Source organism: Toxotes jaculatrix, chromosome 12, assembly GCF_017976425.1.
Source record: "Toxotes jaculatrix isolate fToxJac2 chromosome 12, fToxJac2.pri, whole genome shotgun sequence".
NCBI classification, from domain to species: domain Eukaryota; kingdom Metazoa; phylum Chordata; class Actinopteri; family Toxotidae; genus Toxotes; species Toxotes jaculatrix.
The window spans coordinates 11018112-11162290 of record NC_054405.1 but is presented as its reverse complement, the minus strand read 5'-3'; the positions used below and the strand labels follow the sequence as shown (position 1 = coordinate 11162290).

Genomic DNA, 144179 nt, shown 5'->3' with positions numbered 1-144179 from the left:
GACTTCCTTGCTCTTGAATCTGGTTTTCATTCTAGTAATATTTGACAGCTTGATGCAAAGACAAAAACTTTTGCTTTACATACGCATAATCAGTTTAAACCCAACTGCAGTCACCAGAGTTTCTGTGCAATGACAAGTGATAACTAGTTAATGGTTCATCAGTTGTGCTCGCCTCAGTAAACAGAGTACACATTCACCCGTAATTAGACGTGCATTCTGTATGTCAAGTAACGTATCAAATGAAAGCTCATCCACGGAGAACTACAGTGAACAAACTGTTGTGCTTCTTCCAATTAATTACTGTGCAGTCTAAAATGTATCCCATCTCAGTCCTTATAGTCTAGGTTAGCAGCAAGAATAATATGCACAACACAAGGTTCTCACTGGCTCATCGATGAACAAAGCAAAAACAAGCTTGTTAATCTAATCAAATTTATTGACAAGTACCACCTCAAGCATTGTGAAAGACTGCGGCTATACAGCTCTCTGTCAGTCTGATGAACCTATCCGTTAAGACGAGGGGACGATTTCTTTGTTGGAATAAGAGAAACTAATTAACCACAGACGTGGTGCATTGACTTTTTTCTTTCCCTGTAACATTTTGGTTACCCTAGCAGGAACGTAAACGCAAATAAAGGCAGCTCATTCTCTGTTTCACAGATGCGGCACATTACCTGCTATGAACATCACTGCAGTTTGTCAGTTTTCAAGCAATGAGTCAAAACAGATCCATTATTTTCTATTATATATGTATATATAACAGTAGTATCGCAGAGGTTCATTTGAGAAATATTGTACATCTCTGCCCTAGGCCAGCTTTGTCTGTATTAATTAACACTTCCCCATAGCCAAAAAAAGGACAAGACTTGTTCCATCCCCATCTGTTATATGACAATGATCTACGGCTCCCAAGACATTAAAATGAAAAAGACAGAGAACCTGATTTTTTTTTTTTTTTTTTTTTTTTTCAGATTGAGGTACATCCTCTGGTTTGGAATTGACACTGCTAATCAATCATTTGGATTCCATCTGAAGGCAAAAAAAAAAAAAAAAAAATCTGCTATGAAATGGTTATCACTTATCAAATTAGCAGTAACAGGCTGTACAGTGGGCATCACTAGTCAGACTTGGTTAGTTGTCTCTAGCGTAAGAAGCAGCCCTGGCAGTATAAGACACCACTGGGGCTGCTGTAGATCAAAGGGATGATATGAATTCTTAAAATGAGCGGCATTTCCTTTTAAATTACACATGCATTCATGATATAAGCATCAATACATTTGCATATTTGTGCTGTTTGACATCAAATCAAACATCTAATTTAATTCACTATAGCAAAGCTGTGGTTGTTTTTTCGGTGGCTTTACCTGATATACAGTATTTCGTTTTGTTTTACTGACTGTACTGCAGACAGTCAGAGCAGCTGAATACTGCCTTCAACTGGGCTGCAGAGTATTCTTTTTCCAACTTATGGTCTGCGATGGGACAGATGTGGATAAAAGCTTTATAGCTTACACCAAATGGGCCATGCAATAAAACTGAGCCATCACTCAGTCAAGTTTGATACACTGCAAGTTTTTGGGCAATTTAGACTGGCAACACGCCTGGCAAAAGGAAAGACAAACCCCCCCCCCCCCCCCCCCCCCCCAAAAAAAACAAAACAAAACAAAACAAAACAAAACAAAACAAAACAAAACATGGGTAAAATATTCCTTGTTAATTAAATGCCTACAATAACTAAGTGATAATGCTTAAAAATGAAAATGTTTTTCAACCATTACACATTATCCTATGAAACATTGCTGCGCCAGTCAGATGTTTATGCACAGTGGTTGTTTTGGGTCAAAAGACCTGGGTCTCCTGGACCCACTTTAATTCCCATTTGACTGACTTGATCCCAGTTACAGACCTATTAGAATGATTGCTATAATCATGTTTCACTCCCACCATTACTATCACTACACCTACATCATTGACAGGCACACAATTCAACACCAATTCACGCACTAATAAAAATCTCTGGGACAACATTATCGATTAGGTTCTGGTAGCCCGGGGGCCCTTGACATGAAAGCGTTTGAGAAGAAGCCTAGTGTGTCAGACATGCTGGGCTCCCGATGCCCTTGTAATTCGGCTGGTGTGGATCAAAACCCTTTTAGTGGATTCCCCAAATCCCCCCTAATTTAGCGGTGGAATAAAGAGGAGGCGAGATTGATGCAGAGAAGAGACTACCTCACAGGAAACATGCAGGTAGCACTCAACATAATGATCAGCGCTTTATAAATGAATGCAAGGATCCAGACCCACAGAGAAAAACCAAGCCACAGCCCAGATAGCATCGACAAACTGCTGTAGTGTGTATGTGTGTGTGTGTGTGTGTGTGTGCGCTGCCTCACGTTGTGACTGGGAAGCTTGTTTAATCTAGGTCTAGGACGGTGTGATTTTGGATAAAATGGGCAAAAAATACTGGCGAGCCAATAAATGTTCACACACGATATATCGCTGGGCAGTCGCTTTAAATGAAACAATTAGCCCAGATGTCAGTGATCCATCTGAACAAAGATTCATCCCGCTGGGGAAAAAAAAACAGAGAGAAAAAACAGAATCATTAGGTTAACTCACCTGCTTTTACAGAAGCTGATACGCGCTCCATCTCGAGATTTCCTCCATACCATGCCAGTCAGTTTCGCAATAAGACAATCAGCGGGGCTGTGTGTGAAATATCTCCTCCGGTTTCGGTATCAAACACACAGATCTTTACTCTTATCTCCTGCTTTGCACAGTCTGTGTGCTTTGCGCATTCACGACGCCAAGGTCAGGAGCGCCAACGGTTTTAATGGAGCGCCCACCATAGAGATCTCTCTACGGCGCCCACTGCCAGCGCGTTACTAGGCAACCGCCGGGATACGCCAGTGCATTAAATTCACCCTCCAACAACCGACAAAATCCCAATTTAGAAACCATTAACTAACCACCTTAACCTCGGACTGCACTCATGTACTCACACGCTTTGTGCCCGTGCAAAAACCCGTCTACCTTTGACCAGATAAACAAGTGGCCATTCAAGAAGCGTGCGGGCCCGCAATGGAGAGAGGATGTGAATTTCGAGTACATTACAGTTTCACTGGGAGTGAGCCTTTTAGCAAACTGGGACAACTATGACAAAAAAAAGAGAGGGTGGGATAAGAAAATGCGTTTGTGTTTTCACGTTTGCTTTGTACAAAAAATAAAAATAATTAAAAAAAAATTTGATTCTTGATTCTTGATCCTTGCAAAGTCTAAAAAAAATGTGAATTTACTAATCAAATCTCTGTGCGCACACCACAGTGGGAATTGTATTAAAAACCCACAGTCCTGTAATGACAGCCCTTAAACACCAGGCCCACCTTTAACTGGATGAGCAATACTGTGTGGCATAAATTACCTCAGGTGGAAGGAAATTAGTCCAGGACAGAGAAGTGAAAGTTGCTTCCTTCTTAAAATAAGTGAAGTACTACTGAAAATCATTGGAATTATTTTCCTATAGGTGTTCTATTTGAAGAATTCTTCATTTAAAGATTTGAGGTCTTTCAGATTACTGCAGTGTTTGCTAAACCTTCTTTCTAGGTAAAATGAAAATGTGAATGCCACACCACTGGAATCTGCCTTAACTTCACACTATATATCCACTAACATATACAGTATGAGATGATATCCAGACAGTTGCTGACAGAGCAAACATTTTCCCCACACATGCTTTTTTTTTTTTTTTTAAATGCCTGGTGGCCATATCTGTGCTTTGTGCATGTATAGAAAGAACAGTGGAATTGTTTTTTTGCAGTCCTTCAGAGAGATACTGCTTAACGATGTCTCTTTCAAGCTGAGTTACCAAAGCAAGGAAAGCTTTTTGCAAAACAAAAAAATATGTGTGTTGCTCAAGCAAGGCACATTCTTTGAATTTCCTCAGAAGCACATAAAGAGTGAAGATCAGATGCAGGTTAGGTAATGAATGCATGAGCATTATCACCTTATTGTATGCAAGTTAGTTGATGCATTCCAGTTCCTCAGTGGTTTTAGCTGGGTGGTATGGATCCACTAATGCCACATTTCTTAAGAAGTTTTTTTTTTTTTTTTTTTAACCTGAATTACCCTTCTGGCATGTAAAAAGTTCAACAAGTTCATTTTGGAAGGAAAACATTTTAATGAAAGACACAATTTCCAGTCCAGATTCTTGCATTATGGACAGTTTCTCCACCTGAACCCCGAGTGTGGGCTGAATCGGCTTGATTAGGGACAAGGGAAAACAGCTTCTGTGGAAATGTGTGTTCCAGGATATTCATTGTCCTTTGGAGGCTGAGAGTAAGAGAATATTTTTTTTCATTTTCTTTCATGATGAAAAGATTCACATCTGGGGTTGAACTGACATGGGCTGAGCATGTCAGCGGTTGTACTCAGAGAACTGTTGCCATGGTGCCACAGTCCTCAAAAGACAGATTCATGTCCATCTCTCAGTCACCATACATTTAATTTTGGCATATTTACAGTATTTGCCCTATATGTGCCAAAAGCAAGTGTAGGCAAGCACCAATCTGCCAGGTCCCGGACCTTCTCTTGATAGCCCAACTGGCCATGCACCATAAACCTTAACTTGTCCTGATGAGTCCACGAGTTGTTGTCTGACTGTTGTTTTATCAAGCTGAGTCTGATTAGGCCACATGGTTGCAGGCCAAGGCTACCAGACACTCTCCTACGAGTTTCTCTGTGGGCCTTGCTCGGGGGCTTGTGCATCAGGTTTTAGGGGAGGGCAAACTCAGGTGTGTGAGGAGTTTGATGAAGCAATGGAGAAGTACTTTCAGTTGTCCTCGCAGGAATTCTATAAAACTGTCAGATGGGTCAGGAGCTGAAATAAGGTCATGCCTGAGCTGTTTACAGAAATGCTGACCTTCAGTGACTGTTATCCAGTGGAGGGAGAACTTTGAAAACTTGTGAATCTACACTTACAGCTGGCCTCTGTGATTGCAAGCATGTGTGAAAGATTAAGATCACAGTCACAAGTGAAAGCAGGATGCCTGGGCTCACCTTTGTGGTCTGGGTATGGGCCCGAGACACCTTGCTGCCTCTTTCTAAAATTGAAAGGAACCAGTTGAGATGTATTGGGCATCTGATAAGGATGCCTCCCACATGGAGGTATTTCTAGCACGTCCAGCTGGGAGGAGACCTTTGGGCAACACAGTGAAGAGATTACATATCCCATCTGGCCAGCTAACTCCCCGGGATCCTTCAGGAGGAGCGGAAGGAAACAGCAGAGAGGGATGCCTGTAACTGCTGCTGTTGCTGCAACTTGTATAATTTTGCCATATTAAACATTTCTGCTAACAGTTCATGAACCTGTCTCAATCTGCTGTCTTCCTTGTTCAAGATGCTCTTTTTAGCTGTCTTTCTTATGCTTTAAGCACTATAGGGAGTGAGCGTCCACCTTGATTAGCTCTTACATATCGTTCAAAGAAACAGAGCTGCATCTCAATTCTGACCTCTTTTTTAATAAGGGTCAGTATTGTCTTTGTTTACTGGATTCCCGGCGGCTCCTTTAGATGCCCCTTTTCCCCTGCTTTGTTCTTCAGTACCTACTGCAGTGTCTGCCGTGTGCTACCAGCATGCCCAAATAATGCACAGCACGCCCCCTTGTTCTCCCCAAATAACCACTTCACTACATTATGGATATGATACAAAGTACACAGTCTTTGATGCTTCACTGGCATTCCTCGTCTTTCTTGGCAGTGTACCATATATTTTTTTGTAATTTGTTGAGGTATTTATCCTCTATCAGTTAATGTGTTTATTTTACATTATTGCATTGTCAAGTGGTATTGATAAATGTGATCATTTATGTAAATTGCTCAAACAAAAATGTCTACTTTGTTCCTTGAATACACCATAAATAGATTACATTAGATAATATGAAACTTTAATGAACCCCAGGGGGAAAGTGGGTCATGTCGCTGTAGAGAGGAGGATATAGTGTAGGTAAGAGCAAAGAGAAACAGCTTCTGAAGATACCAGAGGAAAGCAACACAACAGATATAAGACAATTTGGTGATTATAGTGAATATACCCTACTTAATATTGAGTATACTACCAATTATATAACAAGCAACAGATGCAGTCCTGCATTTGCAGGTGCGTCTATGTTAGTTTATAGATTTGCAGCAGAAATGCATGAATGTGTGTTCAAAATGTGCATCAATGCAGATGGCGGAAAGTCATCACACAGACACCTGCCAAAATATGCAAATAAATGATTCATATGCTGATAATTCTTCAATTAGGGGTAATGCATTTATAGATGCACCTCAACCCCATAATTCAGCTACCAAAGCAAATTATCACCAATTATCATTAAAAAGTGCACCTGGTTATTGTTCTGAAAGCGTGCACAGTGCTCCCTTTTCTGCAAGACTGGAGATATCCTGCAGAAATGGTGCTGTTGTCAGACACCCTTGAGTGTTCTTGTGGTGTGGGAGTCCTAGGCAAAGAAGGTACATTTACACAGAGCTCCTTTTCCACTGCTAATCACAAAATATTTCTCAAAAGTAGCTGAATAAAAAGCCTCGTGGTTCCACCTTCAGAAGAATAAAGTAGTATTCCCCATTACCCATAATTCATTTCAAATGTAAAAATATATTGTGCAAATGCGGTTATTTATCAGTGGAGTTTACCACACCAAGGGACAGGTAGGAAGATATGTCAAAGCATTTGAAATGGTATATTTTGCTCTCTCCACTGTAGTTTCACAACCAGTGAACCAGTGAAAATCATTGTCAATATTTAACAACAAAACATGTTTAGTATTTTCCCATGCCCTCAAGTACAGCCTATTTAATAGGCAGAGTACAGCCTATTTAATAGGCACCAACGAGTATGTATGACTACGGGCCAGTGCGGGGTTCTTGATGGATTTTAAGGCAGCCTGGGAGGGAGAAGATTCTGCAAGACACGAGTCAGGGAAAATGCTACCACGCTATTGTCGGTTTCCTTCCACTTTCCCGTGATGCACCGCGCGGCTGTTAGTTTGGATTAGTCATTTCACTTATATCAAGTTCATAAACGTGCAGATTGGCTGGGGTGCTGCGGGGCATTTGTAATTCCACCGACGTGGAGTCTGAGCATTTAAAGGTTGGCCAGCAAAAATAGCCCAGGCGAGCTGCGGAGGTTTCCGTTGTGACCGGTAACTAAGGCAACGACGAATGACGTGACTCGCGGGAGAGTAAACGTTAAAAGAGCAGCCAAACAACCCCGGACTGTTTTATGATTTAGTTCATGATTTCCCCTGTGGACCATGGAGAGACATAACTTGGGTAAAGAAAGGCTCATAGTACCCACCGAGTTCACCTCACAACCGCTTGCAAGTAGGTTGTTTTTTTTTTTGATCGCGTTTTTACATTTGGTCTTAACTTCAAGTAAATGTCGAGTTCACTGAAAAGGTTATTTAGATGAGGAGAATGTAAAGCAGGTTATTTTCAGTAGCTACAATTTACAGAAGTCCTCCAACGCCTCACCTGCAGTCTAGACTCTCAGGTACCGCAGTGCACTCAACTCAGTGTGGTGAGCTTGAAAACAAATAATAAGTCGTTCTAATGTAAGGTTTACCTAAGCTGATACTGTGTGATTTTATCTACTTGGAGGGCCATATGTATGGGAAACGCTAGGCTCTACTTTGGAAACACAGACAACTAGTCAAGCACACACATAAACATATTTTCATGCTATGCAGGAAATGTCCAGGAGGACCTGGTACCCCCATCACATTTTGCAACGAGTGTCCAGTCATCTGGAGCACACAGAGGCGTTCAAAACACAGGGACACCACCATCCATCTCCTGGATAAACCCAGTACCATCAGTGCCATCAGCGGATCCCAGTCCTGCCAATCCATGGCTTGCCATCTCTCAGGCCCAACAGGAAATCTTGGAGTTGAGGAAGGAAAATCAGCGGATTATGACGTTACAAGAAAACAGCATGAGGGCAAGGATGCCTGTGGATCACTCATCAAACCTTGGAGCAAGGTAATCCACTCTGTGTTTTATATGGTCAGAAATACCATTATTGTCTGTCAGTTGGGTGACATATTGGGTACATGAATAAGCCTCTTCTTCAAACACAGATCTGCAGAGAGAAGTGAGCAGTGGTCGAGGTGGGAGTCAGAGTGGCGTCTGGAGGCAGAGAAGCACAAGGCTGAAGCTGAGAGGTTGAAGGGGCAGGTGGAGGCCCTGAAGGAGAGTTCACAGAGACACAGGGAAGAGATTAGAGACAGAGACAGCACCCTGAACAGGTAGGAGATATGTTAATGTTATGCAGTCAAGACATTTTACATTTTGGTTTGACATTTTTGTTGAGTTTAGTGATGAATCATTTTGCTCAAGCATGGCATAACCTTTGTATGACAGACAGAGCCATGAGTTGGAAGCCATGCGTGAAGAGCTATGTAAGGCTAAGACTGAACTCAGCCAAATCAGAGACGAGCTCATTCACAGCAGCGCACAGAAGGAGAAAATAAGCTCACAGGTATTACTGTTTACCAACAAAACATTTCATTTCGACACTGAAATTCACCTGAGAATTACTGGCATCTTATAACTCCTTTTGGTAGTTTATAGTCTGATGTGTTTAGTACAGTCTTGTAGCTTATAGACACCTGACAGTTTGAATTTAGCTAGCTTCACTCTGATTAGTTTCACTTATGAATATTCTTCTGTGTTTAACATTTCTGTTTCTTGCAGCTTGAAAGACTAAAGAGCGAATCGGGTGAGGAAATGGCAAGGCTAAGGAGAGATGTGGAGAGGAGGAAAGAAGAAGCCCAGGAGCTTGCTCTGAAGGCAGAAATGGGCAGATTACAGACTGAGGAGGAGGCCAAACAGCAGACTCTGAGATTGTCACAACGTTTGGAGAAAATGCAGAAGAAGCAGGAGGCTGAGGTGTGTGCTCAAGGATATTTAAACCATCATAAATCTTGTACACATGGATTTGGGTGACCTTTCTCAAGGCTTTACGTCCAGCATCCAAGAGCCCATGTCAGCAAGCAGCTGCTCTGCTGAAGTATCCCTGAGTCTAACACCGAGCATGTGGCTCAGTGCTTTTCTGACCTTCCTCAGGAGTGAAAGAAGTGAAAGTAGAACTTCTCCTTTGGGATCAATAAGGCATTGCATCATTATTTGTATGTGTCTTAAAATTTCCATTGTTTGCCTCTCTTAACTTTCAGCTGCAGCAGTTGAATGCTTCCCACTCTGCAGAGTTGGGTGCAGCAAGAAGAACAAACAGTGAACTACAGGACAGACTTCAATCAATGACCTCAGACGTGCAGCGGATAAAAAGCACTCTGATGGAAGTATCTGCTGAGAGGGATGGGCTGAAAGAACATTTAAGGTGCCACATTCAGTCTAAAACTGCTAAAGAGCTAAACATCCATCTACATTTGTAGTCAGATTCACTGATTCTTTTTTGGGGGGCGGTGTTGTTTATTTTTCAGCCAAATGGGACAAGCTTTTGAGACACAATCTGCAACACTGCACAGCCTCAGAAATTACATCGGCCAGCTTGCCCCAGAGAAAAGAGAGAAGGAACAATTAAATGAAGCTGTTGAGGTGGAGAAATTATAAACAGTATTGATTTCCATCAGCCCACTGTAAAGAACTTGCATGGGAAAACACTTTTAAATGTTGTTCATTTCAGTAAAAGAAGAAAGGTGGAGGAAATGAGTATTACGTTTATGAATTAACATGCATTTTAAAATAAGTCACCCTCTACATGTGCTTTTTTCATTCCAATCTCTTTCATACTGTAGAGGCTGAACAAAGAAAAGGCAGCTCTTCAGATGACCAATGAGCTTTTGACAGTCAGGCTTAACTCTGTGAATGAGATAGTCGTCCTCCAAGAGGAGAAAATGCTGAAGAAGGTGGGTGGTTTTCACTTAATGCAGGATATTAGCCTAAACAAAAGTCTGAAGTGTTGATGCACAGGTGGCTGGATCTTGAAGATCCTCACATTGGCCATGTTCCAAAAGCAGATGTTGTGTGTATATATACAGTGTGACATATGAAACATTTTTTTCTCCTTTGAATGCACTTTGAGTGCATTTTAGTTTGTTTTGACAACATATCTTGCTGAAACTTTGCTGAAGATAGGTAATCGTAACAATGAACAACTTGAATTATTTAGTTCTTGGTAGAGGTTTCACAGTTATTGCATGGTGATGCATTTGAGAGCAGAGACTGTTTGAAAACTCTTCACTTCCCTAACCTTCTCTTCACTTCTCTTCTCTTCTGTGTGTGTGTCTATGTACCACATGTGTATGTTTAAGCAGACCTCGACTGACCCACTTGCGAGGAATGGATCTGAGGGCCTTCAAGTGATTCAGCTCTGGAGAGACAAAGTGTTCAAGTTATGCGTTCAGCTTCGCTCGAAGGACATTGAATTAAGAGGAGAAAAGGATAAGCTCTTTTCAAAAGTATGAAAACTTCTGTTACTATACCATGGCACAATCATGTCTAGTGTGTTTGGAACCAGTGTTTAAATTGTGGTAGTGTATTGCTTTGTGTTTTAGTTCAGATCCGTGGAGCAGCAGCTCCAGCAGGAACAGCACAGGGTTAGTGTCCTCCAGCACAGTCTAGATGACAGGATAGCTGAGCTGGACCTGGAGAGAGTGGAAAAAGAGGTTGGTACCAAAGCAAGTGATGTGATTTACGTGGCTGTCTGAAATTTTGATGATGCACAATAAATTTGCGGCTGCTCAGGAAAGAGATAAACACTTGTTCATTTTTACCCCAGCAGAGGATGCTGACTATATGAAAACTTAGGTAGTTTACAAGTGTAGTTGAGGTATTAAGATCAGCAGCTGGCCATGAATACATTCTCGAAACTCTGCATCATCGTAGATTTGTGTAAGATAGTCTCATCATAAAGATGTGTGTTTTTTTTTTTTTCAAACCAGACACTGAAACAGGACTTGGCCCAGGCTCACAAGGAAACCTCTCAGCTAAAGTCACAGAGTCAGAAATCAGAGGCTGAACTTAAAATCCTGACAGAGGCAGTGCGCAGGTAAAACAAAGTAGAAGAACAGAAGGAAAATGCTAAAGAACTGTTCTTGTTAGTGTTGAAAGTTTCATCACACATAACACGCAGTCTGGCTGTGTCTCACAGGTTCAATCTGGCATTTGAGAGTAAGGCGGAAGCAGTGGACACAGCTCAAAGAAGGCTCAGCACTTTTACCCAGAGGCTAACTTTTGCTAACAGACGAGTGGAGACAATCCAAGGTGCGGCAAAACCAGAGGTTGATGGGATGATTGCTGTGCTTATCTATATGTCTGGTGAATCAGGACAGTCACAATGTTTCTGCGTCACAGGTTTGATCCTGAGGAGAGTGGCTCTGCAGAAAGTTCAGCAGGCCAGCAAACAGGCAGATCAGGCTGCTGAAAGGTACAGTATGAGGGTTCATCATATACTTTCAATTTATTGATCAGTCATTTGTACTGTAATGCCAAAAGTAATACCAAATGCACATTGCGTTTACTCTGGAGGCCAAAATCATGTCTTTAAAAGTGCTTACTTATTCTGATCAGCAGCTTCGAAATCCAAAATATTCCATTTGTAATATTAAATGTTGAAGGTCAAGCGTCTCTTTGCATTTAGTTTTAGTACTATTACTGGTTAAGTGATTAAATGAAAATTACATGAATCATTACTGGTCAGATTGGAGGGAATTAATTGAAGTATTTCACCCAATAACTTTTGCAGCACTAATTCAGAGAACTAGTAGGCTAATTCATGCCTGCTCATGCAGTTCAGCTTGCAATTATCTCCTTAGTGTGTACGTTGTACAAATAAATGCGTACTGCTTTGTGGCCAAACATGAAAGTATGTTTGGTTGGAAATAAGGCAGGGTAACATGGTTCAAATCAATACTGTGATATTAATAAGAATATTTTTGGCATTATATATATGTCAGTACATGTCGTCTTAGTCTACATTGAAAGTCAGTCGCTTTCTGGTTGTTTAGATTTTGGCTTCCCTTGTTAAACACCACGCAATTGATTCTCAGCCTCTCTGCTTGAGTTTCTGTTCCTTTTATTTGCTCTGCCATCTTGTCTTTGTTGCCCTGCAGCATCACAAACCTCCAGACAGAGCTTAGTTTGGTGTGTGAAGAAAGAGACAATCTCACACAAGAGCTCAAAAGAACCCCGGAGCTCATCGAGAAAGCTCTTGCTGATCTGAAAGAACAGTGTGAGCACTCTTACATCTCATGACAACTTATTATAATGCATCATCTGTCGGCTGTTCACGTTTTGGCAGTGAATGAGTCTGAGTCCACTTTGTACATCCTCCCCAGATGAAAGCAAATGGAGGCAGCAGCAGCACAAGCTGGAGCAGAGCAGGGCGGAGGTCCAGCAGGCTGTGGCTGGTAGAGAGAAGGCAGAGCAGAGCCTGCAGCAGATCCAGGCCCAGCTGGAGGAGAGCAAGGTCAACCTGGAGAAACTCCGCTCTGAGCTGCTCATCCAGCAGGAGCGCAGCGAGCAGGGTGAGGCAGCAGCTATCTTGAGCCGCGTTACTGTTTTTTAGCCTTGACTTATGTGGGGAAAGCAGACTGAGCCACTCCTGCTCTTTTTCAGAAATGCCCTTCATCATGATTTTATATTCACACCTGGGATTGGTCTGCCACTCCCCTCTGCTCGGTACCTTCACTGGAACAGTTGGGGATTAAGTGACATGCTCAAGAGCACCTTGACTGTAGGTGTTCAGGGAGAGTTTCCACCAACTCCTCCTGAGGGAATATATCTCGCTCTTTAGCTGATAAGTGCTCCACTGTTTTCACCACCTACTCGCTGACTTTGTCTGTCTGCCTTTGGCTGCTAGACATGTTCTGTACAGCTGGTGTGTTGGAGCTTTTTTTTTGGCTGAAAACAGCTGCCTGCTGTGGCTGAAAACAGAGTGCCACAAGAGCAGTGTCAGTTAACCAAACCAATAAAGTTGCAGGTCGTGAAAGTTAAATGATGATCTTAAAGTTGCTACAAAGCTCTGTAGAGCAGTAACAGTAACTGGTACAGAAACTGGGTTTCTCACAACAAGCGACTCCTTTCATATACATGTTCTCATGTGATCCTTCATCAATGGAAAAAGTAGAGATAATAACCACTTTTATGGTGCAGACATCAGATCCACGCTGTTGAATTTAATTTCCTTTTAAATACCAGGTCTTAGCGTGCTTTACTGTGCTATATATTCCACTGCCTTTACTGAAGCAAAAGACCAGCTAATGTTAGCCATAATTTAAAAATTAAATAGAAGAGCTTTTTTTCTGACCTTTAGGCTACTACCACTTTGCTGTGCTGCAGTTTGTTATGCTTTACCACGGTCTCATCGTAATAATTGATAAATCTGGAATTTATTCAGTCTGCTTTTTGTAGAGGTCTTGCTGTCTTGAAATTTTGCTAACAGATGCAATAAGATCCAGGTTTATCCTCTGAGACTCATACAAATACAGCCTAAAACTCTGTTTCTCTGTGTCTAAGATACTATATTAAGAAATGGTGCATTCATTGCTCCCCTTTAGCCCTGCAGGAGAGGGTGTCTGAGATTGAGGACAGCTGTGCTGAGAAGCTGAGAGAGATGGAGGTTCAAGTCAATACGGCCAGGAGAGAGCACACCAAAGCAGGTAGCCGGATTAGCACCATGCTACCTCAGCCCACAGAAGCTTAACACTGGGGGCTGAAGTCATATCTGTAACGCAGACTGTGATCTAATATGATTGGAGTTGTTTACACAGTTTACTGTACAGCAGCATTTCCCAGTGGCTCTTGATCTATCTGTATTGTCTCTTGCAGTTATGACTTTGCGGCAGTTTGAGAGAGAGGCAGCAAGGAAACAGGACGAGATGAGAGAAACTCAGTATTTTATGGGTGCACGCACAAAGAGGGAAGTTCAGAATAAACAACTGAAGGAGACGGAGAAGGACAAAAACCTGCTGCCGGTAAGACTTTATAAAGCAGATGACAGTTGTGAAAAATGTTGCTTCTGTCTTCATTTCTGTCGGTGACCTCACATGGCCTGAATCTGTTCCAGGCCACTGTTGCTGAGCGAGGGCTGACGAGTGAGTACACAAGAGTTCACACAACAGCTCCACAAAACTCTGCTGCTGCTAAGGAACAACGACAAAAACCTTCAGAGAGGAGTCGCTCTGTGGGGGCAAAATTCCAACTACCTGCAGACGGTAAGAAGTGTCCTAATTTCTCATGCGTCAGATGCTTTTTGTTTTTTTTCAAGTCCTCACATTCACACAGATATGACTGATCTGACCAATGGCCTGTCTGTATCCTGCCAGAGAAACTCCTGTCTGTTTTGGAGGAGCTCCACAGTCTCAGTGCGGCAGTGGTAAACAGCTCTGAGGACTCTGCAGAGGAGGAGGGACAGAATAACAGCGTGGGACCACCCACAGGCAGTCTGCACAGCTGATACCTGAAGATGAGTCACCGGAGGCAGAGAAAACACCTTTAATTTGTACAAAAGGTGGGCAGTGTTGATGATTTAGGAGCCAAGAAATTACAGCCAGTGGAAACAATTTGTTTGAGCCAGACATCAGAAAAACATGTCACATTTCTCCTACTTGGTGTATAAGAAGTAAACGAGGTATCTAGTGCTGGCAGAGTACACATGGCTTAGAAATTTCTTTTAATATATCTTCTGCATTTGTCTCCAAGATGACTTTTAATTACAGAGTACTCGAAATACATGGATGGACAGTATATAACTCATATTCCACATTTTAAATGATATGCCCCCATTCCCCAGTTAATGTGATATTGTTTGATAATATTTCTTCAGAGACGTGTTACTTTTCAGTGCAACCCATAATAAAGTGTTTTTATAGAGAAAATTCTGTGGTCCTTAACAATATGATCTGGGTTTGGGGGGGGGGGGGGGGGGGATAGTGACGAAGAAGTCCATGATTTGGTGTAAATCTAATTTCCACTAATGACATGAAAACCCAAATGATGAAGAGTAGCTAACACATCTGATATCAAAGTTTTACAAAAAGTTTGATTTTTTTTTTTATTCAGACTTTTGCATTAAAAAACAAACAAAACACAGGAGTATCTCAAGTCTATAAAGCTGAATAATTTGTAAAACGGGTTTTAATGTTAGTGGTGCACCTGCCCTGTTTCTCTCTACATAACACATGAACAACTGGGAAGACCTGTGTGATTTCATATAGAAAAAAAATCAATATTTTCTATTTGAAGTTCCTTTATTATAGAGGTCAATTTTACAATGACTTTGCAGTCATAGGATGGACGATGATAAACATCATGATGAACCAGATAATTGTGCTATTTGTCACGTTGTCATGAGTGCTAATAAATTTTGCAGCAGCTCGAAGTTTCGAGCCTCTAGGTAAAAGCATTTCATGGAGAACTGAGGGAGAGCACAGTGAAAATTCTAATAAAGTCTAGACTTTTCTACTCTGTTTTCTAAGAGCATCAAAAATAATTTGCAGGGACATACTCGCTTGAGAGGTGATTCATCATGGCAAGCAGAGGATTAATGCATCAAATTTAATTTTTTAATAGAATTTTATTGGATTTGAGTAGTGCACTTTTGCTTATATCTGGTGCCTGAGAGTTTGCAAAACAGCATGTAAGACATGAGAATATTTAAATTTGTATCTTATATTGAGTCTGATACAAAAATCAATAATGTCATTAATGACACAGCGAGGGAATTATGTATAATCTAAATTTACATTCATCATGATGGATAATTTTAAAGGGATGTGCCACCAAACTTAATATTCCCTCTCTGACCATTAATCTTCTTGGGATGCACTTTAGCATCAGACGGTACATTCACTTCACAGCAAAATGTGTGTTGTCATGTGCAGATTTAAACCAGCAGAGGGCGATGTTGTCAAAGGTGAGACCAGCACAAGCAGTGATATCCATCAGTTGTTTGGGCTATACTTGGTGTAAGGCACTTTCCTTTACTGGAACATTATTGGAGACAGTTAATAGCAATATGATTTCTATAGGTTATACAGGTGATTTTTACCAGCAACTTTAAATAGGTGGAAGTGTGTGAGGGTGGATATGTGCGAGGGTGGATATGTGCACATGTAGTGAAAAGGATTCTATCTATCTCTCAGACTAAACTTTTGAATGAATAGGAACCATTTAATGCTGCAACATACATGAGATCACGACTCTGTGAAAGTGAAAAACTTTCAGGTTGATGAAAAATGTGTTGCTCAATGAGTGTTGCAACAATGAACGTGATAGTAGACAGCCTGTGTAAATGCATTTGCTGTATATATATCTTCATTGCCTCAGCAGTGTGGAGAGAGTAGCACAGCAGCCAGACAACACTGTGGTTAACTGATGAATAATTTAGTAGAGTATTACAATCCAGACAAGACCTGAATTAAATGATGTAATGAAAATGAATCAAAAAGCTCCTGAATAATTTAGAATTAATAGCATAAGCAATGGCCCAAACAAACCAACAAACAAAGCCTGCCATCTGATTTAACATCTATATTTACAGTGGGTTATTTTCATATTACCACTGACCCTAAACCAGTTCTCTGACACTGACTTCAATGACTACTGTTTATTTTTTTTACTGATAGACTGCATAACACAGTTGTGTGCGTGTGTGTGAACCCTCCTCCCTGTGGTTCTGAGGCTGATACTGTGCTGTCAGAGCGCAGCGTGTCAAATCAGAACATCTGCTGTCATCGGCCCTGCCTGTCGTCAAGCGTCTGCATCAAGGCGCCACGTCTTTTTCTGGTGTAATCAAAATGCCCAAACCTGCAGCTTCTTTTCACTGTTTGGGATGTTGTGGAAAGAATTTTGCTCAGTGGTACTGGTTGTATTTTCAAGAAATGATTAATGACCTTATTATTGTTAAACATGATATCAAATATTTATGACACAAAACACAGAAACCATTTTTTTTTTACAAATACCCTGGGACTGGAAAAGGAACCAAAAGTCAGTTGCTCTTTGCAAAACTTCCCCATGGTCCAGATGACTGGTGTCCTTTTGCTAGATTTTTTGAAGTATTATTCAGGGCACAGACACAGCGCACTTTACACAGCTTCAGGCTCACTCAGCAGACCGTGTTTTGCTAGCTGGCCATAGCCAAAGTCAAACTTCACATGTCTGAAATGTTGTGAAAACTTTATCCTCTGCCTGTGATACGTTCTGTCACACTTTGCCAAATGTCCCCAAAGTGAAGTCCTCTTGGGGCTAGTCCTCATTCATGTTTGCTACAGCCAGTGACTGGAATAAGCTGCAGAAAGTCGTTTTTGGATTAGATTACAGGATTGCAGGCTACAAGAAAAGTCACATCCTCAGTCCTCACATGAAGATAACATTTCAGATATAGATTATTAATTTACTTAACTTACTTTTTAAACTATTTCAAGCAAACAGTGCCACTTCTTTGCAAAGTTCCTGCAGGCCGGAGGTCAGAGCTGACTTGGATCTGTGCCTGAGTTTGATGTGATCCAGTAAGTCATGGGTGTCGACCACCAGTGCTGCATGCTGCATCAGAGCCTGGTGGATGGTTGTGCACTGCTGTGGCAGGCCATGCTACGGGGTGGAACAGCAGCCACGGAGGAGCAGTGTGAGAAAAGGCAGCCAAGTAACCCTATTTATAGATGCAGGCAATGTGGGGCATTGTTTTGGGGCAGTTGCAGTGGACTGAACTGTCTTCAAACTACTGCAGCGCTTTATCCTATTTTCCTGTAGTAGGTTTCAATCAGGCAGAATTTTCTTCTTCTTTTGTTTTGGAGTCTGCTTTGCTGCAGGCTAAGTGATATACTGTACTGACCTCTGAACAGCGACAAAAATACATGATAAAAATGTACTCAGGGTTCTGATGAAGTGCATCAAGTATCGAGATTTATCAGAGAAGAAAATTTATAACTAGAAAAGCTTTGAAAACTTCAAACATGTTTATTATTGATCATTATCTCACTGCAGTCTTTATTTTTAGCTGATAAATATTGGGGCAAATCAGGCACAAGTAGATCTACCTTTCTGATGTTTATCAGTTTATTTTAACATTTCAAAATCAATAAAACAACATCTTGAAGCCCGACTTCTAGAACAAGTCTACAGAAAATGCAGGAACGTGATATCAACACATTGTTTCTTTCCCAAAAGGCAACAGTAAACATGTCGTTTTCCATGGGTGATGAAGTCTCCACCTGTGCCAATCAGTTGCCTTGTTTGGAGCAGTAATTGCGCTTCCCCTTTGGGATGATCAGTGTAATTTGGAATGCAGTGCTGAGATGTCGGGAGTATTTACTAGATCCGTGGATGAATGAACACATGTTGTACCACCTTTTGTTATTGCGGCACTGCAACTGACTCACAAAAAGTCATACATATATGTACACACACACACACACATATATATATAAATAAAATTAGGTGAAGGAGGTGAAATCACTTTGCTTAAATTTTGATTAGTGACTATGTGTCCGGGAGGAAGCTCCGAAAATAACTCAAATGCACGACTCCTGAACACAAGGATAAAAGGCAAAGGCTAGTCTTTAATACAAAGTCGGTACACGGGAAGGCAGCCCAAAAATCAGGCAGAGGTATCTGAATCGAGAGGCAAGAGGCAAAACCGTAAAAAGAACAAACTGGGTCGAAAACACAAGGAGTAACACAAGGAAACAAATGCTGGAACGCTTGACACTACGGACTAAGACGATCTGGCACAGACAAAGGGGCAGGCAAGACTTAAATACACTAGGGGGCGGGAAGAACAATTAAACACAGGTGAAAACCATAAAGGCGGGGCAGGTAATCAGAATTGGAGGGAAAACACCAGAGGGCAGGAAGTGAATCTAGGACTAAACAGGCAGAGACAGAATAAGACAGGAGTCAAACATGAAAGGCAACACAAGGAAATAGTCATCAGTCAATAGTCAGGGTGCAAACTAAGCTAATAAAAAGTCAAACTATGTAAAGAGTAACACCTGCACAGGAGATCCACAGGTTTTCTCAAACTGTTGCTGCCAAAGTTCAATCCAAGCCTGGATTGGTTTTGGTATTTGGTTTCATAACATGAACTGAGGCCATTATTCTTGAAATAACACTTATTTCAAAAGATCTTAATAAGGAAAAATAGTGTGAATCCTTCAGTCTGCTGCCAGCATCATATTTTGCCCCAAATCCATCAGTCATTAGTATCTTAATGTCTTCATCAGCGTCACAGATGCCTCACCAGTTCAGTTTCAGCATTTAATGTGCTTATACAGATAATGCAAACCTCAATGGACATCTAATACGCATTTAAAAAACCATCAGAGGCCCCCGGTTTCTTTCTGTTTGTATCATTGTAAACTGTTGGCAGTAAACATTGCTTTCAGTGAGTGCCGTGCTGTTGGATGCGATTGTCTGCAGTTTAGACTGGGATCAGCTTCTACTGGCAGGACTTGCATAAGCAGAATGGAAAAAAAAAAAAAAAACTGGAAAAGCACATTTAGTTCTCTGACAATTCTAATTGAATATTTTACATAACAGTGAAATATTTAATCATCACATGAAATATCCTGCACAGTATGTATGGACTTAGATTTGCTCCACAGTTTTAGAGGTAGCGTGAACTATGGAGAATATCAATTGAAAGTCAGCCAAAGGGCAGAAAGCGTAATGATAGTTCTGTCCTTTAAAACATCTGTTGTTGATATCTCATTGGGCAGAAAAAGAGACAATGAGTGTTTGAGAAAACAGAACATTGATAATTAAAATTGCCAGGCTCATTTGTTTTGTTCTGTGAGCGCTTTGCCTGTGGGATATTCAGTTAAAGACGTGGGAATGTTTAATCAAATTTCCATTAATATTCATCTGTGCTGCTGCACCTTACCTCCCTCTGGTTACCGACATGCTGTTCAAATAAGGCTTCCTAATTACCGGATTTTTAGACTTTCGTTTCATCATTTTCTCCATTTGCGCTCATTCTGTTCTACAAAATATCATTTTGATTCAGCTGCTGCTCTTTCTCGCAAAGATACTTTGTTTTAGTGGATCGCTATGTGACAGTTTAATTACATACTCAATATAGTAATGGACAAGTGGACTTTCCCCCACAGTGAAATAAACTCTTTTCAATTTTGTATTTTCAGTTTTTCATCATGTCAAAAAAAGAAATGTTGGTACACTGACGCAATTCTGCCATCTGCAAACAATAAATAGCTTTCAGTTTCTGACTTGAGGAAAAGAGCCTAACGATTTCAAAGCACTGTGATTCATTCCTCTACATAAAAACATCACCTTGAACTTCCCTTCTTTCAACAGGCATTCTCCTGCTTTTGTTGGGAATAAGGTAATAGGATATATTAAGTGGAAGATAAACTCAACCAAAGTCATTTTTCAAACACTACACCTGACACACATCTGTGAGATTATATCTTTGCAAAACTGTCTATTTGATTATTACTGTCTATGATTTTCACTCAGACCAGAGCAGCTGCTGTTGTTTTGGGAGCAATAAATTGAATACAGATTGTTCTCAGTGGTTCATGGTTGGAGACTCTGTGATATACATCAAAGCAGACAACATTCAACTGTATGTTACATGAATGTGCAGTAAGATCTAGTAAGGAGTGATGCAGTGAAGAGAACAGTCTGAATGTCTTTGTATGCAGTGTGAGCTTCGACTGCAGCTTTGAATCTGTATCAGCTTGGTGCATTTGATTCTTGGGATTCTGCCCCATTCTTTGTTGCAGATTTGCTGAAGCTTTAGTGAAGATGCATGGCGAGCGACTGTGATCAGTTGCAGTGTCTCTTAAGTCGTGCTGGGTTTTCAGTGAAAGTCTTATCAGAGCTTTAGCTGGGTTATTCAAGGATTTTCTCATTCTTGCTCATGCCTTTGTCACATCCTGTTTAGATTGTTGTGATGCACTTTCTACTTGCGTAACACAGTCATTTTAAAATCATCTTCAGTTTGTTTGAGATTCTGCTGGCAGGCCCCAAGCAAAGTCCCCTTACCAAGACTCATATTTGTCCTGTTAAAGCCTCTTAACACTCCGCACATTTCAAATTGATTTAAAAATCCTATTAATTACCTGTAAGTCCTGCCATGGCAGAGCTCCAACATATATTCTCCTATATGTACTGTATAATAATTTATACAGATTCACAGATTGAATTTAACACCTAGGAATGCAGCAAAGCTAAAGTCATGAGGGTAAATACTTTTTGAAGGCATATACACATTATTTACCGTATTTACCTTACCACTATATCACTGGGCAGTAGAGCGCACAGCTTGGTAATTATCTAGGCAGTAAATTTGCCAAATGGCATATACACACTTTAGCTCCCTAATGAGGCCCATAAACCCTGTGATCAACACTGTGTGTCCAGTATTTAGTAAATTATGCAAATGCTTTCAAGACCAAAATTCGCTCCATTGACTAAATCATTTTAATTGGACTGGTGAGTCCATTAGGTATGTTTTCTACAAAGTGATTTTTCTTTATTGATGGTGTCTTATCCAACCATGCTAGTTGCATGGCTCTTTATGAATGGCAGTGTTGGTCTTCTGGTCTGTCTCTTGGTCAATGGGTCAACCGCTGTAATCCAGACTAAAGTATCTCAACAACTGTTTGATGGATCGACTTAAAACATTTTGTTTAGATATTCATGGTTGGCAGAGGATGATCCCCTGACCTTTCCTGTAATGCCACCATGAGGTTCACCATTGTGGCTTTTAGCGAAATGTCTCAAAAACTACACTGGATGAAATTTGATACACACATTCATGCCCCCCCTTTGGATGAATTATAATAACTTTTGTGATCCCTTTCCTGAATGACTTGCTGTTGCCATATTTTAGGCTCACAAAGCAACTATTAAATATGCAGTGATCCATGTGGTTACTGTTGGTAACAACAGTTACAACACATTCTGTGTAACCCATGTCACAGTTAGATGATCTAAACCAAAAGCACATGGAAAAAAAAGTCTTGTAGGAAAAAGTTTTGTGATCTTGTGAGTAGATGCACGTTTTGACAGCTGATCCTTGTCCTTGTAATCCCCTAAAATAAAATGATATCTACTTGTTATCACAAGTAGTTTAGAGCTGAGATCTGGTAGAGAACAGATCAAAAAGAAAAAATAAAATAATTAGACATTATATTAATTTGTGCAATAATTATAACCCATGTTTGTTTTCATTTTCCAGAAGGTTCTGTACTTATCACGTGTCAGTCAAACGCAGACACATCTTCTGATGCAGACATGCTGCAATGAACTGATTACTCAGAGCTGTCAGATGAAACCCATGTCATGGTAGGACACATCTGCACTTTGCTTTTGCCCACTCAGCTCCAAAAAAGGGGATGCTGCTGAAACACAGCATCCTCAGTATTCAACACCGTAACAAACTCTCCTGCTGATGAACTCCCTGGCTCTGTGCACTTGACATTTTCACTCTGTCTGGTGTGTGTGCTTTCAGTCTCTGAGCAGTATTCCCTCTGTTTGTTTCTGCTCATAAACACACATATTATGGTCTGAAGCATAAACCTCTGTACAATAACACCAGATCTGCTTCTAATGATGAGACCTGAAACCTGAAGAAGTAAAACATGTCACTGGATAAGATTTGAATGGTCCAGATTTCTAAGTGAAGAGCAATAAAATGACAGCCTGTACTATTAGATGTAGCATGTTGAGAGGCTCAGAGCACTTTCTGTAGCTGAAGCTCTATGGTGAGCCGTAAATACAGGGGTTTTACAGGAAGCCTTAGGAGAATGTAACATGAAAGGTTTTACCGTGGAGTTTTATAGCACTCAGTGAGCTCTTTTTATCTCCTGACCTTTCTGGGGAGCTTCAGACTACTTATTGCACCCCTGACCTTGGGTACCATAACACAAAGTACAATGTCATCATTTCATCTCAAGAATTTTACAGGCATTGCTTTTATCGTTTAGTTACACATAAAACCTCTCATGGGAGCCACTTTGCCTGATGAGCAGGCACATTGCATGCAGTCCATGGTGGTGGTTTTGGCATGTGTGTTATTAATTCTAGTTAATCCACTGCACCGTATCCCCTCAGGTTTTCTCTCTATGTATGATACTGGCTGAATGCAAGTTGTGATATTAAAGCAAAGTGTGCTGCAGTCTGATCTGTTGTGCATACGGGAGAGCAACGTGTTATCACACTTTTTATTAGCTACCTCTTGATCCCTGACCAAGAATAAATAATGGCGCTAGATGCACAGAGCACTGTTTGGTTTTGAAGACGTTGTTTACAACCTTATTTCTCATCTTTAATTATCCAGTGCCAACCCTCATTTACGTTATCTGCCCAAGGAAAATGAGGCCGCGCATGCATCAGAGCACTTCTGCTGTGCACTTTTCAATTCTCCCAGCAGGCTTTGGCCCTAATGTCACTTTAAATGTGAAATGTGGAGCTGTACACGTGGCTGCAAAGTTCCACATCCAATTTCACAGGTTCCAGCTCTGAGTAATGACTCCAGAACAGAGACTTTGACTAAATAAACAAGTCTGGAGACAACCCCCAAACATGTATTATTTCAATTAATTAACTGTTAAAGAAAAGGAGTTAGAAAATACATAACCAGCTCTGCTTTATGGCTGATAAATGCCTCAGAAATTAAACAAGAACCGAGTTTCTACCAGATCTGTCTTTGCTCATTTTAATGGCTGTAAAAGAATGTCAGCTTCTGGAGCCTGCTTGACAATTGTTCGCACTAAATTTTAAATAGTAAAATCAGTGGCCTTTTTGATGACTTAATTACTGTGGGTGGCTGATGTGTCTGATTGTAGCTGTGTCCTCTCTGTTAACAGAGCTACGTGTAACACTGGATATGCCTGTATTTAGGCCACTCCACTCCCTCAGGCTTACAACTTGTGTGCATAATTCTGTGGGTTATAACAAGCAATTGCTATATATAAAACAAGGTTAAGTTCACAGACTTTGACAGATTGGTATTGACAAGTGATCAAGATATCTTGTGAAATCTGTGGCTCATAAAATATTTGCACATTAGCTCTATTTAATGCAAACCTTTAATCATTTACTGCAGTGCTGATGTATGTCTGCACTGCATCTCACTAACTAGCAGGGCCTCGTTGTTTTATCATCATTTTGCTCATGTTGCCTCTTGGAGTGATGCCGGAGTTGCACCATGCTATTAATTGCGCCCACCATATGGTCGACACTTCATAAATGCCATTTTTACTTAAACTCCATAGGAAGGAATGGAAAGGCCTGCTGACATTTACACTCAGCTGAACCTCGCTAAAGAGGCTGTGTATCAGACAGAGAGTGAGAGACTCCCTGAGCAGATCTCATTTGCTGCTGTGGAAAGTGGGAAGCATGCCCAAGGTGTGCAGTAGTGGCAGTGCAGTGATAACCTGAAAGCTCTCCTAAATACTTCCAACACTTATTGAAATGCTGTCAGATACATGCTGGGGAAGCAGGCACTGAGGGGAACTGTTATCCTCTGTGAAACCAGAGATTTGGTTGTAGAGGTTGCAAAGTAACAGCAGAAAGCTGTAATAAAAATGGCAGATATATCATCATAATTCTTAACGCGTATGCTGATAAATTTAGTTCAGCAAAGTTCCTCTTTTCAAATCACTTGACACGGAAGATTATTCCTGCTGAGAAATGTGCTTGTGTCAGACTGTGATACACGTTAGGGACTGTTTAAAAATTATTAGCTGGGGTGGGGTGTAGTATTTATTTATTTATATATATATATTTGTTTTTTTTTATTGGAGTAGGCTTGTTTGAGAGGTCTTTTATTCTGATCTCATCTGAAATGTAGATTTTATTTTAGCTTTCCATTGCAATATAGTTAATAGTTACAAGAATTGTTACACACACACACACACCCACCCATCCACCCACACAACCACCCACTCACCCACCCATCCACCCATCCACACACCCATCCACACACACACACACCCATCCACACACACACACACACACCCATCCACACACACACACCCATCCACCCACACAACCACCCATCCATCCACACACCCATCCACACACCCATCCACACACCCACCCACCCATACACCCACCCACCCACACACACACACACACACACACACCCACCCACCCACCCGCACACACACACACACACACACACACACACACACACACACACACACACACACACACACACCCACCTACCCACCCACACACACACACACACACACACACACACACACACACACACACACACACACACACCCACCTACCCGCCCACACACAACACACACACACACACACCCACCCGCCCACACAACACACACACCCCCACCCACCCACACACCCACACCCACCCACCCCCACCCACCCCCACACACCCACACCCACCCACCCCCACACACCCACACCCACACCCACACCCACCGCCCCCCTCACCAACACACACACACAAATACAATTTAACCTGCTCCATTTCTCATATGGTTGCACTTTGCCACGTGCAGGGGGACAACAGTTCTGTAGCAGGGTTTTTACTAATGAGCACTTGAATGGCCCACATTACAAGTCCCATTAAGATATTGAGGTTTAAACTGGGGTACATGAAGTCAAGAGGAGGGCTTAAAGAAAACATTAATAACCCAGGGGAGGACTGTTCAACCTCCCTGATGGCAAAAAATTTTTTTTACACAGTTTCTCATCAGGTTCAGCAGCATGGAGAATTTACTGCTGTTAAGTGTAGCTCATTGTAGGCTACACTTTGCACTATACTGTTGTATTTGCCCATTGTTGCTACACTGACACCTCTGGTATATAAGCATATTTTGACAGAATTTAATTTAAACAATCTGAGTTTATGTTTAAGTGGCCTGACACTAACTGAATAATTTTTCAAGTGGCAGGAAACCCCTATCTACAAACGACGCGCTAACAATGGTGTGTGTCTGCGAAAAGGTCATACCATTCCGACATGAAATTGAACTTAATTATAGAGCAGTTGTTCTACTCGCCGTGTCCTATGAAAGATTAGAGTCGTATGCCAAGTATTAAATCACATCCACATCAATAAGCACAGACTCTGTAGCCTGCTCTGCTGTGCTGGTTTTGCATCGCAGTCTAAATAGGAAGCTGTAATGATTTGTAACATTCCAGCACACATATACTTTATATATATATGTGTGTGTGTGTGTGTGTGTGTGTGTGTGTGTGTGTGTGTGTGTGTGTGTGTGTGTGTGTGTGTGTGTATAATACATGCACATCCCTGTTCCAACAAATCACACTCTGTGAGCATAATTGATATTGTATTGCTCAGCTAATCTAATGGAGTGTAAGAGTCGCCCATAGTGAGTAAGCAATACTGGAGTGAATAAAGCAATATAACTTTAATGTCTTGAAATGGATAAATGATTAAAGAGAATGAACTTCAGGCAGAAGAGTGCTTGTCCTTAAAAGATAGAGCTCAGTTACTGTATTTCAGTAGATTTATTTAATCACATTCCTGTGCAGTACTGCAGCATGAGCAGTACAGCACAGCGTGTGCTTTAAATTACATACGGTACCATAAAAAAGCACTATGACAGACAACGATTAAATTTCAAAGCCTGAAAATCGCCTGTAAACCTAAAAGGTAGCTGTTAGGTGTTTAATCTGGCTGCGTGATTTGGTAAAACCCTTGATGCTGCATTTAGCTCAGGCTGCAGAAATTATAGACTATTGATTTAGACAGAAGTAAATAGAGCCGCAGTGTTTTAAATAAGAAGCAGTACAGAAAAAAAAAAATCAAGCAGAGCTGCTTTAGCAGAATTGCATCCAGCTATTGAGTGGTGGAGCATTTTTGAGATTGGCTACATTGTTAAGTTTTAGAGCCAAACATTACCTGGCAATCAACATGTGAGGCGATATAGATGACTGCATCCTGCGTGGTTCATGGTTCCTTGTGCTCTGATTAACAGGCAGATCACAATTTCCTTGTCATGTTGGTGGTGTAATAATTGCATGGTCCATGTTAGACCACAAACAAGCTGAGTTTATATGAGGTTGAAGATATGTCTGCGTTGATCTTTCCCTTGTAGACTCTCTGCTGTCTGTGTGACATACAGCCAGTTTTACAGATGCAAACAGTGACAGTCACGTGCTCTGTGCTGATCTTTTACCACAAACTGTGTTTTTCTTCGTTCCATGTATCAGTAAAATTCGTTTACACTTTGCTGACATGTCTTTTCACCTGTGTTACTGGGAAAAATGAACCTAAAGTCAACCATGATTTTAAAACATAGATATTTTATGTTATTGTAGTTGGTTTTACATTTAGAGAACACAATACCCCAAAGTGACCACACACACACCACTGATGGTTCTGAAATTAGGTTGCTGCTCCTGGACTCCCTGCATCAACTATTCAGGCAGCCCACAAAAAAATGAGTGTGAATTCCACTGACTAACACGAGTAAGTCAGTTAGGACTCTAATATATAGCATTTGTTATAAGACACTTGGCAACCAGTGATTAAACAGTGATAAATCAGTGCATTAGCTCCCACATCTACAGTCTCTGCACCCAAATACCTGCAGGGGACAGCCTAAGATTATGCTGCCAGTGTGCTGCTACACATCTGAACACAACAGGGAGAGGAGATGTGTTTTAGATACATAGATAGATGGATAAATAGATTTGCATGGCCCACACACACACACACACACACACACACACACACACACACACACACACACACACACACACACACACTCTGGCACACTCACTCACAAGTGAGCAGTATAGTGTTGAACTAGATGCCGGTGTGTGCTGCTCTCACTTTGCACCACACACACACCAAACCCAGCTCTGGCTGCACCACCTCACACACCAACTCTGCAGTGACGTGAGGAGGAAGACGGGAGGCTGCTCTTATTATAATTCAACGTCAGACCAAGTTTGATAAACGCCCCCCCCTCCCCCCCCCCCCACCATCTCTCTCTCCCTCATCTCTCTCTCCCTCCTTCTCCCTCCCTCTCTCTCTCTCTCCGTCTCTCTCTGTGGTCCATTTCAATGGTCTTTATCCACAGAAGAAGATCCGCTTTCCCTCTCCTCTACCACCACCATCTTTGAGATAAAACATTGGCTTTTGGTTTCCAGCAGCAGCAGCAACAGCAGCAGCATCAGCAGAGAGGCTGGCGCTGCAGTTGCGCTGGCACACATTCAACGTGGGTGCACACAGTGAGTGAGAGAAAGACTCGCCGCATCTTGTGGATTTCTTTGCGTACAAGCCCGTGTACATGCTTCTCCCTGCTTTCCCTCTGTCACATCCAGACCAGGAGTTGATTTCACTTCTCGGAGAAAAATGTGGCATCGCGCAATAGCGACAATCCTTGTTTTATTGCATTTTCTGGGCGACTCGCTGGCAGGGTTTCCGAATCAAATCAACATTGGTAAGTTCAGTGGGATACTTATATACATTTCTTTGTTCACATAGTCTAAATAGGACACTGATCTGGTTATTTGCATAATTCATGGCCAAGTTCTCGTAAAGCCAGTTGGTTGTAGGATTTTTTGCGCGTCTCTGTGGGCGGTTTGGTAAAAATAGAGTTGATCCAAATTGTCAAAACGCGACTTTCAGTATCTGCATTGCATTATTTAGTGAGTGGTGACACATTTACTTCTTGACTCGCTTCCTCTTATCAACTGATCTAGTTATCTATACAACGATGCGTAATTGTGCGGCACTGCTCTCACTCTGTGAATAAGTAACGTCCATATCACTGAAATTAAAACTGCATCCTTCATGTGTGTTGGGTATGAGCTAATTAGAGCGCCTCTATGTGACATGTTTTTTTTCCTCCCTGTAGGTGGACTGTTCATGCGCTCTACAGTGCAGGAGCACAGCGCCTTCAGGTTTGCTGTCCAGCTGTATAACACCAACCAGAATGTGACGGAGAAACCCTTCCACCTCAATTACAATGTTGACAACCTGGAGTCTTCCAACAGCTTCTCTGTCACACACGCCTGTGAGTAGTGATACACTGTATAAACCTCTCAGTGAGACTTCTCTCTGTGTAAGCACAGCAGGGAAAAAAAAACCCCTAATGTTTTTCACTTTTTTCACAAAAAAAAGAGAGAGACATGATGCAGATGTATGTTATTTATGAACTGAAACTGGCGCTTGAATAAAATGGATGGTCACCTGCCAAGTGTCCTGCATAATACACAGACTCCTCAGTAATGCCATCCAAAATTCACCAGCTGGATGGTGGAGCTTGATGGCCTCTAATTGGCCAAACCCAGTGATTTTGTAAACTGAGTAATTCAGTAATTCTAGAGGATGTGATGGGCAGCACTTAGATGACTGTGGGGAAAACAAACATGTTCTGGTTGTTGTGTGGATGTCTGGTAGCTACTGGTTAAGTTGGTTGTATCGTGCAAATTGTTGCATCTGATCTCATCTTTCTCAACTTTCCTGTCTCTCTGCTGTCAAATGTCCCCAAAGTAATCTTCACCTCTGCACCTCGATGATTAATGTTTAATATTTAAAAGATAGAAATTGCCCTCCTAACTGTCATTTGATACCACTTGTCAAATGTAATATAGATTAGTAGCCATCTTTAGGCTGTTATCCATTTTTCCATTTGTGCGGCTTCAAATTATTCATTTGAGAATGATTTAAAATATCCCATTAGGTTATAACAGCAGCATAGGGGTGTAAATTCGTCTGAAGGCACTTTTGATGGATAAATAGCCTACTGTATCAACCGTAACATGCTGTAATCCATGTAGTCATCTCTACAGACATGATGGATTTGATAGGAAGGGCTGTGGAGTGTGAGATGCCTTCATAATTGGTCTACCAGTCAGTCTTCTGCCATGTAGGGCACCAAGTTCTGTCTGGAGAATTAATTTGTTATCCTTCTTCCCACCAACTGCACTTCACACTTCACGCTTAAAGATCAGCTGCAGCTCTCCAAACTCTGTCAGCTGCCGTGGAGACGCCTGTGTAACCTAATGAAGTGAGAAAAATGCCAAAATAAAAAGGAAAACTGAGCAGAATTCTACCGCATGCATCAAGGGCTCGGTTATAATAATAAAAAAAATGCAAAATGCTGTTGAAGTGATGTAATTGTTGGTGTAAGTAGCGGCAGAGAATGAGGAGCAGCCTTGGGGAGAAGTTGCGGGCGGATGCAACATTACGCACATTCACACGCTCACACCTTGATGCTGCCCAGTTCAACCACAGCCTTGTACTGTCGGCTGCTGAGTAATTACATTGGAGCAGCTGTGGGGTCAGTGCTTAGCTCAAGGGCACTTCATCAGTTGTTGTAGAGGAAGAGATGAAAATTACATGCTTGGCTTGTCCAGATCAGGGATAAAGCACAAACTCTTCTACGTGGGCCTGCTGTTCATTTTAAGGAGGCAAAAAAAAAAAAGAGGCCATTTCTTACTGTAAAATTACTCATCCAGCAAAACATGGTGTCAATGAGCTGTCTTTCCTCCAGTCATCTTTAACCCCTGGGTTGTATTTTGGTCACATCAAAAATAATTTCATTATGTATACAGGATATCAATACATGATTTGTTCTGAGTCTTGTGCATTTGTTCCACAGGATAATGCCTCTAATACAAGTTTTTGTTGGGAACCAGAACAATGCTTTCCCGACACACGTGGAGCCCTGTGGAGTTTAACAGAGAAAATAAAGACCTTTTGCATAACAAAAGCAATTACTGTATATTTTTAGATCATGCACCTATTAACAGTTTGACTAAACCTGAATCCACTGGTTTTAAAAGAAACCTAAGGTTCATCCTCACAAAAGGAATAAGAAGAAAAACAAGATAATCAGGAGGATTCATTTCAGTGAGATAAGGTGACGCAAGATGATGTTCAGAAAACTGATGCTAGATGCTCTCCAGCTGAAAAAGACCAGTGAGCGGCTCATTGTGCAGACCAGCCAGGCCAGTTTGTGACTGAAGCATTGCTTGAAAATGCACCAAGCTACGCAATTCTTATTATAGTAGTTTGCACTGCATAATTCCCTGCTTGCCTGGCAGGTGTTGATCTAGCAAATGAATATGATGATTATGATCTGACACTCTTCTATTTTGGCAAAAATGACAGGTTAGCCTTTGCTATGCTTTCCTACAGCTCACATCTTTAAATGTTGATAATATTAGAAAGTGTTAAGATAGCTGAGAGTGCACTGCTTGTGATTGTCTGCAAAACTCCCTCTTTAGTATGAAACAATTGAATGAATGAATGAATGAAAGAAAGGAAGAGAGGATTGGTTGTACAAAGGAGAGGGATTACTTTTTGCTCAGAGCTCATTTGTTGTGTTTGTTGTATGTATCCTGACTGAAATAAAGCAGGACAACGCTGCTGTCCTCCAGCTGGGTCAGTATATAATGATTGTTACAAATCCCTGATGGCAAATGACTCTGTTATTGGCAGTGTGGATCAATAGGTGGAAGGCTATAGTCCATCAGTATTGTGTGTGTGTGTGTGTGTGGCTTCAGTTTGCTCTCCAGTACGGAAAAATCAATTCTCACCAAGCTTTCATTTTCTCTATCACTTTACCTCTCATCTAATAAATGCATCATTCTCCAACTTCCTCTGAGCAGAGACACTAAATTTTCAGTGTGATGCTTGCATTGCACGTATGCCAGTTTAAAAACAAAACCCCACACAAAACAACCTGTAAACAGTAAATGAGACATTGCAGCAAACAGTTCCCAGTCATTGTAACTGGACTGAATTGATTCCGACAAAGAGAACTTCTCTGTGCTGTTGTGTTTATTATCTCAGCAATTTGTGGGTGGAGTGAAGCTGCAGGATGTATTGATGTGACACCTTGCCCCAGGCCAGGACCAAGTGTGCATAAATGTAGAAATAGGAGAGTTGTATCCATTAAGACTGACGTCAGGGCAGGAAGAGACGGTGGGGAAAAGAACTGGTGACCCGGCTGGACGATCAGAGACCAGTTAAACCGAGTGCATGTGGGATTATAGCTTCTGGATGTAGTGACAGGGCAGATTGAGGAAGCAAATCATTTCATATCACTATCAGGCATTTACTCAATGTATAATTAAGCTTCTGTGTTTAGCCTTATACTACTTCACACATCTTTGCAAAGTGTAAAATGCATGAATTGAAATTTCTGAGTGATTTGTAAGCTCATTTTAGTTGAAGTAGATGTTTCCCATCTGTTGTGCCACTACGTGATGTAAAAAAAAAAAAAAAAAACCTTGAGAAAGCCACATCATGCATTTTTTAAGACTTTCCTTTTTCACTTTCCTTGTCTGAAATGGAGGCAGGAGGATGGATGTGCTGCTCGGACCAGAATTTATCAAGAGATGAACTGTGATTTGATCAAACGTCAATGTGACTGTGTGCTTCTTATTAGCTTGTCTATTATAGCTACCTATCCTCCCTCTGCTATGACTCAACCAGTGTGATGCTGCTCAGACAGAGGCTAATGTTAGAGCACTTCAGTGTGTAGGCAATGGACAGTCCCACTAATGCAGCATAGACCAGTTTATGTAGCCAGATATCCTCCTCCTCCTCCTCTTCTCCTTCTCCTTCTTCTTCTCTTGCATTATTCAGACTGTAGTGACTACTTTTGACTTAGAAGCTGTGTCCATACAAGAAAATTTTAGGTTTTGCAAAACTTGTATGCAAATTTAGAATGTGAAAAAGTATGCATCATTAATGGCATTAATGGTATGAGATGATGGTGCATACACGATCAAAACTGTCCTATTACCATTATTATTATTATTATTTTTGCCTTGTTATTGGCATAGAAACAGTGCAGGCGGGGGGTAGAAGAGCAGCAACCCACGTTGGCAAATTCTAGTGTGTATTTTTAACAGTTTCGTGATAAAAATGTGTTATTAGAGCAGAGGAACTGCATATGAAAGGAAAACGGTCATGTTCGCTTGGTGTGAGAGTCATAGTTGGCTGTCTATACTGAATTATATGTGCAAATGGTATGAAGTATTTAATACATCATTTAAAGGAATACATAAGCAAGACCTAAGAGATACCACTCTTAGGTCTTTATGCCAGACATGAAGCTACAGCCAGCAGCTGGTTAGCTTAGCTTAACATTAGGAACGGAACCATGGTGTTTCTGGTCTTCTAAACTAAGCGGTTGCTTGCAGTAGCTTCATATTCAGTGAACAGACAAGGGACAAATGTTAATCTTTACATCTAACTCTTGGTATGAAAGCTGTTCAAATAAGAATTTAAGAATGAAACAACTCACAAGCAGCCATCACTTCAGAAGCTGTAATGTTTCAGTTTTCAGTTCAAAAAAGTTAATCAAGTGGATCATTGGAGCGTTTTTGCAAGTATTGAAAGGAAACGGTAAATGTCAATTTGTCAGTGCTTTACATTATTTTCGGTCTAGTTACTGTAGTAAAACAAACATGCTGGGATGTAACCAAACGATACATAACCTTGGATCCATCATAACTCAGAGAACTCATTTAAACCGACAAGTCATGAATGATGCATGAACACCAGAGACAAGGTTGTCAAACTGTTTGGCCTGAGGGAGAGCATACTGCATGATAGTTTCTATCTTAATCCACACACTATAGCTACAGCAGTGTCAGCGAGGTCACTGATAATCAGAGGGAGTACAAGTCTACTCTCGGCTTTAAAGCTACTCTGTCATGCCAAAATTCAGTTCTCAAAACTTGTTCAGCATGAAAAACAGATTCACGGCCTTTACTGAGATATCTGGGCAGTGAGACGTTTGTGTTTGCATTTGAAAGCTTTAAATGGATCCTCTCGATTTGGGAGCCCTTGAACAGAAAAGAGACACTTACCCAAAAGCATGTCCTTTTATCATGATGCACTGATAAAAATATCTGAGTTACTGTTACTGCAGCCAGAGTCCTGTCAGTTTGGATGACCTGCTCCAAGTTGACAAGTACTCATCCTCAGATTTGTCATGGCGTCGTCATTATGAAGCATAACAAATACATACAGGCTTTTATAGAGTCTTTGGGATAATTTTTTTTATCTAACTAAAGAGTCATTTCAGTTGCAGGCAATGTTGTTTTCCAACTGATACTTTGGCTGACGTGAATAGATGGTTTGACTCTCAGTTTAATAAGAGCTTTTAGGATGTACTGCTGTGGGGCAACATGGCGTGGGTCATCGTGCAGCATAAATGCATTACCTTTCTTTGAACAAGGGAGTGCCAATGTTAAATAAATGGCCATGTCTACAATAGAGGCTTTTAAATATCAGTTGACTGACAACACCAGTGTCAGTCAAGCTCAAAAAGCTCCATGTATTTGGCCAAACAGGCTCGTAGTTATCCGAAGAATGACTCTTGTTTCTTGTTTTTCTCAAACAGAATGGCTTGGTGCTGGCTGGCCATAATGCTCTAAAATGGCGGAATAGTACTGAATAGGTTTGGGGGCAAGCCACCGGAGATGTGCAGTTAGTTTTTCATCCTGTGCATCAGAATGTGCTTACATGCTGTAACAGAGCGATGGTGATCACTACTGACAAGCTACAGTGATGCTGCAGCAGAGTTGCAGTGTTACACAATGTCCTTCGATGCGGCTGCTGTTACTCACTAAATGTTACCTGAGATTATCCAAGGACAACGAGCTGTGAACTACACAGAGTAAGGCAAGAGAAAACCAAAGCTGCCACTGGGGCAGTGAATAATTTAGGGCAGCTGCTTCATAAATTTGGAAAAGTTGTATGTATCTCATATTTTACAGAATTTTGAGTTGTTGAATGTGAAGAAACAAAAATGTTTTTTTTAATGTTCTTGAAATGAGAAACAGCTCAAACCTCGTTAGTTTATTATTCATATTTGACATTTTATTGCCTTCATTCAGTCTAATTTCTGTCTATAGTGAGACATTTTTGTCATGTTATTTTACAATCGTGAGCACCTGAACAGATGGAACTTTATGGATAAAATTATACTGTATTAAATGAAGAATTTTAATGTTGTGTTGAGTTATTTGAAACTACAGACAGAGTCATCAGATTCTCCACTTTATAAACATTTGCATTTTCTTTCGTCAGTCAGTATTCAAGTGTCTTCTGCAGCATTACAGCGTTATAGCCTTTTTTAAACTGAACGTATTGTATTCCTCGGTCTCCTGTAACAGTGGTAGTTGGATGGTGTTTTTGCAGTATATGCAAAGCATGTGTAGGTGGAGTGTTAGCAGCGCTTTTACTGCGGTGCAGTGCAATATTAAAGTGTATTCTTCCATACACGGCTCCAGTAGCCACAGGCCCTGTCTGTGTGTCGCTGCTGTAGATTTCATTCTGTCATGTTGTTTTAGCATGTGGGCTGTATCCACTTGTATTTCTCAGATTAGGGCTAATCCAACGAGTGTTGCCCCGCTCTCTATAATGAGTATCTGCAGGGGGTAACCCACTGGAAGAAAATATGTGCTTTTACAAAGCTGTAATCTGTGGAGAAGAGGGAATTCCAGCCAACATGCAACCACACTGCCTGAGGAGAAACACCTACTCAGGCTTCAGTCCCTATATGCCCTGTGCTTTCTCTGTGGTTGGTCATCTGAGACGAATTGCACAACAATGCAGACTGTAATGCGGATAAAAATATGAAACACTTAAATGTCATAACACAGAGATCGTTTAAACTGTGTGCACTTTGCCTTCAGATAGATTTTCATCTCAAAACAGACATTTACTGTGATTTTATGGTAAAACTGAACTAGCCGGTCCTGTCAGTGGAATGAGTGCAGCTTATTAAACTCAGACCAGATGAGGTTAATAAGCTGATGCACAATGTTGCAAATATTGTCCAAAACAAGTTTTTATATCACAAGTTTAAATTCCTGTGTGTTTCCGAGTATGTGGACAAGCTGAACAGCTGGACCCTGTTGAATTTTATCTTTATTAACTATTCATTTCTCACCTAAGGCCCCTGTAAAACAAGTCTGAAGGTTTCCAGCCATGCTCGCTGCACTGTGAGGCTGTACCTGGTGCTTTGAGCTACCAAATTTCCTCACAGTCCATCCAATAGTTGTTGAGAGATTTCACTCAAAACCACGAATGTGAACTTCATGGTGTCACTAGAGGAAAAGTTTAGGGGATCACCAAAGTCTTTTTGATGAGCAGTCTGGTGAATATGCTAGATTTTTGATTCTGGAGAAAAAGTGAAGGGACCAAAATCATTAGAACGATTTTTTTTTTTTTTTTTTTGTCCTACGCCATAACTTAGATGTTGTAACTTGATTAAAGAGGTATGAAGGAATAAGATGTCCACAAAGAAAGCAGCAGTATCTTTTGAACTGCAGCACCTTGAAAGGACAAACACTGTAATGGCTTCATGTGGATTTTAATGTGCAGTTGTGCAGTTACACAGAAAAGGTCTACAGGACTTGCAGTTTTGTTAAGAGTTTAGGCTTTCGCTGACCTTAAATGTGCATGTTTTCAGACTTGGCCTTTTATTTGACGTGTCCACTCATGCTTATTCAAAACCCCTGCTGCTTTATCCTTGCCATCAGTACAGAGGAAAATTGAATTACAGACTTTTCACCTTTTCATAACTTTCTGCTGAGACATAGCCTATAAATAGAGCACTGTTATTTATTTTTCTATGGCGCCTGTGCACAAAAATTGAATTGGAAAGATACCCCTGGAGCAATATGTGGATAAAATATACGTGTAAATTATTTTGGTTTTTCTTTTTGAGACATAAGAAACGCAGTATTCACAAACGGATCGAGCTGGAGATGTTAGTATATTTATTGATTCCTATGTGTAATGATGTGTATTGATTCCTATGGGTGATTATCTGTGTCTTCCTGATGTGACCTCTTCTGTGTGTCTTGCTGTTTTCTCTCCAATATATGCTCGATAGACTACACCCTCTACGGTTTTAAACAAGTAGAAGCACTTAGTTCTTGGTGAACTTGGCAACTGATGGCAACGTGTCTACAACCGTCGATCCTGAAAATGTTTGGAAATATCTGCGACACGGTGCAATGTCAAAGTCAGAGTCAGATACAGTACAGAGAAATATTCCCACTACATGCTGTCCTGCTGAGAGCGCGCTGCTGGCAGAACAGAAAGGATGCACATCACCTGAAATAACAGGGGAGTGATGTTGGCTGTGTGTTCTGACCCTGAAAATCGCCATTCAGAGAACAGCACAGCTTAACTGCCCGGCTTGTTTCCATGAGGAAACACTGAATTCGTTGAGTGTCTGTCAGTCAGCACATTTACGGGATTTGTTGGACTCCTCTGTCGAGCCTTGTAATTCTGTCCCATTTGACAATCTTCTTTAAAACGTGGAAAAGTCGAAAGGAATTACTTTTAGTTTAGGAGTTCCACTTATTTACAGCTCTTTGTTTCCTCTCAGTATTTGTGACTCAGCATTTTCTGTTCTTTTTGATATATATATATATATATATATATATATATATATATATATATATATATATATATATATATATATATATATATATATATATAAAAGAGAAATATATACTATGGCAGAATTGTGCTCTAGAGAAGAAAAAAAAAAGGCCTCAGCCAGAGTGACCATCGAGGTCTTGGTCTTCTCCCTTCCCAAAACCCTTCTCCCCTGCCTGCTCAGTTTGCCCCACCAGCGAGCTCTAGGAGAGTCCAGACTTCTTCCATTTAAGAATTAAGTGTCAAAGGGTCTGAATACTTATATCAATGTGATCATTCAGTTTTACCCTTTTAATAAATTTGGAATTTAATAAATTCTACTTTGATTTTGTCATTATGGGAAATTGAGATTGTTTAGATAAATGATGGAAAAAAAATACATTTAAACAATTTTACCATGAGGCCGCAGCCTAAGAAAATGTGAAAAAAGTTGGGTCTGAATGCACCGTATGTGACAGTATATATGTATCATGATGGGAAATCACCTTGATTTACAGTTTATAGTTCTTTTCACTGTTGTACATCACGCAGAGGTTACATAACCCTACATGTGAAATCAGGGGTTAATGGGCAGGAAGTCGCACATAAAACCTGATGTAAGAACCAGTGTGCAGCATTCAGTCTGAGTGAGGTCTGTACCAGCTGCCTGACATGACATAAATTCTTACAATGTGGATTTGACAGTGGGATTTATTGTAGAAAACCAATAGTCAGCTTAAACTGAAAAGTATTTTATGTGTTGTATTAAATAGAGACTGTCTAGTTTGTGCTACAACCACAGTGTGATAAATTCTTCTCCTGCTTTTATGCTCCAAAGGATTTATTTTTACTTAGCTCATTATAGACTTGTGCGTTTGGTCATGTCCAAGCTGTTTGGCCTTCAGGGTTCAGATGTTCAGATTCATTCACTGTCTTCAAAAGTAACTGATCAACACAGGTCATAGTGAGATGCAGGCACTAAGACTGTCTCTGTTTTAAGCCATTCTAACACTGAGGGAATGTTGGTCCTTTGACCTCCGTCCTTGGTCCTGACTGAAATATCTCAACAACTGCTTCATGGATTGCCATGAAATTCTGTGCAGACACTCATGGTGCTCAGAGGATAAATGCTAATGACCTGGATAATCCTCTGACTTTTCCTGTAGCGTTACCCTGAGGCTGACATTTCTGGTTTCTAAGTGAAATGTCTCAACAAATATGGGAAGGACAAATATTCATGTCCCCCTCAGGATACATTCTAATCATCTCTACTTTGTTTTGTGCTAATTAGCAAATGTTAGCACACCTATCTCTACCTATCTAAGATGGTGATGATTGTAGCCATCACACCTGCACCAGCATTTAGCATAAAGCTCCACTGTGCCAACGTACAGCCTCCCAATGTCTGACAGTGATTCATGCTGTTATATGTGAAAAGTACAAGTAATTCGTTTTTGTGTGCAAGGGCTGCATGTATCTTCAGTGACACAGGCTCCACAGTAGCTTGTTTAACTGTGTGTTCAGTCAGTGTACATTCTGTGCCTCATGTTGATATTATAATAAAGAAGTTGGTGAATGTATTCAGTATTTCTAGTTTCTCTTTGACCCCGTCATTTATAGGTTGGTCATTTTGGGACAACAGCTGCATGTTTGTGCTGTGTCCTCTGCCTTCTTCTCTTACTAAACATGTGACCCTGGGACAGGACAGGACAGGTATTCCCATGTGGCTCAGAGCGACATTCTCTCTCAGGAAAACAAATTGAAGTCCTGCTGCTCTCCTTTCCTCCAGTATTGCCGCAAGCACTGCTCTTAGAGAAGCGGTAGGAAAACAGTTTTCCATCAGGCAGCAGCAGCACGCACACAAACGGGTCATTTGTTATCGTCACAAAAAGTAAGATTGTCGTCCTCATTTTGTGCAAATGCACAATCCAGTCCTTTCGAACCTCAAGGCTCTCACTTCTGTCCAAAAAGGTTCACTTCCTCATCTCTGTGTGAGTCCTCCTCTATCCTTTTTCTCATTCTCACTTTCTTATGTGCATAAAGTTCAATTTCCTCACTGTGTGCGGTGTTCCCTTTTCAGACGAGGACAGCAGCTCCCTTCCATTCCATTCCCCCTCAGCAATATCGCTTTAAGAATGCACTTTGTAGGCTCGGCTCTGCTGTGCACATACACAACAAGTTCCTCCGTACATCAGATTTATGATAGACTCAGAGAAGATTCCCCAGCTGTCAACAAGAGAAACCGTAAGAGCTGCAAAGCCTTGAGTTTCTGGAGGACGTGAGACAGCACAGGTGCCACTGGCGCTGCTGTGCCTACATGTTAAGTTTGAGGAGGTGGCGAGAGCTGAAGAGAAGCAAAGAAATATACAGTGAGGGAGAAAGCCATATACCAACGGTAATGACAGTAATGACAGGCAGATGTGGGTGTTTGTCAGGTGATGGAAATGGACCGAGAGTGAAGAGAGGTGAATTTCCAGTTGGATATTAATCATGCATTTAAAGACTGTTAGTAGCCTGAATTGAAATGCACAGAGCATGCAGAGGGAAAAAATAGCTCCTATTCCTCTCTGTAATAAAGTCAATGATGCCTGTCGCCACTGCTGACCATCATCAGGGGAATTTACTGTAGTTGACTAGTGTTTACTGCTTTGTGAGCCCAAATATATGATTTCATTAGTCCTTTAGGAGAACAGGCTGTCTATTTAACCTTGTCAAACAAAAGATAGTGGTGCCATTTTGAGAATAGAATTGGATGATATTGGATGAGCTTAGAGGTGTTAATTTTATGGCTGCCTTCCATTTTTGAAGGATAAAACATGAGCTGAATTTTGACTGTTGCTGAAGAAATTTGCGTAATTTTTGAGAAGGATCCGTTTTGTGTTAAATAATGTTATCCTGAAAAACAGCAACTGTGAAGCATGCTGAATCCAAAACTGGGGAAAACAAAAAAAAGATCACCGACTGACATTTTTCAGTTTATGAAGGGGTGGTGGGGGTTTATTTACCACAGGCTTTTTATCAAAGGCCCATTGAGTCCTTGCTTAAAAATGGTACTTCAGTGTATAACAGTGGCGCAGCATCTCAAACAAGTGCAGCTTGTGCAGCATTTCTGTGTTTGTATATTTCTTACACCGGTGAGATCTGATGTGTGTGAAGGCTGAGAAAATGGTGGGAAGGAGCAATGATGAAATGACTGAGAGAAAGATGACTGAACCAAGCTATCAGGTATGTGTGGGTGAACGTTCTCTTAATGGAAAAGTCGAGTTGAAGAAAAGCAACTTTTGAAAAACTAAACGAACTCCAGTCTAACACATGAAGGAATCAAAGAACTGTGAATTTGTTTCATTGTGTTTGCAGACAGAAATGCGTCGGGATATTTTTAATTTTTAACAAATCATATTTAAAGTGCATTTATGTAAAATACAGTTCCTCATTATAGTGCAATGTTCCCGTAAATGTGTTTTCCAAATGTTAGCTCAAAATTAGGTAACACTTAAGGGTACAAAACTAATTCTGGGTATGCGGAATGGGCCATCAGCTGCTTCTTTGCAATATAGTATGCTTCATTTGAATTTTTATATTATTTGTACGACATTTTAATGCTTTAGTTAAATATTCCGTTTTCAAGGAGATGCAAATTAGTGAACAGATAATTTAATAGTGACCTGAAGAAATTAACTTTACCATGAGAAAACCTTTACTTAAAGGGACACATTTTTTTTCAAACCCTTAAGTAATGATGTGCTCATAATTAGCCTGTGCTTGCTTTTAGTGAATCTACAACTACTAATCATTTACAGCTTACATGTTTTTGGTTTTAGGGCACTGTTATCTTCTGTGCTACACAAAGACAAATAAAATAATAAAATAAAATAAAAAATATACAATAAAACAAACAAACAAACAAAAAAACAAGAAAAAGAAAACAACTCACACACCACCTCTTAAATGCCCTTTATGAGGTAACTGGACCTCAGCTCATTTAGCTTATATGAGCTTCATGTATGAAGTGATTGTGAATTAGGATTAATTTATGAGACATGAAATGTTGAGTATATCACATAAACCCATAGTGACTTGGTCATGTGTTAATGGGGCAACAACAGCAATTCTTAATACATCCTGCAAAATTCAAGGATTAAACCATCATGAGTCGTGTTTTATTTATGCATTGCTTAACACATGTTTTGCACCATTATCGTAAAGTGTTACCATACACACCTTCCACAGAATAACTGGATTTCAACCTACAGATTTTTGAAAAAGACACGTCATTAAATCCCATCAGGTAGATGATGGCATCATTAAACATTGATTGGTGATACGGAGCAGCATCAGTGAACAGTGTTGTGATCTATGCAGAGCAGAGGGTCATAAATACCAGAGCAGCTCTTTTTATATTATTACTAATATTAAGACAAGGGTCATATCCCTGATTCAGTCCTGCTTGGTGATATTAAACCCATTTATTATGTACAAATAAAAGAAAATAGTTAACACCTTGTAAGACTGAGTGTCTTGATGCACTGAGTGTTTATGGCCGGAGCTCATTTCCATAGGCACGCAGATGGCAGCAGATAGGGTTTGATATAAATCTTTTATACTGCAGCACAGCCTGGTGCTTCCACATTTGCATGCTCATGTTTCAGGGTATTTGTCCATTAAGAGCTGTGGCCAGTGCACTGATTTCCCCATTATATCTAGTTGATTACCCAAGCCGTTGCATTTAGACCAAGGAGAAGTGAAGGGCACCGGGCAGCAGAGCATGGCCATGGGGAGCAGACATCCCACATGGCATCCATTTATTCAGATAGCCCCTTCTTCACTCAGAAGAGTAATTTCATCATCAATCAACCAATCTCATCCTTACATTAAAATTTCTTATCCTTACATTGGTCATTAGCAGACTCAGCAATTTAACTTAAAACATTTTATGAAATCTGGGCTTAAACTTTGGCAGCCTCTGTGACAGAATGAGCATCTGATCATAAATGACTCTGTGCTTGTCCCTGAACCTGAACTTGCTCTCTGTCTCTGTCACCAGTCTGCTCCCAGTTCTCACGAGGAGTATACGCCATCTTCGGCTTCTATGACAGGAAGTCCATGAACACGCTGACCTCCTTCTGTGGGGCGCTGCACACCTCCTTCATTACGCCCAGCTTCCCCATCGACGCTGACGTGCAGTTTGTCATTCAGATGAGGCCCAGTTTGCGAGGGGCTGTTCTCAGTCTGCTGGACCATTACAAGTGGGAGAGGTTCGTCTACCTTTACGACACTGATAGAGGTAAGAGCAGTAAGTAAGTGAAACGCACGTTTTCACACATCTGTGCAAACACCGCAAGCTAACACTCAGCCAAAGACAGATGTGCAGTAGCAGAACATCTTATTCCTGGAGAAAGAAACAGACACGCCAAGCCCTGCTCATGTGTTATTTTACAGTGTATATGATCAGTCTTTAATATGTAAATCCCTCGTGCCCAATCCTCATTCTAAGTGGTCTGATACATTTTAATCTATGGCAGTAAATTGCTTCACTGTGTGGCTGAATGCTGCTTACAGAGCCACTCAATGGCTCCTTGCTTCCGAGGAATGAGTCATTCACAGGTGCTGCTGATCTGCTGCCATGCAGTATGACTCCAGCCGCCTGAGTCTCTAATCCTCAGCACTCTCTGATTATCATTTAGCTCTAATTGGATTATATAAAGACAGAGCACAACACACTCTTCTAACTTCTGCCTGTGCTTAATGGCCTCCCGCTCCCCTCATGTAGGCCAACTATTTACAGACTCAGGGTCTTTGTCATCGTCTGAGGATCAGCATCTGCAGAGGCCGTGTTAAGAAACAGCACAGCAGTCTGTCTGTGCAGAGTTTGGACCACAGACAGGTCACAGGCTCATTGTAGCAGCAGAGATGTGCTGTGCGACGCGATGCCGTTTGTGTTAGTTGTATTTCAAATGAATCAGTTGATGTAGAAGTTTTCTGGGTGCAGTCTCTGCCTTTAAATGTGCCAAACTGTTCAAAACCGTGCATTCCAAGTATTTTTAAACTGACATAGAGCATTTCTAGGACAAGTGCACTCCTTTTCCACTTCCCCCGCCTCACTTTATATATCTCCATTTCAGGTGGGTGTCTAATCTACTGCTCAGTCATGAAACCGATTTTCACAGAACCATTTTGTGCATCTGCAAAAACACTTTTTTGGCAGTACGTTAAACAGTTTTTTATATATATCTGGCACAAAGTTAATGCTTATTTAAACTCTTATAACAAAACAAAGACAACAGCAACACTTCCATTTTTGCGATGTGGGGGGGGACCTCGGTTTTATTGATCTGACCTGTGTGCCTCTGTGTTTCTGTGGCAGATTGTAGAAGGTGATAATTGGTCGGCTGGCGTGGTCCAGACAAAATGATTAAAGACTTTATTGCCTCTCCTGGGCACAATCAACCTTCTCAGAAGTGCTTCCTGATGTGGCCCTTAGAGCTCTGCTGGACTTTGTTGGCCTCTTTCTCTCGCTGTGTCGAGGCTGACGGGCCGCCATCTGTAACACTCGGCCCCTTTCCACAGCGTGACACAGTGTAAACACTGTAGTTTAGGATGGACTCCCACATGCTGCACAGCTTGTGTTTGCTGAGAGGCTAGTTAGCCGTCCTATTTTGGCTGCCAGTCCCTTCCCGCTCCTCCCCATCAAGGTTCTGGAACAATATACCCACCACTCATCCAAATGTCAGTTTCATCTTCATTATAGGAAGAGGGCTCTATTCGGGGCCAGAGACGGACAGACAGGGGGCTTCTGAGAAACGGTTGTGTGAGTGACTGCTGATAGTTTGTGGGGGACTATGACTGAAATACTGTGTGCTGCAGAGGCATTTTACAGCGATATGTTTCATGTCTATCGCTGTCTCTCTGAACAGAGCCTTTTATCAGAACCAAAGCAAAGGCGCCTTAAAAGTCAGCTTTTAAGAATCCGTCGATCCCCTGCAGTAGATCTTGGGGAAGTGGACTGTGTCTTCCCTTTCATCACGCACCATAAAGGGATTTTTTTTTTTTTTTTAAATCATAGGCTGAAGGCATAACTACCATCAAAATTGTATCTTCAGGATGGGATTTTGACTGTAATAGAAAATAAAAATGCCCAGAGATACCACTTAACATACCCCTGCATGAACAGCACATTTAATTTTCCATGTGTATTTCAAATTAGAAATGGTACAGACGTCAGATAAGTTCAGCCTCAGTTTCATGTTGGAGGCGCCTTCATCTGTCAGCAGTACTGTACTGATTTAAACTGTTTTAAATGACATATTCATAATGACTATTAAATAATGACCGCAGTTGATTTCCCACTGCTATTTTTTTTTTACAGGAATATGTTCCTGTTTTTTGTGCAGCAATCATCTCATTATAAGAGCTGATTGTTTGATAATAATGCAAATTGGGAAACTGAGGAAGCCAAACAAAATAAATAAATAAATAAAATAAAATAAAATAAAATCCAAGAGAAGCAAAACAAAGAAAAATACTTTACACCTTTACACATATGGGTCATTAAAGACATGTTTATCTGCTGCAATGGAACATCACCTATTTATCCTGGATGTGCTGGCTATGAAATGTCCTCATTAAACAGACTAATGGCCGCTGGCAGAAAAGACCTCTTGAACCGAGAAACATCTGGACATTACCAGCTGGCCACTGAGAGAAGGACCGCACCAGGTCTTCTCATGTTTAGCCTTTTTACTGCAAATGAGTAATGCATATACTGCCATTCATGACAGTAAAAGACTTTACAGTGCAGTTTACAATCTTTGTCAAAATTATGACAATTTACAGAATAATCTTAATAATTAAATGATCCTCAAACTGAATTATTTAAGTATTTCAATGCAATGTCTGCAATGTCACTCAGCAGTTTTTTTATTTTTAGTATTTCATGTTGGTGAAGAAACGTGAAGTTGGTGAGAAACGTTTTTAGATTTTGTACTTAGAGTTTCAAAAGCCAAAGTACAAAACAAAACCTTCAAGGATTTTACAAAAAAATCTGTTGTTTAGAAAAATGCCTTGTAGTAACTCTAATAGCTTCACCAAGAAGAAACCTCCAAGGCCCAGCAGTGCAGTCACTGTGTAAGTGCCTTTAGCTGCAGCTTTTAGAAAACAACGCTTTGTACTGATGTCAAGAGAAACACAGCCCAACTTCTGCTGTGAAACATAAAATCAAAAAAACATTTCCACAAGACGTCAGGGTCTTAATAGATAAACTACCCTTTTATAATGTGCATCTTTGGGTTATTTTGAGAATCGTCATGTCATTAAAGAAATATAAAGAGGAATATTGTATGTTTGCCATTTGATACGTTTGTATGTAAAATTAAGTTGTAAAGTAATGAGCGGTGGAGGAAGAAGAGGAAGAAGAAGCATGCGCGTTTTTTACTGGTCCCTACGGGGATCAATAAAGTATTACCTTATCTTAGCCTATAATAATACACCATAATTCATACTTAATCTGAATTTGTAGTGTAAATGTAGGACAAGGTACAGTATTTCCCTCTGAAAGTTCAGTCGATGTCTAAATGCACCTGTGTGAGATCTTACTGTGCAGTCTAATCGCAGACTCGCTGTCTGACGCAGGCCTCCTGATTCATGTGTTCAACATAATGCAAATGAGATCTTCATTTCTTTTTGTTGCCATCAAAATGAAGGACTACAATCTAACAACCCGTAACTGCAGCTTTTCCTGCATTCTCCTGCTGCTCTGACAAATGGAGATGGTTCGGGATGGTGGAGAATTTGCATTCGGTGTGTAATCACACCGCCCTGCTGCTGAATGTCTGGTCGGTTTCGTCTCCGCAAGGAAACATCTGATTAATTGCACGCTGCTAAAGAGCTGCACTCAGCAGCCAGGCACACAGGCTCATTAACAGAGAGTGGGAGAGACAGAGAGAGAGGAAGAAAGAGATGGTACTAAGCAGTTGTTCCACTTTATGAACAGCACCTTCACTTCAAGATGGACATGTATCAATAGGCCTTGACCCCCCTCAGTAAACACTGTTTTCCTCCCAAGCTCTAATATTGGGACTGAGGCAGAGATTCATCAATCAAGCTCTTCTGCTTCAAGAGAGCTGTTTTCCTCCCCCTCCAAGGACTCTATTATGCCTCGTACAAAACACAGAGAGAGCATAGGTGAGTGTAACTGGGATACACATGTAACAGCGGAGCCAAGTATTGACTGAGAGGTGCTGTTCTGTAAGATGGGCTTCAAAGGCTTTGGGAAAACAAAGAGATGCAGATGAGAAAGCACAAGAGTGCCACTAAAAGAAAATTACAGAGTTAGACAGGATTATGTCAAATTTGATGAACAGAATAGTGCAAATTTTTTTTTGTCTCGTTATCTTATAGGGAACATATTTATTTGGCTCTGTGCTTTTGAGAATCCTCCCTAAGCCTGTGTGTTGAATGAATTTCATATTCTCCATGGGAATCAGATTGTCTTCAGATTTACAGCTGAGAGTGGAGCGTGTTTGGAAAGGCAGCTGAGAGGCTGCGTGCGAGTACTGTGCGGTGACCTCATTGGTGAAAACCTCAAAGGGCAGTGTGCCACTCACTGAGAAGATACAGCTGAGGCGTTCGCAGTCTGAGCGTTTCTGCATGAACCGAACCTCTGCTATCAAACGCTCGCTCTGCCAGATGCCCAAAATGGCACCATTTGATCCATGCACATCCACGCATGCAGAGGCAGTGCAGCTTGAAAAGAACATCAAACAGCACGTAAGCTGCGGACATTCTGCTGCACGCTGCAGTATCCAGCCGCACGCTGCAGTATCCAGCCCATTGCATCTTCAAAATCATGTATGTGAATTATTAATGCAGAATATCAAACATTTTCAAGAGGTTTTTTTTCCTGCCGAGGACATGAGAATTTATCAAATCTTTTTTTTTTTTTTTTTATCATGAATGATGTCTGAATTATAGACTCAGACCATCATAAAGCACAGACTTAAATGAACACAGCCTCTTTATTATGGACATTCTTCCTCTCAAATGTGAAGACACATCTTCTCCATTGAACAGATTGGCTGACAGGCTTGCATTGCAGAAACTGTGACACGCTAGTGTAGCTACAGCAACCTTCAGAAAGACATTACATAACTTTAAACAGTTGCGTCACTTTGCAAATCTTTGTGCTTTGCTTGAAAAGGGCAGTTGCAACGCTCTGTCTCATTACAGTCTGACAGTCTGCAGTGTGGGCATCTCTGCATAACCCGCTCAGTCTGTCAGTGCATGTGAAGGAGCTGTTACTGCAGCAGTCTAGCCTGCATGAATTGCTAAACTGGCAAGAGCGGATAGAAAGTGTACATTTGGACCACTTTTGCTCTGTGTCCATTCACCCATCTTTCTGGTAGTTTGCTGAATGTGTCCACTAGTCCAGTGTTTGTAGTTTAGATGGAAAACTTGTCACAGAGATGCAGAGATCCTAGTTTCAGGACCTTGGACAGTTCATACACCCGACACAGCTCCAGATACCCTCACAGCTGTGAACTCTGCATCCCGTTGTATTCATCACTCATATATTCTTATATTCTTACTGTGTGGTTACAGTGTAATAGAGTTAATATACAAAATGGATACTGAATTAATAGATAAACTTAATATAAAAAGTACAAGCAGTCACTGAAAAGACCTATTTTTTCATGGTGGACTATTTTGACTTGTAACAATAGGAGGCACACGTGTTACTAATAAATCCACTATCATGGTAAACTGTATATGTAATCTTATATCGGGATATTTTATGATTTTGTACATTTTCTGGAAAATAAGTTTAGAAATGATTAATTCAGACATCAACACCTGCTTCAAGGAAATGGCCACTTAGAGCAAACTTGCTGTTTGAGGGAGCTCTCAGTGAATCTGAGCAGTAACGAAGAACGAGCGATGTTGGCATGAGTGTACCAGCTGTGTAGCCGAGGTGGTGGCAGGTTATAATGTTGTCACTGTACACCTGTGTGAATATGACTGGATGTTGAATGAGCTGATGATTGTGAAGCATAAATGAAACAGCTGACATCAGGTGATAGGACAGCTGACAGGAATGTCTGCTTTTGACTAACCAAGCAAATACCTGATAAAAATCAAAGTACTTCATCTGTTTGATGCAGAAATTGCACACAAAATTGAGTACGCCATTTTACAACCAGTATTAATAGTTGACAATAGTGTAAATTTATATAATAATGTAATATTTAAAGAGCTGGACAATCAGACTTTTTGTCACTTACTAACGTTTGTTATAGGGAGCCATTAAAATGAATCTGAGATCAAAGACATCTTGAAATCTTGTCAATAAGCAGCCTGAAGTGAGAGTAATCATATTTGCCTTATCTATTATTATTAGCAACATACCATCAATGCTTATCTTCTCCCCCTGCCTCTTGACTCATAATACTGCCACTTAAAAAAAATGAGAAATCAATACACAGGGTAATTTTAATCATTGATTATCTAACCTTTAACCAGCAGGTGTGATTCCACTTATCCCGCTCTTATTTTAAACGCCTGTTCACTCCTGTCGGCTCAGGGAGGTTTATTCCAGCTGAAAGTCGAGATTTTCTTCTCTCCGCAGCTTCAACATTGTTGTCTCGGCTGCTCGCAGATGGAGAAATAGTCACATCTTCAAATGAATAGAAAAGAAAATGAGACTGCGCGGAGACGAAGAGCGAGGGAAGGAACAGAGGAGTCAGCAAAGCCTTTGTGTCTCTCCTGCGTCAGAATACAGCAAATGGCACAGAGGGCCAAGCACTGTCTGACATGCTGTCAGATGCACCACTTACTATGAATTCGGACCCCCCCCCCCCCCCCCCCCCCTCCATCTTTCTCTGTGAGATCCAGCTTGTCATATCTAATCCGCTCTAACTGTGGCACTTTGCAGTGCCAAATAAAAAACCAGGTGACTAATAGAGAGCCCCTCTGCTTCATTAGGCTGCTGCTCTGTTTATGCCTTGACTTTTGTCTCTGTGTTGCTAAAGCGCCTCTTATCTATTTCAGGACACTTGCTTTCAGGATAACGCAAGGCCATTACAACAGTAGTCTTTTTGCATTATGAAAGAGATTGATGTGATGTGCGCTTCCTTGTTTGCCCAAGAGAAAACGCCATTTGTATTTGCTTAAGAGATGGGAGGGTGTTTTTTTTTTTTATAGGAGAGTAGAAAAAGAACAAGCAGTTAGTGCAGCTCTCACTGATAGTCAAGAGCCAGCTTGCTCCATTTCTTTATATGTGGTTCATCTTTGTGGTTTATCTTTGCTTTATATGTGTGTGTCTTAGCCTCTCTCTCTCTGTCTTTATGCTTTTGTGAGTGCTTTAAATGTACTCATCTTAAAGCACAACAAAAGTTCATGAATTACACTGAAATGTGAATAAAACTTATATAAAAGATGGAAGGAGGCAGGAGGAGGAATGGTCAACATTCTGTTAGCAACTTTGCAGCTGTCATTAGATAAGAAATAATCTGTTTGATTAGCTCTGATCAAGGATTTGGCAGGAGTGGGTGGTGTGGAGGTGCAGGGCTCTTTGCGGTTCAGCTAATTTGGAACAGGGAGCTGTTATCTGCATTGGTCTGCATCAGGAGTAGGCGTTGTTAGGCTAATTGTACTCAAAAGTGTCCTTTTACTGTCATTTGGCAGCTTTAATCCTTTTCATTCCACCGGCTCTGTTGACGTTGCGCACTGAAAACAGTCTTCTTTGTGGGGCCACATATAAGCTTTGAGATTTTCAGAGATTTCTCTGAAGTAGGTTCAGTGGCTTTGTCTTGAGTTCCCTTCGGTGTCGCGCCCAGCTTCGGGCATCCCGTGACCACGGCGCTGTTCAGATGCCTGCAAGAGAATTTTAAAGAGGTCACCTTCTCCAGGGAGGGGGAGGGACGACTGAGTCACAGTTGAGACTGCACACCACGCTCAGCCATGATGTGAGCCGCTGCCCAAGACGAGACGAGCAGAGGCACAGGGACAGGTGCCAGCAGAGCCTCAGTCAGTCTCTTTCTTCCAGCTCTGCCACAGTGGAAATAAATCTCCTGGTAAATATATTATTCTACATTTGATCAGATTTTTTTCCTTCATGATTAAAAAAAAAAAAACAAATATTCAAAGTCAAGTAATTTGTCAAAGAAAAACCACTTGTGATACAAATAGACCAGTTAGGAGATACTTTAGTTCAACATGTTATATATCACTGTGAGTAACCTACAATATCATTTTGTTCACACTTGAACACAATAGCTAAATAGTGCTACGCTCTATAAAGTCAATCCTTTGAGCTGCAAAGAACAGTGCATCAGAGGAGTACAAACTGATCTCCTGGGCAGTGCTGTGTGGGCTACTGAGCTCACACAAGAGAATCCCACATGCAGGCCAGCTCTGCTTTTTGTTGCCTGTTCTAACAATGGCCGTCATCTTTAGGCATTTCTTTGGGTGCTTTTTTTGGACAAACGTCAAAGCAAAGAGTGTTTAACGGTTTTTGTGTTTGAGCATAAATACAATATGGTACATAATCTGATTGTTATGCATGTAGTGTGGTAGGCTGATGTGACAGGATGTGACATTTGGGACTATGTTTTTGTCGCTCTGTGCCGGATTTCGAAGCATTTTGCCGACCTCATATTACACACTCGACCAGTGGTTTGCAACTCTTCTGACTGTTGTTGGTTCTTGCAACACAAATGTCTTGCTCATTTGCATGATATTAAAACATTTTACTTATCGCCACCATGTTGCAGAACAGTTGTCCTCTCTTCCCTCTCTTTGAGAAGCTGCCAGTAAAAACTGATTTCAGCTGTGAGCTGATGAAAGGGCAAACTGTCCATTTGAGCACTGGTGCAGTATAACTGCAGATGAAACAGATGTTGCAGTAAAAACTCAAAGCTTTTTCTTCCCTTTTGTTCTTTGCCTACAGATACTGTGTGTGTCTGTCTCTCTTTGCCTTTGTGACTTCAGGTCCCACAGATGCTTGCATAACGTCATAAAATGTATTAAAAAAAAAAAAGTATAAATTTAAAGAAACACTACACTAGATTTCAAGTAGTCAAAACATACAGTTGCCCTTTTACATTTCCAGCAGATATAGGAGCAACATTAGTGGCGAATATTCCAATATTCGCTCTCTGTTTAGCTCTGTTTTTGTCCTCCACTGACTCCTGATGGAAATATCTGGCTCTTTAGTTGCCAAATTCTCCACCATGTTCAGCAGCTTGTTACTAACTTTCTCTGTTGGCCTTTCTGTGCTCAACAGCTCTAAAAAAACCCCTTTTTTAAATTTTCTGTGGTCTAAATGACACTAACAAGCGAGAGTGAAACAAACAGTAAAGTTGTGGGACAGAAAACCAAAACAAAAATCTAAAAGGTTTCTATAAAGCTCTCTAGAGCTGAGCTGAACTGCAGAGTTAGCTAGTTAAAGCTGTTATAAAGCAAATGGGGACCAAAAAAAAACACAAACTCCAAAACAACCTGATACACACACAGCTGTAGTTTTACTAATGTATTTAACAAACAGTTTCCTATTGAGACGTTCAGTTGACACACAGCAACATTAGCATTCATTCAGTGATAGTGTTTCTGGACACTTGACAAATGGAAGTCCAGTATAAACTGGCCTTATTGCTCTGTTTTGGTCTCTATCAACCTCTGAGAGGAAAGGATGTGGATTGAGTGCTTTCTAGCTGCTTGACTTTGTTCACTAGCCAACACAGTCACTAACCTTGTCCCTTTGACTGATGCATTATTATATATGACATGATTAGATGATTAATACTGAAGCATCAGTGCGTCAGCAGCATGTTAGTGTTGTGGCTGCAGGAGGTGGAGTTAGTTTGAACTACTTTATAAAGAGTTTTACAATCAGGGACACCAGACAAATCTGAGGGGTCGTAAGATGAGTAAAAAAGAAAAGTAAAAAAGAAAAAACAAAGTTCTGATGCACACATCAGTTTTTCAGGACTTTTTTGGGACTTTTTCTTTAATCTTCTCTAATCTGATTTTCAGTGAGATATTGGATCAGATTAACATTTATTGAAATGACACCATGTGAGAAGTTTAGAGGGGGAAAAAAAAAATCCCTGTCTGTTGGAGCTGTCAACAACTCACTGATGTTTGTAAGATGTCAGAAACCAAACAGGCTGGAAGTCACTGGTTTAATCTTTAAAACTGTGTTGTATTTTAAAAGCTTGTTATATTATCCATTGTGTAAAATCTTCACCTTAAAAGTACCTGGTAAGTAAAGCTGTCAAATTAATGAAGAGGAATAGAAGCACCTAAAAACCGTACTTCAGTATAGCACTTGGGTAAATGTACTTGCATGCTCCTGATTTTGAATATGTATTATTTTTCAGGACGGTGCTGAATAATTGACTCTGTAAAATGCCCTTGATGGTTGCCCTGCCTTCTGGCTGTTGTAAAACATACCATCTGTTTACAAAGTCAACCAAAACTCTTTGACCAAAAAAAACTTTGTCATTTGTGCGCCGACTGATAAATCAGACCAGTGTTAATATTCACCAAGAGGCTCGGGTGTCCTTTGACATTCAGATTTCACATTTGCATTGTGGCTATTGATGTTAGAGTACACCGAATGTCACATTCAGTTAATTCCTTCAGTTCAGGACATTTTTGAACAGAGCTTTTATTTCCACATCTTTAATTGTGAGCATACTCAATAGCTTAACACTGACAAGCTCATGCAAACCTTTAAATCCAGAATATCCAGCTTAGTTTAGTGTCAGACAAGGAATGAAAATAAAACTCTCAAGGGAATCATTTGTAAATCCCCCCCAAAATCCTTTTTCTTAAGCAACTACTAACACATTTCAAAATGTCATGCATATCCCAGCTTATGGTGTCAGAATACTGGGAGGAGAGCTGACACTCAGCCTCTGCCTTTTCATTTCCCCTCTGCCACCAGAGATACAGTGTGCTGGAGCCTTGTTTTGATTTCTTTGAGCTGATAAAGAACAAAAAAACATGTTTCTGCCTGTGTGACTCGATAAAGTCAGAACGATGGCAGTGTTTGTCCCAGTCTGAGGTCAGCTCAGCAGTCTCCTCTCTATGATCACGCTCTTCACAATGCACTGAGACAGGACAGTCGCACTAACACCCCCTTTCTGTGTTCCCTAACCTCCCCAACTATCAGACATGTGGACACACTCCTCTCCTCCCCCTGTTTAAACTCCTGAGTGGCTAATGTGGCGGTGCCCAGCAAGAGCCACTTGTCCTTAAAGGCCATATCTGATCTGAGAGCTGTTTGCAAAGCACTTCACTGTGAAGGTCACCAGCAGGGGAATGGAGGGCGAGCATGTCGGCCGAGGTGCTGTGCTCTGAATACTTAGAAGCTCTACTGGGAACGTGTCAGCTCACATGTCCAGAAGTAACGGTTACCGGTGAATGGCTGAGCCAGAGAGCCACATAAGAACAGCTAGTTCTTTTTGCTGTGAATGAATGAATGTTTTTTCCATTTTTTTTTTTTAAACAATTCTAATTAAATGATGCACATTAGTCAGAAGCACAGGTCAGCACCACCTGACACAGGGAGTGTCATGTTTTTATTCTGGGTTATTTGCACACCGGTGCTACACAAAGTCTAAAAGCCCTGATGGAGGCCCCAAGTAGAACATGCTATGCTTTACATCAGTGGTTTCCAAATGATTTTAAACCTTTGCACCCCAACATGGTGTTTTTTTCAAGTTCAGATGTATTTATATTTCTCTGAACTTTTGAAGGTGCTTGGTCACTGTGTCCAAGTGCTGTCGCACAAGGAACACAGGGAGTAGACTCAGGGAAGCAAGGCAGGAACAGACTCAGAGCAAACACTGGGACAGACTCAGGTACGAACACAGACAGGCAAACAAAGAAACAGGTGAAGCAACAAGACTTAAATACAAAGGGGTAATGGGCAACAGGTGAAACCAATTAGGGCGGGGGACAACTAATCAAAAAAGGAGGGAAAACAGACAAAGACCAAAATAAAACAGAAAATACACAATCAAAACTGAAGAAACAAAAAGAATAACTTGACTTTACAAAACAGGAACCACTAACAGAAATTAATAAACTAAACCAGAGTCCAAAAAGGGGCTGTAAAGGGTTGTCCAACAAATGTCCAAGAAGAGTTCAAAACAAAACAAAAAGGTCCAGAAAACATCTGATCATGACACATATTGCATAACAAGATTTTTAATATGGTGATTTTGATCACCATATTAAAGTTTACAATAAAATGAACAATGGAAATGAAGACGTTTCAACTCATTTGACCAATCAATTAAATTCAGCTTATTGCCTGTATTGCCACAGTAGTTCCCTCTTTAAGGATATCCTACCTTATATCCTACATTTTGATGGAACTAAATAGGATTTAGAAAGACTTTTTCCTTAACTATTCACCTCATACCATGAAAAAAATGGATGGTGTGGTTCACTGACATCAGCTAATCTAAAAGCTAATTAGTAAAACCAGTGTGTCACAGTATGTCATGTAGCTTGACTGGACTGATGTGCCTCTGGATTTAATTGTTTTCAAGGCTACGTCTGACACACAGTTGGTCATGTTGCATACAGATTCAAAACGATGCAGTCTCAGTTTCCTCAAGCATTTTACAAGGTTTGAAAAACATTTAAAATCACCTCCAGACATGTTCTTAGACATTTAAACATTCTCTGCTTGGAATTTGTGGCTGTGTCTGACACATGCTGATCCTCCCACTTTCAAAAAAGTAAAATCTGTGAATATTGTTCATCTCAAAAGCTGGACACAAGATGTCTCCTACTTCACTGAGAAGTCCATTCTTGGAGTGTGTCATCACACCTGTGTGAGTTGAGTTCCAAACTTGCCATGCCAGAAAACAATGTTTGCTCATACACATCTCAAACTTTAACTTTAAGATTAAAGGTGAGTACAGAGAAACTTTCCTCCTTTGAGGAAGGAATGGAGCAAAGGCAAGTTTCGCCCATACCTTTACAAATAATGCGTGGATATCTGGGTAACCCACCCAAAATCAGTTTAAACTGTTGATGAGCACTGACTTATACATTTCTATATGGATGATGAAGCATACATATCCAGTTCAATTCAGAACAGCTGAAGTAGCCATGACAGTGAAGTTCAATCTGGTCTGGGCTGCAGGGAGGTTGTGCACCACTTGACTGTGATACAGAGCGAGAACCAGTTTTCATTCAGCCTGTGTAATGCCAGCTTCCGGTACAGAGGCTCTGTAGCCGACTTTTATTTACATAAACACATTTTACACCACCTTATTGAGCACCCGTAATAATATCCATTACTGTATGGAGTCAGCAGACACTCTGCTCATTGAGTCCGGTCAGCTATAGTGTTTTCACTCTGTGGTAAACAAAAAAAAAAAAAAAAAGTCTGCACCATTTTTTTCTGTCCATTAGCTATGACCTAATACAGCACATAATGAGCTTCTGCCACGTTGCATTTTCACCACCACTCAACATATTCTGTGCACTGTTCTTCTGATAATAGAAATATGCAAATTTCTGATGTATGTTGTTCATTTCTACACGCTGTCATTTTCTCTCTTCTGAGCTGTTCTTCATTCTGATGTTTTCGTGTGATTAATCATTTTTCATCTCGATAAGGTGAAAAGGGTCACTGGTCTTCCTACATTCTAGCATGTTCTGTATAGTATATTCTGTGATATGAGACAATAGCTGTCAGCCTTTACCTATAGAACTTTGTTTAAAACCTAAACAAAGCCAGTCTGATGTCTGCTGCTTCCACACAGGGTCAGATTGATGCCTGACAAGAGATCGATCGCTTTAAAAAGGAAACATGACCTTGTGCTTGAGGCAGTGACCCATTTTCTGTCACTTCAGGTCAATGAGCTAAACATTGTGTTGATGGTGATTTTGTATCTTTTACCCATGAGAATAAACATAATGTAAATGTAAAAAGCATTACTATGATACAATTAATTTCAGATTTAATGATAATATTTTTTAATGTTAATAATTAATTTCATAATTAATATAATAGAAGATGCTATACGTAATTAAAAGAAAGGCCCTATGTTGCTTAACCTTTTGGAAAAGTCACCAGGCAGAATTTATTTATTTATTTATTTATTTAATTTAATTTAATTTTATTCCAAAACCCGGGATTGGAAATAATTATCCCTTATGGTTGTTAGCATCTGTGTAGATACTTAGCTCAGAGAACAGTGTGTTTGTGTATGTGTGTGTGTAGGTCCAAGTACGTCACTGTGTTTGTCCTCACATAACAGATGTTTTGTTGAATTGGCTCCATGAAACCTTCAAATAGCTCAGCAGGAGATCCTTTGCTTCCTGGAACAATCCCAGTAAACAGTTCACCTTCAGTTCCCTTTAGCTTCACCAACTATTTACCCATATTTATTAAAAAAAAAAAAAAAAACATAATGCCAAGTCACTGATAAGGTCACTGATTTTACTGTAATAATATTAGATCAATGGATACAAAGCTGGGCGTTCTTGCTTGACATAAGAATCTCTGTAGAAATTGATAAGCTGATGGTTTTCCCAAAGAAAACAAACGTAACGAGAGCTTCCTGGTTTCTTTTCTTTTCAGCTACAGTCACTGACATCTCTCTTTGGCTGATTCAGAAACTGCCTTTATGGCCAGTCATCACTTGCTGACCATGACTTCTTAACCCCCTTAGTAAACCATCAGTGGAACTATCCAAATTCCTGTGGGTGGGTGTATAGTTGCTTTTCAGTGTCCCCTGCTCAGCCAGGTTACTGTTAGCTCAGCTTCTTCCTTTCATGTGCCTCATCTACTGATTCATCCCATGGCACACTGAGCAAAGCAGACACACCATTGACGAACACAGATTGTGCTTGCTCAACTGCTTCTTTAGCACTTCGTTTCACTGCATTTGCTGGAGTATGTGCTACGCGTCTTATTGTTGTGTCTTGTGTCAACTTTAGCCTTCAATTTGGAAGTCTGAATATCCCTCAGTGAGGCAGGAAAGAGATAACTGAGGTGACCTCCTGTGACACACTGCTAAGACAGCATGGGACGCGATGACGCCCCGTAACCTTATCTGTTATAGAAACCACAGATTTACAGTTTTACCTGACAGCTTTTTCCCTTGAAACTTTAGGCTATTTTTGCTCTACACACTAACCACAAAACCTTACATCAAACCAGCAAAACATTATTCATCTCTTGCAAAAACAAACAGTTCTTCCAAAACTCTTCAGACTCTTTAAAGATGGGGTTTTGCGTCAATACAGTGCACACAGACAGACACAAAGCACCAACTACGCACTGAAAGAAAGGAAAAACAGGGCATAGCAGTTTGCAGGTTTTTCATACATGTAGTAAACACACGTACACAGGTACATGTGCAAGATATGGATTTGTATTGTGAACATAACACACTCAATACAAATCAGAGGTCAAAGCTGTTTTTTTTCCCCAAAATGTTCTGGTGCTCCTCAAACATCAAAAGTGCACTAGAAGAAAACAAGATGATAGATCACTTTCATCATGAAAGTGCACTGTATACTACTGTACCAGTAAGACCACAGCCCGTACAGTCTCTTACCAGTTCTCATTTCAAAATATCTGGATACCTGGCAACAGTAATGCTCATAGTTGTTCTGATTTCACCAACTCCCCTTCCTCCCTTTTCCCTGTCCTCTGCCGCTCCCCCATCCTACATCCGCTCTTCCTTCACCTCCTTCACCTTGTCCTCATCTAGTTCTCACCTCTCTTACTCTCCATTATTGGCCTCCATTTTAGTCCAAACCAAATGTTTACTTGTAGCCTATTTATAGTGCTCAAGCTCTGATTTATTTAAGTAAACTCATCACCTAAAAGGGTTTTGACCTGTGTCAGTGTGGAAAGGCAATAGGCAAAATAGTACAGCAATGCAGTGTGTTGTTAAATTGCAAACCGAGTGTAAAGCAGAATGCATTCAGTTTGGCACACTTGGTAAATGCATTGTCTACAAGTGTTAATGGTGTCAGAGACAGTGCTTCAAGAATGACTGTTAGTGTTTAAGCATTCTGAAAAGAATTACCCCAAAAACTGGAAGAGGCAATAACAGTAGTAATATATAAAAACAAAAATACACTGCAAAGGCATGAATTGCAAAAGCACGGGGCTCATGTTTAATTCATGTGCATTAGGAAAAAAGAAGACCTAAAACACTGGATCAATAAGCTTTATGATTAAGTTCAGGGTTTGTCTGAATTCTGAATGAAAATCTCAGCTTGTTTTTCTTTATCCATCTACTCGAGTGACTGTTTACATTTTATCATCTGCACGCTGTTTGAATTACACCAAAATGGATTCAGGTCTGCGTGTTTTATCCTGAAAACACTTTGGCATGTTATTTGGTGCAATACCTTGTTTACCTGTAGATGTTTTCTCTAACAACTCTAAACACAGCTGTGGCATGTCTGCAGGTAATTCTTAAAAGGAGATTTTATTACTCAGATAAATATTTCATCAGTGCATCGTGGCTTAGTTAATAGTATAAAAAGCTGGTCAAAAGCTTTTCAGACATTAAACACATTGCTAACCATTTTTGAAAGCAGCTCTTCTTTACACCACTTTGGATTCTCGGCACAGCACTTACCTGCTGCTGTGCTCTGAAATCCAGGAAGACTTTGGTGTGATGGTGCTCTTCTCCCTCTGCTCCTCCAGGTTTTGCAATCCTCCAGGCCATCATGGAGTCGGCTGTGGCCAATAACTGGCAGGTGACAGCTCGCTCGGTGGGAAACATCGTGGACCCCGTGGAGTACAGACGCATCATCGAGGAGATGGACCGCCGGCAGGAGAAACGCTTCCTCATCGACTGTGAGGTGGACAGGATCAACTCCATACTGGAGCAGGTACAGAGCCAACACACATTACAGTTTTTAGCTGGTTTTAAGAAAATGAACATTGTGAAATCTTCCTTCCTTAAATACTATTAATCAGCCTTATGCCTGTTTCTAAAGGAATAAACACTGTCTACTCCTCACTTTTTGCCTTGAGCAACCTCTCTATTTACACACTTAGTGAAATAATGCACTCTCCTGGCTTGCTCTGCTCCCCACTGTTTTACCCTCAGCACTTGGAGTGTGTCGTGATTGCTTCAGATCTCAGCACTCTCATTTAGAGACAATGTTAAAACAGGCAAGACGGCTACATTCAATTAAGACTTGTTATTTGTTGTTATTTCTTTTTTCTTTTTTTTTTATGTGTGCGCACTTTGTTTGAGGTCACCTGGGCTTAATTCATGTGGAGGAATTAAACAGCCTCCTCATCCTTGTTTCCTAGGTGATCATCAGCTAGTGGTTTTCCCACATGAGTCTTGATTCACATTAAGTGCTTGGTAATGCGTGCCGCTCACTGTGGCAGCGCCGCAGAAAATACTTTATCATCAAAAATGTATTAAATGAGGCTTAACAGGGACTTTGCCTTCTCACTCAGAGGATCATTATTGTTCATTTGGAGGATCAGAAATGATGTTGAACATGCGGTAGCATTTTGAAATGTACTGTTTCTCAAGGTTTGTGCAGTTGGATATAGACCAGTGATCTGCTGCACATGCATTAAGTCAATTTGACTTAACCCAAATCTAAATGTTTCTGACCTTACTCCCAACATTAAAACAAAGTTAACAGTGACAATGAACATCTATAGACTTCCAAACACCACAGAGTAGTTAAACACAAGACTGTTCTCACCAGAAGAACACCAGCATTCATCTCTTAAACCAGTCTCTGTTCCCATTTTCCCTGACATGCAGCATCGTACAGCCAAACAAACTGTCTCTCTTGGGAGGAAAACTGAAGTAGCTTGACATTGTTACACTGCTGCAGTGCTTGGGAAGTGGTTGGGAAGAGGTCAGAGTGAATGGCTGAGCATACAAAGTGTGCGAGTTTGACACTGGAGCAGCATTTGGTTTCTTTAAACCATGAAGGTGACCTTTCCTTATCCTTAACCGAGTAGTTTCGATTGTCTAGAGTGAACCAAGCCTTAAGCATACAGTGGTAGTGGAGCTGAAAACACTAAGTGGGTCAGTTTTTTGTAACGAACAATCTTGTTTAGGCCCAAGCGCTTGTTGGCAAATAAAAAGTGCCCAACTTGACAGCTGAAAGTTGTGTGTTTCCTTTCAGTTCGGGTTATTGCAGCAATTGTACACAGCTGCACAGCAGAGCAATGTGTTATAAAAACCATTAAACCCACAAGTACAGTCTGTTTTCTGTGTGTGAGTGTGTGTGTGTGTGTGTGTGTGTGTGAGTGTGTGAGAGAGAGAGAGAGAGAGAGAGAGAGAGAGAGAGAGAGAGAGAGCTCATTTGAACCATTAATCCCAAGCACATTTTAACCTTCTGTTCTTTGCTGAGATATTTGTGTGTAAGAGCTTCTGCCCTCTACATAATGATCTTCATTATTGCCGGCCTTACGAGTTTTGCTCTGACCTTCACTGTGGATCTGTCTTCATTTCCTCCGACGCCAGGGAATATTTTTAGTGACAGCACAGAACATTTTTATTAATTAATAGAAGTTTGCTTTTCTCTGCCCTTCACTTTGATACAGAGGGTTTCTTCAAATGTTCTCAAATTGCCCTCATATTAGATTCAAATTATCCAGTCAGACCATGGTGGTCACTCGGTGTCACGTCAGGCTGATCTGATCATCATCTCTCTTTACTGGGCTGGATTAATGGGAATGGTGGCATTGTAGGCAGCATCTGTCAGAAAAGTGTCTCTCCAGATGCTTGAGAGTAGTAAGACATGCCTGCGTCTCTGGAGGACAACTCCTCATACGAGCTGTGACATCAACACTTGCTTTAATGTAATATCAGCTCCCAGTGTAAGTAGGACACACTGTCCCATAACAGCAACAACAATGAGCCTACTATAAATAGCCTACCCTCCTAGCCTGAGGGAAGATCTCTCACAAAGGCAGGAGTGAGCAAACACAAAGAGATCACTCAGGCAACAAGGAAGCAGCCATTCTGCACATGATTTATTTTTCAATCAGTGTTTGGGCTTGGACTTCATAAATAGACCATAATCGTCAAAATAACTGTCAAATTAGTCTGAGACGTGCGTTCAGGCTATTATGTCTACCCAGTGCATTATTAATGAATTTATACACAGACATCCATCATTTAATTTGTGCTAATTACTTTTGTTATCAGCATAGTTTCAGTTGTAACAGGCTTTATTTGTTGATAAGTGTGCTGTGGGGTTTTTATTTTCCCCCTCCCCTGCTGGCTGCCTTGCCGCCCTTAAAAATATCAGTCTGCTCATCCTTTCACTAAAGTAAAGACGGAGCAATAAACACCTCTAAGGCTTCTCATCAATAATAGAAGCGCAGTTGATTTATAATCGCTGCCAGAGAGGGACCCGTCACCTCCAGCTCAGTGGACAGACAGCGAAAAGAGTCAGAGAGAAAAAGACTGGAAAGGCAGAAAGCTTGTGGGAATTGAGCCATGTAGTGTGAGTCTCCCTGTCTGGTGCTGTGGAGGGAAATAGGAGAAGTGCTGAGCACCCAGAGGTGCACTAATATTCCACACTCAGTGAGTAGGATAGCAAACCAAGATCCTGTAATGGGATTACTCAGATTACATCTGTGTGGATGTTATTTAATCCTGTATGTGAATTGTAGTTTTGTCTGCTGCTTTGCATGGGCGTTGGTTTTAATGGCACGCCATGAAAAAAATGTTTTCTGATGCATAAATATTTTTCTCTGAGGGGCTGACCTTTAGCAGGTTTAATGTTTACCATGTTTACTATCTTAATTTAGCCTGTTAGCATGCCAACATTTGCTAATTAGCACTAATCACAAAGTGCAACTGAAGCTGAAACGCCAGGAAAATTATCATTTTGAGCTGCTGGTGGCAACAGAGGAAATGTCAGAGGATCACCAAAGTCATTAAGGTTCATATTAGATTCGTGGTGATCCATCCAATAGCTGCTGAGATGAGAGCCCTGAAGCCAGGCTGCTAGAAGCCAAAATGTATACATGAGTAACTTTATGACCTTCAAGTGCCAAGAGTAGCTTTACCATACTGTGATCACAGCCGCTAATGCTCAGCCAGTCCAGAGACAGAGTGGGGGACAGTTCTTCAAATGATGCACATGGAAATGTCAGTTGTGAACATTTTAAAGTCCCAATTATTAAAAACTTTTACCAAAATTACCAGAAACAAACTAAAGACCAAGGAACATTTACAACTCTGATAAAATATGAAAAACCAGCATGAAACATGCATGTGTGATACCTCAGCTTGAACTATAACGCCCTACAAATAAAACCACAATAACAACAACAACAAGAGAACTATTTGCGATTAGACCCTCATTTCCTTTTTCTTCACAACGACTACAAAAAGAAAATGTGTCTTCTGAAAAAGGAAAAAACACTGACTGTAATAAAGGCAGTTTTTCTACAACAGTCTTTTGTAGCCCAAGCGTCCAAAGGAGGCCCAAGAGAAGTCTGAGTTAAAAGCAACCCAGAATGAAATGAAAAACAACATCAAACACACACACACAAGCAGGAGAGTTGGCAACTGCAACAAGGATAGTAAGGACATTACAACTTCATACACATTTTTTTTTGTTTGCTGAAACTGGCATTCAATCAGAAAACTGTATGAAGTTAAGAAGTGTGGAGCTGCCTATACCATCACAGGAACAAGACCAGCAAAAAATAATTAATTTAATTCAATAAATGATAAGAATCATGTTTTTTTTCCATATGTTATTGTGCATATTGTGCATAATGTGCAGACATAGAGAAGTTTCATCACTTGGCACATCTACTTTCCATTCAAAGATCCTGCTTTGTGGTGAAGATTGGTGAACAGAAGGATTTACAGTGGCATTTGGAGCAGTGTTTGACTGATTTACAGCCATGTCCTTCCCCTGCTATATTTCCCTTTTCTTTGCTGCGCCTGACAGTTAAATCCCTCTTCACATTTTGCCCTGTTTCAAGCAGCACAACAATAATTAGCTGACTGGTGAAAAGGGACAGTTATCAACCTCACGATGCCCGTTCCAGTTCTGAAGGAGGCAGATGACAAATCACTGTAACAAAGAGAGGTCTCCATCAGTGGGAAGACAGTCAAATCCTCTTGAAGGCACTTGGGCAGACATCCAACTCTGCACAGGACTGTGGCTCCAGTCTGCTTAATTAGAGTCTATTCCCGCAGGAATATTTAGGCTGATGGTTCTGCAGCTCGGCCCGGCTCAGGCCGGCATCAAACAGCACAGCACAGACCTGCTCATCAGGCAGACAGGCAGGCAGGCAGGCAGGCAGCCCCGAGGATGGACAAATAAAGATAACTGAGACCTGAGACAACTCTCTTTCTCTCTGTACATCCAGGAGTTAGTTTGTCTCCTCCACAGCACAGATCATATGATGATATCCTATTGTATTATACTAATTATATCCCCAACAAAGAGGTGAATTACTAATGTATAGATGTAACAGGAATCTGTGTGCTGGGTTTATTTGTCTGTTAACCATGATTCATTTGATTGTAATTCACTCGCGGGGGTTGGAGGATGAAGTGCTATGCTTTGTTTTTAACTACAAAGTCTAAAACTCTCTCCATATTTGCAAGAGAGCAAATCCTGCTGATACACCAGTACCTTACTACTGGATTAAATACTGGACAAGAGCTTTGGATTTTTGTGCCACCTGGAGCCTTCTTGTGAGTTTGGCAACCAGCGGAGACTCCAGGAAGTCACAGCTCCTGGCCAAGAAATAGTCTGGCACGTAACCCCTCATAAAACCACAATGTGTTGCTTTTTATGTTTTGTTTTTTCTTTACAGATCAAACAAACATGATCAGTAACATGTCAGTGAGGCCTCCAATAGGCATTTACAGTCATTATGCTAAGCAAAGCTAACCTAACCGTCTCAGACAGAGTGGTATCAGTCTTCACATGTAACAAGAAGGCGAATAAGCATATTTCTCCAAATGTCTAACTATTCTTTTAAAAGCACACTGCAGAGTTTTGTTGTAAACAAACACTTCTTGATAAAGCATTTTCCAGAACTGACTTTTGAATATTTTAAGATCTGTGTTGGTTACATCCATGTTTTCTAGTTTACAGTCTTTTACAGTTTTCCTTTATTTTTATTATTATTTTTTTTTGTATCATTTCTACATTTCTTACTGGTACTAGTTGTCAATCAACACAAGAGCAGGAAACCATGCATCAGAGAAAAGCAAACCATGCGTCACGCCGCTTGCATGAATGTAGATCAAGCAAAGTAGTAACAGACTTTTGAAAACATTGCTCAATAGCGATACTAGTGGTCAAAAACTAAACAGGATGCCTTTAAGTTAAGAAAATTTTAAGCCTATCGTCCTTTTCTCAGTCATGTCTGAGAGAAGGCACAGATTGCCCACCACAGAAACACCATCACCAACTGAAGATTCAGATTCAATCTTCTTCTCAAATCCACAAGGCTTTGGACTGATGAAAACATTAACTGTGGAAAACAGCTGACAGGGCATGACACCTCCACTATCATTTCCATTCAATGAGCATTAAAAATGTATGAGCTAGTCAGTACAATCAGTGCTGCAGGTTCCCTCTCGCAGGTCTTCTTTTCCCTGAGCTGTTTGATGAGGCTGTTGTGTGAGAAATGGATTTTGACGGCGAGGAAGAAATGAGTCCTGTGACACTAAAAGTGTCGTTCTCTCTGTGACGGTAGTGCCTGACCTCCTCCGGGTTCCTGGCGGTTTCACATACTCTGAAAAAGCGATTATCCCAGGGGACCATAAAACTGGAGCATCAGGATCCTAAAAATATTTGTTATGCCCAGATGCTTTTTTTTTTTTTTTTTTTTTCAGAATAGAACTGCCAGCAAAGGCGGGAGAAACCCCACAGCAAATCAAAGGAAATTATCCTTTACGAAAACATGTACCATAAACAGTACCTGAGAATTTGGGAGCTCTTATACATTAAGAAAAAAAAAAAAAACTGTAAAAATTGTTGATTTCACCTTAAATCATGACGACTTTAAGTCTTTAATGGTTCTCTCAGTCTTGTTCAATATATAAAGATTATGTCACGACTATGGGAGGCAAGGACTAGGACCTAAATGCACGACCCCTCAGACGTAGTCCAAAATAATAATAATTATTTATTCGAACAAAGTATCAACAGAAAATCTCTCACAGAAAAGAAAATCTCTTCTTGTTTCTAACAAGAAACAAAGTAACAAATTAATACAAAACCTGACCTGGGAAACGATGACTTGGGGAAAACAGAAACAAGATTTCTGGACAAGAAACGAGACTAAAGACAAAGGCATGAGACAGAACATGGGACACAGCATAAAACACGGCAGGAGACAAAAGCATGGAACATGGCATGAGACAAAACGTATGACGACGGCAGACAAAAACGAACTGACCCTGGACAAGGGGAAATGCAGACTATATATACACAACAGGTAAGGGGAAACAGGTGGAAACAATTAGGGCGGGGAAAACAATTACAAAAGCGGGAAACAAGACAAAGACAGGAAGTAAAACAAGACCAGATACACAAGAAATATACTTTCCAAAATCAAACTAAACTGAAAATGTCCAAAAGTCCACAAAAGAGTTCAAAACAAAACCAAAGAGTTCCAAAAACAGCCCCCCTAGGGGCTAGTCATGACAGATTATAATTGATGTTGTCTGTATGGAAACTCTGGTCTACTTCCATCATATATTTATAGGAATTATTATTAAAATATGAGTATGATTTTGTTGACAATTTTTATATATTTATATTCAAAAGTTATACAGTTATACAGTGATATAGCTAATATTAGTAATAATGATTTAACACAGCCAGAGTTAAGCAGGGGAACAGTGGACATCTTCAGTCAGATCACTGGGATCGTTGCAACTTCTGTTGTGCTGCTGCACCAAGTCTGAGCGAGCTGTGCAAAGACTGCATTACATGTTAGGAGTTTTTGTTATTTGTATTTAACCATTGGTTATATTTAATTGGAAAATGGAAAACAAACTTTACTAGTACAAATGATGGAAACTAAAATTATTGTAAATAAAGCAAATTTTAATTTAAATTAGCAAAAAAAAAAAAAAAAAGAATTTGGTGGAAAGTGAACATTTTGCGTTAGAGGCTCATGGTTTTTGTGTCTATAGGGAATCATTTTGTTTCACTCTGGTTTAATCATTTATGATTCCCACTGCGTACTGTAGCTCCACTATGCAAATCAGAGCTTGTACAGTTTATAGCGTAAATGCAAAAAGATCAAACAAGAGTCACCTTCGAGAATCACCCCTCTTCCCGATTCACTCCCCAGATTTCCCAACTTTAGAGGAGTTGTCAGCCTCGGTGCTCGCTGCCAACTTGATGACTACCAGTGCAGCTGTCAGGGGATTTTCTTTTCTTTTTTTCTTTTTCATGCAAGTCAAAATATTTTCATTTATTTATTTATTTATTTATTTGGAAAAGGAATACTTGAGACAAAAGCCAAGGGGTAAATTTATCAACCAAATGTGCATGAGAGTAAATAAAATCGACTGTGAATGACTATAAGGGAATATGACCATTGGGATGCTGAAATGCATGTACACATGTAATTGTGACAACAAGCTGCAATTGTTGTGTTAAAGAACTGTCTTCGGAGCACTTTGCATCCCTTCAAACTTTTACCTCTGCTGTTACTCTCCAGTAGACAACCAAATAAAACAGAAACACTCCCACATTCTTATTTGTTTTTGTGTGCCTCGTAGCTACAGTAAGCCATAAATGTTTACAGCTGATTATTTTCAAACAGCCAAATGAGTTTTCAGTCAGAAACAGCAGTTGAGGTGTCAGATTTTGATGCTAATATCGGAGTGTGAAGTTCTGTGCTTTCTGCCTGAGTGTGCAGCTGACAAGCAGGAGTTGTAGCCAGTCACTCCAGGCACTGCAGCTTCATTAAGTGCTTGCTGTGTTGTTGCACTTGGGTCACCGCGGCTTTCTCTTGCACGGATGAATGGCAAATGAAAAGCTTTTTCGAGACAATTTGGAAAACAATAAGCATAGAAGCTTCCAGGAATTTTTGCTTATGAGGAAAATGCAGGATGAGGGGCTTTCAGAGTCAAAATGTCGAACACAATGAAACCGTTTTGCATTTCCAGGGAAGGCAATTGGATATATTGTTGAAATTGCTCAAAGTGTATTTGGCCAATCAGACAAGCGTCAAGGACAATTACAAGACACTGAGGCGAGAGAAAGCAGCAGGTTTTTAAAGTGCACAGGTGTGAGGGTGCATGTTAAAAAGACGAGCAACCGAATGTGAGAAAAAAATAATAATTCCATGACAAGAAATAAACCACGGGGATGCCTGTTCTTGTTTCAGTCCTGTTCTTTTTTTTTTCTTTTCCCATCTGTATTCAGGTTCTTTATGAAACCTCTTGAATATGATATCACTTTCACTCTGGACATTCAACATTTAGATGATTTCAGTGCCTGAGTATACTTATCAAAACTGTGGGCGAGTGTAGAAAGTGAAAAGACAGGGGAAAAAAAAAAAGGAAAAAAAAAAACCAAACAACTATCCACCCCCACAGTATCTTTTTGAAGCTCCGTACTCTGCAGTAGAGAATCAGAATCGAGGCAGATATGGAGAGAGAGAAAGTGAGTGCATGTGAGAGGGTAAGAGAGAGAGAGTGAGAGTGAGAGAGGGAGAGAGTGAAAAGAGGTTTGGCTGGTGAAGAAGTTTAAAAGAAATCAGCGAGTGCCGCTCTCTCTGTGTCTGCTGCCTCAGACAGGTGCTGTACAACGTTTTGGGTTTAATTAAGTCTCTTGTGCGACTGAGACAAGCGGAGCAGGAAGAGGCAGACTGTAGAGCACAGGCAGCTGCACAGAGAGGGAGAGATGGAGGGAGAGGGAGGTTTGCCGGAGCCTTGACCTTATTTTACATGTTGAAGTTAATGGAAAGGAACAAGCACTGTCATCACAGCTTCTCCCCTCTCTGTGTGTGTGTGTGTGTCTCATACAAAAACACAAATGTACAAATGTGCCCACACGCTCCCTCTTGCCCTTGCAAATGTAGCTTTAAAATGTCTTTTTTTTCTACTTTCTTCCTACCGACTGCTCTGTGCATGTTGCGAAATCAAAGGTCTTTGTCATTTCTGAATCTCAGCCTCACTAACTGTTGTCAGTGTTTTTTTTTCCAATGTGTGTGTGTGTGGGTGTGACTCACTGTGTGTCTCCTCCCGCGACTTGTAGGTGGTGACCTCGGGAAAGAACAGCAGAGGATACCACTATATCCTGGCCAACTTGGTGAGAGCTCGTAACATGAAACAATTCAACGCAGCACAGTAAAACAAAAACAAGCAGGGCATCACTGCTCAGTGTGACGCAATGCGGTGCAAAGAAATGTAACACACTCAATCGTATAGTCAAACTTAATTCTCTCAGTATGTAGTTATGATAGTTGAGCGTAGTAACTGAAACAGAGCTAAGAAAAAGGCTCTTGATGGACAAGCTCAGGCAGTTTCTAAATGTTTTATTTCTTTGCTGCTAATGACTCCTTGCTCCACTACCAGCCAGTTTTGCTCTTTGCTCTCAGGGTTTTTCCAACATGAGCCTGGACAGGGTTTTTTCTGGTGGAGCCAACATCACAGGCTTCCAGATCATCAACCCAGACAGCACCATCGTCCAGCAGTTCCTCCAGCGCTGGGAGCGCCTGGATGAAAGAGAATTTCCAGAAGCCAAAAACACTCCACTGAAGGTCAGTGAGGCATAGTGACGACGCTGCAGTTACATTTTATTAAAGTCTTCAAAGATCCTTTTTCTCTCTCTCTCTCTCCTCTTCTTCTACCAAAGGTTTAAGGTAATAACTCTGCTGAAACCAGAGAAAATGTGTCAGTCTGAATCTTTTCACTGAGATGTTGCTAAAATAACTTGTCACCTGCTTGTCCTTGAATAGAGGCAGCTTTCATACTCGGACAATTTTTATGTCAATCATAATACGAGAATTTTCTTACTTTTTGCATCAGTAGCACTGCTCTCTGTGTAAACCAAGCACCATGGCGGAAATAATAACCTTGCTGTGATTGCAGTACAGTAGTGTTATGTTGGGTCTGCATGATGTCACTGGTGCGTCACTGGGGCTTCTTGTGGCCCTTTTGTCTCAGTATACATCAGCACTGACCCACGATGCCATCCTCGTGATTGCGGAGGCCTTCCGGTACCTTCGGCGGCAGCGAGTGGACGTGTCTCGCAGGGGAAGCGCAGGCGACTGCCTCGCCAACCCCGCCGTGCCCTGGAGCCAGGGCATTGACATAGAGCGAGCCCTCAAAATGGTAAGACTGAGGGCGCTCACTGTGTCTGCGTACAGCTCTGATTTTTATTTTATTTTATTTACCCAGTGGTTGAAACCGTGGCTTTGTTTCACTCTTCACTCTCTTCTGCTTCAAAAGTTATTGATTTTACCTTTGTGGGATCTAACTGTCATGATAAAATTCTTTCTTTCTTCTTCTTTCAGTCTAGAAAAATCACTAAACACTAAGTTAACTCTACAAACCACAAATATAGTAATTTATAACCATTATTAGGGAGACATCTGCACCTAATTTATAAAAATTCATGAACAAATGCTGTAACCAATCCAGCACTGCATTTCATTCCATATAGCACTTTAAAACTGTACTATTTTTAAATATGCCTATTCTTTTTCTCAGTGTGGGGAAAAAAAAACAGGTGTCATCATTCTTTTCTTGGTTCCTGGCAGGTCCAAGTACAAGGTATGACAGGAAACATCCAGTTTGACACATTTGGTCGGCGATCTAATTACACAATCGATGTGTATGAGATGAAATCAGGAGGCCCCAGGAGGGTAAGTGAAGGGAAATGTCTGTCATAATTTAAATAATGTGTAATTACTCTTTGCTGGATTAGCATATGAAACAAATATCAGTGCTGTATATTAATAAATACAGGCAAGTTTCAAGCCGCTTTGTGATTTGGATCTTGATTACTCTTGGCATGTTGGCAGTACATCTGTTAGGGTTGATTCTGTCTTGGACAGAAGCTGCCAGTAGCCCAGTCTTGCAAAGCCAGCCCAAATCATGTGAGCACACATTTCCCCTGAGATTCTAATCTGGAAAACATCCACTGAGAATCAGCTGAGGCCTGCAGATAGAACTTGGACCAGTCTACAAACTTTTGGGGAGTGGTGAGACGATGACATGGCTCAAAACTCATCATGAACAAACTAAGCGGAGATACACAATGTGGCATAACTCTGCTACTGCAGGGCCTTTCTTTGGCCTCACACTTACACAGATTATATTCGACAATTTAGAAGCCCTCTTCCAGAGGAGCTGCCATCTATTTCCAAATTGAAAATTTGATGCTAAAACCACTGACAGCCCAGTGAGCGGAGCATTTGTCCAATCAGCTGTCTGATATGTTTCATGCTGATGCCTAAATAAAGCACAGGACTGTCAATCACTTGAAATGACATAAAGCAAAAGCCTACACAGTTCTGGCAGACAGCAGCGAGCAAAGTGAAGCTTGTGGGCAAGATTTTAAGTAGCTGATATTTTGTATGTATGTGTTTGATGTTTAAATGTGACTTCAGTTTTCAGTGTTTTCCTGGTGGAAATCCTCTGACAAAGGCTTTAGACCATCATCCCAATAAAACTCTTGATTAATAGAGCCACTGTAAGGATGCTGTGAGGTGGGTTAGCAGCTCCTGTGAGGCAGGTTTTACAGCCCTTTATGCCCTTTGTCCTCTTTTGAGAAAATCAGTATCCAAAAAGGAGGAAATCAACTGTCTTTGGTCATGTTGCCACCATATTAGAACACACATTAGCCTTGGACACGGACAGAAAAGAGCTAAGAGCTGTGAACTGTGGCACGCACTGTGTCCGTTTTGTCCGTAAGCATGGACACATGTCTTATCTTGCTCCTTGGCTTACTTTTCAAGCCAACAAACATCCACTGGCGGAGATGTGCACTTGCTCGGAACAGTCCTTTAGCTAGTTAGCTTGACGGCTGGAACACTTGTCAATGCCTGTTAGTTTAGATGCTGAATGGCTATACCACTAACAAAACACTGTCTATATTAGCTTCAAAGGCTCAGTCACCAGAGCAAGCCTGTTCACAAACATGTACATCGACCCTTAACTTGGAGGGTGACAGGCCGTTACTGAAATGTTTTCCTTTCAGTAATAACAATAAATATGAAAATCACTTGAACAGTGGCTTTTTAATAATAATCACTTTTCTAATTTCATTTGGACTTTAATACACTGACATGTCTCCAGATGCTAGGCATCTCATTTTGCCTGCAGGGTGTGCATAATTGTGCAGACCAAAGGCAAAAACAATGCCGCCTGAATACACACACACGCAGACCCACAATGCTGGTCGCAACAGTGGCTTGGCTAGTTCTATGACCCTGACCTCTGACAGGATCCCCCACAAAAGCTGGCACCAAAAGGAAGTGGCCCCATACTGTCCACATAGCTCAGCTCACAAGGCAACATACGTCATAGCGGCCCTTAAATCCAAACTCAGTGTGAGACGATCTGCCGTGACAACAGAGTGAGTACTGTGCGTTATAGCCACCAGAATTGGGAGACACTGATTTCTTCTTGGCTGAATACATCAGAGTGTAACAGAAATAAAACATAACGCAGCTACTGGAATCATCTCAGGTTCAGCAGACACAGGCCAGTGTTTGTTTTTGTGTTAGATTATACTGTGTGAGCTATGTGTAGTATTAATAGAACAGTGGAACAACCGACTGCACGGGCTAGATAAGGCACATTTACACTATTAGGTTTGTCTTACTGATATTAATGTTATGAGTCTTCGAGTGCTCCATTGGTGCTGCTCTCCTGTTATATAAGAGAACATTTGCTGAGCCAGGAATAGATTACTCCTACTCTGCTGAAGTGAAGCTCAGGTGAAGTGAGAGGCACCACTACAAGTATTTTTTCTTTTATAAAAATGTATATCATATAATAAAAAATCTCCTTCTGCTTGTTGTAATAACTGTCAACCTCTATGTCATTTTCAGATCGGCTACTGGAATGAGTACGAAAAATTTGTATATATAATGGATCAACAGGTCACCAACGAGTCCTCTTCTGTGGAAAACCGAACAATTGTGGTCACTACTATTATGGTACACTCTCAAACAGGTTTTAAGTGTTTCACCTTAAGATTTCTGCCACTCAAGGTCAAGGTGTCCATTGTTGCAATCTGTCCTGGGAGGGTAGAATTATTTTATTTTTCAGTTGCTTTCCATCCACTCACTACATGTTGAAACAGTCGATTCACAAAGAGTGTTTCAACTGTATCCGTGTGGGTGCCAAAGCATTTTGGTTTTTTTATATTACAGTGGGCTGTTGTAGTAGTGACATCACAATAACGGCTTTGGTAATGATAACGATAGAGATAGACACCATCGTATTCACATTCAGTGCATACGTAAGTAAAAATGTTTCCCTCTCATTAAGTAAAATGTCAGTGACGCTGGGGACACATAGTCAAATCAGCTGTGTCTCACTGGAGACATGAAATGATCTGCACACCAGAAGGACGTAAACAACCAAAGGCTGCAACCTTTGGCTGTTTATCCCTTTGATCAAATTTTCCTAAAGTTTCTAAAAAGGTTTGGCACTGAACTGTAATGTGAGATCTCTCTAAAACCAGCGCTCCCAGTAAATCAGGCGCAGGTTTAGACACAGTGCCAGTTAGACTAGCTAGAGACAGTAGCTGCAGGTTGGTGATCATCAGCCATTTTTAAATGTAAGATAAGGTGCGCCTTATCTTACATTTAAAGCCATGGCCTCTCGCTCCTTCTGACTTTGCCTATTATGGTTTCATCTTAGGCAAATTCAGAATGTAATAGTCATACATTCTCATTTCAGTGTCTAGAAACTCATTATCCTCATGACCAGGATGGAAACACAATAATATTCAGAGTGAGGGAAACAGAAAAACAGAAGAGCTGTGTCATTGCATTATTTTCTCACTGCCAGGCATGCTTTTGATTTGATCTAAGACAACTGTTATTTTAGAAGCATCACAGTCATCTCATTAACTTCATCTTGGTTTTCTTATGTTTCTTGACTTTAAAGAAAATGCCATATTTAATGAAAGGCCACCCTATTATTATAGGGTGTGAAGCTTTCATTTTGTCTTTTATAACATTGTGCGTACATGGCTGTAGAATGGAAGAGAAGGTAAAGAGGGACTAGTTCAAACAACAAAGGAGTAAAACTGTTGGATACTGCAAAACCATCACGTAACAGTCTCCTCTGAAGATGGCTTCTATTGTAAGTCAAATAACCTCTGAAAAAACATGTCAATGCCAAGTGACAAAACAAATGAACATTGCTGAATATATATCAAGATGACATTAGTTCATCTAAAGAAGGTTTTAATGGCAAACATGTTTTAAATGTTGGACGAATTATATGATATTTTATTGAATCCAAGGAGATGATCAGTCAAACGAGAGAACGAGCAGATTATTTTATTGTCATGAAAGAACAAATGTAAAGCAGATTGAATCGGTATCACGTTTTATTTGGCCACTGCTTTTCCGATGTGGCTCGCACATTTCTTTTGCACTTAATGTTTATTAGATGAATGAACGAATCTCAGTGTAAAGGATGTCTTTAATCTCTCTGCTGTCACTGACTTTTACTTTATGAACTGGAAAAGTGCTCCATTCAGCTTGTCCTTCCCCTTGTGCCATGCTGACGCAAAGCACATGCAACCCCCGCCTGTCGCCCATTTCCACAGGTTTAGATTTTGGACGAGGATAGCATGAGGGAGCCCTGATGTCCTGTTTTGCCTCCTTTTATATGTGTTAGATGCTTCACTCCTCCCCGCTGGCCTAGTTGGCCCCCTTTACTCCAGCAGGGGCTGGCTTTTTTTGAAGTCTGTCAAGTCCCCCCCAGTAACCTGCCTGTAACCGATGCTGTGTAGATGTGTTTAAACTCTCCTCTGTTTGTCTTTTTATGTTCCCCACATGCTTTTCATCCCTGCATGTGTGCATGCTGCAGTACCAATCACGGCCCACGACCCCATGAGGTCTGGCCGCTGTGGATGTGTGTTTTCTTTGCTATGAACTCAAACTTATGTCTAATTAACAGGAAGCTCCGTATGTGATGTACAAGAAAAACTATATGCAGATGGAGGGGAATGACAGATATGAAGGCTACTGTGTCGATTTAGCTTCTGAAATTGCAAAACATGTCGGGATAAAATATAAGCTGTCAATAGTGCCGGATGGGAAGTACGGCGCCAGAGATCCAGAGACCAAGACGTGGAACGGGATGGTGGGTGAACTGGTTTATGGGGTAAGTATCAGTCCGCCTATGTTGCCTGTAAGGGAAGGGGTCAGATTTGTTTACAGCATTGTAAATGTGTTGTAGGGTTTTCTACATTTGAACGGAAGTTTTATAAAACGTCCTCAGTCCACTTTCAGAACCAAACCACACAAATGATGTAAGTTCATAGTGAGTATAACCATATAAAATATACAGGTTTATCCAATTCACCTCACTCAGATCACTGTGAAAGCTGTTGTCTTTGGCAGCCTGATAATTCAAAGATAATGGTGATAATCAATCATTTAAAAAAATAATAAAATAAAAGCATCTAGTTTAAAACACGGAAAAACAAATGTTAAGATTTGGTTGAAGTGGACTGAGGGAGTTTTGGAAGGCACTTCTTCAACTGTGAAATCACCTCGACTGGTTTTATCATGCATCTTGTGGCTCACTCACACTTGAACTGGATTTAACAAGATGATTTGCATCTTTTATGAGACCTCAGCTGCTGAATGAATAATGATCATGAAAAAAAAAAATCTCACACGGCAGAGGCGTGGGAATCCAAATAAATCTGCATGCAAATAGTGGCTCAGTGCAGATTTTAACACCTGTAGTTTCTGCAGTTAATTATTTATTCATTAGGTTATTTTTTCTTGCATTTTTTTTTTTTCCTTTATTTGATAGTGAAACAACTAAGAGGCAGACAGGAAACATTTGGAGAGAGAAAGCAGGAGTATGACATGACGTGCTGTAACCATTCGGCCACCAGATGCTCTGCTGCTGCAGCCCTGACTACACCAGTATAAATAGCTTATATGAACAGAGATAACCCCCTGTAGTTGCTGAAATAGCCATGACAAGCCCTCAGCTATATTTGTGCACCATCAGTGAATTTGTATTGCCATTTATTATCCAGTCAAATGTAAATGACCTACAAAAATAACTATTTTGCAGCTGCATTCAATTGAGACTCCCTCCTAACTTTATCCAAGATATGAATCATCTGGGTTAAATATTTCTGTGATTTATTTATTTATTTAGTCAGAATGTGGCCCAGTTATAAGACCACTCTCACTGCGAACGTTTGTCACTGCAGTCCGATGCTAATTGATGAGCCTGTCAGGCACTGCAGAGGATCTGATGGAGGTGAATTTAACAGGCTGATTCACATTTCATGGACTCCTTACACAATCTCCTCCACTTCTGTCTCCCCAACCCTCCGCTTGATTCATGGAGGAGATTTGGATGGAGACAAAGACATTAGCCAACACAAATGCTGAGTGACTCATTTTCAAATGGCAGCTGGGCTCTCACTGGCGTTATCACAGGTCCGTTGCTCAGTATATTCTAAGCTGCTGAATTTCACCGTGCCCGATCTCTTTATCCCACAAATTCACTTTAAAGCTGAGAGCTTGGCCATGTATATATGTGATTATGAGACAGTGTGGCTTATACATAGACATGGTTATTGGTTTGACTTCAGGTTTATCAATATTTCTTTTATTAAATCTATATTTAACGCTTTGCTTCTTTGTGATTTCTTCCGTAAGACTAACTCCCAGTGTGCCTGTTCCCATTTTCACAGAGAGCTGATATAGCTGTGGCTCCTCTGACTATAACGTTGGTACGGGAAGAAGTGATAGACTTCTCTAAGCCCTTCATGAGCTTGGGCATCTCCATTATGATTAAGAAGCCTCAAAAGTCCAAGCCTGGTGTGTTTTCCTTCCTGGACCCACTGGCCTATGAGATTTGGATGTGTATAGTTTTTGCCTATATCGGCGTGAGTGTGGTGCTCTTCCTGGTGAGCCGTTTCAGCCCATATGAGTGGCATCTGGACGAGAACGATGAGGCCAAAGACCCTCAGAGCCCCCCAGACCCTCCGAACGACTTTGGGATTTTTAATAGCCTGTGGTTCTCCCTGGGTGCCTTCATGCAGCAAGGATGCGATATCTCACCAAGGTTGGTTGTCGTGTTTGTTCTCCACCACCTCTCAGTTGTCCTCGTCATCTCTCTGCATTTTATAGTCCCATACACACATCTCCATCCTGCCATGGTGCATATAGGTTATTTTGAGCTTGTGTAATGCTGCTGTCCACCATCTAAGCTCCTGCTTCCCTTCACCGCACTTTCCTTCCATAAAAAAACCTTCACCCTACTGTACATCCATTTGGTCTCAAGCTGCATGCTGGCAGTGATGCTCTGCATCCACAAAATAACTTATATCCACCATGCTGAGGGCTGTAAAATGCACAGGGGTCATTACATTTCATTCAGAGTAGCTGCTTGAATTCCTCATAACTCTTGGAGGGTTACCGTGTTTTTGCTGCATGTCCCATTTTACGGTCATCAACTTGGTGCATATAATGTATTTTGTGTGGAGAAAAAAAAAATCATCATCAGCACCATAACTACATGATGCATTTTCCCAACACAATGGCTCCATTCATTCATCCATTCATCTCTTTACTCATCACTCTTGTGGTGTCCCTGACCTCTTCTTCAAGGACTCCTGCTTCTAACATCCTTTTTTCCGGGGAATTTCGAAGACGGTAGAGAAGCTGGTTGAAGACCAATGGCCCAAAAAAATTCAAGACGTTTTCACAGAGCTGGCTGAATTTAACATTGAATGGATTGATCAATGCTGTGCGGCTGGAGAAATGTGGGATGATGAGACATTTAACATTCTTTCAGGTTTTACTACTTTTTTTTTTTTTTTTAGCAAACACAAGAGAAATCAACTCAAGTACAAACAAATCCCCACTTTTATCCACTCAAGTCTTAAGTGTGAAGATTAATGACTGCTCCTAATTTCCACAATTACAGAAAGATGATTGCTGCATGTGATGATTATAGATTTGATGCCACAGGCTAAATATAAGCTCCTGTTCTCAGGTCTATGGTTGAGAGTAACTGGAGTCAGTTTTATGAAGAAGCAGCTTCTGGAAAGCTGGAATTTGAGGTTGCAGGTCCACAGTAAATCAGTGAAAAGAATCAATTAGGCAACAAATTGGGGATCTTGCTCTGGCACCAGTGTACATGCAGTCTTTGAATGGAAACTGCTGATTCTGTACTTTTTGCTAAACAGTACTAAATGACTTAACATAGGCCAACAGCTTCCATGTCACTGTAATCACCAGAAGAGAAAGAGTATTCTCTGATTTCTATACCTTAACCCCCTATTCTGTAATCTCTGTATGAGGCTATAACTTTCTGTCTGGCTCAGCTATGTTTAGACCAACTCATCTCAAGCGCAGTAAACTTACCTTAATGTAATGTAATGTTAGATAATTACCCCAAATGTGCCAAGAAAAACAGTCTCTCTGAAACCTTGATGATGGAGTAACAATATACTGTAGATTTTGAATGCAGCTCTGAATGACAAACCCAATAATACAATATTTGGAACTTGAAAGTGCCACATGGAAAGCATAAATACATAAATATGCTCGGAAAACAACACATTAGGAGAAATCCAGAGCAGCATATTTGCAAAGCAGCGATGCAGTGCAAACGGATCCTTGTTTGAAATGAGAAATGTGAGTTAAACTGAGAGCAGCACATTCAGGGGAGTATGTATGTGACGGTGGAAGTTGGTGACGGTCCCAGAGAGAATAGTCAAATTTCAAAATATGAACCTGCAGTTGAACTGTGAGGCACAGATTTGAGAAGTCGGAGCCTTTATGCTGATGTGAAAACTGTGAAGAATTGAGGGAGCAGGCTGGGAGTATGTGTGTGACGGAGCGGTTTGGCTCATCACACCCTGACTCAGACACAGTCTCATGGTGCTTTTTTACCTCCGAATTGTTGGATTCTCTGTGGTCTAAATTTGTGGGGGAGAGTGTTACGATAACTAGATCAAACACTAACAAATGCCTGTGCTCAACATTAGGCACTGGCTGCAGCGGAGACTGCAAGTGGATAAACTTGAATACCTGGCACAAGAAAATGTTTGCAGTTACATGACAATGTTAAGATACAGATCACGACCTGGTTTATTTCACCAAAGGCAAGAAATATAGCACATTATAGCAGGACTCTGCTGCTCCCTGGATTTAACCCAAGTCATCTTGGACAGATTCTGGGGCATCACACGTCTGGCATGAGTCTGCAGGCTGCTGGATTTAGGCTGTTGCTGGGCTGAGCATTTTTTGGCTATCTGGGATGGTTGCTCGCCTAAATTAGTTCCAAAACTAAATGTGGACACAGTTATATTAAGTTAATGAGGCTTATTATTGCTTTCAAATATTTATTCAGCTGTAAAAGCCGCTATATTGAGTTAATAATACTTCACTTAAATTAAATTATGCATAATGTGATGGAATGGAGCAGCAGGGACGTGCAGGTAATATTGTGACTCTCATCATTTGATTAGTTACTTTATCTATAAAGTTTTTCAAATTAAGAAAAGACAAGTTTCAGCTAATTCACAGCTTCACACGTCAAACCTGTGAGCTGATAATATGTCAAACACTGGAGACACAGTGGAAAACGTCCCTCTCTCCCCTCCTCATATAGATTTGAACACGCTGCTCTTATGTCTCTCTGCTTTTATTTCCTTCTCTCAGGTCTCTGTCCGGGCGTATTGTCGGAGGAGTGTGGTGGTTCTTCACCCTCATCATCATCTCCTCCTACACGGCCAACCTGGCCGCCTTCCTCACCGTGGAGAGGATGGTCTCTCCGATCGAGAGCGCCGAGGACCTGGCCAAGCAGACGGAGATAGCCTATGGGACGTTAGACTCAGGCTCCACGAAGGAGTTCTTTAGGGTGAGTGTCTCCACTGGCTGTCGTCCATGCTGTCACTGCACTGTTTAACGAGAGCCAACAGTAGTTAACGTTGGCCAAAGGCACAGACCTGAGTGAGTCTCTGGAGCTTTCCTGTGGGTTTTTGATTTATTACCTGCCAGGTAATAAATTGAATGAATAATCAATAAAAGAATGTCTAGAATTGTATTTTTTAGCTGATACAGCACTCCCAAAGCACTAATACTACAACTACACTTTAATTCATGCATTAATTCAGCACATCATCCAACAGTGGCACACAATGTTTTATAAAAAAGAAAAAGAAAAAAGGAATTAAGTATAACTGACGGAGTAAACAGCTAAAAGAAAACTGTGTGCATTTATTTTGTTAAGTAATTTATAAGATGTTGCTTTGGGATGGATAGTAAAGATAAGCTCTTATATTTCAACTGTCAGAGCAGAACATCAGTCCTGACTACAATAAAACTAAATTACGGTATTAGGCTTTGGAGGGAAGGCTGTTATCAGTCTGGTTGCAAAGCCACTTTGTCCACATCATTTACTTTGGTTCTCTCCATCAGAATCAAAACTTTTTTTTTTCTTTTCCAGCTGTACACTTTTGGGCAACAGGAATAATTCAGCTATGCAACTGGGACAGTTATGCCCCCTCGTCCAACCGTAAACCAAACTGATTAGCCTAACAGCGCCTCCACTAATATGTAGATAAATTTCTATCTTCCCTACAGAAAAGTGCTTCCAGCAAGGACACAAATACTCAAGGTCACACAGTGCATCAACATCTTCTAATAAAAACAATCAAACAAACAGAGGAAACAGCCTTAAAAACAGTAATAAGTGAACATCAGTTGGTGTTGGCCAATCAGAAAAGCAGGCGACAGATTGTGAAAGCCTGTACGCCTTTAGTAAGGTAATCACTCAGACACTCGTGCATCAAGTTTTGGAAATTCTGCTTCAGATTGTGAAGCTGTGGTTCTGTCCTGGCCTCTGAATCTCCGCCATCTCTGCTGATTTGTTTGGCAATTCACAAAGAGTGAAGTGAAAGGAAATGACAGTTCAGTCTGATTATCAGGCTTGTTCTGTATGTGTTTGAAATTTTAGAGAGAAAAAACAAAACTTTCAAGAAGAACTACAAGATGTCATTAAAATTCCAATCTGTGGGCCTCTGTCAGAGAACTGAAATCTCAAAGAAGGCGTCGTATTCCTCGGAAATGGAAATGTCATTCACATCCAGTGTCCAGCTCTGAGCTGTGCCTATTTTTAGTCTCTCTCGTTCTCTTGGTGTGATTGCTGTGAGTGAGTCTGAGACATTTGATAAATACAAACCGTGCACTCCTTTAGATTTGAGAGTGATCAGGATGGTACTTTGTTTTGGTTTCAGATCCTGCCTCAGCCCTCTGGGAGTTATAAAATCACGTCTTCTGAGATTTACAGGCAGCTAATGCAAATATCCTGAAATACAGTGAGGATAATACGGCGTGTTTCTATTAGATCTACTTATCTGCTTCATTTTACACTTGCTACTGGCAGGAGAAGGCTTTCTTGTAAGCACAGAGTCAGTCTAAACATAATCAAATTAAAGCATGCATAGCTTTGAGGAGAAGAGGCAAAAAAAAACAAAACAAAAAACATTTTGGTAAAATCTTTTGTGATGAAAGATTCTTATTCTTGTTTTCGTGCTTAACAGTGGAAGGGAACGATTTTGCCTGGATGTGACCTAGTAGAGGCGTGTGTAATGTTTCTGTGACCCAACCGATTTACAGTATGAAGGCGTTCGAGCAGAATGACATGATCTGCTGTGCCAAGCTGAACTGAAGCTGAACCGAGGTGGAGCAATCACCGTGATCAGTGACTGAGGAGGTCATCTGTAACTCGCTGTCTCCTGCAGCACGGTGCTTTAAAACGTTTCTTAAACTCATGAAAAATGTGGCTGTTCGGAAAGGATTTTATATTGCAAAGAGAAGGAGGATCAAACAAACTGCAGCAGAAGAGACTGCGGGGAAAATCCAAGCCGCTGATCATGAACATTAAACCAACTGTTTCAAAGATCTGTTTTGCAGATTTAGGAGGGTATATTTTTCTCCCAAATTTTCAAAATAAATGCATTTAAAATGGCACATCCTGATTCATATAGCTGACAGAGATTCTGTGCTGATTTTCTCTGCTTTTACTGTGTAATAATTCAAACTAGACTTTTATGAGAGGCTCTGTTGTTTTGACTGGGGGGACAGACACCAGATGCTATATCAAACAGGGACACTAAATTTTGTTTGCCTCTTTAAATACACGTGTTTACATTCAAGTCAGAAATGAGTTATAGTGTTATATAAGAGATGATGAAGTAAAGAGAGAAGATACTGTAGGTGATTGGCACATGTCTGAGCTCTAAACACACCCCTTTGACATGTCACGTGGCTGGTTTTTTTTTTCTTTAAATTAAATTCACCAAAATATCAGAGTGATTATTTTAGATGCTTCCTGGTGAATCATCGCATCAAAAGTGGATGCCATAAGCAGCAGTTCCACTCTGTGGATGTGCTAATCCATGAACCATTTGGCAGGCTGTGATTTATCAAAGGTGCTCCCGAGGAGATAATTGACAGGCATGTAGTGACTTCATCCTGAGTGACAAATATTCTGCTTTTCTTCCTCCAAATCTGGAAATGTCAAAGCAGAGGCGCCATTCTGAGCCACGGTTATTGAAATCTGGTGATGAAAAGCTAATGATTAATAGAAAATTGTAAATACGTTTTACAGTGATCTTCAAAGAGGATGCTTCACCTAATCCAGGACATGCACCCTCCTTAGTGCATGTGACATATAATGACATCTAACTCAGTGCAAATAGGCAAAATCCCCAAATGTCAAAAACTATTGCTGATTCATCTGATCCTCACGTTCAACACATTATTTTGAGGTGAATTGTTACTTATTATGTTTCCTCAGCTGCTGATACTGGCACTAACCTTTGGTTTTGTGTTATACAGAGAATAAACTTAGATTGAATGTCACTAGTTTTAGGAAGTTAGGAAAAAGAGAGGAGTGCGGAAAAGATGTGGTAAGTGTAGTAAGACAATTTTTTTGTGTTCCCTCACAATTATAAAGTGTTTTAGGGATGATAAACGAGCCACGCTATTATTTAGCAACATTATAAATTTGTTTCCACTGATCATGAACACACAGTGAATGAGTTTTAATTACACACTCTACCGTGCTCTTAACTAAGAATTGCATGCAGATAAGTATAAAGCACCAGGGCGATTGCACATGCTTTGTTTAGTCTGTCGTCTCAGTTTTGCCATGACAGCGTGACAGACGCACACAGAGGGGCCGTGAATCACTCTCAGCTCTTCAGTCAACTGCTGACAGATGAACTGGTAGTTTAGTCAAGTTTGTTTCCAGAATGGATGAGGGGCAGGAAACTCGAACTCCTCGCACGGCGGTGGGGGCACGGCCTGTTTGTCGGTTCATTTATTATTGTGGATACAGCAGTCATTAATGAAGAGTCTTAGGCTGAATAATTTGTCTTTGTTAAGCCAGTTATGCTGCAGTGAGAACATTTCTCAGTGGATGTATCAGTGTGACAGCACGGGGGGTTTTCACAGGTTTCAACACCGACGACCAAACCTGCTCCTGACAAACATGCATCTTCGTGTAACCCAGAAAAAGAATTGCTGTTTTCACACTATGGTCCAACCTGTCACCAGCTATTATTGTCATGTTAAGGGTGTTTACATGAACACTCAGCTGAACTGAAATCGTGCATATGTCAAGAATGATTCACTCACTAGCCCGAGCCCACAATCCATTACATCTCTGCTGAATTATTAATGTTGCAGTACACAGCATTGAGCTGACATAGTTTGTCAGTTCACTCCCATGTTTTCTTTTACTTTCACCTACCAGACGTGATGTGGGTCTGACTCACATAGCTGCTGAACACACAATCTGGATTAAACTGGATACAGACTTGATTCCTATTAGAAATAACCAAGTAAATACATACGACGGTGACCAAATTCAAACTATTCTAAACCTTTGAGAAATGTGTACAACCATCTATAGATGACAAATTAAAAATAAAATGTCACATAAAAGTCATACAGATAATCTGAATTTCTCTGAGGACTTGCTCCAGAGTTTCGGAGCTCTAATGTCAGGCGCTTGTTTCACACTTGTCTACTTCCTGTTTGTCAGATTATGAACCTGACTGTCATGCCATAAACAAAATCCTGACAAGCAGCCGCTTGAAAATATATGAAAATATGAAAAGTTTCAAGCCACAGTTCCGTCTGAGATGCTTCTCCATTTCCAAGCTCAGAACAGAAGGTCACATTATCCCAGTTTAATGCAGATTCTCTATTTTTTCCCCCCCCTCTATTGTAGACAGCTGCGTACTCCAGCTCTCTGGTGGCCAGCGATCAGCCTCTCACTGGCCATTTTTAGCAGCGTACTGAGTGTCAGAGCAGAGCTATGCTCCGCATGTCTGTAGCTGCTCCAGCTGGCAGCTGACTGGGCCGCAGAGGTGAAGCCGTCAGTCCTGGAGTGAGCAGGTCAAATGTGCTAAAGGCAGTGCTGTTACAGAATGAACTGTACCGCACAGTCAAACAACACATAACAACACAAACTATCTAAACTAGGAGGAATCACTGTTAGGGATTTACAGGGAACATTTCTGATATAATTATTTCAGATATTCTGATATTTCATGGTAGCTTGTTCCACAGTAGGCTACTGGTACACAAAAAAAGGAGCTTCTGGTTGAATCACTGATTTGAAGCACTTAACATGGAGGGATGTGTGTGAAGTCTTTGCACTTAAATATGCAGGTCAGAACCTTCAGTGCAATATTTGTTTGTGTCTTCAGCTGCTACACGTTTCAAGCTGTTGTAATCTGCTGTTGTAAAAGGATTGATTTGATTTTTTAAGAAAAATCAAACCTTGATGACCGTGTCTCCAGCTGTGACCTGCTGGTTGGAGCTCACACTGAGGAGCCGGAGGAGGAGGTCAGGGCTGTCTGTTAATATTGATACCAAACATGCTCTGCAGTTTGCTTCTGCTGAGCTGCCAGATTGTCAGACTTCAGTCTGCTGGCAAAAAGCCCACTACCTCTGCTGCACTGTTTGCATCTAAAGGGTAAATCCACTCTGAATTACAAGAGGCAGAAAACTGTGAGTGCACTGCCCTCTCTGTGCTGAAGCCTACAGCACCTCAGCGATGTCACAGCAGGTGCTTTAATGACTGAAAACACCTGCGGCCACTTGGCTAATCAGGACGTGGCAACGAGGAGCTGCTGCAGCAGCAGTTTTTTTCCTGTGTGATTCAGAGTTATTTTAAAGGAACGGTTAGAAATTTTTTTGGAAAATTGGCTTATTGGCTTTCTTGCTGAGCATTAGCTGAGGAGATTAATACCACTAGCTCCACACTTAGCTCACAGAGTGGTATCGATCTCCTCATGTAAACTCTAGATGGGACAGCCACTAAGCCCATTTCCCAAAACATCTAACCACTGCTTTAAGTCAAACCCACAGCAGCTCGTTATGAATGTTTTCATGGAAGTTTGCCTGACTAAACTGTTTCTGTCTTCTCTCTGTGTCCTCAAATGCAGCGCTCCAAAATAGCAGTTTATGAGAAAATGTGGTCATACATGAAATCAGCAGAACCCTCAGTGTTTGCCAAGACCACACCAGACGGGGTTTCCCGGGTACGAAAGTCGAAGGGCAAGTTCGCCTTTCTTCTCGAATCCACTATGAACGAGTACATAGAGCAGCGGAAGCCATGCGACACCATGAAAGTGGGCGGCAACCTCGACTCTAAGGGCTATGGTGTGGCCACACCCAAAGGCTCTGCATTAAGGTGGGTGGGATAATATAACAATATCCTCCATGTTGTTATAGTATTCCACCTACCCTGATGTCTCCTTTTGTCATTCTCTTCTTCCTCACTCCTTAATTCTTTTTATTTTATATCCAAGTGCATCAATGAGTGAACAGTATTATGAGTTATTTGAATTGAATCAACATGTTCAGCCATTTTCTGTTCTGTCCTATGTATCTGGTTTGTGTCTTTGTTACTTTCTTCTTTCTCTTAAGGTTATTGGTATACTAGTCACATGCAGTAAATCCATTTGAATGTCGATGTGCACCGTCACCTTCCCCAATCTTGTTTGTTTTGCTCTTTCCCCTTCAACCTCCCCTCCCCTTCTGGTTTCTGTGGTGCCCTTTTTGCATTGCTTCCAATTCAACACTGAGATATTTCTTTAATCGATTTGCTAGTTAAAATGCTGCTCTGTCAGTTGTGATGAATGTTAAGCTGCATGCTGGATGTTCTTATTTCTAACTCAACGATGACAGAATGTCCCCATCCCGCACACTTCAGTTACAAGCAATGTAACCCTCCATGCCACCTCTCTAATATTTAACGTTTTCTTTGCTGTAAAAATGCTTCTTACCCTTCCACACCAGTGAAATTCTTTACCAATTTGTCCCTTCCGTGCTCCCCCTATGAATCATTGATATTTATCACTATTTTTTACTAATATTCTATATTAGATTTCTCACGGACCTGTTCATTTTCTTACAAGTTATGTTTTATCGTTTCAAGAAATGCTGTTAACCTGGCAGTGTTAAAACTGAATGAGCAAGGCCTCTTGGACAAATTGAAAAACAAATGGTGGTACGACAAGGGAGAGTGCGGCAGCGGGGGAGGTGACTCTAAGGTCAGCCTCAATGTCACCAAAGTCGGGTATCCTAGAACAGAGTAATCGGCAAGGCTGTCGTCACTGATTATAATCTTTGGGCCCAAATACACGTTAGTAGGTTTACTGATAAATATGCTTGTTTTTCGATTTTGTTATCGTGCAACTGTGATCAACTGGGAACCCTTTACTTGGCTAATGGAGGAGGAAAAAAAAAAAGCCCAATAATGTGAGAAAAGTGCAGAATTAGTTCCGGAGAAGATCAGAAAGCTGAATATTAGGAGTTTAATATCGTGCTTGCGACAGCGTAGTTGTTTCTGTGTTTTTGGCCTGTGGTTATGAAAGACAGAAACAAGCTTTCCCTTTGTTTTTTATATCTACAGGCCAACATGAAAGCTTTGTATCTTCATATGTGGCTTTCAAAATGACTGCCAGAGGGATTAAAGCGAAGATCTAATCTAATTTCACGTGATCAATATCTCTCGGTCGAGCGATGTATGCACTCTCCAATCAGCCGCCTGGGCGTTAGGCACGGGAAACAGCGTTGTCTTGAGGGGACTAAGCATCACAGGCAAACGTGAGAATTCTAATGACAGAGTGACAACTAACGGTCCAAACTTTTTTGTCCAACATCCTCTCACCGAAATCCAGCGTAAGACTGACAGAAACCTTTGGTTGGTCTTGATCCAAGGCCAGTCAAAGTCTTTCCATGGCCACCCTGACCTGGTAAACCCTGCAGTAGTAGAGTGTAAGATATGACCAGGGGCTCCATTTGTACAAGAGGATTTGATTTGAGTCTTAGATTTGTTTTAAAAATAGGTTTTTCATTGTAACGTAACAGCAGCCGCTATGGCCACAAGTACAGGAAAATAGCACACTGTGATGTTTGATGTTTACTTTTGTCTTACAAACAGTCACATAGTCTCGCTTTAAATGTTAAATTAAAACAATGAACAAGAATTTAATTATAAAAGAGGTTTTTTTCATATCGTGTGCACGTTTTTCCAGGAAAATATATCCTGACTTAGACTATTTTAAAGCTGTGCACATCAGGCTCAGCTCTGCAGAAGAGCTGGGGCCTTTTTTTCCAGATCAGTGTCTATAATATATTGACACTGATGAGGATTTGTTTTTTTTTTTCAATCAAATCTGTTGTACAGCCTTTCTATAAATGAGGCCCCTGATCTTGTGTTTCAGACACCAGGGCACAGTAAAAGCCCTACTGTGGATCCATCTCTGCCTCTGCTCTTCAGCTTGCCTCATGACCACAGCACTCTTGGCACATTGTGAGAGAAGAGACAAGGCAAACTTTGCTGTTATCAGCCGTAGTCATTCATTTCTGAGTGAGCAGGACATGGATACTACCAGTGGGATGACGCAAAGAAGCCGTCTCCTCTCGCTGGCAATTTGCCTCGATCCCCCGGTTAGGAAAAGAGTAAATGATCAGTGTGACACTATCACATCTGACTGCCATATTTCTTTGTCCTTATTTCACTTTCAGAAACGCATGTGAGGGTAATTTAACAGTGACATGTAAATATATTGTGTGTAACTACCACTGAGAAAATACGACATTCACAGCTCAACGTAAAATCAATGAAATGTTATCATTGGGCTGCTAAAGTCAAATTCTTACATACTATAAATCAGTAGAGCTATTTTGATGTCTTTAGATTCAGATACACTAAAACCAAACAAAACCCCACATATCTCACCATGTTGACAGGTACTTCTATGAATCAAAGCTGGGTGATATAAAATATTCACATCACTGTAGGTAATTTATGTTTCTACTGTGTGATGTTTGTTTAATTTGACATCATGCAGAATGGGATTTATGTCTTAATTTGGCCATGAGAGTCAGTGTTGTGCACGGGTTGTTCATGTCGTGAGACGTTTCTGTGTGGTCATGAATGCTGGTTTTTTTTAAGATACTGTTTTCCTGTTTTGCAGACAGACTGAAGGGTAAAGTTCTGATGTGGCTTAATACAGAGTCAATTCATTCATCCTTTACACACCGACTCAGAAAAGCTCCAGGGGATGGACACAATAAAGGAAACACCTGTACAATGTATGAAATTCAATACAACAATAAATACTATCTTTGTGAGGCTCATAGTTCTCATAAGATGTACGGTAGTAGTACTGCACCACAAACTTTAATGCTAACAGTTGCTGTAGAGGTGAATCAACATCTCTCTGACACAGCCTCAAAAAAAAAAAAAAAAAAACCATCATGAATTATTAAGCTTCACAAATGTAAGATTTATAACACTGGTTGTTGTATTGCATCGCAATAGACTGCACAGGTGCTCATGATATTCTGTCCCCTCCTGTACTTAATCAGAGGGTTGGATTCAGACACTCTTTTTTTTCTGTCAAATACAAAATGGGATTTCACACATGGAAAAAAAAAATCAGTAGACATTTTTCTCTTTTTAAGATCATATGCAGTGGAAATCACATTTCATACTGTCGCAGAAGAGTTTATGAGGGCAGGTTCTTTTAAAGTTCGTAAAGTCAGTTTTCAAAATTAGTTTCTAACGTGAGAAATTTCATTAGTTTACAGACACAAGGATCCGCATCAGATAGTCCCACATTTGAACGATCTCTGATTGGTCAGCGGGATGCATAATTAATAAGTATTAACATCATCAGACTTTGACTGTAGAGAAGGTGACACCGAGAGGACGGACAGGCTGTGACTGCCGATGTGAACTACAGCAGAAAGTATGCTGGTGACAATAATATGCTTTTTTTTTAATGTTAAAAGGCATTTTCAGGATTAAAGTCACACATGGAGAAGTGAGTGGGTGGGACATGCTTCTAGTTGAAAAGAAAAAAAAAACCCTTAGTACTGTTAGTTGGCATGGAATATAACAAGCATTTAATTTCCCCAGTGATTTTCACATTATATAGTGCAGTCAATGTTACATTTTTAAGATTTAGGCAAACAGAGGGAGGCACTGAATTAATTACAATTCAACAGACTCAGGATTTAAAGGTTTAAAGACTCTTGAGGCTGGTGTGCAATCAGAAGTTATGATCTTAAAATTAAGAATTAGAACTAGAAACAGAAATGCAAAGGATATAAGATGAAAAATGTATGTAAGTGTATACTGGCCTGGTGTGTAGGTTCAACATGTAAAATACTATAAATATATAGTATATAAACCTATAAACTATGAAAAGAAACTATAAAATACCCTTAAATTAGACTTAGATTATATATATACACAACAAAGTAGTTGTATTTAAAAATATATATATATACAAATTAGCATTTAAATATATATATAAGTCTGACTTACATAATTTGTTGTAGATTTTGGTCTTTGGGTCTTGGCTGTGGACCTTAATTCAACAAACAGTTCAGTGTCTCTACAACTCACTGCTCTCTATATTTCATAGTATTACTTTTGTAAAATGGTGCTATAGAAACTCAGCATGTAACAGTACTTGGCAGCACAAAATTGTTCTTCTGGGCTGTTGCTTTAATTTGAGCAGAAGTGCTCTCAATTTTCTTTCTTTTTTTTTTTTGTAAATGTGAATCAAACCACATCTGATAAACAAATTTTATATTTTATTTGACTTCGCTCTCTGTGGAGCTGTGAACCAGCTGCTGTTATATCAGAGTTTTGTGATAACTCACGATGTTTTCTGTTTAAACAGTAAGTGACCGGTGTGGCGTTATCGACCAATACAGACCGAACTGCAGTGGGGAGTAGAGCAAAAAGTTCTTTAACGCCATAATTTTACGTCTGGAACAAAGTAATTACAAACACATGCTGCTTCAAGATGTCTCCTTTCTTTCTGCCCCCTTGCCAGCAGCCCTTCAGCCATGTCAGCCTCCATCATGATTTCTCTTAAAAGGCTTCAGCAGGGATGATGACAGCTTAGCTCTGTGCTTTTATGTAGTTAATCTTTAATGATTTCACATAATTTCTGCATTTTGCATACAATGATCAACAAAGTCAAGAAGTTTCTAAGCATAGAAATACAGTATGTATGGATCATATTCTGATTTGATGTCAGTTTGGTGCTGAGCAGACTTACAGGAGAAGGGTTTAGTGTTTCTAAACTTCAGTGTATTATCTAAGTCCATGGCCACCACCTGGTGGTGTGTCTGAGGGTCTTTATCTGATGGCCAGCAGATTGTTGCAGTTCAGAAATGTTTACTACAAACAATATAACAACAACATGTCTTTGTATTTATAAGAACATAGGACAAGAAAAATCAAGTCACTGGAGCAGATCATCCTGCCCTATATGCTGTGGGACATTGTAAACACTGTCCAATTACAACCAGCCATAGTCACTACTGTGTGGCTAACGCAACAAAAAAGTTAAAACACTGAGGAAAAAAAAAGCATATGAATAAATGTAAATATGACACTGAATCAGTTACTGTGGCAAAATTATCTTTTCTGTTCGGGGAGGTCAAAGGCCAGAGCAGCTACAAGTCAGCAGTGTCTTGCTCAAAGACGCTTTAGTGTGGAGGATGTTTGCTGTCAAACAGCTTTGATTCTAACTCTTTAATCTGAAGGTGCCATTACTTTATCTCTCTGTCACCCTGCTGCACTGAGGCGCAGAGCCCTGTCTGAACACTGAGGGCGTCACAGGGAGACAAAAACACTTGAAAGCGAGACATGAATCACTAGATGCTCATCAATAACGATCTACAAAAAAGTGTTTTATGCTTTGATGAATACAACGCACTTAAACAGAATTATTTTGAAGAAAAAAAGGTGTTTCTACCAAATGGAAGATAAAAAGACCCTCACTTTAAAGCTTTTTTGTTTGCAATTCATCCTCGTTGTGTTTCTAAAACGCAGCATGAGAACACAGCTTAAACATTCAAAATGTGTTACTGTCCAAAACGTTCCCTACTTCTCCTCTGCCATGAAAAAAATGAAATTCATTTAAAGTAGTACAGCGATTTATTTGCTGTTGTGAGGTAATTTCCAATATTTAAACAAACCAAATCATCATAACTTTGCCTCTCAGAGAGCTCTGACTGGAGAACAGGAAAGCAGATCATTCACTTAACATCATGCATGACTTTATTTTATTTATCTTTTGTGTGTGTGTGTGTGTGTGTGTGTGTGTGTGTGTGTGTGCGTGCGTGTGTGTCTGTGTGTCTGTGTAAATGATCAGAAAACAGTACTTGTATTTGATTTGACATACAAAGATCACAGTGGTGAATGCAATATATTTGATGATGTTGGATTACAAACACTGATATTCTTTCTGAAAGGAAATCAGCCTGGAAATCAGGCAGTCAAGGAAATTGAGCATAATGTCTCGCAAAACATAAAAAACCCTGAACTTCGACTCTCCCTCAGCGATTTGGTTCAAGAAAAATTGGTTCAAGAGAAACTTGAAAGCAAATTTCCTTGACCTCATCTTACGTTAGTGTAACCTCGAGAAGTAAAACAATCAAAAGTTCTTTATAATTTTTTTTTCTGGTTGGTACAAACGATGTTTACTGTGATTCCAAGGGGCTGGTTTTGTGAGACATTAGCCTGGAATAGCTGTTAATGAAATTGGACTTCTGTGTTTTTTCTGTTAGTCAAGAAAGGGTTCCTGTTAGATCCACCTTGCTAAACATCAAAAAGGCTGCCCATAGCAAAAAAAAAAGAAAAAAAAAGTGCCCTCAGCAATTACTGCCTCTGTTTTCTTTCATTCTGTGAAAGCTATGCAGCAGCTGCTTTTATTCTGCAAGTTCAAATCTTTCCTCTTCTTGTGATCAGTGTGTGCCGATTACTCAAAGCGATATAGCTGGGGTCTGGCATGCTAGGGTAGTCATGGATTATGAAAGGTCATATATTTATATTTTTACATATATACTGTAGTGTTGCTTGCTATCTGTGATGTGTTGGCCAGGACCCTACTCTATCGCTTTGCACAGTATAAAGTAGTTTAAAAAGTTGAATAACATAAAATAACATAATAAAATGTTATTTATGTTATTTCCCACGTGAAGAACTCCTGTAAACCTTGCAGTATTGAAACTCAGTGAACAAGGCATCTTAGACAAGCTGAAAAACAAATGGTGGTACGATAAGGGTGAATGTGGAACCAAGGACTCTGGAAGTAAGGTCAGTCGCTGCAGGTCTTTTTATACTGATTGCAAAATGCATTTTGACCTAACTGTTCATATGCAAACATCTAAAACATACATTCTGTCAGACATCTTTACATCTGCCCTCAGAACAACACATGGAAAAACATTAAAAAGTAGACTTGCTTTACACATAGTCGCTTAATTTACTTACACTCGGACCATGACTCATTACATTAACATGACTTCATTCCTGCTGTATGTAGATAATTCAAGATTTGTAAAAAAAAAAAAAAAAATACAGCATGATAACACAATTTTTTATTCATACCATAAAACCTTAAAGAGTTGAATCATAGAATTGAAACCATTGTACTGCTATTTTGTCATCCAAACCTCTATTGAAATTTAGTTTATGGTGTTCTTATTCATTTGTATGCAAACTGTGTCTATTAACTCCGACATGACCGGCTAGTTTCCCAAAGGCATCCTTATTCTGACAAAGTCCAAACTGACCTTTAAATACCATCTGAGCACAAAGTGGTCAAATTGTATTTAATAGTCATGTCTCATAGATGGAGTGTCAGAGTAAGGAACATTTTTTTATGCCTTTAATTAAAAAAAAATAAGTTTATAAGCCAGTTAACTAATTTTTGGGTATAAAAGGGTATAAAAAGTTGAAGTTATTGCCTTTGGACCTTGGAAATGTCTCACAGGACTAGAATGCAAATGGTAAAACTCACATAAATGAATTTCAATATTACTGTTTGGCTTTTAATAGCAGCAAAATGGTTCAATTCGCCCTCCACAGCTTGCCACTTTGATTGTACAAATGCACTGTGTTGAAGTTGAGCAGCTACAGTATGATAGAGTGAATTGAGGGTTTAATCTGTAGACCTGTACGACCACGACCGCCTTCCTTTAGAGGACCATAAAGCAGTATAGATAGCCGCTCTCTCTACATTCACCTTCCCAGCTCTTTAGAGTAGACATAACTTTAGAGGAGGAATTAGACACATTTTAATTTGTTCCAGTTTATCTCACTTACAGGCTAAATTAAGCAACTACACCTCAAGAGGGCTTTGTAGACACAATTAGCAACCTCCTCAGAGTTTCTGTTTAGTCATAGTGCAGCAGAATGTACATATAGGATTTATATGGGTATACATGTTGTCTGAGGTCAGCCTCAGAGTGCCAGTTAAAAAAAAGTCTTAATGGTGGTCTTTACCTCCCCCAGGACAAGACAAGCGCTCTAAGCCTGAGCAACGTGGCAGGAGTCTTCTATATTCTGGTCGGAGGGCTTGGCCTGGCTATGACCGTGGCTTTGATAGAGTTCTGCTATAAGTCACGGCAAGAAACCAAAAGACTGAAGCTGGCAAAGAACGCCCAGAACTTTAAGCCAGCCCCTCCGGCAAACACCCAGAATTTTGCCACGTACCGTGAAGGCTACAACGTGTATGGGACAGAGAGTGTTAAAATCTAGAGGGTAAGTCTTCTGTATCTTGAGGAAAAAAGACATGACAAAATCTTGTCTTTCATATATGTTAAATGAAGTCATGTTTGTTTTGAAAATAATTAAAATAATGGAAACCACGATGAAGCTTAGTATCAAATTCAGTCCACACATCAGTGCACTTGCAAAATATCCGATTCAGGTGTTTATCTCTCTGAGTGAACAGCTGTTGATTGAACTCAATACCTTTAGCTCATTTTACTTGTATTATTAAGTTCAACCAACTTAACTCTGTGTGCTTTCACAGCTCACTTTGACCTAAATATTCAACTTCAGTTAACTTATGTTCCTGAAGCAGCAGGGCAACTTCCATTGTTGCCTTGAACCAGATTTAGAGTGTAGAGACAGCTGAGGATTTTTCTTTTTTTCTGCATTTGATCTTAATCCTTTGCACATCTCTTGGCTTTTGCAGTGATGAAATGTGTCAATTCCCACTGGTGCGTCTGGATGGAAACAGCCACTCTGTGTGACCCCGACACCCCGAGGCTGGCATCCTGGAGGCAACAGCCTTCTTTCTCATCAGCTTGGACACAAGCCTACAAGTCGACAAGTGCTCATTCTGGGTCGCGAGACCCGTCACACTAACAGAGGGCAATGACGCAACAGGACTTTTGCTTCTGGAAACATGGGATTTGCCTCTTGTAGTGCCTTATGGAGCATTTCAGCGTCATGGCAATGCAACTAAAATTGAATTCACTTGAAAACATAAAAAACAAAGAAAAAAATCTGTGGAACTAGGGCAAAGCATTACTTCAAATGACAATTAGATGAACTGTTGTAATTTCTGTTGTTTTCTATTTTGAAGAAAAAGAAGAAGAAGAAAAAAAAAAAAGCCATGATTTGCAATCAAAACATCCTGGAGTACTTATTAAGTCATTGGAATCCTTTACAGACATATTTTTGTGGTGAAATCTTAAGTTGGATAAATGTTATATTTAGTGAAGTAAAGTCATTTTCTTGTTTTACTATAAGACTATTTTCAGTGTCATAATATTTAGGACAAGCATCAATCAGTAAGGCTAAGTATCAATAAACCTGACAACATTGTACCCCAGTTTCTACTCAGAAAATATCAATAATATGAAACTAGTTGGTCATCTGAAACTTGCTTAGGTGGTGTTACGTTCAAAGCCTGTTGGACATCATGTACAATTGACTCTGTATTCACTTAGATGCTTGTTTTAAATCAACCACGTGAGACTGCATTTGTTTCAACTGCCACAATTTTAAAACAAGACCGTTTTTTTTATTGAAATGAGGTCCGCTTTTAATCACTTAGTGCCATACTGTCGAAATCAAAAGAGTTATAAATCCTTTAGAGACTAGGAGAGTGACCCCTTTTTATGTAACGGCATATTCAAACGGTTTAACTGAGCTTATGGTTTACACTTTGTACACACTTAGAAGTTGTTCTCATGTAAATGCAGTATCTGCAGCTGTGAATCTCAACATTTTTTGGTAAATGATAACACACCATAGCTTCTTTGGTTGTGATAAGCTTTCTGTGTCTATGCATTATGCAGAAGGTGAGCTTGTGAATTGTACATTGAAGAAAGAGCTACGAATGAAACATTTGTCTGTTTGTATAAGTGAACTTTTTATAAACGGAAGGAAAAAAAAACGAAACAAAAAATGCTACAAACCATGTGCACCTACATTTGTTTAGTACATCAGACTTTCTCATCCTTTTCTCCCAGGATAAAGTGCATGTGAATTTGGTGATAGTTTTGCAACTACTGCAACTCCAAACAGACCCTGTTTTAGTTAGTGTCCGATAACGACTTTTGATCCAGTTTGGTTTTAGTTTCTCCAGTTCATTTGTAACAGTACCTCAGCCATGAGAGTTGCATGTATGGACACAATGAACCTCTGCGGAGAGGTCATGTACAAAGGATTTTATTACATTTCCTTAATAAAAGCAGGTTTATATTCATCTTTTGGACTTACATCTTTTTTTTTTGTACATGTAAAAATTACATACACAAACTGTTGTAAAAGTTGGACAAGACATCTGAGGCTGTTTTGTTAAAGGATCATTTTTACTCATTAAAAAAACAAGAATCCACTGTCATTTATTAATTAGAATTAGTTTGCTCTGCTGCAGGTTTACTTCACATCATACAAGTCAGAATTTATTATTAACTTCCACAGAACTTCCCTTTAAAGGTGCAAATAGGCTTCCATACATTAGGAAAAAAAGAGGAATATATTTTATAGATCCCATTATTTCCCAGTCATTTCAAAAAATGACTTATCTAGAGCAAACTGCAGGGAAATGTCGTCTCAAAAGAACTGTGAAAATTGACAGATCAGTTTTCTATTTAAATGCAGTTAAATTTATAATTTAAAATTTATTCTGTATTTGTTGAATTGTTTAACATTTAAATGCTCAGCTTGCCTGCAGTGCACTGACACTCCATAGGTTATGCAGTTTATTGTGGTTAACTGTAAGTGTACCCATACGTTGTCCATTTTCCATACAATCCTCATTGACAATACTGTAGTTATTTTCCCCAGAAACATTTCTGGGACTTTACAGTTACATGTCAGTTCCTTTCTTGAATGGGGCCTATAAAATACAGTGTTACCCCTGTGTCATTTTAGAGCATGTGACATCTGGGAGTTAATAAAAAAAAGAAATCTGTTGTACGATGAAGAACAGATCCCATTTTGACTCGTAAACACAGAGATGGATTTAGAATTTAACGCCCATTAATGACAAGAGGGTACAAAATAAATGGTCAATCGTTTAATTGAATTATGGACATAATAAAAAGTTTAAGTGTCAAAACTGTCTTGCATCAAAATCAGTTTCCTGTTTGCAAAGAGGGAAAGAAAGTAAGGGAAGAGACAATATCAAAGTGACACACTAGGAAAACTATTATTTATTGGTTTTTGTTTTTTTAAAAAAAAGCTTACACTCATTGAGTACAGCAGATAAAATCTCCAAAAGTCATTTCAAACAGTTGCATTTGGAGTACAGAGCGTTGTTTTTTTTTTTTGTCTGATTTTTTTTTCTTTACAATTCTACATTTGAAGGTTGAACTGGCTTTTTTTTTTTTTTTTTTTTTATAAATTATGTAAAAACCTGATTAACACAAAATCACAAAAGGACTGTAAGGGACATCAAAAAAAAAAAAAAAAAAAAAAGAAATAACATGATGTGAATTTCATGTTACCCTCTTCATATTGTACACAATATACAAACTGGTCCTTTGTGGAATTTTCCTCACTTGTGCCTACCGTCTTACTCGGATTAAAAGGTGGAGATAAATAAATAAAAGTATCTCTCAAAAGGATATGAGGTAAGTGAGTATGGAAAGCATGTTAACTCCAATAAGACAAGCAAAAAAGCAAAGCCTGACAACGTACAAAAAAAAAATACAAATTTTCAAGCATAAGATTATTGAATCCATGACCAGATGCTACCAAGAGATCATTTCATACAGTAACCACTTTTCTAATTAGAATAATAACAACATTGTGAATAGAGCAGCACATTGTGCCCATACTGAATAATAAAAAAATAAACCAAAAAAGAAAAAGAAAAAAAATATTGCAGCTGATTTACTCTATACTGAAATGGGAAAAAATAACGAGGTGATCTGTAAGTTGAAACAACTACAGCTAACAACACTTGGGCGGGGAGTTTACAGAAAAACAACACAGGCAGAAATGAGAGTACGAGTTAACAACAGAGTACAGATGGAGTTGCAGATGACTTGCAGATAAAAGCACAGCTTCTCCAGTTCTGCTGCAGATCAGACAGAGAAAGTACATGAAACACTGACCACAAGCTGTTTGTATCGAGCTGTTTACAAAGAATCTGAATGCGTCTTACCTTCACTTATTAGTGCACATTATCTGTGTTTGTCAGAGGATTTATGAGTGCGACTGTTAAGGGAAATGGTGAATTAATCAAAAGACTGAAATGTTGACAAGTGCTGAATTATCGAGTGTTTGCCAAAAAAACATGTTCTGGCATAGCACAGAGACAAGCTTTCTAAGCAGCGAGGCTGCTTCTTTTTCACAGTCTAAAACTGTTTTATCATATGAACCAAATCAGGTCTGGGCATTGTCCGGAGATGACACGTCAGACAGGTTGTCACCTACAGGAAATACTCTGTTTAATTTGTGTGAGGGGTGACGCCTGGGTAGAGCATGCAAGACGCAGAACGTGAAACAAAAAAGTACGCTGCGATGACCCCTCTTCTTCACCCCCGGATTTTTTGTATTCTTCCGGTTTTGTGCCAGTCACGTGATAGAAATCAACACAGCCACTCGCTCGCTGTGAATTCTCCAGGCATTTATCTGCTCTATTCACACATCGGCTCAATCGGACTTCGTAGTAGGGAGCTGTCAGGGTAAAGTCTGTTAAATATCCGGTGACAAAGACATTAGTAATAGTTACGAAGGGTGCCAGTGTGTATTTAACTGGCTGCTATGAAGTGAGTGAGTTACAGTAACACTGGAACACAGCGGCTCTCTGAAACATCCCACTGAAGTTATGAGATCCAAGTTAAAAAGCACATAATCAGTTTAGTTTGGCAACACTGTGTCAGAGGGGGAGCTTGGTTACTGAAGACAGAAATGAGCCAATGAGTGCAATGCTAAAATTAGACAAGTCAAATGGTTAAAGGTGGAGGATTAGCATAGCCAATTATGTTTACAGGCAAGTCCTGTTGGCTGGATTCTCAGTGTTACAAATATTGCATTTGAGAGCGTTTAGTGACATACAACAAACGAAAATGGAAGAAATTCACTCGTAATGGAAAACAAATTTAGCACTGTGAGTGCCTGTGCTGAACACTGGTACATAAGATTTAACATCATTTCAGAAAAAGCTAACTCAACCTTGAACAAAGCAGGTAAAATCCAGCTGATTTGTCTGTGTGTTCATTGTTGCAAAAAGCAGCAGCGACGTAAAAAGACTCTAAAAACTATGATTTGAATTAGAATAGAATTAGAATAACTATGATTTAGGTGTCTATATTTAAGGATATTGCTTTTTCTCTTCCTTTCCTCCGCTGCTGTCCCTCTTTTCTTTCTTCTCTGACTTCTCTTTATCGTGTCTGGACTCCTGTAGCACATCAACACAAAAAGAAGTACAAATTGAAACATAGCAGCAGTAATGGAAATAAGAATATACGAGAACATTTAACATTAGTATAACGTCCGAATCTATAAGTGCATCAATGAAAAACATGTCCTTAAACTGAAAAAGTCAAAGCTCTTTAGCTGAGGGACGAGAAGACTAAAAGGTCGTGTACTCTACAAACAGACCAGGGGAGTGTGTGACACTGGTGGAGGGCGACAAGCTGAGTTGACCTTTTTGCCTCCAGAGGACGTTCGCTCAGGTTTCACGGACTCAGCCTTCTCCTTGCTGGAGGATTTGGATCTTTTGCTCTTCTCTTTTTCAGCTGAAAGCGGAGAGTCACAGGAAGGACTCGTGCTCTTGCTGTTTTTGGAGGAATCTGGGAAGAGAAGATTCTGTTATGTATTTATCTAAAAAAAAAAAAAACACACTGTACTTTGTTAAGCTGGACTTCCTGGGATACGGGATACATCAGATTTGTTAAGAACAAACTTACTGGTTCCATTTTCATCCTTTCTACGTTTGGATTCTTGGCTTGTCTCACGGTCATTGACAGCATGGTCCTAAAAAAGTTACCATGACAAACAGTTTGTTAACGGAGGTAACAATACATCCTGGCCGTACGGATTTCAGCTTCATCATTCATCCAATTACTATGAAACGACTAACTTAAGAACAAGAGGTATATAGAGGAATGGGGCGGCTTTATATAAATTCACAACGATGACCTTTCCAAAAAACCCATTTCATAAAGTGGGGTAGTCTTTTTAAATACTGACTCGTTTCCTGTCTTTGCGATCCTTTTCTTCCTTCTTCTCTTTGGATCGACCTTGTACGTTCTCTGAATCTTTCTTCTCCATCTCCCTCTCTCTGCTCTTGGACCGGGTTACTGAATTGTAGTTGACGTGGTGCTGCAAAGACATTTATATATGAACAGAACAAGACAAGCAAAAACATTTTAATATTGTCAGGGGTGCTTTTATATTGAGTGTTAATGACCCAGCATACTTAAGGTTTTTGTGTTACAAGGAAATAACCCACATTAGTACCAAATAAAGGGTGCAGAAGACAAACAACTGACAGATTTCTTGGTAGCCGAGGTTCATCTGACTGATAATTATATTTATGCCTCTGTATCTATTACTGAGATTTAAAAAACTTGGAGACAGAAGTTGGGAAAATGGAAATGAATATGATTACACTACCACTGATCATCAGTCAGGGAGTTTTATAAACAGTACTGCTCACGCTGACTCTGGTCAGTTTGCTGATCACATGACGGGTGAGTTCTACATATTTTTAAGTCACAGGAAGCACTGCTCTTTAATAAAAGCCTGACTCAGCAGAATAAAGTGCCCAATTCTAAAAAGCTTTTAAAACATATCCCAACAGATACCAGATAACAATTATCACCACAACTTGCTTTAACAAAATTCCACTGGTCCTGTTGGTCTCAGAGAATTAATGTTAGCTCCCGGTCAACAGGACTCAACAATGAAATAAGTGACGAATCACTTCAGAAACTATGACTTATGGCTCAAGTTGAAGATGTGGAAATATGCTTTAAGAGAGTTGTCTAATCTGTTATCTGTATGTCAATACAGCGGGCAACACTTTAGTTTGTTATAGTTACTGTATTATAAACCATTAATTAAATATTTGTATACTGCTTGTAAATGCTAAATAGGGGAACTAAATAAAGTGTTACCATACAGGGTATACATACTTCTAAGTGTAACAACTGATGTGTAACAATAAATACGGCCCTAAGCATGAACCTATTTTTTATAGGTTTAGGTGTTTTTCATAGTAACTAAGAACATTCAGTCAAACACATTAGACATTTTAGTCATGAGATAAAGTCGTACCCTGACAGTTTTCAAAGTATAAAACTCAGTAGGACGTCACATTTTATGGTCTTATAACACTGAGTCACAGAGATGGTAACAATGACACTGATCAACAGAAAGAAGTGTACAGATGTGCAGTGATGATACAAACATATCCACAAGGGTTAATGCCTCTACTGAATATTAGCTAAAAGGGGGAAGACCACCAATGAAATCAGGTCAGTTGGTTGAAATTCATTTTAGTTTTTCTGTTCATCAGTGTCATAAAACCCAATAACATTCACCGTGATTCAATGTTGTGACAAAAAAAAAAAAAAAAAAAAATCCTGAAGAGACCCACAACTGTTTGGTGTTTATGTTACACCTTTGTGTAATTTTCAAATTCAATTTGGGTCCAAGTTAACGGTGATCATTTTTGTTGTTAACAATGCATTTATGTCATAAAGTGACTAACCACTGTCATGCTCTTATGGAATAAGACAATGGGGCTGTGAAGTGTTTTCAGGTGATTGATACTATTTAAAAAACTGGCCACTTACATTGAAAACCTTAAAGCTGCACTATTTAATATTCTTTATATTAACAAAAGATCTAATTACTATGTGTTATGTGAACGAAGTCACTTGTAGTCATGACCCCACAGACAATCATCCTTCGACTGCGGTCCTCTTTTGACTTATTGCTTTTGTTCTTATATCCCACAGCTCCATCACGTTTCCAGCCACAAGAGGCACCCGTTTTCTTGTCTGACTAGAAAACTGGTGGAAAGCAAAACAGACACTCCAAGTGAATACAAGGGTCGCTCAATGTCTGCTGGACGTGTCAACGGGCAACTGTTTCCCGTACGAACTTCAGAAATGTGGCAATGTGTCAATATGTAATGTTTTCAGCTTATTCTGCTGCCTCCAAGTGGCCAAAGATAATGCAGCTTTAAGGATTACCATCAAGTTTCACGATGGTGACATATGAATGAATCCACTATTACTTTCCTTATTAAAAAGTGTGTGAATACAAAAGATAGATGGAGACAAAATGAGTTATTTCACGTCAGCAGCTGTACATATTTTTGGCACTTGGACAAGGAAAATAAGAGAATCTGAGAGAAGGTAGGAGTAGCAGAGTCAGTTCAAACCTTGGATGCGGGCTCCTTGGGTTCGTTGCTATTGTCCTGTAGGGATGAATGGAGATGACAGATGAGCTGGGAGGGGGTGGGGGTTGGGAGGAAGTTGTCAGACAGCAGTAGAGAGTTGGAAGAAGGGTTGGGGGGGGGGGGTGGGGAGTCGGGGCTGGCCGGACCAACAGCAAACTTCTCCCTTGACCTCTGACCTTCAAGGACTAAGGCTTTGACAAGGTTATTACATGGAGGAGAGTTCATAGGCTCAACATCTGGAATGTCAATACTTAAAATAGAAATACCCTGAGCATATATGAAGTAACTGCTAGTCTTATTACTACAGACATGTCTGCAATTTCAGGCAGCATATGATAAAAGTTATACAGTGCAGCTGGTATTCAATACATCTAAAGTGCAAGTGCTGTATATAATGGATATGTGCCTGCCTGTGTGTGTGTGTGTAAGACAAATCACTTAGTTCTTAATGTGCTTGACTGCATCCCTACATAGGTAACTGTTGCTGTCACTTACAGTTCAGGAATGGATAAGACACATGGAGCCTATTTCTCTGGCGGAAGGGTAAAATAAAGACCTATCACAAGCTTCCAGTGGTTTGGGCAATGCTCCAGACGACTCAGGCTTCGCCCACTGTTTCCCTCTCTCTCTCTCTTTGTAGGGGCAGGCTTATTTTCCTCTGCATTTTTGGCTGATTCAAAACTGTGACATTCATTTTCTCCGTTGATCTCAGTTGCTGGTGGCTCCGATTTTCCACTGAATGCTTGCCAGGAGGTAGTACGACTGATGCTGATGGTTGGCGGTAGCGGGGGCAGCGTTGCAGGGGCCAGCAGGACTGACTGGACACACATCGTGTGACGTGAAGGCTGCATGCAGGCCGTTTTAACAAACGGAGATAGAGGAGGGGCCGATGACTCAGTTGTGCAGAGAGGCGCTTCTACGGCAAAGTGCTTTGCTGGACGCCATCCGAACTCCATGCTGGATCCGGGCACGTTGACGGGAAAACAAAATACATCACTTCAACCAGGAAATCTTCTCAGCTCGCAAAAAAAACGGGTAAAAAAAAATCTTGGGTACCATTTCAAGTGGTAAATCACTGCTCTTGATGTTTAAAAACAAAACAAAAACAAAAAAAAAAAAAAAAAAAAAAAAAATCAACTTTGCCATTGAAAAGGGCGAAAGCTCTTGATTTGGCAAGCCACTTCCATTTTACTTCAGGTGAGTATTATTCTCAAAAAAGCAAAAAATCCACAAGGAATATAGAAATGCTTAAAAATTTTCTTTCTTCCCAAGGCACACTGACTGCTTTCATTAATAGGAAAATAGATAAATATTTCAATATGAAAATACTCAATATACACAATATTCTCTTGGCTAAGTCCTTGAGGAATTTTATTCCCAATTCTGGAAAATATTATGCTGATGTCCATGGAATGCTTTCCAAATCCCATGGATTTGGTTGGGATTTCCAGATGCCATGCCTGCATGTACGGCAACTCTCCTTGGTGATCTTCAGGGCTGCTGGAATGTGCAACGGCAGGGAACGCTCCGGCAGATAGAGAAGAAACGGGCACAGCCTTCCTCAAGCCATACTAACCTTAACAGACGAGGAGTGGGACGGAGAAGAGTGACTGTCGAGCTTTCGTCTTTTGTGATCTGTGAAAACAAGGAGAGTGGAAGCTGTGTTAGTTGGAGCAGCACACTCAACCAGTTTCCTTCCATCCACCAATTCATGACTGACAGACATGTTGCAGGGGGTGGGAATATTCCTCCTTTCTATAAGCATTTTCTTTACTTGATTAAATGTGTGGAAACCTAATTAGATTCACATGAGTCCAAGATGTTTACAGACACAGAATATGGACTGACAGAGCAGTCAGAATGTTTCTATATATTTTATGAGCTGTACTGAGAACACAGCTGCATGACACACAACCTTACCCCTCTCAGATTCAGCGGACTCTGATCTGGGAACTGGTGACTTGAGGGACCCGGCCACAGCGCTCCTGTCACCCTTCTCCTTGTTCTTGGACTCCTTGATGGTGTCGCGCTCCCTGGACGGTTCCATGGGCTCCCCGTTGCCAGCTTTGGCCTTGTCATCTTTGCTGCTCTTCTCCTCAGCCTTCACTTTCTCCCTGTCTGCCTTGGGGGTCTTCTCCTTACCCTCACGTACTGCCCGCTCCTCCTTTCCCGTTCTCTCGTCTCTCTGCTTCTCCCGACGGTTCTCCGCCTTAAGCTCAGGAGTGTTGCCCGGTGTCTTTTCCTTTTTCTCTTTTTTCTCTTTCCCACTCTTCTCTTTGTCGTCCCGTTCTTTAACTGCTTTGGTGCTGCAAAGGGTCAAATATTTCCTTTTAAAAATGTATTTATTCAAAAAAGATTTCATACAAGATTCTCAATACTAATACAGCATTATATTCCTTCTGAGCTGTTGTATTACAAGCCTTACAGGCAATACCAACTAGAGGCATAGAGGCATAGTTGGACATAATATCACCGCTAATGGTTTAATGTTTTTTTGTTTTGTTTTGTTTTAGCGTCACAGTAGTTCTTGATATAACCTACCTATTGAGAGCACCGTTCCCGTTGCTGGTGGTGACTTTGGCCGCTGCACTGTTGGCTTTGTTCACTGGCTTTGTGGTCCCCTGAGATTTATCCTTTCCCCGATCTGCATTTAAAAAAATAAACAAACAAACAAGAGAAAGGTTTTATTAATACTAGACATGCATGTTTGGGTTTGAAGCACCTGAAACACCAACTGCAACATATACTGCATTTGACGCTGCAAACTGAAAAGTTGTACGCAGCGATCCCAGTGTTAAAGTTTTATGGCATTCAACCATTATTTACATTTTTGTTGTGATCATTCTCTGGCCAAACGGGTGACAATAATATCAATATCAGCTGCAGTGGTGATGGAACACATGAAAACCAGGTCTAAGCCAACTCAGGTACAATGCCATGCCTGGTCGCTCTGTGTAGAGCTGTGATTCTACTCACCTCCATCCTCCGATGTCCCCTCCTCTGTCTTGTTTGTGCTGGTGGCAGGTTTGCCTGTGCTGCCGGGGCCGTTCTGTTGACTGGCAGGGGTGGCACTGCGCGCTGGCTGCTCCTTGTGGTGAAACTCATTCTCAGGGACCATGTGCACCTTCTGGCTTTTCAACCGACCTGAATAACTGTAAGACGCATAAAGGGTTTGCACAAGGCAGAAACAAAAACCTCAAAAGAACTTTGAGTGTCACACAGTGTAAAAACACAAAAACACAACTTTAAGAGAGAAGAAAACTCAAATAGCTGAGCTTTATCAGCACGGCACAACCCTGCAAATACAAACCCCTGTATACGCAGCTATAAATGAACACAAATGGACATTGATCACCAAGAGTGAGTGTCCATGGTTAAGTACAGACTTCACTAAGAAAAGAATTTGTCCCTGAAGGTTTTCAGAAATCCAGGTTGTGTGCTATTTAGCAGATGTAAAACAAGAGCAACTGGACTTGTAATGTCACTTTAAAGACTCAATATTTCACTAGGAATCCCAGGTTCTACCGATTTACAGTGGCTAGACAAGATTATCCTTTTAACTTTCGCTTGAGTAACACGCAAAGGCTGAATTACAAAAAAAAACAACTCCCATGTCGACACTAGAGCTAAAAGTAGAATGCACTGACCATGTTGAAAATTGCTAAAATCTTCAACAGCCTGTCTAACCATCCCTTTTTAAAACCAACCCTCAAATATCTTGGTTTCAATAACCACACCCTGATGCCTGAACACATTAAACTAATACATCTATAAATTCATCAAATCAGATAACGCACACTATTGCTTTTTCATCTCCCATGTCTCCGTGTTATTATCACACTTCACAAAATATGTTAACTGTATGCTCCACAGAGAGCTGAACAGCACACAACGCTGTGTTACCCCATTGCTAAGGCATAGAGGTCTGGCCTCTTGTCCTTCTCCTCGAGGCAGATCTTGTGGACACGGCACTCCAGCGCTTGGCCCAGGTTCAGGACCTTGGGGTAGCAGGGCAGGATCTTGGTAAGCACGATGAGAATATTCCTGATGTGGGTGTAGTCTCCCGTCTCCAGGCAGTGAACTGAAGCCTGGATGCAGAAGAGACAGAGGACGTGAGTGTAGATAATACACACCTTTCACAGGGCTTCGACTGCCATTATCTAGACAGACCTTTACAAGAGAACATCAATGATAAAGAAGGGCAGCTCACTTTAGTCAGCATGTAGTGCCATTTGTGCACCACATGCCGGAAGTTCTCATAATCTAGCTGATCTGCTTTGTTCCCTCCATCGAAGCCCGTGGCTCTGAAGATGGTCAGGAAGCCGGGGTAATTGACGCACTCCTATGGCCACACAATACAGAAAGCGCACATTAAACCTCAGCTCATCTTACATCACAAACTGCTACAAATACATTTTGCATGTGTAAACAACAGGCAGAACTGGATACCTTCTCGTAGATTGCACGGTCGCTGTGCCAACGGGTCACCGTCTCCAGCATGCAGCAGAGGAAGCGTCCGTAGCGATGAGACTCATTCTCCGTACAGCTGGCCACAGTGTAAATGATAGCGGAGAACACCTGCGGAGTGACACAAAGTTGTGTGTTTGCTTAAACAACAAAGTGCAATGTTCCACATGGAAAACGCTACACGGTCTGCATGATTTTTGGCAATATCTCAGAGCTGCACTTAATTATGGTCTCTTCAACTGATTTTTTTTTTTTTTTTTTTTTTTACAAAAGTAGTTTTAACAGACCAGCAGTTATTAAGTGTTCCTTTCAAACTTGATGGTGATGGCTCTTTTCAAAATTGATGGTGCACTTCAGGGGTCCTTGAACCACTCAAGTGCACCATCAATTTACTTTTCTTCTTCTGTTAGTTTAATATTTGTACTACTTCTGTTCTGCAGATTGGGCCAAATCAGAGCCTATATTATCCCTCTGCATTAATCACATTATTAGTTTGTTCCTTTTCTGTTTTATATTCTTTGTCTTTGTAGCTTTAAGAAGACAGCTGTAAAAAAAAAAATCATCACCATAACTGTATAAGTTTGAGTTTGTGTGTATACAAGTGTCTTACCCTGTCATAGCACAGGAGGGTGCAGAAGTTAGGTGTCTTCTGCTGGTGGACCAGCTCAACAAATCGAGCACAGTACACAGCATCGATGGAAGAGAAGATGCAGCGCGGGAACAGACAGAGCTGCAGGAACTTTGTGATGGTCTCGTTCTTTGTGGATTCTGTCAGTAAGCATTTAAAGTTGTATTAGTAAGAGCGACAGACGGGGCAATGGACATTACAATTACCTCCATTATTGATGCTGTGATCGTGGCAATGACTTGATCAGCTTTGTCTGGTTGACCCCCTCAACTACGTTAACAGTCTTTTTGTGCCCAGACCGCTGTCTAAAAAGTTTAAACTACATTTATTTTCAATTGCACACTGACTTCTGTCATGATCACTAAGCATTTATTCAAGCAGGTGCTAAATGTTAATCCAGGAGAAACTAAACTTTTGCTTTTAAAGATTAATCACCCTTAAATGGATGCACTTTTTTTCCCTCTCACAGAAGTCACAGCATTGTGAAAGACTGTAGACTAAGATGCGTCAATTCTGTCACTACCACTATCATCAGAATACTTACTGGCTAACAACCAGTTGTCCTTTTCCAGTTTGAGGCGGTGCAGAACCCTTTGGACGTGCTCCAGCTGCTTCTTCTCCTCCTCCTGCAGTTTTTCCTGCAGGGCAGTACAGCGTTCCTTCTCCTTCTTTTTCTTATTCAAGGGCTAGATTGGAAGGAAATCACAGTGATGTTAACACCACACAGACACACACACAACACTAGTAGCATGCTATAATAGTAATACTCTTTTGCATTATCTCTTGTACAATCACTGAGCCTTGCACTCCTTTGGCATTAGCTTAGTTTTTTGTGATCTAAATCTAAAGCGACTCTAATGCTGCTATGCAAATGCTGCAAGTGTGTATATATACATATATATACATACATATATATATATATATATACATATACACACATATATATATATATATATATGGGAATGGTTACGAGTGGAATGCACATGGGGGATATGTGGCAACAGCTGTGGACCAACTACTCACTATCTCCGGGTTCTCCTCGATGGCCTTGATCTGGGCCTTGAGCTTGTTGACCTCACGTTCATAAGCAGCATGAGGCACAGCCAGGTCATACATGGTGAGGGACCAGAAGGTGGCGTAGAACTGAGGGCGGAGGTCATCCCACACCCTGGCAGGATGGAGAGACACCACAGCCTCATGCACCGGTGTCATCACCTGTTCACAGGCTGCCACATACTTGTGTACCTTCTGCTGCTGCCGGTTGCCTTTCTCTGCTTTCTTCAGCTCATCGTACTTAGACTGTGAGGAGGGAGGACATAGTTAGGGTTCTGTACATTTTCTCCTATTCCAATTTTATCATCAACACAACATTGTGTTGATGATAAATACTAGAATCTCTCAATGACAGAATGTGACATGATGCGCTCAGAATCTGAAAGAGCAGTAGACTCACCAAAATCTGATGAGCGTACATTGGCCGAGACAGGAAGAAGGCAGCATCATGTGGAGTGTGGAACTGGTTACAAAGGATGTCGATAGAGGGAACCCGCTTGATGTAGTCCTCTGTGCTGAGGTTGGAGGCCAGAAAGCCACCGAACTGCACCAACGTGTCATGACACTGCAGGAGGACAAAGACTGATCTCAGCAACAACAACAAAAAATATTAACTAGGATAATTGAGTTTTAGATTAATTGTGCTACACAGTGAGAAATGTGTGGGCATATTTATTGTCTGCTTTACTGCTAAAAACAAGGAATCGATTGGATTCATATATTTAGAGAAGGTGTATACCTGGTCATACAGATGGCCCACAAGTTTAAGATGTTTTTCTCCACCTTCTAAGAAAACCACACCATTTCGTTGCTGGGCCATGAGTAGACACAGTGGCAGGGCCAGTTCGTGGTCCAGCAGCGCATCCTTCAGACGCTGTGAGGACTTCTTAGTGTTCCTGATCTGGCCAAAGTAGCCGCCCTGTGAACAAAGTCAAATCCACAATGACATGGAGGTGAGCTCAGATACAGCACAGGTCCAAGAAATCATAAAGATCTTGCTCACAAGACCGAGAGGAATGATAGCTGTACTTGAATCTATATACCTCAGCTTTGAGCTGCTCCCCTCCAGTCATGGCCTCTAACTGCTCTGAGGTCATCTCATCTGTGATCTCAATGCCAGCCATTTTCTGCACCACCTCTTTCAGGATCAGCAGGTCAAAACTGCAGAGAGGCGAGAGACATATAAACCAAAATGGTTATCGACACGTTAAACAACGATGCATAACAACTGAACAATGGCACGCACTGGGGCATTAAAACAATCGTGTGCTCTACCCAAAACAGACACATGAAAATATGTGTGGCTTCTGAAGAGTTTAACATATACTTAGAATAATTTTGTGACATTTTATTATCAGTATGTTTATATGTCCTAGAGTTACAGCCATGTCATTTAGCGGTGTTCTTCCTTTCTTTTTTTTTCCTCTTTTAAAATGGTGGATGACTCAAGTCTTATTAAACACCGAAAACTGAATACATTTTATGGAAAAGGCTTTTATTTTGAACATGTCGGACAGTGATGACTTACTTTTCAAAATCCTGTAATCAGTAATATTCAAGGCAGTGTGAATGATGTGACTACTTGTCCAAACACAACTGTCACATTTATGTACTAAGACCATCTCCTCCTATTGGAGCTACATACCTCTTCCCTGCTTTCAGCTGATTGGTGACGTACTGAAGAAGGCCAGCCAACTCAATTGGGTATTTCCTGAACACGGATCCACACAGACTTGCCAAACCTTGGTTGACAAGAGGAACAGGTGTATGTTAAATACTCATCAAAACAAAGGGTTTTCCTCCTTTTGCATGCAAATGGCTGATGTGATTGTTGCACAGTAACAGGCCAGTTAACTGTGAAGCCACATACTCTGAAGCCATGAGGAGATGGTGGTGTCATCATGCTTCATCTTCTCCTTCTCAGGATTGGCTAGAGCCTCGATGATGCAATCTGAAGACAGAGTTAAGTGGAACTACCGGTACGCCAAAAACGGGAAAAAAGTCCCGTTTACATTTACAACCCACTGCCTTCATTAACACACATACACATACAGGCTGAATATAGAAGGAACAGTGCAGGATACAGGCCAAGACATCATAGTTGAGAGACGTGAGGTATTTCAAGGAGTCCACCACTGGAACGATGAGGTTGTCGTACCACTGGATCTGAGACAGCATCTGAGGTACAATAGAACAGATGAGGGGATAAAACATCACTAACTACAGAGGACATAAATTATACCTGACCTCATGTCACCCCCTTATCTCCCCTAAGTCGCTTAAAAAATGCTTAAGTCATCTTTGTAGTATATGTGTGAAGGGAGGCATGTTTCAAAATGCTGATGAAGTAGCAGGCAGAGATGTGTAAAAATGCAGACCAGGCTACATGACACATCCTCCCACTACTGCATGTGCAATGATGTTCATCCACACATCTTCCATTGTATAGAGGTAATACAAACACAGCACAGTGAGAAAAGAGAAAGAATGTTAAGATTAAAATGGTTTCAAATGCAAGACTGCATGGTGTATTATACTAAATTGTTCCAAGTGATTATTTTTGTCAGTGCAGCAGGAACACGGTTCCAATTTTGTGAGTTTTTACCAAGTGGATTTTTACTTAGATTCGTAAATGCATGATTTATAAGCAGAACACGAGGTGCAAGCAATTCCCAGAGCAGATGCATTTGCAAGGGCATGGGAGAGCCAGAAAAATATAATTGGTATACGGAGCGGGCAAGGTGCTACATTCTGTGGAACGTTTTTTTATTTTCTATTGCAAAAATCTGGAATTAATTTGCCTTTGTCGCTTGTTGACATCATTCAAAATGAGACTAAAGTAAAAAAATAAATTGCAGGAAAATACACTTACATAATCAAAGAGGATGGTGGGATTGCTATGGCTCAGCTTGCCAATCTGCCTTCCAGATTGTTTCACATTCTCTTTGGTCAACCGCCTGTGGAGGAGAAAAAAAAAAAAACAAGAGACAGGAAACAGCAGATTAAAAACACGAGGCGATGCAAAGAGTGCTGTAAGCAAAGACTGTCACTTCTGTAAGCTTCACAGCAATTGGAAAAAGCTCTTATGGTTGTCAGCTTAACATAACTTCTGTCTTCAACAGCAAAACAGTGTTAGAATAATGACTTAAGCATCAAGGTTTTTATGTCATACGTGAAGGGGAAACCCTATATAATCAGACGTTAACAGTCTTACATATTTTGTGGATTTTGTTCCTGTGAGAAGGGTGAGAGAGCAAACGAAGTCTTGGCTTCTGTGAAAGAAGCAGGACTTTGAAAAAAAAATGTCCTGGTAGTAGCGAACTTCTGATGATAAGGCGGTGTGTTCAAAGTTATATTCTTTGTCCAAACTGCTTCCAGTTTATATGAAGTTCTCCACTATCTGAACTGACTTGGTCCCAGTGATGGTAAGTTTTTGTGTGATAAAGGGAAAACATAGAGTAGCATGATTCCAAAATAAAAGACTGCAAGAAGGTGGAGAAACGTCCCAGAAATTCACTTGGTGACTGATAAAACTGCATGTCGACTTAACCCTTTCATCAAAGGTTTGTTTTATCTTGTAATAGTGTGCAAAAGCAAAAAGAGCGTGCACACACACACAATGCGCAGCACGCAAGAGACACCAAAGGTAGAGAAAAACAAATGACTGCGTGGTAACAGTACACTGGGTTTTGCAAAGTGACTTACTTCATAATGTATTTGGCCCTTTCAACAGTCTGCGCTTTGACTTTAACCAGCAGTGGATGGCTGGAGTATGTCTCATTCTTCCACTGTCCATATAACCGGTACCTGAGGGCGTATGGATGGAGAAAGCACAATTAAACAGAAGATTTAGCTTTGCAGCTCTCAAAACTTTGACAGGACTGCCACAGTAGGGCAACAAGAATGTACCATTTAACAGCTGTAAAAATCCTCACACATTCTCGCAGTAAGATTTAAGGACACAGTTTTTCCATAAACCAAACATGTCAACCTTTCAATTCAAAGCACTCCTTGAATTTTAAAAACAGCTGCCTCCAATCTAGCATTATGTTAAACTGTAAATACACAGTATGTGTGTCTATTTGCCAGATAACAGCAGGGTGAATTTCTACCTCATTTGCTTTTAGCCATCCTCTTAAATAAAAATGAAGTGCTCCTTAATGGTTGACTTACTCTTACATAATTAAGTAATTTGTTGCATGTCATATTTGCAAGAAGCAATGTCAAGGAATATTTAAAAAGCCCTTAAGATGCAACAACAAATTCCGCTTGAAGAGAAACCTAATGTACAATACAAGGACGCAGCAGAGCAGAAATGAACTATGCTACTTATCCATTTTCAGTTTATATCAAATCTCTTCTTTGACAGTGTCAGTACAATTTAGCGTAGAATACAGTGAAATTATCAGCAAAGTGCTACTATCTTCAGTAACTATGGAAGCTAAACTATTAGCTGTGACAAACTGACACGGACAGCCAAAAGAAAACAAAACCACTGGGAGCGTGGTGTGTCACTGCTCATCAGCAGCGTGCCAAAACATCCAAACAAAGGATCTAAAAATAAAATCCCTGTATTGCTCAAGAGCAGAAAAGATGGTTTGCTAAATAACACAGAAACACTTTACACAGCCAACCATGGTTTAAAGAACTGAGACTGTGTGTGCTACTTTTTCCACGCCAGGTAGTAAACACCATCCTGGAGCCCTGCCTGAGGGTTTACTATCCGACAGCTCAATTACAGAGTGCCACATGCAGTGAGTGAGAGTGTGTGTATCTCACCTGTGCTGGTAGGGAAAGAGTTTGAAGAGACCCCACAGTTCTTCAGACATGCAAGCATTACACTCCATCAGGGAGAGAGAAGGGAGTAGCACCTGGTCTGCAATACTCAGGAAACAACTCAGTAGTGTTTCCTGCAATGAACATACAATTAACATGAATAAGATCCTCACAAAAGCATTTACAGCAGAGGTAAACATGAAGGTCTACTAAAGGAAAACCACAGAGTATTTACTCCTTTAATCTACAGCACAGTCCTATGGTCACAAAATTGTTATTTTTTTTACACTTACCATTTTGTCTTTGACATCAGGTTTGCCATCACTTTGGTACTGGGAAGCAAAGGACACCAAAAATGAGCACAGTTTAAGATTTAAGTTGTAGTGCAGATGAAGGAATGTAGCGGTTACAGTTTCGTACCTCTTTCATGAAGGCCTTTCCCAGACGCACAATCTTGGCGAAGAGGATAGGGTCGTGGGAGAGGTGAGGGCCCAGGTAGCACAGCATACTGAATGTGTCCCTGCGTAGGTCTTCAAAGCTCTCGGCAGGCCGAGGGGCTCGCTTGTTCCTCAGTGGATGCATTGCACATCCCCTTGCCCCTTTTGGAACGCCGGCCCTGTGAAGAACAGATAAGTGTGTCAAAGCCAGCACTACCCCTCATCGTTTACTGGACTTGTATGCATAAAATGTTGGCATCGAAAGGAGGTCAAACTGTGGAATAAGAGGTACTTGTGCGTGCTTTCTGGTCTGACTACACATGGTGGGATGTAAGCGAAACATGGAAAAATCAGCACCTTCTGTAAAGAGGCTCTACAGTCAGGTGCACAAGCTGGCAGAGCGCCAGTGCAATGGCCTTGTGAGAAGTAGCATAGAAGGAAGGCATCTGGTCCATAATGCTCTGGGCGTGGTGCCAGTCTCCAATTCTAAGCAGTGCTTCCAACAAACCAAGCTTCTGGTTATCAGGTGGCTGTGGGCACAGAGAAGAGCAGCAGGTTCAATCACATTTGATAAATCAGTTACAAAAGAGCAGTTGCAAAAAGTGAGCTCAACATATGAGACAATTTGGACAGGAGTTACAAGTTCTATGTGAAACTTGGACTACAGGTGATTCACAACAGGCTTTAAAAAGCTTTATTTAAGCCATACTTAAACAATATCATAGCAATTTACTTCAGCTTTACTACCTTTTCGTTTTTCTCCTCCTCCTTCTCTTTCTCCTTTTCTTTGTCTTCGCTCTTCTCTGAGGGTAAAACCACCATGACCAGCTTGCGGGCGATCTGCTTGGCCTCTGAGATATCTTTTCTGTGTTCCTCTATGATAGTGGCATCTAGTGGCATAAGCTGGAACAACAGAGAGGCAACAAAAGAGCTGAGCCTTCAGTCTAGAACACACTGTACTACAGAAGATTCACATTTGATGTATATGCCATAAAATTATATTCTGTATTTAGTTTTATATTTAGTGTATATAATTGTAAGGATAAAGGATCCTGAAGATAGGACAGGATAACAAGAAACTAGGTTTGCAGACTTTATATTCGCAAATTCTGTCTGAGATGTGCGAAGAAGCTACATATAAAAATTAAATTTTAAAAAGAGTGACTTGTAGCTGGACCCCAGCTGTTCCTTTTCCTTACATGTACATAGAGATCTTCCAGCTCTATCAGGTTGTGGTGAAGCAGAGCAGCAGCAATGTGGTAAAGTGACCTGGGTGTTTCCTCATTGGGTTCCTAAAGAAAGACACGAGAGGCAAATAAATGAACAAATAAACTCAATGTCATGAAAATCACAAATTATTAACAAATGAATTATGATTCACGCTGTAATCTTGGAGTTACAGCCTGGGATTGTTTTCTGCCAAGCAAGATATCAGGCCATTGACTTGCTAAAAACAGAGGAAGCTCTTACAAACACAATATAAAACTATGAAGCATTTTAAAATCTACATGCTACCTATGGATCAGTTTATCCCATTGGACACATTGTAGCTTTCATTAACCAGACTTGATATCCTCACCTGGTAGAATTTGAATTTAAAGCCCAGGATGTGGCAAAGGGTGAGTGGCTCACACATGTAGGACTTGATGAGAGACAGGAAGAACTCATCTTGGTCAGATCGACTCTTGTACACCTCCAGGATTATGTCCAAAACACGATTAGGGTCTAAGTTGAAACATCCTGCAGGCAGAAGAAAAAGAAGGACTAAGTAGGCAACACAACACAACTGGGGAAAAAACAATGAGTTACTACAATGTACAAGGTGCGTCACAAAAAAAAATTAAATTAAAATAGTTAATTTGGGACCAGAATATACAATAAAAATACAGAATAAATTGAATACAATACAGATTATTCCAAAGCCTTGGTGCTACTGAGGCTAAATGGATGGAGCTACCAGTAGTCCTTGGTGTAAAGATCAAAGAGGCTGGCAGGTAGCATATGAAAACAGACTTTCTGCTTTATACAGGTACCTGGCCATGCAAATCCCTGTATCAACAGTGGCATAACACAGTGAATTCTTAATATAACAAGTGTCTGATGAAAGGAGGCCAAATCAAATGTGACGTGGGTTCTACCAGAAGTTCTGGTGAAATTCCAGGTAATACAACCCCCTTTGTGTGTCCATTATCATCAAAATCTGAAAAAACATGCCACAAGATTGAACATGTAGGATTTGCAAGGCTGCAGGTAGAGGCACAGTAGCCCCATGTTGGATGAAGTGACCCTGAAAAAGATTTGCTTGGTACCTATGAGGGATTTGATGCTCTCCAGGACAAGGTGGCTGGTGATGTTGCCTGACAAGTCTTGGCCAAGCTCTGTGATTAGCTTGGCATAGCCCTCATTCTCCTCCCTTAACAAGTTAAACTTCTGCTGCTTGTAACTGAGAAGAAAAAAAACATTAAACAAATATTTAATACACATTATGAAGCACAATGAGTGTACCAAGTAGACTAAAATGCATTTTTTATTTTTATGTATAATCTACATCTTTACTAAACTGGGCATTCTACTTACAATAGTTTAGTCTTGATTTTTACAATCTTCTGATTGAACTGATGGGCTTGTTTTATAAGTCCAAGAGATTCGAGGGTTTCTGGGTCCAGCCTCTCCTTCAGGATGACCTCAGGAACAAAAAACTGAAATAAAAAAAATTAAAGCTATGTCACTTTTGGAGGATAAAAACACCTTTTTTCCAACCTTTGTATTCACTTGTAGTCTGAAGTACATTAGGGGCCATTTTTGTTTTATCAGCTATAAAAAATAATTTTATGTTAACAAAGTCATATTGTTCTTACCAAACATGCTCCCACCAATTGTGTGTAATGATCACGTTTGTTTTTTTCTTCCAGTGCACCAGTCTCTAAATCTGTCGAAAATACAATTGAAAAAACATTATAAAGTAATAAGTATAAAAAAAAATACACCAAGTTTGCTAACTACTAAAAGCTATACAAATACTACATATTATATTTTAATTTTGTTTAATTCAGTACTTTAAATACCACAACTAAATGTTAAAAAAAGAAGACAATTACCTAATATACAGAACACATCTGCTAAAATTGATGGCATGTCATCTCGGAGTTCCTGAAAGCAAAATAAAACTGACAATGTTTAAGCTGGAAAAAAACAGTATGGGATTATTTGCTGGCACAGTGACACCTAAATCATGAAAATCTGTCCCCCAGCTAGTATCAGCCTTCTCTTTCAGTATTTGAAAACAAATAGATGCCATTTAGCGTCTCTGTCAAATAACATTCAGTCTGAGTAAACATTAAAATGTGCTTTGAGTGGATAATGGTTAGGTTACGTTTACAAAGAGTGCAAAGTCATGACATCATGAATATGAGCATAACTGTGCTGCCAAAATCACACAATAACAAAAAATACTGAGACCATTATGTGCCAGGGGAAAAAAAGCTACTGTATTTCACAGAACAAAGTGTAAGATATACAGCACAGACACTTCTATATGTTGAATTTAATATATATGAAATGTATGATGCGTAATTTAAAAAAAAAAATTGTACCATCATGTCCCCAAGGACGTTGGCAACAAGATCCAACTTCAGGTTCCCCTGTACAACCTGCCAGCAGAGCTCATATAAGGCGGCCTGTATATCTGCTGGGGAAAAGAGACAAGCACTATTACCAACAATTAAAGCCTTGAATATGAATGGGTAGATCTGTGTGAGCTCTGCACAACTGGATGCTGCTTCTCTTTGCAAGTCCTGTAACAAATCTAAAACGGAATTGATTTTCAAGATTTACAAGTGTTTATCCATGATCACTCTTATCTGACACAAACAAATGAATTTATATACTGTGAATGAATGTGAACTTCACATTCATTCACAGTATATAAATTCATTTGAACATTTGGGAACATTTATCTGTTAAATGGATTCTTTTTCTAATTCCAATTAGTTGACTCAGATAATTTTATATTATTACATCAACCTAAGTAACAAGTGACAACAAGGTTTTATCTAACTACATAATTTCAAAATATTTCCCTTTCTTACATAGCTCTTCGAATCAGACTACCACAGTTGCCGAGATGGATGCGTGTCTTTGATTAAATACATAAACAGACATACAAAGGTGAGTGTATAACACAACTGCTGTCATCTTCAACTTACCTCTAATCTCACTTCCATGATCTGTTTTCTCTGTAAGTTCTTTGCAGAGTTGTACACTATGAAGTAAAAAGACAAAATACTGGTCAGACTGCTTCAACGTAACAATTCCAACCCAGGGAAAACAATGCAAACAAAGTGGTTTCATAGGTAACAATGAAGTACACAGCCATAGTCTTCTTACATCTGAATTACTTATGCATTTAAGCACCATACCCTATTTACAATAGGATAAAACGAGAAATTATGGACATTCCAAAACTCCCATGAAACTTTCTCCAATCTGGATGTGCCCAAGATGACAGACCCCCAAACCTAACTAAGGGTTGTCCTCGCTTACAGCTCAACTGGCCTCAAAGAAGTAGTACTGAGAAAGGCAGACTGATCAGACACTTCATGTCACCTCATTGTTTTCCCTTAAACCTTTAAACTCAACACAACAACTACCTCTGCCATCGATTCAACATGCTCTATTCAACATGCTTAGTGGTTGTGATAAGGACCATGTGGTGTTAATGATGCAAGGTGTACTACTGTATATGCAGTGGTCAGTCAGAGATGCTCAATGGCGCCAAACTGACAGCTTGGTATGTCAGAGCCCTAAGGTCTGAAACAGTGTGGCTGATAATTACATTATGCTGACAGGCCATTTTCTCTACTTCAAGCAAAAAGATACAGCACTAAGTCAACTTTACAACCTGGCCTCCCTGACTGTGATTATTCCCACTCTTACTTGGAGCTCACAGAAGTGTCACTGCATCCATTAAGTTATGGGAAATCTGTAGGGCTTGCTGACAAGGGGCCTTAAAACTAGACTCCGATTGGAGGTTTTACCACTGCAATGTGCAGACAAGCACTGTAATAATGTATTTAGCCATTTTGTATGAAGGGAAACATTTTTTTTTAACTGAACATCAGCTATTTAGCTCCTTGACAGCTATGCAGCTTCATTTCAGCTGTGCACAGATCATACAAATATGAGATGCTTTACAGTCAGTGTGCAGGGAGCATCTGAAGATCTAAGAGACACTGCAAAGGGGATTTAAATGCATCACTGACATGCATGAGTTTTCCTCTTGAGAGCTTTGTTAGTTGCTACTTGCAACTATCTGGAGAATTTTCTTATCAAAGTGTTATCAGCTACAGTGACAAGCTTTGTGTATAGGACTATGAATGAAGTACTTTGAGACAGTACATATCACTGCAGGCCTTTTTTAAATAACGAGGCCTACAACCACTAATAGCAGCTAGCACTGTGGATGAGCCTATTGTGTCTCCACCTATACGTGATGGTGGCGTTCAACAAAATGAATGACAACCGTATTCAAGCAACGATTTATCATCTAAGAATGATAAAGCTAGCAGCACCATTCTGCCCTCAGTATTCATTTCCAGATGTTGTTAAAGTCAAGCTTTTATGCTGCCGCCGATATTAGTGGAATTCACATTGTGGTACTAAAGTTGATACTCGCTGTCCAGATTACACCAGTTAACACCGAATGCATAGTTTTGTTGCGAAGTAAAGCTAAAACCGCTGCGAAATTGTTATCTAACTGATGGGTCTCACAAATAACTAGCTTAAGTTAACGTTAGCTGCCATCATGTAGCTGGGCATTACGTTAGGACTACAATCTTCTTGTCTTGTCATGTTTTATATGTCAGACGGTAACGTTTATCGAATAAAATCATTAAATGACAACGTTATTTAATCGTGCTTCAATGCCGAGGCAATATAACGTCTAACAAGGCATTCGACACCACGGACAACCTAGCTAACGTTACAGCTAACTTTCTATAACGTTATGCCAAGATATGTCGTTTCCCTCCACTTGATTATAATTGCCGTTAACACAGTACAGCGCTGGCTAAGAAATGTTTTTTTTCCACCAACTGCGCATCAATTGTCTTTTGACAGTTAACCCTGGCTATTTACTTTCACTTTGGAACAAATTTTACTTCAATTTGGAAGCTAACTGGTACGAAAGCGGTGCTACACAAGAGTGAGATACAAGGATGCTAACTAGCTTAGCTTTGATAGCCGACGTGTTTACAAATTAAGGAAGGCTTTAGTGGGAGCGTTAGCTAGCCAGATTGCTAGCGTACAGCTAACGTTAACAAGTTAAATCTAAGTAGCGCATCCACTCCCTTAAACGGAGCATATCAACCGCATTCATTATAAAATGCCAACTACACGATTTGGGTTTTTTTTTTCAAACAGCGCCGTTAGTTAGGGTTAGCAGGCCATCTCAGCTGTTTTTCTAGCTTGCTAACGTTACCGCTTGTGTTAGCCCCAGCATACACTTGTCAGACTGGCCTTGGACTGCACTGCCAGCTACGAAAATTTTATTTACTATCACTCTGCAACGGCTAAACCACTACAACCCCCCAACACAGTGTCAACATTCATATCTACTCACAATTCGTGTTTTCCTGATTTTTCCCAGTTTTTGAACCATTCACCAGGGAGGATAAGTGTCGCCATCTTCCATACAAACAGCCCGGATGTCTAGCGCATCATGGCACACACAGGGTCAAATGTGGTGGTTAGCCGCTGGCGCTAGCTCACTGCTGCATGGTGGGACACCGAGAGCTCTCTCTGAGGGCTTTGTTAATAGGGAACGTTATGTTCTGAGCGGTGGTGCTGGCGCTCGTAAGAGGCCAGTTTGGTACTCTACTACTTTGAAATGGTAATTTTTTGTGTATTTCGCAAAATAAGGAGTTAAAGTACGTTAAACAACACAATTTCAAAGTACCACCTATTTTTTTGTATATTAAACTGTGAATTTGATAAGTTCACTGCACTTATGTCTCATCTGGAGAAACCAGTCTCGGTTTGCTTTTTAATGTGTTATAATACTACTTTGAATAATTTAAAGAGGAAAATATTACACTTAATATTATACTTAAAGATAAAGAAAAATAACAGACAACATTTCTGTATATCCTAATACTACTGGAAGTATGGATTGACAGCCATGTTCTTAAAATCATCACACGGTCGCACATGGTTTATTCTTCGATGTTACATCTCCAGACATAAATACAAATTTTGAAGGATGCAATGGGCACTTTGTAAATAGAATAAAAACACAAATTTAATATACACAAATATTTAAATATGTGTAAACATACAGATGTATGCACATTTTCAGCAGTTCAATGCAAAACAGAAAAGATCCAAAATGAATTGATTAATGTTAATTTACAGGCAATTCTACGATGTATTTTTCTCATCTGCCTAACATGAATAGTTAGTGTGTATATGGTAATGTTTAAGACCATGTGATCTGTTTCTCCCGTTGATTGTGAGATTGTGAGGAAATTAGGGATTTGTTTGTAACTACAATATGAATACAACCTTTTCCATAAAATCTCAATCTGCCAACCAGGCCAATACACAGAGGTAAAGAAATATGGCAACAGTTCACTGAAAGACAAACTAAACAATGTACTGTATAGTGTATACTTGCAAATTAGTAGGTTAACTTTGAATAGGTACATTCTATTTCTTTAACCTTTCCCTAAAATTTCAAGCAAACATAAACTGCAAATATAAAATGAGCACCAATTCACAATATATTACACATTTGTAATTGTATAATATACAATTCTGATACTATAATAGTTGACTAAAGCATACTAAAACTTTGTAATTTAGAATTATCCTATAACTCTTATTCGCACAACAGTGGTGCACTAAATGAATTGGCTTTTTTTTTTTTAAATCCTCTGCACACTTGCAAACTGAAAAAAAAAAAACACACACACACAAAACAAAACAAACAGCACACACCCTCAACCATTTTTCGAAACCTTTCTTTTAAAGATTGTAATTATGGCATGTCTGTGTTATTAGATATTAGATAATATACAGTGAAGAAAAATATTCAAGATATAGGAGAGATTACATGTTTAAGGTTGAGTCAAAATTTTATGTATGACACTGTGAATGCTCCCAATATTAAAAAATAATTTCAGATGCAGCCATCAATTTGTGAAATTACTACACTTGAGCAACTGTAGTTAGTAAGTACTTTTTCATCCATTTGATATAGAGATGAAAAGAAAATACAAACCGCTGGCCATATCTATAGTAACATAATCATTTCCATTAAAAAGGATTATTTCAGCATCTATGTGAAATACCATGATTAGAAACCATTAATTTACATTTGATTGTCATTACAAAATATCTATAAATCAAAGTCATCTATAAGGTATAAAAGCAGAACACATACATTTCTAAAAAATATCATCACAAAGAAATCTGAGAATGCCGTATATCATTTGTGGCAAGGCCTTTGAACAGTATGAGACGCCAGTTCACATTAAACTTTACTGTGTACATGTTTCGATATATGGCTACATGCCATGCCAAAATCTACAGTTCAAAAGAACACCAGGTGAACGCAATTTCCCAACCTTTACAATGTAATGCAGTCCAATTCAATAGCCCTCAAATTAATGCCGATTTTTTGAAGCTTATGATGTTCAGTATCTGTTTAGATTGTGTCAGAGAGGTGTTGACTGAGGCCTATGATCATTTTTAAAAATATGGCTATAAAATTACCATAGAGTTGAATTAACACCCCTGTGACAAAGTGCAGTGTCATTATAGTGTTCAAGAGCAAATGAACGCTACAAGCATCATAAAGGTAGTATTACTTTGCAGGGCTATTATATTTCTATACACCGGTGTTCATTAAATTGTATTTGCCCCACCTGTATATTGGCCACTATGTATTTACATAAGACAATTTTTGTCTACTGAATGAAAAAGATTAAAGGTATATATTATTAATTTGAATTTCAGTCTGTTATTGTCCCCTCACCAAGCACCTGCCACATAATGTCTATACTGGCACTTTTATTAACCCAAACAGCTTTAACAGTTAGTTAAAGCTAACATCAAGTTGTTTTTAGGGTAACTGACTAAAAACAGAAACATTTCCCCTGCAGTGTGACAGAAGTCTGGCTTGTGAAAATATCAGAATAAAATTCAAATTCAAACTCTCCCTCTAAAGTTTTAACAAAGTGTTGAAGAGGCAAACATTGGTGTCTCGCAAACCATTTATAGTAGTCCATTTTGTTCCATGCTGATTTTCACAGAGAACAGTCATCCATCTTATTTTCCAAGGATTTTCATCACACATTGTGCACATCTTCCTCTTTTTCAGTACATTGAGACATTGAGAACCTGAAAACAAACACAAAGTATTTTGGAAAAATAAGATATTACAAATCCAAGATAAATCACAAACAATATTCTAGCACAGTGTTAGCTTGATAAGTTTTTTTATCCCACTCAGTGGGTAGGGGGAGTTGGTTACTATCAGCTGTGATTTTCATTTCATCAAAAACAAAAACATTTGGGACCTGTGTATTTGTTAAAACTGATACGCAAAGGAAGGATTTTTCCTGTAACTTGTGATCTCCAACTCTAATGTTCATAAATGTCCTTAAATAATGACTAATGTTCATGAGAGAACAATGTTACCTCAAGATAATAGGCCCAAAAGTTTATGAGCAACAAGTGCCACCCATCTCTAACACCAAATTAACTTTTAAAAGAAGGAGCAACAAAGTAAACAGTATTATAAGAAGCGGAAAATCCTTACTGAATCATCCATGATGGAAGATGGATCAAAGTAGTCCGGCTTTAGTTCCGTTCTTTCTCTGCGATTCTTTGATGCCGGCTGAAAAATAACAGAAGAGTCGGCACAATGAACCACAGAATGTAACACAACGCGCCATCATCAAATCAGCATCAGTTGTTGCTGTTTTTTATTTGGAGGAAACTTACACAGAAAGTTAAAGCCTGTTTGATTGGACCAAAATGGATTCTTAGCTTTTGCTGACAGTTAAAATGTGGTTGCAGAGTTTGTAACATTTATCATAGATATTTATATAAGGCACTATTTGTTGCCATTTCTTTTATAGAAACACAGAATCCAGATGAACATTTCTTAAATTACCAAATCGATGTCCATTGTGTCAAAATCCATGCCCTCATTGATGTCCTCCAGGCGGTCCTCCGATGACATCATCACATCCTCCACTATTGGCTCCTCATCGTCCTCCATGAGTCCAGAGCCTCGACGGCTGTGGAGTACACACAGATGTTTGTTAGGAGTTTGCACTTTTTCGCATGCGGTCTATAAACTGGATATCAAAAACCCTATCTGAAACTGCCCAGCTTTGTTCCACAATTAAAACTCTGAAATGTACTGTAAATCTTACATTGCTTGCTGCATGTGGTTCCTCATCTTGGCGTAGTGCATGGTAACCCGCTCTTGCTGCTGACGGGCCTCAGCTTGTTGCCTTTGTGTCAACATCCAAGTAACCTGGGTACTGTGGGACAGTGGGCAAGATTTAACACAACTTCATAGTGCTCCTAGTTTAACAGAAACAGCGTAAGACACTGTAAACAGCAGCAACAACTGTAAATATTAATTTCAAGGTAAGGTAATGGAAAATGTAGTTTTTAATGTTCATAAATTTGCAAATATTTCTTAAGATATTTATTTGTTATTATTGCGGATTACTGAGTGTAGACTGACAGAAGTTTCATCCATTTAAAATGAAATCTATAACTCAATAAAGTGTGCAAAAAGTGAAAGGGTCTGAAAAGTTTCTGACTGTGTGTGTGTGTAGAAAGGTTTTCATACTTGTAATCAATGGCAGCCTGGTGGTGATGGTGTGGTTGCTGCTGGGTAGGCACCGGCTGATGGGGATGCTGTTCTGTTGGCATGGTGTATCCGGTCGTGTAGCTGTCCTCCGCCCTCATCTTCTTTGGATCCCTCAGTACAGTAGAGGTGAGGTGAGGCGAATGCATCATCACCGGCGTCTGCGCATTCTGCTCACGGTTCATCCACACTGCATCACTACTGCTGCAGCTGTTCTCTTCTGCTAGGGAAAATCATTTCTTTAACTCCTTATATTCTACTGAACACATGCAGTGGCCACAGTAATGTGTGCACTGGGAACTGGCAGGGGATGATGGCAATTAATGTAAAGGAGCTTGCAGAGAAGATTCCCTGGACAATCAGTGTTCCTTACTGACTGAGACACACTGTTGAATCGCTCACCCTCAGGCAGTTTCCTTTTGCTAGCGGTGGCTGGCTTGGACTTCTTACTCCTGATGGTGGACCCCCGACTGCTGATCCCACTAATGACCGACATGGTGTCATCATCCCCTCCCGCCTGCAGGGAGTTCCTGTAGGAGATGAGGGGCAGCCAGCAGTCCTCTCTCTGCAGAGCCATCTGGAACGTCATGAATCGCTCCAGGTACATGTGACTGTAGAAGTCAGAATGACGACAGTTAGCACCTGTTGAGAGTTCCTCACCAGCTCCGTGCTCGCCACAAACGTAAATTACTGCACATCTTGTGCCTCAGACTTACACTGTTCTCTTGTCCTGTCGAATCAGTTTACTAGAGAACTCGCTCAGAATATCCAAAAATGCAAGATTAAGCGGTGGACTCCCTTCTCCTTGTGGACTAGGTTCTTTGAAAGCAAACTCAATTCCATCCCTAAAACAAATACAAGGGAAATAATCAATGAACCGCTTGCATTTAAACACACAAGTCATTATAAAAGCTGAGTCGCACGCAATGCTGTAATCCACAAGGTCTTGGATCAGGACTGTTACTTACTTATGTAACATGGCGATAGCCTCCCTGGTCTTCAACTGATCCAAGCCAAAAGTTAATGAGAAGCGTCGGGCAAGTTCTTTAATGCCGCAGAAGGCTGACGATGAGCGGTCGAAATTGAAGCCAAGCTCAGACAACATCTCATTGAATAACTACAAAAGGAAAACAAAATATGTTTCTTTACACAAGGTTTCACACCTGATAGGTCTAAGTCTTAGATTAAATGCATTTGTGATCCTTGTTATTATTGTTATTATAATTCAGTCTAAATAAGGCCACAATCTTTTCTCTGTTTATGTATCCTGAAGGCAGATTACTATGTGAGTGATGCCTTATAGAGTGATAGAAAATTCTGTGAATGTAGTATACTGTTTTAGATCAACTCTAAAATTGGGTAATACCAAAGCCCTACTAATCTATCAAAGAAATGAAACAAGACATTAATAAGTATGTTGTCTTTTTACAAATTACCGAAACCGCCTTGTAGGTCAAGAATCTCACCTTTTGCAGGCTCAATATGAGCGTCTTTGCACATTGTATTTTGTCGATCTGTCTCGTTTTACTCATAGTCTCCTTGATGATATCTCCATAGTCGTTGTAATACTAAGAAAGGGATAAATACTGTTAACAATAAGAGCAGGGTTGGAGGAATTCTTTATAATCACTAAAAAAAAAGGGGTAAATCTTACCCTCATATACTGTTTAAATATATCTGCTCCAGTGTTAATTTCCACAACATTGTAAATGATTAATTTGCAATAGGCAGCTAGAAGGTTTCTTCTCTTATGCAGAGCCTCGATTTTACTGGCTTCATCATCCTGCTGTCCATCTGAAAAAGACAAAATAATTCAAACCCTGAAAATATACAGCACCAGTCAAAGGTTTGGACACACCTTCTCATTCAATGGTTTTTCTTTATTTTTATCACTTTCTACAAGACATCAAAACTATGAAAGAACACATATGGAATTATGTAGTTAACAAAACAGTGTTAAACCAGTCAGAATATGTTTTGTATTTTAGATTCTTTGAAGTAGCCACCCTTTGATTTGATGACAGTTTTGCACACTCTTCTCTCAGAAGGTTTGAGGTAGTCACCTGGAATGGTTTTCAGTGAACAGGTGTGCCTTGTCAAGAGTTAATTTGTTGAATTTCCTGCCTTGCCTATAAAACATATTCTGGTTGGTTTAACACTTTTTTGCTAACTACATGATTCCATATCTGTTCCTTCATAGTTTTGATGTCTTCAGTATGAATCTACAATGTAGAAAGTACTAAAAATAAAGACAAACCATTGAATGAGAAGGTGTGTCAAAACTTTTGACTGGTACTGTATATATATAATTAGCAGTCCATGCCTCACATTTCAGTTGGTGAACACAATGGTGCTTGACTCTGACCTGTGCTGTTGTTGTCATCATCCTGATCAATGAACACTTGATCCAGGATGAAGTTGAGCAGCTCTGCCTGCAAAGAAGAGTCTGGCGTATAGACCAGAGGCTCCAGTTGTTCCCGGCCTGAAGACATAATTTGGTGACTGAAGATCAATAGCAGATCACATAGTATGGTGAAGGCCTGGAATAAACACAACACCTCAGCATTTATGACAATCCTGACCGACCAAATTTTCAGCCGCAGTGAAGAATGGCCACGCAGAAAAATCAGGAATAAAAGAACAGTCCTGTCAGCATAATCCCACCTGCTCCTTGACTGTGGTGTTGATGCTGTTTAAGTAACGCTGACACATTAAGGAGAAGGCTCTCATTTGCTTTCTCAGGGTCACCACATCACCCTAAAAGGAGAAAATGTTTCAGTTAGACAGCCCTGTGAATGAACAAAGTACAATCACAGTTAGGATTGTTCAAGTAGTGACAAATCTTTATGGTTTAATAATAATAATAATCAGCAGCCCCAAAAAAAAAATCACTCTTTAACCACTCTTTGAGAAAAATAATAACTTTCTCGACACATTCTGATGACAAAGAAAAAGATATGTAAATGGCTCATAACCAATAATATGTAAATACCTTCAATGAACTGCCATCTGAAACCTTTGCTAGATGCCACAGGATGATGTAATGTGTGCACTGCATTGCATGAATTACAATCTGGGGAGAAGAAGTCAAGCAGGTCTGATGAGACGCGATGTTCCAGTTACTGACAATTCAGAGAGGACTCTGCTGTTAGGGCTTTGATACCTGTTCAGGCATATCTCCATTCTGCAGACCTGTGTTGAGTAACCTGTAGTTGCTGGTGAAGAGATCCCACTTGGAGAGGTCATGTGCACTGGAGGGAAAAATAAAAAATAGTACATAATAATAAAATTTACATTCATGCAGATGTCATTATTCACATCTTAAACCGATTACTAGTGAAATCATAAGAATAATCAAGTCAATTGCTTTACTTGTGGAAAGCGCTGATCTTCTTGAGCGTAGATAAAACCTGGTAGGCATCATCATCATCTGGTTCTTCACCCTGAAAAATGAGAGGTCCAACCCATAAAATTCTGGACACCCAACCTTGTGTCTGCATCTGTGAACATGCAATAATGCATGCAAGAGAAGCATCTTACAGCACCCACCTCTTGCAAGAAGTCCTCCAGGAGCCTATTGAACTTGTCTACAAGCTCGTCGAGAAGCTGGGAGCGGGCGATGTCCACACGGTTGAAGATGGTGAACTCTTCGTTGCAGAGATAGTGGTAGGTGGTAGAGCAGGCCTCCAGGACCTCAGTGTCTGTGTGCTTATCCACCACCTCCCAGATTTGCCGCAACAAGGCGTCCAAATGCTTAATGAGAACATGAAAGCACATAATGTTGTTAATTTTAGGCAATTTAAAGCTGCATAATGTAGAACAAGTGTAAAAATTGACAAACCTTTTCTAACCGTCCAGTTGTGTAGATGTCAAGATCAAAGTACTTTGGTATTTGTAGCAAATTGGTCACCTTATCAATGTCTACGCAGTACTATGACAAGAACAGAGAGAGCAGTTAGGTTGAATGGGAAGAATCAAACATGTTGTCAAGTATATATATGCAAATTAACTCAGCTGTGCAGAACATAAGTTTTCACCTTTGCCAGTAACAGAGGCAACGCAACAGCAAACATCTCTGTGATCCGTGTGCGATCGTCCAGCTGTGTTTTCTTCTCCTTTGCAGTCAGGACCTTTTCCATTCACAAAAACCCAACTTTGTTAACAACATGAAATCATTCAAGAAACAAATTTAATCTCCCTATCTCGAGCATGACGACCAGACACTCACCCTCTTCCCTGTGCCTCTGCCTACCGGAGGGTGGCATTCACAAGCCTGCCGAACGGCGCAGAGCATGATCTCAACCAGAGCCGTCTCCTGGCGATCAGTCAGGGCTTAAAAAAAAAAAAAAAAGTCACAGACATAAAGTTACCAACAGTGTAATGGTGAGACTTGCCCTGCTGAGTGAAGTCCTAAAGAAAAAAAAACAGTATGAAAAATACAGGTTTCCAAAAAATCTGAGCCAGTTGTATCTTACCTTCCTCCCCTGGCATGGGCTCATCCAGCAGCAGACTAATCATGGTCTCCCAGTCCTTCAGCAGCTCCGATGCACACTCCCATAAGCTGTCCACCAAGTAGGCTCCATGTTCATGTAGCTGTTAAACAACAAATGGTTAAATGTTATTGTTGATTTTTTAAAAATTGGAAGCAAATGGTAATTATCCAATCTGACCCAAAACTAAAACAGTATCAAAACGTAATTAACATCGAGAAGTGAGGCACAAAGCTCTGATTACCTCGCTCTCCAAGAAGAAGAAGACAGTAGTTTTGATAAGGCTGCCATTGAGGCTCTGCCTGCCCCTCCTGGGTAATCCCTCCTCCTCTGGACCTCGATGACTGAAGAGCCTTCAATCAGTGCCAAAGAAAAAAGATCACATGTATTTTGAAGTATGGATGGATGCATTACTTAAATAGGAGGGCATTTGCTCATTGGATTCAGCAAAACCCTACGCTGAGTAGACTTTTTTAATCTAATGTGTTTCACAGGTAACTTGGCAACACAGCAACATAATACTTCTGTACTTCTGTTTTTATAATCAAACAAGGTCACTGCTCGACTATAACTGCTGTGAATCCAAGCTGACTACAGCTGCCGTCCTCCACCAAAGGAGCCACCTTCCAAGCCCACAGTGTATCAGCAATTTAACTGCACCTCTAACCAATAAATGCACTTACTTCTTAAATAGAAACTCTCCAGCTGAGACAGCGATGGGTCGATGTGCTGAGTAAACCAGGTGATAAATACTCTCACAATCCTCTGCTGTCAGAACCTCATCGCTACTCCTGTTAAATGAAATACGTACCTGCTTAGTGATAAAGGAAAGTTTAATGAACTTAAATGTGAAATGGTTTGTTTAGAATTTTCTCACAGAAGATTTTAGGATCAGGTAGAAAAAAAAATCGAAATATCAAAATATGGTCATACTCTGCCCAGTTCAATAACAGTCACCTCAGCAATAAACAAAAATGGTGACATCTGTGAGATCTAATGGACAATGAAAATGTCTTTACTTAGTCCCAAAATATATTATATAACAACCGGTGAACAGATTTGGTGTGTTTATTATATTAACGTTAATTAAAATGATGTCTTTAGAATAACATAAGATGCGTTCATGAAACAAAATTAAATGTAGAATGTCTCCATTCAAGAGGAGGAGGCGTTACTCACTGTAGGACGAGTGTCAGAAGTTTAATGGCTTGCACTGCCACATCATATTCCTTATCCAGAGTCATAGACACAATGCGGTCCTGTCAATGAGAGTGAGTTCATGTCTCAGATACACCTTAGGTATAGGATCTCCAGAACATTAGTTGTCATATCATACCTGGGTATAATGAAGTTAAAATCACGAGATTACTCTTTAGACAACGGCATATAAAGAGGGAACAAGTGAAAAGCCTGGAAATCTGCTGGCTCACCTTGAAGCGACTTGTGAAGAGCTCCAGTCGAGCGCTGAGCTCTCTGTTGTAGTAGAGACCTTGCAGGGCAGTCAGGCACTTCAGTCGCACCTCACCTTGCTGGAGTCACAGTAGAAATGGATAAAATATTTACCACATTTGAATGCCAAAACCCAGGTGTTACTGTCTCATTACCTCAGTTACACCGGTTTATTATTATGCAACTCAATAGACAAAATCACCATTTCATCAGGTTCATTGGCTTTAGCGAAAACTCCCAACAAACTTCCAACACAAATAAATCAAGGTGAGCAATGCCATTTCCTGTGGCACTGCTTGAGTAATAACTTTCAAGAACCAAATATGATTATATGAAACATCCCTTGAGGACACAAGTACCGCAAAGGTAAATGCAGGTCATTTCATGGCATGACGGTTTTTACACAGCACAGATGGTGTCTGTGAGCTCACCTTGTCATGCATTGTCCAGCCAACATACTTCAGGTAACTGTCATTGAGGAAAGCGTCGCTGTAGAGCTTCATCCACACTCCAATCTCCTCAATACAAATCGCTCGGATTTCAGCAATGGCATCGCTGGCAAACACAAGAGATTTGATTAAACTTGAGGCTTGTAATGTTGCCTTGTGTAAACAGAAATGTTCCGAAGTGCCAGATTTCAAATAAAAAATAAAATCTAAAACTATATAACAAGTAAATATGAACTCATAGTGGTGTTGACATGAATTTCACACAAGAGGGCGCCAAAAGGCCAAAAATGAACATTGCAAGGTCCTGGCTTGTTATGATAAGACTGGCAAGTCTACTAAGTGTTGAGGGCTCAGTAAAATCTCACAGTCACACTCAGAGTATGTAAGACAATCAAGGATTCTACATACCGATATCTGTGAACAAACACTCCTTTGAAAATTGCATTCATCATGTTCTCAATTTCATCTTGATTTTCTTGAAGCTGAAAGAAAAATATAAGTGATATTTGAAGTAATTTATATGAAATTACAAATTCCAAAAACTGAAAATATTTTCTCTCAAGAGACTGTGCAGGTAAGATAAGCCATTTTAGCAATATTAAAAGGTAAGGCCGGAATTATTCTTATTATTTTTCTTTCTGTTTCTTTTGATATTTTTCTTATTTTCAATAAATTTCAACCAACAATTTATTGGCCAAGCTCAAGACCACTGGTTGATTACAGCACCCCTACAATTTCCACACAGGGCTACCTCTTCTGCTCCATGTTTTGGGAAAGTTTTGATGACTGATGAGCTTTTAAGTTCTGTTGTCAGAAATCAGCACAGCTGCCAATGACGTGTCATCAGAGCAGCAACGCACTGACAGAAATAAAGAGGGAATGATTTACAGTATGAATGAATGATGACTATGACTAATAGGGGAAGCAGTCAAGGGGAAGAGACGGTCATGGAGATGTTAGATGAGAGAATATTACAGCCTACAGCAGGCGATGTTACACTCAGTGCAACAGAGGATGTCCTGCATAAAGACCCAGAGGCTGCTGTCAGAGTGGGACAATGTTCCTAACTACAAGGCCATATGAAATGGTGTGCTGAAATATACACAAACTCTAAACTATGTCAAATTAAGACATTATGATTTCAGGTCAAATGTTTTTTGCCCTGTGGTGACAGACAGCCTGTTTGTATGTGATTTGTACCACAGGTCCAGGCAACTTGAGAAATTCATTCATACCTGAGAGAAAATTCTAAATTCTTAAATCAGTCATACACACCACATAAGAACAAATTGATTTGTGTGAGTCATTTTTACACAAGGCACAATGCATATTTAGAATAGAAGACTCAACGTTATTTAAATGCACATCGTAAGTACCAGCTCCAACTAGACAGAGCAAAGTGCATATAAATATATGCCAAGGTAAGAAGAATAAACAAAGAATACAGTGCAAGTTAATGAAGCTCTGATACGTGATTAATGGAATGAAATGCACAGCATGGACCGACTCAATACTCTTACAGTGTAGGGAGTGATAGTGTTACAAGTGTTAGACATCTTATTAGACTATATTTTTTTTCTGACCTCTTTACGCTTCTGTAACAGGAGCTCCAGCCTATCATTGGCCCTTTTTGCAATGACCTTATTCCTCTCCGCCTCATACTGTCTCTGTGTGTTGTCCATATTGATGCTCAGGTTCAGAGCGACGTTCACCAAGGCTGTCATCAACTTCATGGCTGGCAAAGATGACAAAGTTCAGATACACACCTGAAGGAACAACAGCTTCCGCACTAAAACAGCACGAGGGTGTAGAAAGGCATAGAGCAGAAATGCAGAATATCAGAGTGCACGTTAAAACTGACCTGCGAGTGTGCTTGTATGTCTAAATGCCCTGACCTGTGAGTCAGACAGGCCAGTGAGCAGCGAGATGACTGTGTCCATCATGTACTCGTCGTAGATGATGCTGTACTGACACTGGCGCACCAGAACCGCAATGAAGTCACAGAAGCTTATCCTGAACTTCTTCCACTGTGGCCCTGACAGAGTTAATGGATAGTCACCGCTGTCCTGTTTGATGACAGCAGAGAGGTGATCAGATTTAACTCAGGAGCATCACATCACATTTGTTTCACACTGTTCATTTCCATTTCCATTTGTTTAAATTACATTTAAAACATCTCCCATGTTGGTAAGTGATGTTATATTAAAATAAGTTATTTCAATTTAATTTCACCTCATCAAACTCCTCTGTCATTTTTCGAATGATCTCGGAGTTCTGCATGTGTCTGAACATCTCTCCACTCACAGCACCTATGTGAAGAGTTACACAATGTCAGTAAAATTCAGCATAGCGGCTTGCTTTCAGACGCCTAAAATCAAGTCAGATACTGACCTTTACAGCCAGAGCACTGGATGAAGAAGTTGATTAAGTCCAAGAGAGCAACGTCTCTGTCGTGTTTGTACGACTCGATCCAGTCATCGACGACAGACTAGAAGATAAAGCATGACAATTTTAATAATTTTAAATTAGATAATTTATTCATGGATCAAATCCAAATAACGTTGGGAAAGAAAATGTCAAAGTATCACTGCGTGTTGGAGATGGTGGTGCTCTCCCAGCATCGCTGCTGGAAGACTTACCCACAGTCCCATTACAGTTTAATCAATGTCCAAAAAAATGTAACCCACAGATACCACACCAATCAAAAAAAAAATTCAGGACTACAAGGCAATACTACCGCTCATTCACCTGTGTGGCACTCTTCCCCATTTTAACCACCTCGAACAGGGTCATATTCTCCATCCCGTTCTCCTGATGATGGCCATTCACCCAGCCAAGACCAGGGACCCTCCCTGCTCCCCCACCTTTAGCCTTGTCTCCAAGCGCCTTCTTCCCTTTCTTGGCAGCCTATTGGGGAGAAAGATGTTCCATGGAAGATGAAAGTGTTATTGTGCTTTTAAAACACAGAGCATGCATGCATAGACTTAAAAACATTCTCTGACTACCAGGAATTTAGAACCTGTCACAATGTGGGACTAAATCATATTACAGACATTACTTTATTTTCTGATCAAGCACCGCTGCTGCATAATACCACACTGTTTCCCCTCTGAGTCCGTGCTGTGATGTACTAGGAAACAGTCCAGGGTGTTTTACTGCCTTCCAACTAGTAAATGCTGGGACTGGCTCAAGCCTCCCTGTGACCCTGATTACACATGGACAGGTATGGAAAGTGGATAAATGAAGACATAAGGTTTGAAAAACATACCGTGCCCTTTCCTGCTTTTGCATTTTTGCCATCAGGATCCTCAAGGTCAGTATCTGAAGACAACTGAGAATCTGCCTCTCTGTGATCAACACACAAAGTTATTACAGACTTCAAAAATAACATTTTAAATTCTTAGGGATAGGGAAAAAACACAAAAGGAACATTCAAGGTTGTGTTTAATTTGATGACAGATTTCCGTGCTTACTGAGGAAACTGAAACTCTGTGTGCAAATCCTGCGCTGCTATCATTTCTTTAACATTTTCTGGATCTGCTGGAGTAGGTGCCTCTACTGCTCTGGATCCCAAGCAAGAAGGTATCTCTTTAACTGCACCTGGAAAATAAGACATATCAGAAGAGTCTGTCCATGAACGACTGCACTGACAACTACACAAACAAATCAACGTACATCTTACATGGGGCTTAGTTTCAAGAACCTAGTTAATGCTCCCGACAAAGGGGAGAACATGTTAGACAGAGCACATCAGGCACTAAGATCACCAGAGTTCGCCACACAAACACCTCAGTGATATGAAACCTGTCTATATGCCATAACGATGATAACCTCAGCAAAAGTTTATGCAAGAAAGTGTTTGTTGAGGCTCATTTAAGGCCACTTCAGCAATAACTACGCTGACAGCAAAGCACTACAACTTATATGAGTCATGAATCTGTGAACACAAGAAATCCCTGAACAATCTTTTTAACAGCGTGGTGGTGGTTTCCAGTAGTTGCATGGAAACTACTCAGAAAATAACGTCCCCATATATACAGCAGTTACTGTGAATGTAAAATGTAATGACTGTATAATGTAATGAGTGTTTATTCTTGAGGATGAACAGACACAATGGGAGCATTTCATAGCTTATAAAACATTTGCAAAGCTCAACAAAGCACAGGCGTATTTAATGAAACGGGTGATGGCTGAATTCCAGTCCTGGTATTATGCATGTTGGCTCTCTGTCACACTGTAACAGCCTACTGGGACACTTAAACAGAACAGAACCATTGCCTATGTTATTTGTAAAACTGTGCTTTCCTTACTAAGCCAGTATGTCTGGCGAGGAAAAAGGATTAAGCATAGGAAATTAATAAGCAACAATTCTGATAGTAAAAAAAAAATCAATCTGAAGATGTCTTCCCAGGGATCTGGGAAAATGTGAGATGCTTATTCAACATTCTAACATTTTGTAGAGGAAACAATTAACTGATTCATCTCAGCCGAAAAACCAAAGAAGAAAATACTCATTAGATGGAGCCCTGTTTTATTTTCACATCTTATTCAGAGCTCTCCTCAACAATCAAACTTTTGTTCCAGGGCTTGATGGAAATGTTTCCTCAGTCACTGCACTTACTCACTTCCACTCTCCATTCATTTTATACACTGAGACCTCACAGATCCTGTTTTTATGTACTGCGCAGATAAATCTGAGCTTTTCGAAATCACTTATTTTTGACTCACAAACTGCACAGCTAGAATTACAGATAACGCATTTTATTACCAGGAGCGGCAGCGTGGCTGGCATTGTTTTCACCTTGTGAGTGTGTGTGTGCATGTGTGTGTCATCATAACAAAATGTGGTCCTGGAGACACCAACCCACTGAATACCACAGCAGTTTTCAGTACTTTCCAGGTTTTTCTCTGTCTCTGTCACAAAATTCTAGTTGTCTTTGGTGTACTACTACCCAGTGCTTAAGCAATTTAATCAGTTAGATGATGAACATTATGATGACTGATAATAGTTTTCATTCATCAACTAAAAACTTTACTTAATTTCAGGAAACACTCTGAATTTATTGACTGTTGCTCCCAAAAGAAAAATCTGCTATCTGAAGACATCAGTTACGACTGTGGTTAGAAATGATGGAAATCCATCAGAGGTGAAAACTTTGCAAAGCGCCAGTAAGTGGACTGCACTGGTCCAGTCTAACACAACAGAGGAGGACTGCAGAAAGCCTGAAATGAAAACTTCAGATTTCTTTTTTCTCAGAATCCTGAGAGAGAAAAAAGTCAGAATTCTGTCTTTAAAGTCAGAACTCTATTTTTTCCCCATATGTAGCCCTAATCCTCTTCCCTAACATAAACAATGGGGGATATCAGGATGGTAATATTGTGTAGCGCTAAACTCGGTAGCCACACCCACAGGCAGGTGTCTTAATCCTCCCTTACTGTCAGACATGTACTGACCTCATGGCCCAAAGCTGAACACAAAATGCACTGAGCAAAACTGGTGGTTTTCTAAAGGCTACACTGGGTTTACTTTACCACTCACCAGGTGGTTGTGTGACAGAGCACTTTGACAGCTGCACTAAAGGAACCAAAACTAAATCTACAACCGATTCTCGCTGACTGACACCAACGACACGGGAAATCCCTGACTCCAATATGAACTGTAAACATGACATGGTTGTTCTTGCTCTGAACGTCTGAGACCTAAGACCATGAATGGGAACGCATACCAAGAAAATATAACCTTTGATACCTTCCTAGACAAATAATGTAGTATTCTCATAACTATTTATAACTGGTCTTTGTGACAGTCAACTCTAACATGACTTCTAATCTAAAACAAGCCGATGCCAAAACCACCCTGACACGCGCAGTTGTATACTTCCGAACTACAAACAGCACCACAGATGTTTCCGAGGCTGGCGATTCCTATCCACTCTCATCTCTTCCTGACGTGCCGTCTCTGCTACGACGGCCAAGCAACTCTCAGGCTAATGCGAGCTAACCTTACTGATATGTGATGTTAGCCGAGACATTATCTAGCTACCTCCTGACCCCCTCTTTGACTACTTCATTCGTACCGAGCTACGAACGTTAAGACTTGAATCCACTAAAGGATTTTGACACATATACAGCATCAGATTAGTTGCTAGCTTGGCTACCATAAACCGTTAGCTGTAGCTAGCTAATGAGACCACTACTCAATACAGGCTGGAAGCTTAAGTCGCCCGTATTAATCACTTTCGTTTTAATTTATTATGATAAAATCGTATTTCTACGTTAACAACTCCTGGTGACACCACTGCCAGGTGTTTGGCCAGCTAGCTAGTATAGCAGCATCAATGACAAACTCCCTGGATGTTAATGGTTAGCTATCCGCCATTTTACAACTTACCTTGTTTTAAATCAAAAGACGGACTAAAGCCAAACAATCCAAATGTTGCGGACTTTGCAAAGAGGATGCTTTCGTTAATTTCCTGGACAAACTGTCATTTTCCAAATCTCAAAAATAATAGTTTTATTTGCTAGCTAACGCTAGGAAGCTCCTTAGTGGCTAATATAGCAAGGTACAGTTTGTATTTTCGTTATCATGAATGCAGCACACACACCACCTGTCGGCGGCACCGTGAACTGCTGGTGAGAGGGGCCGTGTCCTGTCCGTCAGTGCTCTCAAGTCTCTCACTTTTCTCCCGTATGATCACTGCTTGACCGACAGTCACTATACGCAACATCTGAGAAAATTAACACAACAGCTTTTAGATCCCAATTGTATTCACTATGTTGAAAGATATTCACTTCAAGATAAAACATCCAGGTTTGAAATTTAATTCTATGCAGAGGTTCTGCATAAATCACATATGTATTGGTGTATTGGTATTGGTGCCCATATAGATACAAAACGTGTAAACTTCATAGATAATCAAAAAGCAGTTTGGGTTAGATGGGGACTCAGACTCAGGAAAACGTGATCTTGAAGGGACAATTGAAATTGCTGGCTAAATAAATAACCTGACTTTCCATAGCTCACTCTGCTCCCCATGTTTTGGTCTATAGACTAATTACATAAAAATACCTAAACATTGCTATTGTACATCGCCTGCTATAGTAGCTACTTTTTTGAGGTGCACTGCACTGTGACTAAACCATGTGTTGTTTGACAGGAAGTATTCTCTAAACATTTCCACACCATCACCCTCTTCATGACTCAAGGGAATTGTGCAGAGAGTCAGCTCCCCTGTTTACCTGCTCAGAGAGCAAGCTGTCCTCATTATGTGTACTCCAGGGAAGTATTAAGTATTAGGTTCCACATAATTATAATAAGACAACTGATAACAACAACAACAACAACAACAACAACAACAACAATAATAATAATAATAATGAAACCAATAATAATAAAACTAATAATAGGACTAATAACAGTAATTAATGAGATTAATTATGGGGGCAGTCAGGGACCCGCAGCCGCACATCCAGACTCTACAGCTCCGGAGGCTGAAGTATTTGCAGAAAGCGAAAGGAGGAGAGAAGAAAGAGATGAGAAAGTGAAAAACTACAAGGGAGAGAAGAAGCCAAGTTAGTAACAGGAATTAATTATATGAATGCAAACAAATGGAGAGGGAGAGGAGGAGAGAGGAACTTGGTGCATCATAGGAAGTACCCTGGGAGTCTAGTCCTGTAGTAGCACAACTCGGGGATGGTTCAAGGCCAGACTGAGCCAGCCCTAAGTATAAGCTTTATCAAAAAGAAAAGGAAAGTATTTTAAATTCTGTTTTGGATTTTACAGGGATCCAATGCTGAGAAGCTGATTGCAGGAGAAACATGATCTTTTTCTAGCTCCTGTCAGTGCTCACGCAGCATCATTTTGGATCAACTGCAGAGTCTTTAGAGACTTGTTGGGGGCAGCCTGATAATAAAGAATTGAAATTAACCTACCTAAAAGTCATAAAAGCATGGACCAGTTTTTCTGCACCTTTTTGAGACAGCATAAGCCTGATTTATGCAGTGTTACGTAGGTGAAAAAAAGCTAGTCCTTGAAGTTTCCTTTATGTGGGAGTTATCGTGATCAAAGAAAAAAACTTTGAGATTCCTTAAGGTGGTACTGGAGGCCTGGGCAATGCAAGGGAGGCAGGCAAAACATTCACTTCTATAGATAATATTTACTGTGAGGCTATTGTAACAGAAAGTATTACATAGTACAGGTGTTCACATTAGTTCACAATCGAGAGTATAATATAGTGTTACTAGTAATTTTAGAACTAGTATAGCTTCAAAACAATAATACAAAAAAAAGATAATTGCAAATGTCTTTATTGTCAGAGTTGCACATTACCAAAAAAAAAAAAACCTACTTGCTATACTGTGCAATACTGTGTCATTACTGGATCGAATCATAATTAATCATAAGTAGTGTGATATTTGAAAGGGACACACTGCAGAGTAAAAGGAGGCGGGGGAACTGGGACTCATCAGCTAATTTTTGGCCCCTTTTGTGTTGACCGTGTCTGTACGGTTGAACAATGTCAGGCCAAAATGAGACACACGACAAAGAAATAATATTTGAAGAAAAAACTGCTCTTTACACCTTTGACAGCTTTGACATTTTATTGTTCCATTAATCATATCTTACAGGTTTTGTAAGCAGTACCAACTTGAAAAGCCACCAACTGTTAGTAATTTTGACTACTTCTATAATCCATGTCATATCTCTTTCCTTTTACATCAAAATGTATGTATACAGTATGATCCATTCAAAGCCATATCTTCATAGGGGAGTGGAAGTTGTGATGGAAACAGATGTGAAACAGTGCTGTGTCACACGAAAAACTCGAGTCACACGTGAAAAGGAGAGAAAAGTCTAAAGTTCTGGCAGGCCACACTTGGATAGGGGTTTGATTTTTTTCTGCTGGTGGGGCTTCATCTACATGAACTCGTTGAGGAAACTGTTTACTGTCCCTTCAGGTGTCTCCTCCAGATGCTGTCCCTGACAAAAGGAAGGCACTACGAGGAGATCGGGATCCTTGATCTCGTTTTCAATGTCCATGTTGCTGTGAGAAAGTGATACAAAAATTACAAGGATATTTTTCAAGGACATTCATAATATGTTATGCAGCTTTCAGATACTCGAAAGTTGCAAAAACATCCCTGGAGTGTTTTTTTTTTTCACCAACCTGAAAAGGAATGATGTGGACTCAGTGAAGTAGAATGTGCTCACAGGCAAACATCCCATGGTTACAGACATGGAGTAGTGGCCTGAAAAAGCGAAAGAAAACATTCAGGTCATGATGAATTTCAATGCACTCTTTAAAACTCAAACAAAAAAAGGCACGTGTATTATTTTACATCTCTCTCATTTCAGCTCTCCCACCTTTCGTGTCTGCCATTGATCCTGTCCATACATTGACTTTTAATCCCTCCCCTTCAATGGATGGATTCCCAGAGTTCACCACAGACAAAAACGTGGCATCATCGGGAATATCTAGAGGATGCATGGTGCATTGCAGTGCTTTTTTCTCACAGCTCTGGTTTTTGCTGTCAATCTCGTAGAATATTCCCTGCCAGATGCAGACAAAGTTTAAAACGTCAAAGGCGCAAAACAGTCTCAGGTGAATGGTAGCATTTATGTAAGTGAGAAATCAGTTACCTCTTCAAAAAACATCAGTAGATCCAAACCTAGCGAGGCGTTCGTGGGGTGGCTCTCGTTTGATCTGAACCGTAGTTTCTTGCCCATTGAATCGTAAGTGAATGCACCATGTGCTTTCACTTCACCCTTCAGATTCATCTGGTGTCATTCAACAACATAAATTCAAACAGAAAGAGAGAGGGTTTAATGCTGTATTTCCAGTTTCTGTCCATGTTGCTGTAAAACAGCCAAAAAAAGGTACTGACTAAATAAAAAAACTCACCACACTCATGAATCCTGTCATATTGGGTGAATCTGAAAGAGAACAGTTAGTTAGAGGGGTTAATTTGTCACCTTTTAAGCCAATGAAACCATAGAGTTTTGTTTCTGTTCTCTCAAATAGGAAATCTAGTGATGCTGAAAGCTACCTAACACATGGACAATCAAAATCAAAATCAAATAACAAAAAGAATGAAATTGATGGAACTACAAATTCTTACGACAGGGCTGGTGGTGCTCTGCATAGGTGGTAGCAGTCAAGCACATGAAGACGAAGAGCGTTACAGCTGCAAACATTTTCCTGGTCCAGTGGGAGTCCAAAAATAGTGTTCGAGATGGCAAAAAACAATCCCAAGCGCATCTAGCTTTCACTGAAGTTACTGCTACTTTTATAGGGCCACACTTAAAAAGTATTGCGTAAAAAGACCCAGGATAATAGCCTTTGCACTTCAAACATCAAGCTGTGAAAACATATGAGCCCCGTCCCGGCTGGTGGTGACCCAATAAAAGGATTTTTCCTAGGCTGTCTTTTCTTTTGTGATTGTGCAGCTGTCCTCAGATGTTTTTGTGCAATGTTTGTCTCTTTCTGCGCCACACTTTCAAAAGCACCTTTCAGGGTGTTATATGCAAACAGGAGGTCAAGTGGGAATAATTATGGCTCAAGGCTCATGTGAGGGCAACAGCGCTTTCTTTGAAATAACAGTTTTTGGCTTTGTTTAACTGTTGTTAGCAATGACTACAGCTAAGTTTGAAAGTAGTTTGGCCAGAGGTAGATGCTGCCTGTGTCTGTTAGAAACGGAAACCTTCCTTTAAACACGCTTTATGTACCACATGGGTTACAAAAATGCGTTCTCCTTACTCAGTGTTGTAGCTGGCGAGCCGCCCCTGAGTCTTCAAGCTCTGCACCCTCCTCAGAGGACATGTTGGCTGGGTTCAGGAAAATGTTCCTTCCACGGCCTTTCAAAATCCACGTCTTAAGCCAAGCCCTGCTTTCTTTTCCTGAGTCGTCTGAATTTACCAGAACTTCCTAGAGGCCAACTGAAAGTCCTTTTCCATAGCCTCCACAAACTGCTCCCATCTGCCTTGTTTTTGTGTCCGTGACCACTACAGCCACAGCCCTTCTGACCTTCTGGTACCCATCTGCTGCTTCAGGAGACCCCTGGTAGTCCAAAAGGCCCCCTTCTTCAGCTTGATGGCCTCCTGGTGCCTACCAGTGGGGTCTGAGTTTGCTGGGTGAATACCACGGGTAAAAGGTTTCTCCATCTGCCAGCTGACTCCATAAAGTGTCTTTATTTGTGATACAAAGAACTTACTGCAGAGCCTTAGGACCCTTGGTTAAATAAATATGTATCAGACATCACTGTATTATCTCTAAAATAAACAGAATCTTAGAGATGGACTTGACTTCCAGCATTTGGACATCATGTGGACTAAATATTATCACCAGGAACTGTGCAAAGTTGCATCCAAAGATAAAAACGTATTTGCTGAACAGGGTTCCTAATGAAACAAAGAAAAAAGAAAGAAAGAAAGTCTGGTAAATCATAACCCTTGATACTCAGCAAAACATAGAGATAGTGAAGAAAAACAGTCAGATGTATGGCCAATGTCTCAAAATGTGATAGATATTTAATCCATTTGAACCTCCCCACTGTGAGGCTGTGTAGCAGACTGAAGACTCTTGGTCAAAAGTGGCCCCCTAAAACACCCTTACCCTTTCTTTAATAAAAGTGATCCAAACTAAACAGAAAGCCTGGGGTGTTTATACCAGGTCAACTGTGTGATCCAGGTCAGAAATGTGTTGTTGTCACAACTACACTTTGTGCAGCTGTCTTTTGTTCTTCTGAACATCGAGATGTCCCTGTTGCGTCACTGCTTTCAAACTAACAACTCGGTGCATTGATAAACAGGTGAGAAACAGTAATAACTTGTTTATCTCGTGTGCTGCTGGCCTGCCATGATCTCCGATGTTTTCAGTCTGCAGATTAATTGACAAAATCTCAAAATGTATTTGCATATACAGTATATGTGTGTGTGTGTCTGTGTGTGTAATGTGAAAATGACTAAATATTGTTGGTACTTTTTAGGCTTATAAAACTACAGTGTGCATACAGAACCCCTGGATGAAAATACCTAAATGACTCAGAACCATTTAGTCATAAGTCCACGTTTCACATGATAGTTCATTTACCATAAGCAGGATAAGAGAACCAGATTTCTGTAGGGCAGAAGATGCGACCGATTGAAGAAGTTTAAAAAATGGGAAGGAAATGCATAACAAAACTAAAAGGGATGCCTGAAACCACAAATGAATGAGACCGAAAATAGACTGCGAGTAAATTCTACATCTATCAAGGGAAATTTGACATTTCTGTATGAAGGGAATATGGGGGAGGAGGTTATGAAAATGAGGGAAGCCCTTCTCTTTATGCGACCCTTCCACTTCTACTGACCACATTATGTCAGTTCAAGAGGAGCTAAGCATTTTCTCTTCCTGAGGGGAAGTCAGCTTGTTCTTGAACTGTGACTTACCCATTGAATCAAAGTTTATTATATAATCTCTCTTTCTACAACTTTGTATTCGCTAATGTTAAGTACAGTAAGTATAGAAACAGATGACTATTAATGGCAGCATCATATTATTAGCCAAAATATAATTAGTTAGTGAGTAGTTACGCTTTATTTATACAGGGAGTCTCCTTGAGAGCTTTATTTATTTATTTATTTATTTATTTAATAAGAGAAGTCTGAAAACAGCACTGCAACAAGAAGGCTCTGTCACACAAGGCAGAAACATTAATTAAAACATTCACAAATATCATTAGAAATATCAATACAACTTTAATGTCCCTCAGAGGAGTGAGAGATGTTACCTGCAGTTTGTACTGCAGTTCTGCATATCTCTGGAAGCCAGCCTCTTCCCAGTTCAGAGACCGTATGATGAACTTTTCAGGCTAACCTCTCCTGTGACCATGTATCATGTTTGTTCACTTCATATAAGTCACAGTAATGCATCAAATGGCACAGAGGTGAAAGCTGTTCTGTGCTTCTGCTTTTTACCTTCTGAGTGTGGTGTTTTTTCAGTCATCCAGGACATGATTATCCAAGATGAGTCAAACCTGGATTTGGTTGTAGACGTTTCACCTCTCATCTAAGAGTCTTCTTCAGTTCTGACTGACTGGTGGGGAGTCCCAGGTATTTCACTTCTGTGGTTATGGTTGGGGTTGTCATGAAGATGACTGATGTGCTCAGTGTGCAGGAGAAATCTTCTATCTTGTCAGTTTCTTAAATCTCTATGAAGTGGATCTACATCAGATTTGACCTCTTGTGTAAAATGCATACATGTTGTCTTTTTGGAATGTATAACAAACTTTATAATCAATGAAAGATCACTGGATGTTGTTAAAAGCAGACTCCAACCTGGAGAAGGTCTGGTTTGCAGTAGCATACGAGATGGTCTCAGCACAAAAATGGATGTTGTAATGTTCAGTTATATACTAAGTAACAAGGGGCCCAATACTGATCCTTTTGGTGATACTTTTATTAACCACATGGGGGACTTTCATCAAAATCAATCAATAAAAACACGTTCACATTATTCTAATGTTTTTTTTTCATTTCCATACCTCCTTTGAGAATGTAAAAAAAACGAAATTAACATTCTTCATAACAATATCATAATAAAGCGCTGATGTCTAAACAAGTTAAGTTAATTTAGCACTCACAAATACAGCACCCAACCAAGTCAAAAACATCAGCTAACACTTGTAGCCTCCATATTGTCCTGAAAAGCTTGG

At 40.3% G+C, this 144179-nt stretch overlaps 5 protein-coding genes across 10 annotated transcripts; 2 read left to right on the top strand and 3 right to left on the bottom strand.

Moving 5' to 3' along the window:
* The first annotated feature begins 7068 nt into the window (after positions 1-7068).
* Positions 7069-14883, top strand: cchcr1 (coiled-coil alpha-helical rod protein 1). The gene is made up of 19 exons (XM_041051733.1): positions 7069-7382; positions 7748-8039; positions 8138-8305; positions 8421-8538; positions 8754-8948; positions 9233-9396; positions 9500-9614; positions 9815-9925; positions 10334-10477; positions 10574-10684; positions 10961-11067; positions 11170-11282; positions 11373-11445; positions 12131-12249; positions 12356-12544; positions 13577-13678; positions 13848-13993; positions 14086-14233; positions 14345-14883. Exons 1-19 carry the CDS (start codon positions 7313-7315, stop codon positions 14473-14475), a joined length of 2616 nt encoding a protein of 871 aa, XP_040907667.1. The 5' UTR covers positions 7069-7312; the 3' UTR covers positions 14476-14883.
* A 13467-nt stretch (positions 14884-28350) lies between these two features.
* On the top strand, positions 28351-94269 carry LOC121190433 (glutamate receptor 3-like). Its single transcript, XM_041051155.1, has 16 exons — positions 28351-28438; positions 28856-29014; positions 42446-42685; positions 59096-59283; positions 68641-68694; positions 68984-69145; positions 69552-69719; positions 70148-70252; positions 72446-72553; positions 74535-74741; positions 76303-76676; positions 79283-79481; positions 85087-85334; positions 86082-86196; positions 93477-93725; positions 94165-94269. The coding sequence occupies exons 1-15, from the start codon at positions 28351-28353 to the stop codon at positions 93720-93722; spliced, it is 2661 nt and encodes an 886-aa protein (XP_040907089.1). The 3' UTR covers positions 93723-93725; positions 94165-94269.
* Positions 94270-96619: 2350 nt separating this feature from the next.
* On the bottom strand, positions 96620-119947 carry thoc2 (THO complex 2). 6 transcript variants are annotated; one of them, XM_041050918.1, is made up of 39 exons: positions 119828-119947; positions 117414-117469; positions 116802-116896; positions 116307-116358; positions 116067-116137; positions 115786-115907; positions 115518-115651; positions 114788-114948; positions 114408-114500; positions 113956-114111; positions 113566-113738; positions 113192-113387; positions 113065-113103; positions 112775-112905; positions 111701-111802; positions 110868-110952; positions 110080-110173; positions 109866-109946; positions 109641-109737; positions 109039-109156; positions 108735-108914; positions 108396-108560; positions 107966-108241; positions 107487-107628; positions 106925-107082; positions 106297-106425; positions 106058-106189; positions 105751-105935; positions 104824-104999; positions 104389-104491; positions 103768-104153; positions 103424-103482; positions 101830-101865; positions 99627-99758; positions 99344-99410; positions 99036-99226; positions 98756-98832; positions 97594-97640; positions 96620-97506 (listed from the first exon to the last, which is right to left on the bottom strand). In XM_041050918.1, exons 1-38 carry the CDS (start codon positions 119890-119892, stop codon positions 97613-97615), a joined length of 4743 nt encoding a protein of 1580 aa, XP_040906852.1. In that variant the 5' UTR covers positions 119893-119947; the 3' UTR covers positions 96620-97506; positions 97594-97612. The 6 variants fall into 6 exon arrangements, with proteins under 6 accessions (XP_040906852.1, XP_040906853.1, XP_040906856.1 ...); XM_041050919.1 differs by having other exon boundaries at positions 96620-97503; positions 119828-119929; XM_041050922.1 differs by having other exon boundaries at positions 99081-99226; positions 119828-119929.
* A 456-nt stretch (positions 119948-120403) lies between these two features.
* On the bottom strand, positions 120404-137070 carry stag2a (stromal antigen 2a). Its single transcript, XM_041051382.1, has 34 exons — positions 136876-137070; positions 133958-134084; positions 133753-133831; positions 133233-133391; positions 132876-132972; positions 132717-132793; positions 132346-132550; positions 132068-132219; positions 130893-130966; positions 130467-130590; positions 130017-130115; positions 129766-129845; positions 129270-129377; positions 128831-128939; positions 128572-128689; positions 128325-128428; positions 128134-128226; positions 127938-128027; positions 127646-127849; positions 127469-127539; positions 127260-127347; positions 127089-127169; positions 126761-126853; positions 126462-126636; positions 125751-125890; positions 125563-125664; positions 125065-125213; positions 124813-124941; positions 124499-124707; positions 124079-124316; positions 123651-123761; positions 123386-123512; positions 123029-123106; positions 120404-122607 (listed from the first exon to the last, which is right to left on the bottom strand). Exons 2-34 carry the CDS (start codon positions 133999-134001, stop codon positions 122584-122586), a joined length of 3831 nt encoding a protein of 1276 aa, XP_040907316.1. The 5' UTR covers positions 134002-134084; positions 136876-137070; the 3' UTR covers positions 120404-122583.
* A 2130-nt stretch (positions 137071-139200) lies between these two features.
* On the bottom strand, positions 139201-140724 carry epd (ependymin). Its single transcript, XM_041051874.1, has 6 exons — positions 140604-140724; positions 140387-140418; positions 140125-140262; positions 139849-140035; positions 139652-139733; positions 139201-139528 (listed from the first exon to the last, which is right to left on the bottom strand). The coding sequence occupies exons 1-6, from the start codon at positions 140677-140679 to the stop codon at positions 139402-139404; spliced, it is 642 nt and encodes a 213-aa protein (XP_040907808.1). The 5' UTR covers positions 140680-140724; the 3' UTR covers positions 139201-139401.
* Positions 140725-144179: the final 3455 nt, after the last annotated feature.

Excerpts from the sequence above, each read along its gene's own strand:
- cchcr1 (XM_041051733.1), top strand. The coding sequence starts at position 7,313 with ATGGAGAGACATAACTTGGGTAAAGAAAGGCTCATAGTACCCACCGAG. Across the intron at positions 8,306-8,420 it reads AGAGACAGCACCCTGAACAG|ACAGAGCCATGAGTTGGAAG; the intron begins GTAGGAGATATG and ends TTTGTATGACAG. Across the intron at positions 9,926-10,333 it reads AGGAGAAAATGCTGAAGAAG|ACCTCGACTGACCCACTTGC; the intron begins GTGGGTGGTTTT and ends ATGTTTAAGCAG.
- LOC121190433 (XM_041051155.1), top strand. The coding sequence starts at position 28,351 with ATGTGGCATCGCGCAATAGCGACAATCCTTGTTTTATTGCATTTTCTG. Across the intron at positions 42,686-59,095 it reads CCTTTACGACACTGATAGAG|GTTTTGCAATCCTCCAGGCC; the intron begins GTAAGAGCAGTA and ends CTGCTCCTCCAG. Across the intron at positions 70,253-72,445 it reads AATCAGGAGGCCCCAGGAGG|ATCGGCTACTGGAATGAGTA; the intron begins GTAAGTGAAGGG and ends TGTCATTTTCAG.
- thoc2 (XM_041050918.1), bottom strand. The coding sequence starts at position 119,892 with ATGGCGACACTTATCCTCCCTGGTGAATGGTTCAAAAACTGGGAAAAA. Across the intron at positions 111,803-112,774 it reads CTCTTTCCCTACCAGCACAG|GTACCGGTTATATGGACAGT; the intron begins GTGAGATACACA and ends ATACGCCCTCAG. Across the intron at positions 107,083-107,486 it reads GGACAACTGGTTGTTAGCCA|AATCCACAAAGAACGAGACC; the intron begins GTAAGTATTCTG and ends GCTTACTGACAG.
- stag2a (XM_041051382.1), bottom strand. The coding sequence starts at position 134,001 with ATGATAGCAGCGCAGGATTTGCACACAGAGTTTCAGTTTCCTCA. Across the intron at positions 127,540-127,645 it reads TGGAGGACTTCTTGCAAGAG|GGTGAAGAACCAGATGATGA; the intron begins GTGGGTGCTGTA and ends CTCATTTTTCAG. Across the intron at positions 127,170-127,259 it reads ATGGAGATATGCCTGAACAG|ATTGTAATTCATGCAATGCA; the intron begins GTATCAAAGCCC and ends TCTTCTCCCCAG.
- epd (XM_041051874.1), bottom strand. The coding sequence starts at position 140,679 with ATGTTTGCAGCTGTAACGCTCTTCGTCTTCATGTGCTTGACTGCTACC. Across the intron at positions 140,419-140,603 it reads AGAGCACCACCAGCCCTGTC|ATTCACCCAATATGACAGGA; the intron begins GTAAGAATTTGT and ends GTTCTCTTTCAG. Across the intron at positions 139,529-139,651 it reads TCCACATCATTCCTTTTCAG|CAACATGGACATTGAAAACG; the intron begins GTTGGTGAAAAA and ends ACTTTCTCACAG.